The sequence below is a fragment of the Sorghum bicolor genome, chromosome 3 (genome assembly GCF_000003195.3).
Source record: "Sorghum bicolor cultivar BTx623 chromosome 3, Sorghum_bicolor_NCBIv3, whole genome shotgun sequence".
In the NCBI taxonomy this organism is placed as follows: Eukaryota; Viridiplantae; Streptophyta; class Magnoliopsida; order Poales; family Poaceae; genus Sorghum; species Sorghum bicolor.
The window spans coordinates 3,115,440-3,235,192 of NC_012872.2; the positions used below are offsets into that span (position 1 = coordinate 3,115,440).

General features: G+C 43.8%; 9 protein-coding genes, 1 long non-coding RNA gene and 1 pseudogene across 15 annotated transcripts in view; 8 read left to right on the forward strand and 3 right to left on the reverse strand.

Moving 5' to 3' along the window:
• The window catches only part of LOC8066608 (eukaryotic translation initiation factor 5B), a 4,804-nt gene extending 2,197 nt beyond the window's left edge, over positions 1–2,607 (reverse strand). The window contains exons 1-4 of the mRNA XM_002457152.2: positions 2,144–2,607; positions 1,909–2,011; positions 792–865; positions 40–696 (exon numbers count right to left, since the gene is read on the reverse strand). Coding sequence (XP_002457197.1) covers positions 40–696; positions 792–865; positions 1,909–2,011; positions 2,144–2,398 — 1,089 coding nt within the window. The 5' untranslated portion in view covers positions 2,399–2,607. The remainder of the gene's footprint in view (positions 1–39; positions 697–791; positions 866–1,908; positions 2,012–2,143) is intronic.
• Positions 15,338–17,301, forward strand: LOC8084355 (transcription factor MYBS3). The gene is made up of 3 exons (XM_002454976.2): positions 15,338–15,972; positions 16,253–16,449; positions 16,537–17,301. The coding sequence occupies exons 1-3, from the start codon at positions 15,591–15,593 to the stop codon at positions 16,984–16,986; spliced, it is 1,029 nt and encodes a 342-aa protein (XP_002455021.1). The 5' UTR covers positions 15,338–15,590; the 3' UTR covers positions 16,987–17,301.
• Positions 34,830–36,852, forward strand: LOC8066609 (zinc finger CCCH domain-containing protein 2). The gene has a single exon (XM_002454977.2). The coding sequence runs from the start codon at positions 34,969–34,971 to the stop codon at positions 36,106–36,108; it is 1,140 nt and encodes a 379-aa protein (XP_002455022.2). The 5' UTR covers positions 34,830–34,968; the 3' UTR covers positions 36,109–36,852.
• LOC8066610 (transcription factor RAX2) lies at positions 47,173–48,621 on the forward strand. Its single transcript, XM_002454978.2, has 3 exons — positions 47,173–47,470; positions 47,611–47,740; positions 47,830–48,621. Exons 1-3 carry the CDS (start codon positions 47,335–47,337, stop codon positions 48,299–48,301), a joined length of 738 nt encoding a protein of 245 aa, XP_002455023.1. The 5' UTR covers positions 47,173–47,334; the 3' UTR covers positions 48,302–48,621.
• On the forward strand, positions 56,185–60,419 carry LOC8078731 (serine/threonine-protein kinase Aurora-2). Its single transcript, XM_002454979.2, has 9 exons — positions 56,185–56,379; positions 57,288–57,398; positions 58,269–58,415; positions 58,508–58,603; positions 58,694–58,789; positions 58,878–58,974; positions 59,102–59,219; positions 59,836–59,908; positions 60,007–60,419. The coding sequence occupies exons 1-9, from the start codon at positions 56,356–56,358 to the stop codon at positions 60,106–60,108; spliced, it is 864 nt and encodes a 287-aa protein (XP_002455024.1). The 5' UTR covers positions 56,185–56,355; the 3' UTR covers positions 60,109–60,419.
• On the reverse strand, positions 60,618–64,301 carry LOC8078732 (ATP-dependent 6-phosphofructokinase 6). Of its 2 annotated transcripts, none has more exons than XM_002457153.2 (11): positions 63,878–64,301; positions 63,456–63,502; positions 63,301–63,340; positions 63,011–63,211; positions 62,477–62,689; positions 62,316–62,384; positions 62,093–62,222; positions 61,931–61,971; positions 61,607–61,831; positions 61,126–61,329; positions 60,618–61,032 (listed from the first exon to the last, which is right to left on the reverse strand). In XM_002457153.2, exons 1-11 carry the CDS (start codon positions 64,088–64,090, stop codon positions 60,823–60,825), a joined length of 1,593 nt encoding a protein of 530 aa, XP_002457198.1. In that variant the 5' UTR covers positions 64,091–64,301; the 3' UTR covers positions 60,618–60,822. The 2 variants fall into 2 exon arrangements, with proteins under 2 accessions (XP_002457198.1, XP_021312573.1); XM_021456898.1 differs by lacking the exon at positions 63,878–64,301 and adding an exon at positions 63,816–63,850.
• Positions 77,391–78,029, forward strand: LOC8084356 (transcription factor SRM1). Its single transcript, XM_021455246.1, has one exon. The coding sequence runs from the start codon at positions 77,391–77,393 to the stop codon at positions 78,027–78,029; it is 639 nt and encodes a 212-aa protein (XP_021310921.1).
• LOC8078733 (mitochondrial-processing peptidase subunit alpha) lies at positions 80,293–85,231 on the reverse strand. Its single transcript, XM_002457154.2, has 13 exons — positions 85,053–85,231; positions 83,790–84,035; positions 83,401–83,697; positions 83,141–83,308; positions 82,884–83,051; positions 82,705–82,785; positions 82,514–82,580; positions 81,885–81,979; positions 81,503–81,575; positions 81,348–81,418; positions 81,198–81,247; positions 80,811–80,923; positions 80,293–80,698 (listed from the first exon to the last, which is right to left on the reverse strand). Exons 1-13 carry the CDS (start codon positions 85,086–85,088, stop codon positions 80,646–80,648), a joined length of 1,518 nt encoding a protein of 505 aa, XP_002457199.1. The 5' UTR covers positions 85,089–85,231; the 3' UTR covers positions 80,293–80,645.
• LOC110433356 lies at positions 85,391–88,252 on the forward strand. Its single transcript, XR_002450758.1, has 5 exons — positions 85,391–85,624; positions 87,167–87,319; positions 87,431–87,526; positions 87,611–87,773; positions 87,916–88,252. It is a non-coding gene; the product is annotated as an uncharacterized LOC110433356 (long non-coding RNA).
• On the forward strand, positions 90,778–97,491 carry LOC8084357 (protein ATAF2). Of its 5 annotated transcripts, none has more exons than XM_021455276.1 (7): positions 90,778–90,800; positions 92,015–92,219; positions 92,379–92,559; positions 93,047–93,627; positions 94,231–94,488; positions 95,501–95,602; positions 96,923–97,491. In XM_021455276.1, exons 1-7 carry the CDS (start codon positions 90,793–90,795, stop codon positions 97,001–97,003), a joined length of 1,416 nt encoding a protein of 471 aa, XP_021310951.1. In that variant the 5' UTR covers positions 90,778–90,792; the 3' UTR covers positions 97,004–97,491. The 5 variants fall into 5 exon arrangements, with proteins under 5 accessions (XP_021310951.1, XP_021310954.1, XP_021310950.1 ...); XM_021455279.1 differs by lacking the exon at positions 90,778–90,800 and adding an exon at positions 91,746–91,903 and having other exon boundaries at positions 92,303–92,559; XM_021455275.1 differs by lacking the exon at positions 90,778–90,800 and adding an exon at positions 91,746–91,903.
• LOC110433527 lies at positions 106,965–110,506 on the forward strand (annotated as a pseudogene).

The following is a 119,753-nucleotide window of genomic DNA, read 5'->3' on the forward strand; positions in this document are numbered from 1 at the left end:
AATATGAGCCTGCTATATACCAGTAAACAGAATACTTACACATGACAGGGAGGACTTGAAGGAGCTACGCTTGCGCTTCTGATTAGTCTCAGACACATGCATTCTTGTAGTAGTCTTCACTTCTCGCCTATCAGGTGTGACCTGGGAAGTTCTTGATATATCAGGTGTGACCTGAGAAGTTCTTGTAGACTTAGATTTTCTGTTTGCCTTATTAGTATCCTTCTTCGACATCCTACTAGTCTCTGGTTGACCATCTTCATCTTTGTCAGTTTCAAGATCCTTGCCCTTGACCAAGGAGCGCAATTTTTGCAGCTCATCCTCAAGAATTGACATCCTCTCTTTGGCATTTGTCACCTCTTCTTCTAGTCTAACGATTTCATCATCCTTCTTTTGGGCTGCCACTTGCAACTCATTTACATTCTGCAGAAGCTTTTGCGCTGCTTCCGTAGCTTGCTTTACCTCTATGTTCTTGCTCTTGATGGTCCTGCTGTATTCTCCTTCCATTGTCTTAAGCTGGTTCCACACAAACTTATTTTCCGCTTGTAATTCTTTAGTTTCCTTGTCCTTCTCTGATTTCAGGATCTTGTAAGCTTTCTTTAGTTTCCTTATCTCTTCCCTAATATCTTTCCCATTTTTCTGGTGATCTGAATTGTCGGTACCAATCTCCACCAGACTTTCAAACTTCATCAGTTTTTCCTGGCATTATGAGAGAAGGTAAAAAAAATCAGTGAGACGGACAATATGAAATCTGCAATTGTCTAGGAAAACTAAACTCATGTATTTGTAATTACCTTTAGCTCCGTATTTTCAGCAGCCAAATTCGAAATACAGCTTTTGAAGTCCTCCAAATCATCCTCAGCAAGCTCTGGTTTGAGCACACAAGGGAATGTTTGACTTTAACTTCCAAAATAATAAGTTGGAATCTCAAAATGCAACATGGACATGCAGTGAACAACTGAACATACAAGGTGCCAAACATATGCATTGTCTTTTCAACAGAAACTGTAAACCATATGCAAAATGCTGCACAAATCCAACTGGACCGACACAACTGTAAAGCCCAATTAGATGAGAAAAATAACCGACATTCAAATTCTTGACAAATAAACTATTTTGTTGTACAAGTTAAGGCTGCTGTAAGATCCAAAAGTAAATAAAATAATGCACATGGCATAGTCAACAACAGTTGGAATCTCAAACTGCAACATGGAGATGTAGTTAACATACAAGGTGTCAACTTCTAGTGTGGTGACTGTTTTATACTAATGTTTTCCACAATGGCCATAGCCGAATTTCATTGCGGGTGTAACGATATTACAAGGTTCCACAGTTTTAACAAGAACGAAATGCCACTAGCTGAACATCAATGTGACCATGGAATTGATCACCCAGGGATCCAACCCATGATCAACCACTACTACTAAACCAAAAATGTTAAGACTAAGTCTGCCAAAAAAAAAACCCTGCAGACACATCAAGCGCTCATTACAGGGCACCTGCCCAGAACAGCGCGCAGGCAGCACGACTACAACGTCCTCACACTTAGCTTTGTTTAGTTTTTCAGATTCTCCGTCACATCAAATCTTTAGACGCATACATGGAGTATTAAATATAGACAAAAATAAAAACTAATTGCACAGTTTGGTCGAAATTGACGAGACGAATCTTTTGAGCCTAGTTATTTCATGATTGGACAATATTTGTCAAATACAAACGAAAGTGCTACTACTCCTATTTTGCAAAATTTTTTGGAACTAAGCAAGGCCTTAACAAACAGTTTTATACCAATGTAATCTTAAGACAAAACTCCAAGCTAAGCTACACAATGCACAGCAGAAACAAATAAAGATGAAGATTGGCACTATATGCAATACGCCAATACCTAACTTGGTTCCTCTCCTTCCTTACCTGCAAGCTTCTGGTAGCGATGAATCTGAAGATCCTTGCCACCAAGACTCACCACCGTCTCAGCCTCATCGACTCTCTTGCGGAGCTTCTCGTGCTTACGCATCTGGAAATAGAGATGGCAGAAAGGGGGGAAAGAAAAAACCTAGCGCGCGTCAGCGGCGGCGGAGAGCTGGCCTTCGCCGAATCCAGTCGCAAAGAGGAATAACCCACAGACGGGGACCCGAATCGTTCCTACCTTCTGGATGCGGGCCTGAAAGTTCTCCTCGCGCTCGCGGCGCCGGCTCTCCAGGAACTGGATCTCGGTGATGAGGTGCTCGCGCTCGACGCACAGCTCCTCGGCCTGCGCGTACGCCTGGCGCAGCATCTTCACGAGGCGGTCGTACGCGCGGCGCCACTCCGGCAGGTAGACCTGGCCCGGAGCGGGAGCGGGAGCGGGAGCGGGCGCCGGCGCCGGCGCGGGAACCAGAGCGCCGCCGTCGTCTCTGGCCATGGAATCCGCTCGAATCGGAGAGCAGAGGGAGGTGGAGCCGCGGAAGGGACGGCCGCCGCTTGGGGTTTCCCGTGGAGGCGCGGTTTGCGCCGCGAGGAGGGGAGCGGTGGCGGCGGTGGGAGCGGAGAGTCGGGAGATGACCGTTGGATGCGGGGGCCGGGCGGCGGGCTACGAGGAGCCGACAGCCGAGGATGAGTCCAGATCAGGTCGCTCCTTTGGTGGGCCCGCTTGACAATCACGGAAATTCGAACAAGAATGTACCACAACGGATTGCGTGAAGTTGACTGCCAACTACCAGTAATTTTGTGTGCTTATATACTCGCAACGTGATTAAGGCCTTGTTTAGATTCAAAATCTTTTTGATTTTAACACTGTTGTATTTTTGTTTGTATTTAGTAATTATTATTCAACCATGAATTAACTAGACTCAAAATATTTGACTTGCAAATTACACATAAACTGTGTGATTAGTTATTTTTATCTATATTTTAATGCTCTATGCATGTGCCACGGAGACTCTTGAAATCTTTTTTGGATTTTGAGGTGATCTAAACGAGGCCTAAAATGTGGCAATATATCTCTGTTCACTTGAGCTTATCAGCTGAATCTGTCAGCCATTTAACAGTGTTTTTCTCTCCACAATAAATCAGCTAACAATACTTTCTACCATGGTTTATCAGCCGCTGCCACAACGGATTTTGTCAGTTCTTAAAACATTCTCTTGCTAATATAATTCTCTATGAAACTCAAACTCCTATAGGAAGCCATGTATTGGAAGGTCAGTCTATATGAGAATTTATTGTTCTTAGAAACTGCATGTAGAAACTATATATTAGGATTGACCTAATTGACGTTTTCATTTAGCCAGACTCCAACAGTGCGAGGTGCGCTCGTAACTATAACATGAAGACCAGGCAACCAATATAATCTCGTGGACCAATATAAGCAAAGACACAAACTAAACAAACTCATTCAACATGCGCTCAGCCTAACCATACAGGGCATGTCTCATAGCTACGAGCCAGGCTTGGTCCCAGTGACGGAGCCAGGATTTTACGGCTGGGTATTCCGAGCATATAAAATTTTTTGATGTAAATGTGCAATAGTAACAAGGCTTTGTTAATTTAGTTCCACCCAAAAACTAAAAACATTTTTAACATTTTTATCACATTGAATTTTGCAGCACATGTATGAAGTATTAAATATAGATAAAAAATAACTAATTATATAATTTATCTATAATTTATGAGATAATAAATCTTTTAAGTCTAGTTAGTCTATGGTTAGACAATAATTATCAAATACAAACGAAAACATCGCCAAAACAAAATTCGTGTAGAGAACTAAACAAGGCTTAAGCAACGTACAAGATCTGAACATAGTGTCATAGTGCCATTTTCTCTAATAATTTCGATGCAAATGTGCTAGTGTATGTGCTCACCTTGCCTCAAGCAGCAAGCCGGAGGGCGGAACCGAAACCGTGGACATCGCTGGCTGCCGGAGCGCCGGGCTCGCCAGTCGTCACTGCCCACCGGTCGCCGAAGCTAGGACGCTAGGGTCGGGAGTTGGTGCGATGCGGAGCGGTGCGATGCGATGTGAGTTGGGAGACTAGGGGGTTGTTTGGTTGATAGCTACAATTTGCCACACTTTACCTTAGGCAAGTTTGACCAAATTGGCAAGTGTTTGGTTGACAACTAAGCTTAGGCATGATTCTTTTGGACTCCACATGTCATAGAGTTTAAAAGTGTGGCAAGATTTCTTTAGGCATGACAAAGTGTGGCAACCAATTTGTTAGTCACACTTTTTATAGCTTGCCACACTTACCTAAAGTTAGTTGTGGTAGACTATGGCTTGCAACCAAACATCCCCTAAAAGCGACAGCCAGGAAACGTTGCCATCTTTTTTTTCTTTACTTTGTTGATTGAGCTGAAAATCACTGCTTTCTGTTGGGCTTTGGGCCAGATTTACACCATGTAGCAACTATATACGTTATACTTATACGTATACATATATGCATTTGTGTTTATTTCCAAAATCTTGGGTATTCCATGGCATACAGGGGAATACCCCTGGCGCCGCCCATGCTTGGTCCACACACGAGAACCAATCACTTCTTTTATAATTCTTCTGTCACCACATCCATCATCCGTGTCAAGTAAAAAAAAAAGGCCCCACATTCATTAGGGACGGATCTAAAGGGGGCTCCAGCCCTCCTACACCTGGTGCATCAATGAAAATATAGGAGGATGAGGGAGAAGAAGAGGTGGACAAAAGAAGAAAAATGAAGAGAAATAGAGGAAGAAGAAGAAGAGATCCCCCTTCGATCCTTTCTACATCCGCCACTGCATTCATCAATCGGTGGGTAACAGATGCTCATCAAGTAACCTGCACTTGTTTCAACTTAGTAATAAATTTATTTCAAGATATAAATGTTAATACTATTTATTATAAATTTGGTTAAAGTTGTGCTAGTTTGACTGACATGTTTTCCTCAATTTTATACTTTTGTGGATGGAGGTAGTGCTTTTATATTTTGAACCCATCCTTCATCTGCTAACGAGTTCTTTGTTGGGTAGCTGGTATGGGGTAGAGAAGAATGTGCTTGTACCAACTCTACCTGATTAGGGAAGAAATTCCCCCATAAGCAATACCAATGGAGGACAAAGGGCGCCAAACCCGTACTCATATCCTAGAGTTTTTCCCCCTTCCCCTTCGGGAGGTACCCATAGCCATATTTGTATGGGCCTTTTTTTAGGAAGGACCATGGCTCTTTTATTTTTTTTTGGAGGCCGGCTAGGTTGGATTTGCTCACTTGGTGGGCTTTGTTCAAAATATATTTTATTAGCATTACAACATATAAATAAATATACCTAATATGACGTCGAGAAAACAAGTCCAATATTAAGCGCCTTGGCTGTCAATGTAGTAAGGGTTAATTCACTATTATATGTTATATCTTCTACGTGTATATATCGAAATTCAAAGTAGCCTCCCACATTTCAACCTCACATTGGCCAAGTATCACATAAGCATTGTAGTTATAAAATCATTTTTTAAAATCATAATTTTTTGCCCATAAACACCAGGAGTGAAAAAAAAATCATAAGACTATCTCCAACAATGAGGACGCAAATTCAACACCTTTGGGTCCGGCACAGTGAAACCATCCTTACCCAAAATTTCTCCATCTCCAACAGTGAAGGAAAAGGAGAACGCAAATCCCCTCCACAAGCTGCAGCTGGAGGCGGCCATGGCAGCGCGCGAGCGGTGGCGGGAGCAGGCCCAGCTCAAGGTGGCTTCAGCGACGACGGGAAAGATATGGCGGCGCCGCCCACCTCCCTCCCTGGCTTGCCGTTGTCGGGCTTGCCTGGCCGCGCCGACCGCGCCTCGTCGGTGCCGCCTGCTACCTCGGAGGAGGGGAGGAGTGGAGGAACTGCGACCGCCGGCAGTGGAGGAGTTGCACTCACCGAAACTACGAGTCCGCAACTGGAGGAGTGACGCCGCGACCGAGTGGGGACTAGGGAGGCATGAACTGCAGAGGTGTCATCCACGAGCGAGCTGCTCCTCGCCGCGGCCGCTCCTCGCGCACGGGCCCACCACTACGGGGTAGAGATTTGCATCACCCCGCCTCGACGACGCATATCTGCGTCTCAAGTCTCAACTCGTCTGCTAGGCAAAATAGGTGTCGTATCCGAGTCTCTTGTTGGAGAGGAGTTTTAATACGCAAAAGCAAGGACTACAGGCTACCTATTTTGCATTTTTGCGTTCTCTTGTTGGAGTCCGTCTAAATTCCAAGGCTATTTTGGCCGCAGGGAATGGGCCACTGAAGTCACAGGTGCAACGCGAGGGGGAAGCGTAGGAGATGGTCATTTGTTGATCACAATGAATCCTTCCATGCTAATATATTTGGGGTTCAAAGGCTCCGAGGTGTACAAAGTCAAACCATCCTAAATTTAACTAAATTTATTTATGTAGAAATAATACTTATGACATCACCAAAGTTCCATTAGATAAATTACAAATATATTTTCGTAGTTTTATCTCTTTTTTGTGGTAGATGCTAATAATCCTATTTACAAACTACAAATCATTCAAATAATCATATGTTTTAAGATAAGTGCAAAAGCCTTATATTTCACGACAGAGATAGTATATTGAGTACACATGTATATCTCAAAATCGGGAAAATCTTCTTTGCAAACCATTTTCTCCTTAGTTTTAACTTCCGAACAACATGGGTTGAATGCACATTTATTATTTTTTTCTAGTCCGTCACTCCGTTTGCTTTTGTCAATTTCAGTATGCATCTGCTCCTGGCATCAACTGTAGGTTTCCACGTGCAGGGGTGGCAGGTGGGCATCTGTGAATCAAAGAAAACACGTCTTGGAGGTGCTCATATATGTCTTGAGGTGTTCATATATCTGTCACAACGTGTTGCTTCAATGAGTGCTTTTGCACAAAGTTAGCCAATACACAAATACCACTGTCATCTATAGACAACAATGACAACTAACTGATAACCTGCAAGGTTATTATTATAATGGGGTTTTTCCTCAAAACTAGCAACTAACCTCTTGCGTTGGGGTGGTGAGAAAATACCTTGAGTTGAGGTCTGAGTATAACAGGTCCGAGTACCGAGCGCCCATTGCTTCTCCACAAGGCTCATACTAGGCGCTACGGCGTTGGGTGGTCAACCTGCCATGTGGTATTATAGAGAGTTGTTATGCACTACTTTTTTTTTAGGAAAAGAAGGGTTTTATTTATCTAGGCCGAGAACTACAATTAGCGCTCAAGAGATCAATGACGCATGTAGGCGCTTCCCTCAACCATGTCGCAGTATGAATGTTACGCCTAGCTAAATGAAAGTTCATAGACAACTTTGTTAGGGGCTGTTTGGAACGTAGTTTTTTCATAGGAAAAGTGAAGGAAACGAAAACGGAGGAAAGGAAAATAAGGAGACCGTTTGGAACGAAGGAAACGAATGAAACCTTTCCTTCGGAAGAGTGTAGCAACAATACGATTTCACAAGGAAAGAAAGCATCCGCTCTCACCTCTTGTTTTGCTTTCCTTTGCGCTTGCCCGAGGAAAATCAAACGAGAAGAGAAAGATGAACAACTAATCACTACAAGAACTGGATGCTCCGTCGCCAAATCCGGCCACCACGCCACTGCTACGCTCTAGGCCGGGGCCCGCTGCCTGCACCCAGCACTGCGCTGTTGCTCCGCCCCAAGCGCGCGGCAGGCTGCTGCTAGTCGCTGCTCCGCTCTGCGTCACGCTGCCGAGTCCGTCGGCGTCATGCAACTAACACAATATATATGATCATTTTATTAAGCACTAACAATGACTCTTTATCATTCACAGACTCATGATTCCAGTGTTATGAATTCATGTGTTCCAAACACCCCTTTCAAGTTATTTCCTGTGTTTTTTCTTTCCTCTATTTTACTATTACATACTACATCCTATTCCTTTGTTTTTTCCCGTTCCTTCGTTTTCTATTCCTACGTCCCAAACAGGCCCTTACACTCCTGATCTTCCAATCAAGTAAGATATTCCTTGGCTTGTAGAATTGTTAGCGTAGCAAGGAATAACCATAATTGTTTTCCACCAATCCAGTTGCGGAATCCGTTTCCAAGATCGTCGATTGTATAGAGGTGTAGATTATATAGTCATCAGTGTATGCACTCATATTACTACCATACATAATCCATGTGGATTGAGTGTCTTTGAATTCATCATCTGTAATCTAATTAGACTGTCTTTGAATTCATTACCTGTAAGACTATACTAAACCTAGCAGGATGTAAAACACAGCGCACGTCTCGTAGACTCACAGCCTTCGTCGAACAACGGATTGATGAAGTGAAGCTCCAGACGTCTTCCACTGACAAGAATGTCGGAGTTGAACAACCGTGTATTCGAATTGTAACGTCATTCCTAGCAGCAAGCTGCCTGGGCAAGTTAACTCGATACATTCTAAGTTAACTCGATTCATTCTGAACAACCGTGCATTCCAATTACAACGGCATTCCCAGCACCGTGCAGCCTGGGCAGGTTAACTCAATTCATTCATTCTTAGTTAACTAGACTTGGGATTTCATTCTAACCTTCAATATATAGAAGACGTATTGGATCATCGTTTCAGACGCTATTCAGTTTTTTTATCGTCTGCAGTAAGTGTGGTTCAGACAAATACGGTGTTCAAAAAAAAAAGAAACAAGATTTGTTTGTACAACTGTAAATATTCAATATATTGAAAAACAATGCTTAATGAGCAGGACAGATAACAGAAGCAGCAGTGCTTGTGTGGTGAGTTACTAATGAAGCACCTCCACGAGGAAGAAGGCGCTATCAGCGAAACTCCCAGGGAACATCGATCTCGGCCTCCCATGAATCGGAAGAACAGCTAAGCGAGTCAATCCGGGATTATGAAGGCCATGGATGCAAATCAGCAGCAAACTTAAAAATCAGCACGCAATGAGACCACACAATAACAAATATGCGGATAGCCGCACAGCTCCAACTCAAAGCCGATCCAAGAGAGGCGGCGGATCGACGGGCGGCTCCAAAAAAAAACCTCTAGGCCTCGCGTGTATCAGACGAGCACGGATCACTCGCTCGCCTGGGATTGTCGATGGCCACGCCCAATCTCATCTCGGGAAAGAAACGAAAAGTGCGGCCCCGCTCAGTGCTCAATCGAAAGAGACGAATCTGAATCTGAACGAAAAGGATTTGTTCATGAACCCATCTGCCATCTCGCAACGGGATATGATGCGAAGGATGGGACGAAGCAGACGGAGATCCAGAACCGGTATCGGTTTTCTCTACGCCCGCAACGGAACCGGGATGGCACGAGCAAGATGCAGCCATCCGGTTCTCTCAAAGGCGACAGCTTCCTCAGCCTTATTTTCGAAATCATAGGCACACATATTCAAACGAAAAAGAAAAAGGCAATGAGCTACGGCAAGAAAAGCAGAAGAATCGGGAAAAAAAAACGAAGCGTGGAAATCTGGGCGATGGCGGCGGCGACGGCGCCATGGCCAGAGAGGGCCGGAACGGGTCGAGCTAGCTAGGGTTGAAGTGGCGGCGGCGACGGCGAGGGCAATGGCCGATGTGTGTGCCCTCATATAGACGGCGGAGCGGAATGATGGGCTGTGGGCTGTGGGCTCTTGCCTCTTGAGGGCCGTGGAGCAGGCAGGAGTGTAGAGAAGAGAACCTGAGGTGTTCGTGGGCCTGTCGCAAAAAAAAAGAGGTGTTCGTGGGCCGGTAGAAAAAGCCATAATCTTGTTTCATAATGGGCCTCATCTTTCGAGGTTGGATCAGTTTCGGGCTGCTTGTTTTCCGCAGTGGATGAGCCGCCAGCCCACCAAACCAGAAAAACTCGTCGTGGGCCTTTTAGGTACAAGGAGTACCGTCTTGTTGGACGCCGGCCAGGCAGGGTTACGACGACGACCCATGGTCTGGTCGATGCTCCGGGTCCGGCAGTCCGGCCACCGGCCGTCCAGGCGTCAGCACGCTGCGTCACCAGCCTGCGTGCTGCTGACCACATTTCCGGGATGCCGTCCGCCGTGGCCTGTAGCCGCAACACCAACACGGCAACAGGCAACCGATCACGAGGACGACACCATAGCTTTCCATATGTTACACGCGGTTCGTCCCTCCTTCCATCGGTTCCAATCTCGTTTCGTTTCAAACTTGCGCTTCCCACATACGGCCACTGGTCCCGGAGCGCGACAGCACGCGTTCCTTGTGCCGCCTCCGTGCCAGTCGCCGGCGGCCACGAGCTGAGATGTGAGCAGCTGGTGGTACCACCACGCTAGCTCCGGGCCACCACGCCCTACCAGCGCAGCGCAGCCAACACGGTGAGACATGATGCACACCGGGTCGTCGGCGTCGGTCACCGGCGGCACCTTATCAGCAGCAGCCAGCGGAGCGGCGGCCACTGGACTTGCATGCATGCTTTGCTCGGTGTTCACCTCAGCTGGACGACGAGGCTTCCCTCCTTTCATCGGTCGCCCGTGTTCAGACTTGCCGCTTTCAGACCATTTGCCTTCAGTTTCCGATCTCCCAGCTGATGAGACAGACAGGGGCCAAGCTATAGAATGTTAGGTCAGTCAGTCCGTCATGGCCGGCAGCCGGCAGTTCCGACCTGTTTTCTTCTTCTTCTTCTTTTTTCTCCGAATTTGAAAGAGAAGGTTCTCCCATCAGGGAGCAGAACACAAAACCAAATCTTGTCTTGGATTCAGTCTGACTGTCTGACTGCCATTCCAATCCAAGCCGCAGGATTCTCCAAGGATAAGCAGCTCCGACTCCGACGTCTTGGTCTCTCTTGTCCACTGTGCATTGGTCTCACATGCCGCGGGTGCATGCGGGTGGGTTCGGTGGCTGTAGACTTCACGGCCGGTCGCCACTCCATCGCATGCCATACATGTGTGCGTACGTGCATGCTGCCGCGCGCCCGCCCCTGTCGCGCTCTCTGGAGCCTGCTGGTGGCAGTCGTCCGGATTGAATTCATCTGTTGCCCAATAACAGCGAAACTCGGCCAGAGCTCCGGTGATATTTTGAGCCTCTCGGGGTGTTCGAGACGTTAAAGTTTAACCAGTATTGTAACTCTTTCGTCTTATTTGATAATTACTGTCTAATCATAAATTAATTAAACTTAAAAGATTTCGTCTCGCAAATTCATCTTTAATTGTGTTTTAAATTTCGTAAATAGTCTATATTTAGTACTTCATGTATGTGTTTAAACTTTGAATATGACGAGAGTTAAACTTTAACAATAAAAACCCTTATTATGTCCGTACCGTATCGTTTTCGTTTCACTTGAGCACATGGTGTACTGTGCCTGTGCCTGTGCCTGCCGCCTCATCTCGGCCAAACTGGCCGGCCGGCCCCACCTCACCTCACCTCATCTCGTTTTCTGCGTGCCGCCCCCACCACACGCCGGCCAGCCAGCAGCACGACAGTGTTTCCACGGTCCGCCGCCACAGAAAAAACGATGCCCAGCCCGGCCGGCATGCAGAAGGCCGGAATTCGTGGCAACAACTGCGACGGGCGACGGCGCAGGCAGAGGCAGCGGCCACACGGTTTGCTTTGCTCGCCGTCGGTCAGAGCTCGGACAGGCTGGGCATGCATTATCTATCCAATGTGCAGCGCGAAGCCATGGGATTTGGATCGGAAGGCATACAGTGCCTGCCTGCCGGTTTATGTCACGCCGGACGGGATGGATGACGAGACGGCGTGATGCAATCAAAACGCGAGACTTTGAGCACCGGGCGGATGCAGAATTTTCTTCGTCAGGGAAGGCGACATGCATTGCATCATTGCATGCTCCCTTGCTTGGACCTTGAGACTGAATGAACCGCATATTTCCAAGCATGCATGGCAATGGCAACAAGGACGAGCCAACGGACGAACAGTTTGTGTTTGGATTGGATGGCGGGAAATGCATGCGTATGAGGTGACGACGACGACTTCGAGCTGCTCGGAAGCGGTCGCTCAAACATCGCATTCCGACCTAAACAGAGGATTGCTCAGAATATACAGATCCTAAGGATCATTGGTGACACAACATTAATCCGGATGACGCCACCGGATCAAGTGATCGATCCTCTCTTCGTTTCGTTTCAGTGCTTCTGAATTCCCGGATTGAGACGCAGAAATTTTAGATTTCACATGACACTCAGGAACAGGAACGTGAAGAAAAAAATTCCTGCATTCGGAACAGGAATGACCTGAAGGAGAAATGGGGATAGGAACAACGGAAAGGAGAGCAAAAGGGGGGGCAGTAGAAGGGGATGTGTCACGTGCAGACGTGCTTGCTGCTATCCAGACTGCGATGATGTTCATCCTCTGCTCAAAGTGCAGTGGATATGATTCTTCTCTCTCTCTTTAGTCTTTACACATAAAGAATGGATAGGATAGGAGGGAGCAAGAGATTCTTCAGAACTGCGAGAACCACAACGCTTGCATGCTCAAGCTTCAGGATAAACCACAAAAGACGATGATGCAGCCTGCAGTATTCTGTTGCTGGATATCTATCTGAACTGTACTGGTTTGGTTCCTTTGCGATCAATCCACCAAGAATAACATCTCCGGCTTCATTTCCCCATCCGATTTGGATCTCGATGCCCCTCCTACTACCTTGTCTTGGCTTTCCTTTTTTTCATGTGTGGTCTGGTCACTCATTCGCAGGTTGCAAGGGCGGACAGAATCACCACCAGGAGGAAGCATGCATTGTTGATCGAGGCCAACCTTTGGAACAGACAACGTTGGTGGCGAAGCGATATTCCTTGATGGACGTTGCATCAAATCAAATCATTATATGATGTGTTCTTTCCCTTCAGGCAATAAATCTGTCTAAATAAGTTTTCCACAACCGCGTTATTCAGATTTATCTTTAGTGTGTGTTTGGTAGGGTTCCAAATTCTTATATAAACGTTGTTTCTTTTTTGCTAATACAAAAATGGGATTCACTTCGAACCGTTTCGCCTTGAGAATCTGAAACGTATAATACTATTTTTTTTCTAGAACTACGTATAATACTATTTGGCAGCCAAAAAACCTTCATCGACAGACAGTATCATGTATGTTACTGGTGCACCAATGGAATCCACAAGGCATCTCAGCTAATGTGAATAGATAAGGATGTTTTTTTATGAAAGATAAGGATGTTTCATACAAAGTGTTTCTTTCTAGTACAGTTGATTGTCAAACACCTAACGTGCCAAAGTTATTCGAGTAGTACCCGCTTGTGCCACTACAAATCATTGGAAGGGTTTCACTTTCACAAGGGTACTATAGCATTATGCATGATGCTTGAGAAGCTGAAAGATGAATAAAGAGGAACAAGTGGCGACATTTTTCCATTCTGAGTAAACCAAAAGCCTCCAATCCTGCAAGGCTGCAACTGTGGTTAGTAAAGCACAATGCTGTGTAAACAAAAGAAGGGATTTGGTTCATATGTATCTACTCTGAACTTTCATATCTTTTATATAATATGCAACTGCAAGTATGTTAATCTGGATGAGAGTATGAGACGCACCTTCTTTTATTTGGAGCCTTCTTTACTTTACTTTGGTAGTGCGAGTTAAAACAGCCAAACGTCATTGTTCTCCATCCACTTGTGGCAGCAGTCATCTAAACAGTAAAGAGAGACCTGCTATTTGGGTCTACTAATGAATGATAAGGAGAAGAAACATGAAGTCCATAAAAAACACAGGATAATGCCACTACCAAAAGTTGGAATTTACAGTACAGAAGTGCCTAGTAGACCGATAGAGTAATACTCTATCCAGTTCATATTATAAGTCATCCGAAAACGAAATACAAGGAGATGGGGTAGAGAAGAACCCCCTTAAAAAAATACTAGTCTGAGAGACTCTGACCTTTTCCTTCACTGAATCAATCCATAAACAAATGAACAATGTTAGTGGGTAACAGATATAGTAAAAAAGAAAACCGGTATGATTTTTCTACAAGCTATGTATGACAAGTCTACTAGAAGGTACAGAGTACTAGATATCTCCCTGTTGTGGTTGTTATGGTGATGACCTTTTTGTCGATTGTGTACCTTGGCACCTAACCTTGATAACAATGCTTGCTTGCATAGTAAGGGCTCCTTTACTTCTCTATTCCTTTGGCCACTTATTTGGCCAATGCTGGTAATCTTTGGTACAACAGAAGCCAGAGGACTATATATATCGACACATGATATCTTCAGTCACCGAACACCAACAACTTTATATTGTCGTTTTGTTTATCACATCCTATCACACTACATTTCTTATCGTTGTGTTCATCCAATTTCTTATCGTTGAACTATAATATTCAAGTCCAAACTCTGCACACACTTGCAGTATCTAGCTTGTTTAACATAGGTTTCAAATGAATCTCGTTTTACTATTCTTTTTTTCGGAGTTGTTGGGTTAGTTGAGATGTACTGGTTAGTGAACTAGTGTCTAGTGAGTCACTGATTCAAAAACTTGACGTCATAATAAATTCTGTTTTAACTACTAATTTTCCACTCGATTTCAAATGGAGCTTGAACATTCTGTTAAATATTAATTTACATGGGAATTCAAAAATATACTTGATTATTATCCTGCTTAGTATCTACCATATATTTATTATATTTTCATTCGTCTGGAACCACTTTAAGGGCAGTTTGCTATTGCTGATGGCTCTGTTGTCCCTGCTGATACAGTTTCATCTCCTGCCTGTCTGAAAAAAGAAGGAACCATGGAATGAATTTACCCCTTTTTTGTAGCAAGACTAGATGATGCATCAGCAACAGCCCAAAACACTGTAATAGTCCTTCAAGTACAACAGCTACATCATCCTAAAACGGGACTCAATCAAGTACAACAGGAGGAAAATTAACCCTCAGATAATGACACTTATTCACCGTATCCGGACCAACAACTGGTCCGTTCCACCTTGTGTGGTGTACACGTTTTACCTTGCTGTTTGCACATCATGATATACTTAATATATATAGTAGATAGACAGATAGAGAATATATCTTGTCCAGTTCTGTCTATCTTATCTATTTCCTTTTTTTATATATATGCCACAATAATGGGTAAACAGGAAAACATGCGCACACAGCCTTTTCCCATTCAGTTGACCCTGTCGGAATAAAAATCAGCGGCAACTATGCCCGCAAGATTGCAACGAGATTCCTGATATGAGCCACACAATAAACATATGTACAGACTGACAGCGACTGCAACATTATTGGAGCAGCACGCAGCAGCAGCACACCCCAGGTTGGGTTTGCAGATTCCTGTGGATTCTAAGCGCAGTTTAACTAGGCCAGCATCTGGGAGGGATTGAATTGTCAATACCATAACCGGGGGCATGATCATGATGCCATGCCAATGCGTCGCCGTCATGGGGTGTCCAGGTGTGCGCTCCCCAGCGATTCGCTAGTCCCAGCCAAAGGCCACATCTTTCTCCCTCCCCCATTCCCATTTTAAGCAGAGCCGAGGCCCAGATGCAGTGCAAACATCCATCCATCTTCTTCTTCCCCCCTCACAAACATCTTATCCCTCCATCCAGGTCGGGACCGATCGAGGCCATAGAATTCCAGTCCGTTCCTCGTCCGTTTCCTCCTCCGGGGCCAGGCTTCACCGCACCTAGCTAGCTTTCTTTCTTGTCGTTCGCCGCCGTGTGCCGTGCCGTGCCGTCCATGGCTAGGAAGTGCTCTAGCTGTGGGAACAATGGCCACAACTCGAGGACCTGCAGCGGGCACGGCAGGACGACGGTCTTCGTAGGCCACGGCGGCATCGGCGGCGGCGGCGTGAGGCTGTTCGGGGTGCAGCTGCACGTGGCCGGGTCCTCGCCCATGGCCATGAAGAAGTGCTTCAGCATGGAGTGCCTGTCGTCGTCGACGTTGTCGTCCGCCGTGACGCCGACGTACTACGCTGCCGCTCTCGCCGCCACCACCAACAGCAACTCGCCGTCGGCGTCGTCCTCGTCGTCGCTCGTGTCGGTGGAGGAGGCTCCTGAGAAGATGACCAACGGGTACCTCTCCGACGGGCTCATGGGCAGGGCGCAGGAGCGGAAGAAGGGTGAGTTCCACGGCCCCGAATTTCATTCATCTAGTTGTTTCAGAATTTTGCAACCTGCTACTGTACTATAGCTGTCTCACTCGTTTACTCCGTACTTGTAATTCATCATCAGAGGATTAATGAGACTTCGCAGCATATTATATACGTACTGTATATGTCATAGATAGATTATGATAGAATAATACTCCTATTTCGGCAGCTTGTTTGAGTTGAGCTAAGTAAGTCTGAAAAAACTCTGTTTGATCTTCTTCTTGTCTGGGTTCCAACCAACCATCACCAGGCGTTCCATGGACGGAGGACGAGCACCGGCGATTCCTGGCGGGCCTGGAGAAGCTCGGGAAGGGCGACTGGCGAGGCATCTCCCGTCACTTCGTGACGACGCGGACACCGACGCAGGTGGCCAGCCACGCCCAGAAGTACTTCCTCCGGCAGAGCAGCCTGACGCACAAGAAGCGCAGGTCCAGCCTCTTCGACGTGGTACGGTCCCGTCCATCGCCATGCTTCCATCTATATATGTACCAGCACTGCTGGCGTGTCTGAATCGCAACAAGTGTTCCGTTTCAGGTGGAGAACGCTGACAGGGCGGCGACGAGCTCCATTAAGGACAGGGAGCAGGAGCAGCGCCTGAGGCTCAAGGATGCTGCGATCGCGACGACCGCCTCTGCAGCAGCACCCGGAACGACGACGCCGACAGAGCTCCCGGCGCTGTCGCTCGGCATCATCAGCCGGCCAGCAAGGAGGCCTGAGCACGTCGTCCTGCCTCCGACCAGCCTGTCGCTGCAGCTGCCGCGGTGCTCGGCGGCAATGGGCAGCCTGGCCCTGGCCGCGCCGAAACACACACACCCTTCGTCGACCCTGACGCCGGCGGCAACGGCTAGTAGTAGCCAGGCGCTGCCGGACCTGGAGCTGAAGATCTCGATCGCCCGGCCGCAGAGCGACGTCCACCAGGTCCAGACTGGGTCGTCGCCGCCGCCGCCGAGGACGCCCTTTCTGGGCACCATCAGGGTCACATAACCGAAAAGACGTCGCCGACGACGACGCGGGAATATCCTGCTGGTAGATGAAGAGCAGCTTTTGCTCATCTGAAGAAGGGTTGGTTCAACGACGGGACGAGGTTTGGGAAAACTGAAAAGGAGGAGCTTTTGGCAGTGGTGTATGAGCGTGTGTGTTGGTGGCAGCCGTGACGACGACGACGATGGCGTCGTTTATCATGTGGGTGTAGTGTAATATCATCATCAGAAAGATGGAAACTTTACTGGCCTAATTTAGTCTATGTTGATTTGTTTGTTTTTCTTGCAAATAAAGAACGGCTGCCATTGCCATGCACTACTCTACTCTCTCTCCCGTCTCGCTCGATACCTTTATGTTGACACAAAGGTAGGTCGATGGTGAGAGATGAGCTCACCATATTCAGCTCAGTTTTTTGAAAGAATATATTCAGCTCAGTTGCTTGCCTCTATTAATATCAATCAGTACTATGATAGTACGTAGTATAAAAGTTTAGTTTGCAGGTGGAGGGTTAGAAGGATACGCAACCATGGCTGTGCCAAAGTGCCAAGAGCTCCTGTTCCTTTGTTCCTACACGATGCAATTATGCGAAGGCGAAATATCCTTTTGTCGTTCGTTGAGCTGGAATCTTGTTAGGCAGGAGTTGGGTTTTCAGTGACGAGGATCTCTACGGTCCGAAGCAAAGCCACGTCGAACAGGATCTTATGCTGCTGTTAATGCTGTTACCGGTGTAGTAGGAGAGCAGTAACAGTTGGATGGATGTCGTCAGTGGTGGGCAAAAATTAGCATATGCTGCCCAACAACTAAGCGCGACCAAATTAACCTTGGACCACATCTCACGATCATTTTAATTTGACCGTACTGTATATGTAGTACTCCACGGTGCAGTCGTGTCGAACTTGTCAATGCTACATGCCTCCGTAGGTCCACGTGGCCATGTAAAACACGGCGTCACGTCCAACCCGTAGCTGATACGTTGTCACCCGTATGAGGACATGGAAATTACTACTACTACTACTAGTGGTTAGGAGTAGCAGTCAGACCCGTGTATCTGACGCAATTAAGAAGCACCAAGATTGTAATTATAGTACCCAGGATCGGATTAGTATCGTCCAGAGCCACAGGATCGGATTTGACGTCGATCCGTCGACGGAACAAAATATCTTGTGTGATGATATGTGCGTGTCCAATGTTGTCGCAAACCGAACGCCCCGCCGCCGGAGCTTGGACAGGTGGCCGCCGCGTGTTGGCGCCTGGTGGCGCGGCGACGCACGGCAGCAGCAGGACACGCGGGGACGCGAGCCGAGCTGGGCGTCTGGGCTGGCAAAGGCCGAGCGGTGGTTGCATGCAGCACCATGCATGATGCGTAGGCGTCGCTTTCTTCGTCGTCGTCCTCCGGGAGCCAAGAACAAATCAATCAGATTCAGATGGTTAGATGGGCTCTCCATCCTGCAGAGATTTTATTTTTTTTTTTCACGCGACTCGTACCTAACAGAGCACCGAGCACGTACGTCTCTGGTTTGCCGATTCGAGCATGAAGAACGAGCTCCACGGATCTGCCTGCCATTACATTATTATTATTATTATTATTATTATTATTATTATTATTATTATTATTATTATTATTATTATTATTATTATTATTATTATTATTATTATTATTATTATTATTATTATTATTATTATTATTATTATTATTATCTACAAGTGTATCATCTTATTAATTATTGCGGGTGGATTAGCTAGGACATGTCGTGCAGATTATTTATGTTGCTAATAATGTAGTATAGTCTAATTGAGTGGAGGAGGAGGCCACGGCTCGCTGGGGTGCGGATCTCTATTCTCGCAGCAGCACGTAGCGCCGCCATATGCATGGTGAAAAAGCCGTGTGGGTGTCGCTGCCGTTGATCGGGTTAATAACGTGAGAAACGGGGTTTTGGAACTTGGAAGGAAAACAGCTAAAGAGAGAAGGGCATGCGATGGGACAAGGAAGAAAGAATAATCAAACGGACAAAGCGGGCGCGCAATCTTATCTTTGATCATTCCATTCGCTGATCGGTCCGGAGGATATGGTAGGATAAAGCAAACTTCCGATAATAAAGCTGTTCCTTCCTTTCGCTTGTCGATCGCTGGTCTTTTTCTGACCGACCCAGTTCATATTTTCTTTATTTTATCTCAAAAAAAAAAGACAATCCCAACACGGGGAATTGTTAGGTACGTAGTACTAGGTGCACCGTGAGAGTACTTTTCCAGAACCCCCAAAAGAAACCTGTTCTAGGATTATCCTGGGGCACGTGAAAGGTTTGGTTGGATTGGATAAACGAAGTCCCGCGGATCTTTCTTATCCGAATTTTCCATCCAATGATCTTTTCGAAATTCCCTTTTTCGTTTCAGAAAAAGAAGAAAGTCTGTCTCTGGCTCCAGCAGCTCCTGTGGTGGTGAGCAGAGCAGTGGCCACGCGCCCACGCCCACGCAGGTGTCCAGGTCCAGCAAAAGGCGCCGGCGGTTGGGACGTCGACCCGTGCGCCGCGCCCCGCCCCGCCCAACCACGTCGCCGAGGCCGATCGAGCGCGGCGTCAAATCACGACGGCTCCCAATAATGGAGATGGAGGTCAAGCAGCTTGCATAATTGCATCGCACCACATCTGGCCATCTGGGCATCTCTTGTTCATCTTGTCCGTCCCTGGCAGATGTTACAAGCTCCGCTCACGGCTCACCGACCGAAGCTGAATGGAATGGATGGATGGATGGATGGATGGCAAGGGCGGGAGAGGGATGCTGCCAATCAGTATTTTTGTTAGCTTGTTGGATCAACCAAATCTATCATGTATTTAGCAGTATTTTTTCTCATAACAAATCAGTCAACAGTATTTTAAGCTAGGACTTACTAAACGAATAGCTTAGCAATATTAGATGCGACCTCTGAAAAACATCGTCCGGAGACGTGAATTTTCGGCGAAGCAGGGTACAGTACGACCTTATAACGCTAAGCTAGAGCGAGTGTCACGCTTGCGCTCACGGCGACGACTTACGACCATTCTCCTTGTGTCTGACTCCATCCCCTCTGCATACGTACTCACAGTACGATGATTGCTTGGCCAATCGGACGGCCTCTTCTTTCGATTTCCTGGGAGGAACATGCGCGAGTTGATTGCATGACGGAAGAGGAGCATGGAAGAATTCCAGAACAATTAACAGTGTTGTGTAGTGGTGATTGTAATAAGAACGAGACTGACTGACTGCAACGATCGAGTAGGTAAGCGCGGTGCGCGGCGATGATTCTTGGTTCTTGCAGCCTTGCAGAGACGATGGAAAAGGCTGAGGGCGACGCTAGGGGAAATGCATGTAAAACGATGGACCAGCTTCCAGTCTCTACTGCCTTCGGATCTTTCAACATTCTCCTGCGTACTGTACTATATATCCTAGAATAGAAGAACAAGTCTCACTTTGCATACCACGTACGCATTGCCGTAACCATTCTCCTGAGTAAGTTTGATTTGCTTTAGCGACCTGCCGGGAAAGTCAGCACTATACTAGTATTCCAACTTGCAGAGAGGGGTTAGGCGAAGTTAAGTCCAGAAATCGACTGCCACCACCGTAGCGAATGGGGAAGGGTCGTCGGACTAAAACTTAGCGGCGGATTGGTGGATTCATCTAGGAGTTTGCACGGAGCAAACGGACGAAACACATCGACTTTTCAGCGATCCGGACGTCTCAACTTTCTATTGATGATGTCAGAGCGGGTACGTTGTTGCTGGAGGGAACAGAAGACGATCATGGCATGTTGGTGAGCAGATTTTTGCACAAGGGTTGCGCATGGCATGATTGGTTGCACGACAGGGTCAAAATATGCGACAGTAAATAGATATGACCCAATCACTAAGCACCGCATCAAGGTCAATTACAGCAGCCGCACACAGTAGTATAGTACATGCACGCTCCCAGCCGATGATGCCCCATTAGGACAAGTCACAGCGTTGCTTCACATGCATGAGCAGGTTAGTCCGTTTGTAGCACCCCATTTACATTTCTTTGTCTCAAATGGATGGGTATGTTAATTTTTGGATAGTTGTTTTAATGTCAAAACTCTAGAGTCTACAATATGCTTTTGTGTTGTGATAAATATAGACTGATGTCTCTTCATTGAAGATCGCTGAAGCAAGAACCTTCGTTCAGTTATTATTTAGGACAAAAAAAAATTCCCACCGAGGAGAAATTGGCCTTGTCCCTAGGCTCTAAGACTGTTTCAGAGAGTGCGCCAAATAAGCAAGTAAGCAAGAGAGTATATATTTGACTGATGAACGAAATACCACTCTCAATGTACTATATCTTAATTCATTACGATTTATTAATAAATATATATACATGCTATGGACAATTTATTTTTGAAACAGGGTGCACACAGCTTCATCTCTGAATGAAATCCCTGCAACACTTCATTGATTCCTTGCTACAGCCAAAAGAAAACGACAGGGCGGAAGTAACTTTCGTTGAGACTGACCGGGGAGAGAGCCCATTGCCGCATCGAACATCTGGGGCCCATTGCCAACCCAATACTTCCTGGGACGCCTCCATGAACAACTATCGAGGCCTATCCACTCCGAACAGAACAAGATTACAAGGGCCGCACGTTTTGCCTGGGCCGGATCCTTTGCTCATGGAATACCCCGCGCCAGCCCAAACGAACCAAAAAAAAAACACACACACAAGTGTTCCTTATTTTCTTCCTATATAAAAAAAACAAGGTCTCACCCAGCATCTCCAAAAGTTTCCTAAATTTTCTTCCTCAAAACACAATGTTTTCCATTTCCTAAAAGGATATTAAGAGAGAAAAAGCGTCCTTTGTCTATCTCCACGACGTGAACTTGCGACGGAGGAGCATGCGAAAGGAGCGACTAGCGTCAAAAGTAGGCGCGCCAAGATGACGCCGCCGCTGAAAATTGTTTCTGCGCGACTCAAATTACGCGCGATGTGTCATGTGTGTAGATTTCCCAAGTGCCTAAATATTAGGAGAACAAATTAGAAATTGGTGGAGAATGATTTTTTTCTTATGTTCCAAAAACCTAGGGTTATGAATGTCAACCGGGAACTCTGCTCTGTTTGCCTCCACCGACACGACGCGGTGAAGAGCTCCCGTCGATTTCCAAGAGAAGAACCACTGTGTCGTGCCACGACCGGAGCCGTAAATAAGGAGATGGACACCACGTGCCCGCCGTGTTGGCAGCCATGATTGGAATCCCCCACGGCGTGGCACACGATCGGGGAGCAGCACCCGGTGCCTAGCACAGTAAAAGCAGCAGGCCCACGGCTCGTCGTCGTTACTACTCCACGCCGGCCGGGCGTCCGGTCTCCATGTCGCCAGCCGGGGAGCAGGCCGCCGCCCCCTACGGCCGCCTTCGCCCCCACCCCACCGGGGGGGGGGGGGGGGTCTCCGGCCGAGCACTTCCTGCCACGCTACGGCCTACGGCTGCGCGGGCGGCCACCCAACTGTGCGGCGCGGCGGCTTCAAGGCGCTGCTGCTATCCAATTGTTGATTCTTCCCGCACGGCCCGCGACCGCGAATCGAGAGATCGACTTTTCCTCCTCGCCGCGACGTGTCCGGCCGCTTCACGTGCCACCACCACCACCGCTTCGCGTCCGTTTCCTCGCCCTCCGGCCGCGCAGGGCGAGTGGTGCCCATGCCCGCGTTGCGTTGCCTGGTGCCCTGCCCCGCCGCGACCCGCGCACACCACGTCGCCGCTCGGCTCGGGACACGCAGGCACGCCCGGCGTCCAGAACCCCGCGTGGGCGCGGTGCGACGTGGTCGGCCTGCCGCAGCCTCGCACATGAGCGCGCATGTGGTCGCTGCCTCGCTGCCCCCCCGCACCACGTACGGCCGGCCCGGGCTCGTCGTCGCTTTTAGCCTACTACCCGCCCACGCGGCGGAGCACGATGGAGCTGCTATCCAACGGCCACCCGCCTCAACTCGAATCTTGGACCAGCTACAGTGGTCGTGGGTCAGATCAAAACCGTCGTGATCCAATCCACATCTTTGCTTTGTTTATTACGCTTCCTGCTACACTGTGGGTGCATGCCTACGTGGTTGGATCAGGACTGATTAACCGCGTGCTACATTATTGTTAGTACTATAGTCTCATCGTGGCGTCGTCATAAAGCAGCTGAAGATCGAGAGGCTGAAAAAAGGTTTAAACATTCCACCAGTGTAGCTAGCTACCAACAGCCATGAGCTTGCGCGTGTAGCATGCATGACCGCAAAGTACAGGCGGGTAAAGATAAGTTTTTCATGTTAGTTGCCTGTGGTGCAATAGTCGAAACAGTAACTGATGCTTCAATAAACATTAGGGCACGTACAACGCCAGGGCTCCTATAGGACCACATAAAGGAAAAAACGAAACCACTTAATCTACAATGCAAAAGTCATGCTGCAGGCGCTTAGCGTATCAAAATAAACTGACCTCTTGTTTAGTTCGCAAAATTTTTCAAGATTCTCCGTCACATCGAATCTTTGGTCGCATGCATTGAGCATTAAATATAGACGAAAATAAAAACTAACTGCACAGTTTACCTGTAATTTATGAGATGAATCTTTTGAGCCTAGTTACTCCGTGATTGGACAACATTTGTCAAATAAAAACGAAATGCTACAGTACCTAAAAACAAAAAAATTTTCCAAAATAAACTAGCTCTCAAGGAATTACGCAAGGAGCAGTCGAAGCGCCGCTGCTTCGCAAAGCGGCGATGCCATCCACAAGCGCCCCAAGTTGTCCAGGCTGTGCTCCACGGTGGTAGGAAAACAGAATAACGGCCAATAAGCGTCGAGCGTTGTACAGGCCCTTAGACGACACTGCTTGTCCATTCTGAAAATCTGAATAAACAAGTCACCACATTCTAAGGCCTTGTTTAGTTCACCCTGAAAACCAAAAAGTTTTCAAGATTCTCCGTCACATCAAATCTTGTGGCACATGCATGAAACATTAAATATAAACGAAAACAAAAACTAATTACACAGTTTAGCTGTAAATCACGAGACGAATCTTTTAATCCTAATTAGTCCATAATTAGATAATATTTGTCACAAACAAACGAAAGTGCTACAGTACCGAAAACTTTTCACTTTTCGGAACTAAACAAGGCCTAAGTTCCAAAAAGAAAAGTCATCACATTGTAACTTTGTTGTCTTAAGTGTGCATCTTTAACTTTGTTACTTTAACTAAGTTGCAGATTAATACAGTTATAATATTCATAGAATTAGGTCCACTAGGTAGTCAGTTCTATGTATTTTTGGCGTACGTACGTGACCAAGCAGCAGTGCTATGCCATTCCAACGGTTTAGATCTTATCCGTCCGAGACATGTAACCTGTTCATCAGAGGTCTCCGTCGTCTCTGCTTTACTATAGTCAGCCGGACGATGATTTGCGCGCTAACCCTAACAGCCTAACTGACCTTTTCCTTTGCGTGGGTTACAATCCATAACGACGCTTTGTCCCTGCATTAGCATTAGCGTTACCTGTTGGGCTCTGTGGTTCTTATCATCTCTGTGTTACACAAATAAACTGTACATGCTTGCCATGACACGTCAGCCTGCATGCTCACAATGGCAATGGTGCGGTGTGTAGGTGGAGCTGGGCTTGTCAGACGCGGACGGATTGACCATGAGAATCCGACAGAAAAAGATCTTTCAGGATAAGGGGCGCCGCTGACGAGGCTTGACGAAGCCCTGGGCACATTTCCTTTTGACACTTGACAGTATCACAGTATTTCTGGACCATAAACTGTCACCGGCTTGCTAGTTTGGTACTGTATATATGAGCATCGCCATCGCTGGGTCTGTCACGTGGTGGTGAGAGTGGGACTCGGCGAGATGGTACGTCAAAAGACCTTCATCCAGCAATCGACCAAATTCCCGATCCACTGCAACCTCGATGGATGGAAATGCTTCAACGAACCATGAAAATCCTTTACCAATTACCACCATCATCCTCCATTCATCCACCCATGTTATGGATCAGAATGGGTGGTTTGAGCCTATCCATGCACGATTCTTAGTTTGCATCGCCGTGTCATCATATTGGCGTTCAGATATGTGCTGCAACTGCAAAGGGCACGCTGGGCTCTCCGGACTGCAGATTATCGCTTCACTGCTACTCCTCCAGGGCCGTGTTTCTTTCTGATGAGATTGGTTCTGATTCAAAGCAACGCTATGAGACCAATTATTGTGCCCAAATTGACCGACACTGCTGTCCTGTCTACAGTACGCGCTAGTAGTCCGACGTGTCTTGCACACGACAAGGATCGAGTAGGCTAGGCAGAGCTACATGGTATTAGGCCTTGTTTACTTCCCAAAAAATTTTGCAAAATTTTTTAGATTCACTGTCACATCAAATCTTTAGACGCATGCATGAAGTGTTAAATATAGACGAAAATAAAAACTAATTGCACAGTTTGGCCGAAATTGACGAGACGAATCTTTTGAGTCTAGTTAGTACATGTTTGGATAATATTTGTCAAATACAAACGAAAATGACACTATTCCTATTTTACAAATTACAAAAAAGAAAATTGGAACTAAACAAGACCTTTGACGTTCTGCCTGTCTGCTTCGTACTACACACAGGAACCAGCCGTAGTAGACGCCTAGCCATGTCTCCATCGACCAACCGCTAGTGTGAACATCGCTAATCGCGTGTCGCTGTTACTTGCTCCATAATTTGCTTTCAGTTACTCCACTTGATGACCCCTTCCACGATCGAGTCACGACCTGACCTTCGCCGTGTCCGTGGTGAAAGCTGGAAGGCAGACAGAGAGAGAGAGCCACAGCCCACAGGCGGCCTCGCATTCGCAGCAGCTAGTAGACGAGTCCTACTCCAAGAGCTAGCCTAGAGGCAAATTACTGTAAAACCGGGACAGCTCCGATATCCTCCATGCTCCATATAATTGCGGCCACAAACTGAAGCGACCATTGGCCGAAATCCAGGAGCTTGGACTCTTCTTTGCGTGCCTCGAGTTTGACGGCGCTAAACTGGTTAACTATGCGAAACCTTTGACCCATTATGCTGGGGCTTGGATTCGGACAGATATGTTGACATCTCCATCTGTGTTGTGCGTTCTTCCTCCCATTCTGAAAACAAGTTGCAGCTGCGACCGACTGTTCAGAGCGCATAGCCAGTTGGCCGTTGTTGAGAGTGAATCTGAAGCCTGCTTTATTTCTTTTTAACAGAGCAATGATGCCGGCTTTAGTTTGTTGTGGAGCTAGATATATAAAGATAACAACAACGGGCCGGGTTGGCTTTCCATTAAGCTACCGTATCATCCAATCCAATGCAACCCAAAGTGTATACTTAAATCAGGATCCCAACAATATCTTATCTTAATGACAGGGAGCTTTTTCCATTTGCATGCATGGGCGGGCCATGAGATTATGAGAAGAAGATAGCAGGATAAGGAAGAATCTGCTGGCTGCTAGCTTGCACGGTCACCTGGAGGCAGTAACCTAAATGCTAAACCTCCCACTTGGCGGGTGCACACGTGCACGCATGCTCCATCAGAATCTCAAAGCGGGGGAGCAATTAAGCAAAAGGCCACTGGCTGCGCTTTTGCGACATGGGATGGACGACCTGCATGCAAACTGCTCTGGTTAGCACCAGCGGCCGCCGCGGAGCATTACTAAACAAGGCATATAGCGTTGCTTTATTTTGTTGTGAGCGACTAGTGGTGTCTGCTATCGTATCCATGTAGCCTGTATAAACTAAGCTGCACAGGGTACATGGCCATGTGATGGGGGGAAACTGTGGGAACAGGACAAACCTAGCCACGCAGCTGCAAAGGACGACGATGGAGAGGATAGAGATAGAGCTGCCGAGCTGGTCTTGGTGGGTGTTTTGTGCTGGTCAAACCTTGGGCTCTAAGCACCTCGCCAAGTCTTGTAATTGAATCCTCCGCCGTGTGTTTCCTTTACCTTTTGCATTCTAAAATATGGCCTTGTTCTCATGCAAAAAGTTTTTGGATTTTGACACTGTAGTATTTTCGTTTTTATTTGACAAACATTGTCTAATTGTGGAGTAACTAGGCTTAAAAAATTCGTCTCGTGATTTACAGGTAAACTGTATAATTAGTTATTATTTTTATCTATATTTAATACTTCATGTATGTGCCGCAAGATTCGATGTGACGAGGAATCTTGTAAAGTTTTGGGTTTTTAGGTGTATCTAAACAAGGCCTATAGCACTCCGTTTCGTTATCAGGGCCTACCCTGGGGCTTAGGGAAGGAGACAGGCAGAGAAACATTATTGCAGGCGCTAACATTATGTTATGTTCCGTTTGTCTAAAAAATCATGATTGAAATTAAAAACTAATGACTCATAGAAAAAACGTGGTTTATAAGGGCACTCATAATGTAGACTCTATCGTAGAGTCTAAAGTTATTTATTACCTCGAACAATGTGGACTTAGAGTCTAAATAAGACTTGCAGTCTTATTTTTTCTACCTCTTTCTTCAATAAATATGCTGCCACATCAGCAAAATACCATAAATAGTATGTAATTAATTGTCTTGGCCTCTGTGATAAAGTCTTGCATTGTGAGTGCCCTAAAATAAGCGAATGCAGCCATGTCCACAGTGGTCCTAAACTGTGAAAGGAAAAAAACCACTCAATTAGAGAGTACTCCGTAGTACCAAGTTAGGAGTACGTATTGGTGGAGTACGTACGTACGTGCACTGTACGACATTCATCGACCGATGCAGCCGTCCGTGTGCTCCAGCCTCCAGCCCCAGGTCGACCTATGTGCAGGCTTGGCGCCTCCTGACCTCCGCGGGCAGGCATGGCGCAGTGCCGCCGGCGACCGCTTTGATGATGATGGAACAAAGCGGCACCAGTTTCATTGCAGGGACACTGCACCGGACTCGATTCGGATCCATCGGCCACATCCTCCGCACCGCAACCGTGAGCTTGTTTAGTTCCGAAAAGTGAAAAGATTTCGGTACTGTACTATTTTCGTTTGTTTGTGATAAATATTATCAAATCATGAACTAACTAGGATCAAAAGATTTTGTCTTATGATTTACAGCTAAACTGTATAATTAGTTTTTATTTTCGTCTATATTTAATGTTTCATATATGTGTCACAAGATTCGATGTGATGGGGAATCTTGAAAACTTTTTGGCTTTCAGGTAAACAAGGCCCGTATCCGCTGCATTGCATTGCTCCCGGAGTTGCAGGCAGGCGCTTATCCTATCCAGTTATCCACAGTCCACCATGCACGGGACGACTCGTGGATCTGCTGCGCCGGGGCGGGTGCGCGGTGGGTATGGGGGACCCGGTCCGTACGTACCGTGCCAGATGCCCCGGCCGCGGTGCATGCACTGCACCGCGCGTCCGTGCGCCGTGTGTGGCCGGCGATGGGATCGACCGGCCCTGCCAACCCAACTTGGCGGCCGGTGCCGGCGCGTCCGAAAGCAGAAAGGGAACTTTGGGACCGGGGGTGGGGTGGGAGCGAACAGCGAAGCCGGAACTTTCCTCAAACGCCCGGCACCGGCAGCGAACGTTCGCGAAACTACGGTCCGGAGTGCGCACCAAGGAAAGAGACGGAGTCCGCCGCGGGCGGGCGCTGCAGTGCATACAGTGTGCCTCTACCACGATGTTTGGTGCGGCGCATCGCATCACGAGTCTTGGCTCTCACTCAAGCGGCTGCCAGAATGGCGCGTGCCGCGGGCCGGCGAAAGGACTACCGGAGGTGTAGCACTGGGGATAAGGCCGGAATTGATGCAAAGCTGCGGGAGCTCAGGCGGGCAGGTTGGAATGATGGGCTCTACTCCTCCGGCTTTGTTTAGTTCATTCTGAAAACTAAAAAGTTTTCAAGATTCCTCGTCACATCGAATCTTATAGCACATGTATAAAACATTAAATATAGATAAAAACAAAAACTAATTACACAGTTTAGCTGTAAATCACAAAACGAATCTTTTAATTCTAATTAGTCCATGATTGGATAATATTTGTTACAAACAAACGAAAGTGCTACGGTACCGAAAACTTTTCACAACTAAACAAGGCGTACGTCAGGCACAGCGGGTAGGGAATGAGGGAACAAGAACCTAGCCAGGGGAGCAGAGCAAGCAAAGGCGCTCCGCAAAGCAAAGGGCCTCGACCGTGACACGGCTCATCCATCAGTCGTCTGCAGATGAGCTCGAGTCGGCCAAAAGCTAGCAGCATGGTAGCACTAGTGCCGGTAGCAAAGCCAGCCCGGCACGCCGGCCGCGCATGGCGAGGGCATTCTGGACACCTCATCCTCAGCTCGCACATGTACTACCAGCCACTCCCTAGATTAGTACCCACTGCATATGTTGTTCTGTTTGTTGATCCCGATCTTACTATCATGGTTTCTACTGCTACACCAGGTAATAATAACGAAGAAGCGGCATGCTTCTGCCGTTCCGTTTGCTATGAAACCGGCAATGTCGATGTACAGTACGTCAGTACTCTAGATGTGTGCACCAAGACCTTATGGCGTTACATCATATAGACGGTCTCCACAGTCCAACAATTGGACTATCTGTGGCGCACAACAGCGATCCTGATTGCGATGATCGAATCTACGTATATGGCTTACAGTACAGTAGATTGCTGGCTAGTAGCCGGTCAACTTTGCCTAATCCACGAACAAAACTGTCCCAGAGAGCGTGGAGCAGTCGGTCGTCAGTCATGGCGGCTCAGGGTTCACGTGACACGCGGTGCGCTCCCGCGAGTTCAATGGACGGACGGCATGCAGACGGCACACCAAACTGGACAAGGGCGTCAAGCGTCGTGCAACAAGTAGCATGGGCCTGCAACGTACTACTACTGCCCTGCTCCCTCGGCGTTGATCCGCATTTATCTCCAACGACGGTCCGGTGCATCGTATCGTATGACAGCACGCACGGTGCGCCCTTTCAAAGCACCGATGGAAACGGCGCCACGAGAGATTCAACGATCCCCACAGTGGCACTGCAAAGTACTGTGCCGTGCTACTACGGAGCACCCCTATTAAAGAGCAGCGGCCACATCGGTGTCTCGTGCACTCACATTCGTTTGTGTTTTTGCTAAAAATCCTGCCTGCCACGATAGCTTCATGGAACCCTGATGATCAAGTTATTATTGTCGTGAGCGCGACCGTTCACACAGAACAGACGTCTGTTTTTTAGAAGAAAAAAAAGGTGCGAAATTATTAGCAAATCTAACCAAGCTTCCAAAATAAACGCCGAGAGAGATGGCAGTAGGATTTCCACTGCATTCACCACTCGGGATCACACGTCATCCGTGCACGCGGACGTCTAGACTCGCACAGCAGCGGCAGCGCTCGGTGCGGTCTCCGCGTCTGCAGCGGCGCCGGGACCGGGCGCGACGAGGCCGGAGCCGGGACCGTGTGTCGGTGTTGGGTTTCCGGGGGAGGGCTGTGCTGTCCAAAGGGGCAAGGGCGGGCGCGGGAGCCCAGCCGAGCGGCCGTCCCGTCCCGCGCGCCACGCCGCCGCACCTCGTGATTGCCCTCCTGGCCGCGTGGAGCGCCGTCGTACGCCGGCCCGGCCTCTGGTCATCCCCCCGCGGCGTCCGTTGCCATTTTCTGTTTCGCTTTCGTCGGCTCTCTCCGATCCGCTTTTGTCGTTCCGTCGCCGCCATCGATCGTAACCGACGCCGCGAGTGACGACAAAGTAGCCGCAAGCGTAGCGTCGAGCCGCTGTCCTACAGGAGCACACTACTAGGCCGGAGCGTGTCGGTCGCGTAGGAGTGGTGTTTACCGGGCAGCGGATTGACGATGATTAAACCGGCCCACCTCATCGAAACTTCTCGTTTGAGCTTATCTATTAATTATCTGCTAGATTTAATTATTTAGTAATATTTTTTATAACAAATCAGTGAATATTAATTTAAGTTATACTTTTAAAAAAAAAGCGAACAGGATCATCGCTGCAACCGGCAACCAAGTTTGACTGTTTTATTATAGGAGAAAAATATTACTTATTGTTTGACAGATTGAACACATAAGCTCAGGTCTCGTTTAGTTTCAATTTTTTTTTGAGAAAAAACGCCACGGTAGCTCTTTCGTTTTTATTTAAAAACATTATCCAATCATAAAATAACTAGAGTTAAAAGATTCGTCTGGCGATTTACAAACAAACTGTGTAATTAATTTTATTTTCATCTATATTTAATGCTCTATAAATGTGCTATAAAATTTGATGTGACGAGAATTTTAACAAGTTCTCAGCGAAAAGCTACATGTCGCCAGTAGTGCCCGACCGCCTGATTGATTGTATGGACATACACCCGGTCTACTGCTTACCTACGCACAAAAACAACCCGTCAGCCGTTAAAATTCTCCCACTTGCGCTTCTACTGGTACTAAAAAAAAATATCACGAGTCCAACCAAAATTAGGTGAGATTGGCTTTGTTTTGCTGGGCGAGACTGTAACCATGGACGGGCCTCACTTGACAGTTCCCACGGGATGCCATTGCCACCGCGGCACCACCAGAGTCGCCCCCTGGTCTTATCCCCAAAACGCCAAAGCTTTCCCAACAAGAAGAGGTTGCCCCTGGACACATTTCACGAGCAGGTTGTGGTTGCAGTTGCAGGTGGTCCGGCCGGGCCCCTCCCCCGCGCGCCGCGCCGCGCCCCGCCCACGTCCACGTACCAACTGGTGTGGCGGGGTCACGCGCGGGGGCGTGGGTTCCGGTACGGCCGACGCGCCGACGTGGCACGTGGCCTTCGCCGCTAGGACAGGACCAGGACCAGTGTCGGATGGTGCCACGGAGGGCAATGTCTTCTCTTTGGCTGCTGGATTGCGCCATTCCATTTGCTGCTTTCCAACAGCTCCATTAACAAGCTTGGTATTATTCCAGAAGTTTCCAGAGCTAACAAGGCCGTTCTGCATCTAAACTAGGCGGCTCATTTTGTTAGGCCTTGTTTAGTTCCGAAAAGTGAAAACTTTTCGGAACTGTAGCACTTTCGTTTGTTTGTGACAAATATTATCCAATCATATACTAACTAGGATCAAAAGATTTGTCTCGTGATTTCCAGCTAAACTGTGTAATTAGTTTTTGTTTTCGTCTATATTTAATATTTCATGCATGTGTCACAAGATTCGATGTGACGGGGAATCTTGAAAACTTTTTAGTTTTCAGAGTGAACTAAACAAGGCCTTAGTACGTATTAACAAACCAAACGATACAAGGGGGAAAAAACTAGGCCAGCTCATCACTTGTACATACTGTGTACGTACTTTTGGAATCATATCACTGTTTTCACATATGGATCTTACTATTTTCAGTATTGAAAGATCATTTCCAACTCCGAGACTCGTGCTAGAAAAGATTCCCTAGCAACCCCACAAAATGTACCATGCATACGGCTATTAGTTTGTTATAAGATTTTCGTCACAACCTAAACTTGCATATAATAATTTATTTTTTTTCATTTCTCGTTATGGAAAATAACCCAAAGTTGGCTATATCTGCCATTATTTTATATAAAGTAGATCAACCCCTGAATATGCATAAATACACACGTCTATCGTTATGAATGGCTGAATGCGATCGCAGAGGCCGGTTTTTTTCGTTTTCTAAAAAAACGCTGTGAATACATACACCTCAAGTACTTAAGTACCACGCATATTATTTCTAGATAGTCTTCCATGAGCAAATATGAAAAAAAGAGCATACTGACTAATACACATACTAGTATAGTACACATACAATGCATGCCACTGTATTGGATATTTTTTTTTTACATAATTTACTAGCCATGAAAACTACCTCAATTAGTGTAGCGTGAAAATAATGATTCATTTTAAATTAGTTAACACTATATTAGAAAGAATTCTGAAAGTTACAATGTTATAAAGATTTTGTTATGTTAAGAATAAAATTTCTAAAATTACTCTTTTAAAGCATATATATGAAAATCACTTGCTCGAAATGTAAATCGTGACATACCGCTTATTACATGTAGTTAGGAATTGAATCGAGCATGGACATACATTGGTTTACAACATGCTAAATTAAGAATGGGTACAACCTAATCTTGTGATGTACTCCTTGAGTTCTAAATTGTAAGGCGCTCTATTTTCTAATACATAATTTTAGCAATATTTGTATATTTGCATAACAAAAACATATATACGTGTGTATATAAAAAATTATAATAACTTACAATTTAGAATGAAGGAAATAACTCAAATCAACAAATATGTGACGAGAAGTTGTATAAATAATTGATAACTAAAACATCTATCATAATAGCATAAAAGTTCACGTGGTACTTATATTGGTCTACTAGGTTATTAGATATCCGCAAATAAAAGAGGGTAACAAAAAACAAAGGAAAATAAGTGCACTCGAATTCAGTGACAAAGCCCTATGTTTTAAGGTACTCATGTTTCCTCAAAACGTTTTCATCTAACTACTGCTTGCTTTTGATGTTCCTTCTTAAAAATTTAAGGAAACCATTGCGTACATAGCTCTTGTTGTTCCTTCTTAAAAATTTAAGGAAACCATTGCGTACATAGCTCTTGTTGTTCCTTCTAAAAATTTTAAGGCAACCCGTGCATATATTTAAGAACAATGGGTCCAAAGTTTGTACAAAAATTTGTCTTCGATATGGAGGTTAAAATCCATTTCGACTGAAACATGTGATTTCTTCCCTGCTTGCTTGACTTATGCTTGTCAGTAGAAAATTATTAGAAGAACAGACTTATAGCAACAGCTGTACAGTACCAGTAGACAGAAAATACACCCGCTGCTGCTGCAAGCAAACTACCTGGTTTGTACTGATGTATAAAAATTGCAGTGCTACAAGTCTGGTATGGCGCACGAACCAGTTCTTGTTTTCTCCATTTGTATTTACCTCTCTCCACATATACTATAGAAAATTAAGATATTTTAATTTTTATCACAATCCATCGGTACATATGAATTAAAGTAATACGAGTGTAGCTAAATAGAATTGTCTCAAATTTGAAGAACTAAAATTGATTTAATTCAGAGACGCAGCGAGTACTTCGTTGCTGATTTTGGGCCACAAATTATTCCGTCGCCTCAAATTTGAAAAAAAAAATTATCGACGAGGAAACTGCACTGACGTTAATTAATTAAATAATAATCAGTTAATTACTTACTCGTATATATAAGAAAAAGAAAGCGGTGGATATACGAGAATTACCCACCATCCGTACCGTATCCAAAAGGAGTATACCGCCAAAGAAAAGCAGCCTGCCTAGATTTGGGGAGGCCACCACCCGCCACCGAACCCAACTCACAGTTCCATTCCACGAACCCAACAGCGCCGTGGTGGCCTCCCTCCCTCCCTGGCCCCCGGGCCCCAGCCCCTGCCATCTGCATGTCTCCAAAACAGAGGCGCCAGCCCGCAGCGGCCAGCTTCCACCCCAGGTTTCCAGAATCTACAGGAATACTCCTGATACTCCAACCCAATCCAACCACGACGGACCGAACCCGACCCGACCCAACCCAATCCGGCACCGAAGGGTCAGCGTCTTGCCGGGGAGTATCGTAGGGCAGTCCCCCCACAGCTCCCGACGTGTCCCGAAGCGGGCGCCCCCGTCCTCCACCTCGCTCTCCGCATGCCTGACACCTTCCCTCCACGTCCACCACGCGTCCGCCCATCACGCGATCCTTCTCCCTTTCCCCGACCCCACCCGGCAAGAGCCAACCCTCACTGACCGTGGGCCACCCCAAAATCGTGGGCCGCGGGAACTCCGCCTTCTGCCTTAACCCCGGTAACCTAACCGCGGTCGACTCGTGGCCCGAGGTCCCGACCGTGGTTAACCGGCTGCTTTATATGCGCGCAGCCCTTCGGTCTCGTCTCCCTCGTCCCCAACCCGCGCACTGCCCCCGCTCTCTCTACACACCCAAAAGATAAGCCGAGTCCACGAGATCTCCCGTAGACCAAAGACGACGAGTTAGAGGGGAAGGAAGGAGACACAGCCACCCGATCCTAGCCATGATGATGATGGGCGAGGGAGTGAGCGTGCCGCCGTGGACCCACCACGTCCCCGTGAGCGGCGTCGACGTCGGCGGCGGCGACGAGATGACGCCGTACCTGCTCGCGGCGCTGCGCCAGTACCTGCCGTGCAACGACGCCGCCGCTGGCGCCGAGGCGGACGACGAGGACGCGGCCGCCATGGCCGCGGGCGTCGACGGCTACGGCTGCGACGAGTTCCGCATGTACGAGTTCAAGGTCCGCCGTTGCGCCCGCGCGCGCAGCCACGACTGGACCGAGTGCCCCTTCGCGCACCCGGGGGAGAAGGCCCGCCGCCGCGACCCGCGCAAGTACCACTACTCCGGCACCGCCTGCCCGGACTTCCGCAAGGGCGGGTGCAAGCGCGGCGACAACTGCGACTTCGCGCACGGCGTCTTCGAGTGCTGGCTCCACCCGGCGCGCTACCGCACCCAGCCCTGCAAGGACGGCACCGCCTGCCGCCGCCGGGTCTGCTTCTTCGCCCACACCCCGGACCAGCTGCGGGTGCTGCCCACCACGCAGCATCAGCAGTCCAGCCCCCGCGGCGCCGCGGCGTGCTCCCCGCTCGCCGACTCCTACGACGGCTCCCCGCTGCGGCGCCAGGCGGTCGAGAGCTTCCGCACCAAGAGCATCATGTCCTCGTCGCCGACCAGCACCCTCATGTCGCCGCCCAAGTCGCCGCCGTCGGAGTCCCCGCCATTGTCGCCGGACGGGGCCGCCGCGTTCCGCCGCGGGTCCTGGCCGGGCGTGGGGTCCCCCGTCAACGACGTGCTCGCCACACTCCGCCAGCTCCGCCTCAGCAAGGCGAACTCGTCCCCGTCGGGCGGGTGGGGCGGCTACCCGGCATCCGCGGTCGGCTACGCATCGCCCACGGCGGGTGGGTTCTACAGCCTGCCAACCACGCCGACAACCCTGGCCACCGCCTCCGGCTACATGGCCAACATGGAGCCGCTTGACGTCAGCTTCTGCGGCGACGAGGAGCCTGTGGAGAGGGTGGAGTCCGGGCGGGCCCTCCGCACCAAGGTGTTCGAGCGGCTCAGCAGGGATGGCGCTGTTTCCGGCGACGCCACCGCCGGAATCAGTGGCCCTGACGTCGGGTGGGTCTCCGACCTCATCAACTGAGGCGGCTGCCGGTCGTTCTTGCTTCAATGGCAATGTCATTGGGGGCATGGAGGTGAAAGGCGGTGGTAAGCCGTAACAGAGAAGGATGGCATCAAGAAAAAAAATGGTTCCCTGTTTAGCTTTTGTTGCTTCCAGTTAATTCCGCTAATCCCCTGTACATATCTATCGCGCTGTGAATTTTCTCCGGTTGGTTGGTAGACGGAGGATGCTAGGTGGTGGTGGTGGAAGGTGGGGTGGATCCGTTTTGGGGTTCTTGAGGTAGCGGAAAATATCCGTTCAAGAAAATAGAAAAAAAAAATGTAGATGTAGTAGCCGGCGGAGGTGGTGGTTTGTGTCCTCTTCTGGGCATAGGGTGTTGGAGGAAGGCGAAGCATGGCGGTGGCTGGTGGTGACGACGAAGAAGACTGCCGGATTTGCCGCGCGCACGGCGGCCGCTGCTTGGTGATTTCTGTGATTACGGAGCGTGCATGCTAGTTTGATGTTGTGTCAAGTTGATCGTTTGTGCATTAGTAGGCATCGGCTAGATGGCGATTGCAACCTGCTTGTGGATTACTACCCCCATTTTGTTAATGTAATCTGTTTTATCAAGACCCAGCAAGCATTCCCTACAGCATATTTTGTACTTAATATTGTAGTAGTAGTAGGTGCTGAAATCTCATTCACCCGCTATTGGAGGTGAATTTCCCATGTAATCTTTTGCTCAAGTAAATGGTTTAATGAAATCTATGTCTATTATTAATATCGCCCTAATTATCAATGTGTTTTGTCGTCTTCTGTGGAGCATTTGTTCTTGTTCTGTGTGGCTGGGTCTGGGTGGTGTGACTTGGGGCGAGAGTGAGACCGCGAGTGTGAATCTTCACACTCGCGAACTGCCAGAATGACGCAGTGCAAGTGCTGATGGTTGGAACAGTGTCGGCGATGTGCCCGTCGAAACTTTGGCGAGCGCGACTGGTGTCCGGCGAGTGCCGCGGCACGGAAGTCGCCGTGCGGTCGTTTTCCGCCTGCGGCGGAGGAAGAAAGGAAGAGAGGCGTCGCACGGCCGCGGGTCTCCGTCGCTGTCGGGTCGCCGCTGCACATGCGCCGCGCTACGCAGCTGATTGCTGGTCCTTGGGCGCACAGACAGATGGTCTCTCCCCACCTCGGGCCCTCTGAGAGAGCTCCGATCACCACAGAAACGAGTGGTTCGTCGCTAGCAGAGGCATCGTACACGTACACGCGTCGTTCAAATCTCGGAAGTGTCCACTCGTACATTGCGATCCTGTAGTAGAGCAGCAGTGCGTGTACAGGAGTACGGCGATGGCGCGGCGCAGAGTTGTCGCCGTCGTCGGAGCCGGGGAATCGGTGGACCCGAACGGCGATGGGGACGAACCCGGCCGGGGGTGATGGACCCAGATGGCCAGATCTAGCAATGGGCAAGGGCGAGGGGAGCAATGATAGCCAACACTCCCGGTCCGGACGGCCCGGCCTCCTGCTCGGCTGCTCCCTTGGACGGGACGTCTGGATCGCGGGGACTTTTCTCCCGTTCTCCGGCACGCACGCCGGCCACACAGCGCGTCCACTGTTCTCTTTGCTGGCGTGGGCCGCGTGGCCATCTCCCCCATCTGTAGCCATATAGACGGACAGGCGGTGCACTGCGTACGACGGACGGAGGCCCTATAATGGGGTTGGATGGAGCAGGGCAATATTGCATTGCTTGCAACCTGCTGTTTGGTTCGCTGCACTGCGTCATGCATCTGCGGATTCGATCTGCGTTGCGTGGCTGGAGGGTGTGTGTGGGGCTGGGGCTCGCGATCTGCGCAGCGGTGGTGGTGTGTCATGTGTGGAGCAGCCTGTCTGGTTCCGTGAGACAGGACGGCCTTGTTTGTTTTATCCTTTTCTAGCTTTACCTTCTCCCAAGTTTTCTGTCTTTTTTATATAATTCCTTTCGAAAAATACTCGTAGTGCTTTCTCAATTCTCGCTTTCCAATGAGCCAAAAAAAATCTCTAAATCACAAGTATAATTAGATTAATCATAAATCACAAGTATTTTATGATTAGAACCTATTTACAGATACTTTATAATTGTTGATACTAATTTGCATAAGCTTCGTTAATTAAACTTTAAAAACATGTACGGAAGTGTTTGTAGTGTTCTGCTGAAGCCTCGGCGTTCACTTTCGTCTTTCTGAAACGTGCCTTCAGCAAACTGTACAGTTCACTTTCGTCTTCAAGGCCCCTGTCACAACTTCTTTTTATCTTATAGGCCTGGTTTAGGCCTTGTTTAGTTCATTCTGAGAACCAAAAAGTTTTCAAGATTCTCCGACACATTGAATCTTATGACACATGCATGAAACATTAAATATAGACGAAAATAAAAACTAATTATACAGTTTAGCTATAAATCACGAGACGAGTCTTTTGATCCTAGTTAGTCCATGATTGAATAATATTTGTCACAAACAAACGAAAATGCTACACTACTGAAAACTTTTCACTTTTCGGAACTAAACAAGGCGAGACAACTCAAAAAAAAATTAAAATTACTTGTTCTATAAAATTTTTGGACTCATGCATAGAGTATTAGACTCTGTTCGGTTACGGGCGGTAAAGTTTATCGTTCGTCACATCAAATATTTAGACACATATATAAAGTATTAAATGTAGATTATTTTTAAAACTAAAAACATGGTTAGAGAGTAATTTGCGAGACAAATTTGTGGAGTCTAATTTGTCCATGATTGGACACTAATTGTCAAATAAAACGAAAAAGTTTCAATACTTGTTAAACTTTAACAACCACAACCAAACACCCCCTTAAATATAAACAAAAATAAATCTATGCACAATTTGTCTATAATTTGTGACACGAATCTTGTGATCCTAATTAATCCACGGACAAAAAGTTTTAAATACAAATGAAAGTGCTACAATAGCTAAAGTCTGAATTTGTCTATAATTTGTGACACGAATCTTCTGATCCTTATTAATCCACGATTGGACAAAAAATTTTAAATATAAATGAAAGTGCTACAATAGCTAAAGTCTGAAAAAATCGTGAACTAAACAAGGGCCTTGTTTAGTTTCCACCGAAATCAAAAAAAAATTCAAGATTTCCCATTATATCGAATCTTGTGGCATATCCATGAAGCACTAAATATAGACGAAAACAAAAACTAATTACACAGTTTACCTGTAAATCGTGAGACGAAACTTTTGATCAAAGTTAGTCTACAAACAAACGAAAGTACTACCGTGCCGAAATCCAAAAAGATTTCGAATCTAAACAAGGCCAAGGCCTTAGGCCTTGTTTAGTTAGCAAAATTTTTTGATTTGGATACTGTAGCACTTTCGTTTTTATTTAACAAATATTATCAAATTATGGAGTAACTAGACTCAAAAGATTCATCTCGTGGTTTACAGGCAAACTGTGTAATTAGTTTTTATTTTCATCTATATTTAACGCTTATTGCATGTACCGCAAAATTCGATGTGACGGAGAATTTTGAAAAATTTTAGGGTTTTGGGTGAACTGAACAAGGCCTTACACTCTCTTTTTTTTTCCGCAGCCTGTTGTCTCTATTTTCTGATGAATTTAGCAGTCATTATTGTCTCTCATCTCTGACGAGGCCGCCCGGTGTGATGAATGGAGTTAAGAGCGCCGGTGTGATGAAGGGATCGGAGTAAAGAGCACTGGCGTGATGTAGTACAATGCATGAACCATGAGATCTAGCGGCAGTGCTATCTTTTGCTGCATGCCTGCACTGCATCCACGGTCCTCCGATTTCGTGACCAGATGCAGACGCTTCAGGCGCAGAGCGGCAGAGGATATCATCGATACAAGCAGCAGAGGCCCTACCCCCCCACCCCACCTCCACACTTGTCAAGACGTTAATCACCTGTACAGGAGAAAATCGCAGCGAAAGGATGAGAAAGCGAGCGACGGAGAGGGCTGCCCGCGTACTCTACTACGCAGTTCGCATGCCATGGGTGTTTGGATCCATCGCTCAGGAACGTGCTTACCTCAGGTAAGGTGGCTGCACGGACGAGCAAAATCTCACGTCTCTAGAGCCAGTAGCAACCTTGAGACCTTGTTTGGATGTAGTATATTGAGGTGGATTTGAATGAAATTTGAACTAAATTCTACCTCAATCCACACCAACCCACATGGATTGAAGTGAATCCGACAACATCCAAACAAACAAGGCTTAGTTTTTTTCCCCCGACTAGTAGCAACGTAGAGAACCTTGAGGCCGTGAACTGAACCGGCTCGTTGACTCCTAGATATCCGACAAGCTAGACCTGCACGTCCGGGGTCGCGATGGGCACTGCAGTCTCCAGAGCAGGGCGATGGCTCTCCCGTCAGGACCGGGTCTAGCGAGGCGATGCGTGCACCGGCCTGAGTCACGGTGGTTATCCAGTTCCAGTATCCACCCTCCCACATGCATGAGCATCCGCTGGTCCGCGCACGGCACGGGTACCGTATGGCACGTCGCGGTCACCCGAGGAAATGAAAAAATCTTTCTACCTTCTCATGGCTACACGACAGCCGCGCTTTCCGGGCCGCCACGCCGTGCAGGGCCGGGACAAAAAATCGCAAGAGCCACCGCTCGCTCGCTCCGAGTAGTAAAACTTCAGTCATGCTCAGTTCATTTCCTTGCAACAGGCAGTTGGTAGGGTAGGTATGGTAACCACGGTAAAGAAGAAGCCGACCCGTGCGTGGAAGACGGATAGCCCTCTCCAGCTGGCTCGCAGGAGGTCGACGACGGCGACACAGGGCCATGGATCGACATCGACATCGACCGCGGCCGACGCAGGGACAGATTCAATGGATGGCGCCGCGGGTGGTGGGCATTGGCGTTGGCGTAGCGAGCGAAAAAAAAAAAAGAAGAACGGGGCGGGACCGCCGGCGAGCGAGAGCGACGGCACCGATGGAAAGTGCTGGTACCTTCTTAAACGGAGACGAACGGACGCGCAAATATCTGCCCGCCCGGCGACGGAATCACCGAACGGGTTAGGCCGCCACGTTGGTGGTGGCGCGCGCAAATATCTGCCCGCCCGGCGCCCGGCAGGAGGTACAGTACTTCCCAAGCGCTGGTGGGGCCGCTCCGCAGTGGGGCAGAGGACGGCCCCTGTACGGAGCACAGCACGAGAGGTGCGTGCATGGCCCATGGTCGACGTCGTCCATCGAGGACAAAACACAAAAGGGAAAAAATCTCTCTGTGGAGAGTGGGGTCACAAGTGTAGTAGGAGCGGATAAGGTTGTGCCGTTGTGGCGGGCGGGCGAGCGAGCGCTGGTGCATCTCCTGCTGCGCCGCACCGGGTCACGTGGCCGTGGCCGCGTACGGCGTCCGTAACGGACGGATGGTACCACAACAGGTACGGCCCGGAGCGGCTCGGTGCATGCATGGTGTGGTGCGAGCGCACTTGCTGCGTGTGTGGCAGCTGGCAGCGATTCATCGAAAATAAGGCCTTGCAAATTTTTTTACAAAATGTAAACAGTAACAGTTTCTTTTGTATTTTTTAAATATTGTCTAATTGTAGGCTAACTAGGCTTAAAAGATTCGTCTCGCAAATTACATACAAAACTGTGTAATTAGTTACCTTTTTTATCAATATTTAATGCTTTATACATGTGCCGCAAGATTCGATGTGACAGAGAATCTGAAGTAAAGTTCCAAATTTTTTTTGAAAAATAGACATTGTAGCATTTTCGTTTGTATTTGGGCCTTGTTTAGTTCTAAAAATTTTTGCAAAATATAAATAGTAACATTTTTGTTTGTATTTGACAAATATTGTCCAATTATAGACCAACTAGGCTCAAAAGATTCGTCTCGTCAATTTCGACCAAACTGTGCAATTAGTTTTTACTTTCATCTATATTTAATACTTCATGCATATGTCTAAAGATTTGATGTGACGGGTAATCTGAAAAATTTTGTAAAATTTTTGAGAAACTAAACAAGGCCCAATATTATCTAATCATAAACTAACTAGGACTAAAAGCTTCGTCTCGTCAATTCCGATCAAACTGTGCAACTTCATACATGCGTCTAAAGAATATAAAAAAAATTTAGAACAAACAAGGCCAAGGACTCGTACTGCACAAGTCTTTGCTATTCTGATCACTCGACATGTATCAGTACACTACAGTACCTCATTGCCCCGTTGCCCTGTTGCCACGCCCGGTGATCCAATCCATTCACAGTGGGACAACCACTCCGGTCAGGCGGCGTCAGTCGATTGTGTTGCTCTGTGTTGTGCAGTCGCCTTCTATCAAATCCAAGATCTGTGGTCCGTCCCTTTCTCGGAACTGCACCCGCAACCAAAAACAGGTCGTCGAGCTAGCGTCGCGTCGGATTGGTAATACATCTGCGGAAGCTGTCTACTACTTCCCCTTGCTCCGCGGTACAGCAACGAGCACTACTCCTACTCGAGTTCTTGTTTTAGTTCCACCGAAAAAACAAAAACTTTTTAATATTTTTTATCACAATAAATTTTGTGGTATAATATATAGATAAACATAATAACTAATTATATAAGACATAGAAAAATATTATCTATAATTTATAAAATAAATTTTTAAACCTAGCTAGTCTATAATTTGACAATAATTAACAAATACAAATAAATATGCTACGGTATCTAAAATTATACGTTACCCACTTACACCACCGTGTCTTCTATAGGAGACCCATTTGAAAACCTAATTCTAAAATAGATCTTCAATCCAATACCTATAGCCTCCGACAGAGTACCTATACAGAAAACCTATTTTAGTTATCAGGAGAGTCATAACCCAAATTTGGGTATTCTCTCTCCTCAAGACCCATATGCATAGAGTGTTTTCTTTTAGGTCTCGTTGCTGGAGAAGACTAAAAATAGGTATGGAACCTTTTACCTATAGCGCTACTCAAAGGATAAATGGGTCTTGTATTTTAGGTGATGATTATTGGAGATAAGATACAATATAACCATTTGCCTTAGGCCTTGTTTAGTTTCTCCCCAAAATCCAATTTTTTCAAGATTTTTGTCACATCGAATCTTTGGACATATGTATAGAGCACTAAATATAGACGAAAACAAAAACTAATTACACAGTTTGTCTGTGATTTGTAAGATGGATCTTTTAAACCTAGTTAGTCTATAATTGGACAATATTTGTTACATACAAACGAAAATACTACGGTGTCCATTTTCCCAAATTTTTTTGGAACTAGTTTAGTTTCCAAAAAATGTTGCCAAATTTTTTAGATTTCTCGTCACATCGAATCTTACGACATATGCATAAAACATTAAATATAGATATAACAATAATAATTAATTACACAATTTGCGTGTAATTTACGAGACAAATCTTTTAAACGTAGTTAATTCATAATTGGACAATATTTATCAAATATAAATGAAAAATATTACGATGCTCATTTTATCAAAAAAAAATAGAACTAAATAAGGCCTTACACACGATTCAGTCGAGCCATGTTTCGGTGCGTCTCTTGTGTGGCACCACAAAGCATCAATCTCATGCCGCTGCACCTCTTGTGCAGGTACTGGTCTTTTTAACGCAAACTCAAATAGGCGACCAGTGTGGTCGCCTAAATTCCCCAAGCCCAAACACCAACCAGGCCTAAGGCCTTGTTTAGTTCGTAAAATTTTTCAAGATTCTCCGTCACATCGAATCTTGCGGCACATGCATGGAGCATTAAATATACATGAAAACAAAAACTATTTGCACAGTTCATCTGTAAACCACGAGATGAATCTTTTGAGCCTACTTACTCTATAATTAGACAATATTTGTCAAATAAAAACGAAAGTGCTACAGTGCCGTTTTTCACCCGTTTTTGCGAACTGAACAAGGCCTAAAGTGCTGCGGCGTGCAGTTCACGGCCTAATGTTCAGGACCCTTGCCATTAGGCTGGCCCACATATACACGAGGACACCATGTCCAGGGCCTAAACATCGAAAGAGGAGGACATCTCGCTCTCCTCCTCACCCGATCTAGTGTGTAGTTGGGCCTCAGGATCCTAAAAGGGGTTCCAATGTTCGGGCCTATGTTAAATTCCACCTAATCCTATTCAATATTTTTCATGGGCCAAAGTTGATCATTTCTATCTTTTATCCATTTGACGAGATGAGATGAGACATAGATAGAGAACCGCAATGATGGTCGGTTCCATACCCAATTTCATCTCTAATAAATCAACTTGTAAAATTATCTTAAGTTTTTTTTGAAGTTTAATGTAATTTATCGAAATAGAATGCCAACTTAAAATCTTTAGATCAGATATACTATTAAGTATATTTTCATTATATGCGCGTTTAGGGTGAATAATATTAGTGCCTACAAATTCAGTTAAACAAAAAAAGGATTTATGATAACTCTTGAAAATTAATCTACTTTGGAGATGGAGGAAGAAGGAAGTAATTCAGAGTAGTACTCCCTTTCATTCTAACACTCAAAATTTATTCCTCAAATATAATGCATTCTACAGGACAAAACTTAATTTTACATTAAATACTTTCTATTTATCAGCAATCACCATTAATCAAGTTGATTATAAGGTCTGATTAGAAAAATAAAGCGAGAATACATGCGTCTTTTATGTTCTCTTTGAATTTGTCTTAAGATGTCTAGAATGCACTTTATTACATGTCAGAGGAAGTAAATTATTAAATCACACGGCTTGGTGCCTGAAATGACTAGTAGGCTGTAGTCATTTGGAAATTATCTTTCAGATCGCTGTAATCATTCCAAATACTAAAAGAATCCCATACTTTGTTCGTTCGAAAGGAATCACATACTACTTCGATTAGCTGATGAAACACTCTCGATCGTACCTGGTTAGTCAGTTTGGTGCTAAAAGTCGTTTGCTTCATTGTTTGTGTCTGGTTGTCTGCACTTGGGGCCTTGCTAGTGTGTCGTTGCAAAACCGTGCGATGAAGGTCTTGTCTGTTCACTCAAAAAACAAAAACTTTTCAAAATTTTTCGTCATATCGAATTTTACGATATATGCATTGAATATTAAATATAATCGAAAACAAAAATAAATTACATAATTTACCTGTTAATTGCGAGATAAATATTTTGAGTTTGAGGCTACTCAGTTTATAATTAGACAATAAATGTCAAACAAAAACGAAAGTGTTATCGTACCAAAAATTTAAAAAATTATCAAAGCTAAACAAGGCCGAAAACGTGTTTAGAGCCTTCATCAATTTTTTCCTATTTTTTTCTCACAAGTTTTCGTTCTTTAGTCTCACACGTCAATTAAGGCCTTATTTAGTTCTCAAAAAAAATTGCAATTTTTTTTTTCAAATTCTTCATTACATCAAATTATGTATGGAGCATTAAATATAAATAAAATAAATAATTAATTAGACAATTTATCTGTAATTTATGAGATGAATCTTTTAAATTTAGTTAGTCTATGGATAGACAATATTTATCAAATACAAACGAATATGTTATAATATTTATTTTGCAATAAAATTTAGAATTTAACAAGGCCTAAACTTGTGGTTAGGAACGATGCAGGACTACTGCTCGTACGGAGCAGCAGATCTGGTACCTAGGTGCTCGTTATTTTTGGGGAAAAATTAAATTATAAATGTATAAATATTTGTAGGACAGAGGGAGTAAATCTGCTAGGTATTTTAGCAGTTTTTTTTATAATAAATCAGTAAACACTATTTTCTGTTATGGACTATACAAACAAACAAGGAGGACACTGGACAGTGGACACGGAGCATCGAACGGTCAGAGTTCAGACCATGACGACAGTATCGGGTACTACTCTGGACTCGCAGCAGTGCCTGCCGGCCGGTTGAGGCGCAGGAAGTGAGCAGCCTGCAGGCACTTGGGCCGTGCCACGGTCCCCAAACATGCATGCGCCAAATATCATACCGTGCCAAGTTATTTATTTATTTAAGTTTTATTAAATTTATAAAATATATTAATAATATCTATGATACGAAACAATGAGCATCATTAGAAACTTGGATTAAATATAGAGTTAGAATTGCATCTTTTTTGTAGAACTGGTGTATACGTACTAGTACCCCTCAAGTACCAACCTTTCAATTTGACTGCTCGTATTTTGCACAAATGTTTACGTAGTCAGCCGGAAATGCATAGCATGCCGGTGTGCTTTTGATTAAAAAAAAAGAATCTGCTGATATTTTGTCGCTTTATTTAACCAAACAAACACGGTTTGTCAAGGCTCGCAGAAAGTAAAACCCAAGTTGTCAATTACTCTGGAATAAAGGCTAGTACTCTATTTGATTCCGTACACTAAAACCATCCCGCCCTTGGATTACTAGCATCGTCCAGACGTGCAGTGACAACACATTTTCTATTGCAATAAGGTTCACAGTCACTGCCATCTTTTCCTACAACAAAACAAAAAGGAATGTTACAAATTTACAAAGGCTTGAACACTTTTTTTTTAAAAAAAAAAAATTAAAACTTGCCTAAACACTTTTCCCCTTGAGACAACACTTTGTGTTCTTGTAACAAAAAGGAATGTCAGTTTGATTAAACAGACTAAATGGGCTTTAGCCAAAGTCACCAAATTAAATGAGCCTAAATCTCACATTTTAGTTAATTTGGAACCAAACACCATGTCTCTTTTAGTCTCTTTTCGCCACCAAAAACACTAAACAAGTTCGTAACGTTGCAGCTCTTTGCCTTTAGGTGTTTTGTGGAGTCCAGTCCCGTCCCGTCCCGTCCCGTGCGTGACACTGTACGTACATACTCCTGGTGGGTGAATCCTGAAACCCTGATCGCCCTGCACGGCTGCACCTGCAAGAGCCGTTTGTGAAACTGAAACCGGCAGAAAACAGGCCCGGCAAGCAGACAGAGACAGGGGAAGGCGAATCCATTTCGAAACGGGAAACAACGCTGCGAGATCGGCCAGTCCACACGTCTTTTTTCCCCGACACGCCCTCCCCGGCCCAGACTCGCTCTGCACGTACGACTGCATCTTTTGATCTTAGTTAGTCCATAATTGAATAATATTTGTCACAAACAAATTTTTCAGTTTTCGGAACTAAACAAGGCCCTAGTAGAGAAAACAGGGGCTGGGACCGACGGATGGATGCTCCAACGAACGCAGGACAGGTACAAGTACAGGCTGCACCACAACTGCCAGTCGCGCGCAGGCCTCCTCTAGTCTTCTTGCCGGCCGGCTGCTTGTGCTAGCAGTAGCAGATAGGAGGAGTGGCCGGGGTGCCCGGGTGTCGCCCATGGGACGGACGCCGTGCTGCGACAGGGCGGCCGTGAAGCGGGGCCCGTGGTCGCCGGAGGAGGACGAGGCGCTGCGGAGCTACGTCCAGCGCCACGGCAGCGGCGGCAACTGGATCGCCATGCCCAAGAAAGCCGGTGAGTGATCGATCGAGCCAGCGACTTCACCCCCTCCTCCTCCTTCCTCCTCTCTCAACTGCTGGTACCTGCGTGCCATAGTACTAGTAGCATGCACTGACGACGGGTTGCTGCGTTGCCGGCCGGCGCGTCGCATGCAGGGCTCAAGAGGTGCGGCAAGAGCTGCAGGCTGCGCTGGCTCAACTACCTCCGCCCCGACATCCGCCACGGCGGCTTCACCGCCGAGGAGGACGCCGTCATCTTGTCCCTCTACACCCAGCTCGGGAGCAAGTGAGTAGACGAACTCCTCCTCTTCCATCTTTCTTCAATTTCTTGATGCCATGCCGTGCCCAAGCATCTCTTTGACTGCTCCACGCCAGGTGGTCGCTGATAGCCTCGCAGATGGAGGGGAGGACGGACAACGACGTCAAGAACCACTGGAACACCAAGCTCAAGAAGCGCCTCCTCGCCGCCGCGGCCACCTCCTCGCCGCCACCCCACGCCCGGCTGCCGGCACCCGCGCCTGCTTCCCGTACCGCACACGTTTCCGCGTCGTCACTGTTCCCATCGCTCGCCATACCGACCGTGAAGACCGAGGCGTACACCTACGACGACTTCCTGGCGCCGGCGCTCGGTGACCCGTTCGCCGCCGCCGACGGCTCCACCTCGGCCGCCTCCGCGGCGTCGTCGGCCTCCAACTGGTCCACGGCGGACAACGGCGCCAGCGAAGTGTCCCTCTTCCTGCTGGACTTCTGCGCGGGCCCCGACCTCGGCGCCGTCGCCGCCGCCGACCAGCTCAAGCTACCCGGCGGCTACTACTACCCTCTCGACTCGAGCTTGTCGCCGGTATAGCTAGCTTCTTCATGCGTACGTCGTCGTCGTCGATCGTTCCAACGACAGAGTAGCGGTAGATTGGTAGTACCATGTTGCATGTTCTCGGGAGTCGGGGTCGTCGCTTCGTGATCAGACGCTGCATGAAAACCCGCGTTTTGTCTTCACGGAAAATTTCTGCCGAAATTAACATTTCCATCGGTGATCGGTGAAAGAAAAAAACTACTATCTGTGATTGAAAATGTGCTACTCGTAGTTGCTTAATTCTGTTCTCACATACATGCGATGCAGTGCTCTAGTCTTCTTGATGAAAAAAAAAGCATGATGTTCTTGCGTGCCTATATATATATATTAACTCGTTTGGTTTGAAAATATTTCAGTGCTACTCCATAAATGGGGGAAAATTTTCAAATTTCTGTAAGATTATTGGTTCTTTAGTCCAGGATCGCTAAGGCCAGTCTCAATGGGGTTTCATTAGAGTTTCATGCATATTAAATATGCTGATGTGACGCTATATTAATGAAGAGCGAGATGATAAGAGTTTCATGAGAGTAGAGAGAATTTCATCTGCGTGAAACTTCTATGTACTGTTTCCAAAATATTGATGTGTTGGAAACTGTGTCATGAAACTCTCATTGAGGATGGCCTAACTTCCTGTCCGTTCCCGTCTGAAAATGGTGACTGCTTCTGGTTTGCCAGTCGATCGGAGGGATAGGATAGCCCGGGAGCAAGCAAGCTTCAGTTTCCGGGCACCATGGACGGACGACGCTCAAATTCACCTCGTTGAGTCGTTCTTCTTCCCGGCCAGCGTGTAGCTGTCCAGTTAATTTACCCAAGCACTTGCACACTGTCAGTTACGTTCTTTCTAGTGCTGTGTGATGCCTGGCATACTGGCGTGAACGAATCAGATATTCAGATCAGTAGCTAGATCAGTGATGAATGGCGGTGTCAATTTCTTATTAGCACGAATTCGCATGTTGGATGGTGCAGTGACCTGCTCAATACTACTCCCTGTCTCTGGGCTGGTGGTGAAAAAGGATCAGGGTCCATAATGGGTACGGAGATTCGCTTTCCTGCGTGATGATAAAGAGATCACAAGGCGTCCTCCGTCTCTGTCCTCATAGGGCCTGAAAAATCAGGAAGGGGCCACCGGAGGGAGAACAAGAACAGATTGAAACTGGATGCACGGGGGTGGGGCCCGTGCAACTGCAAAAGGACAGATGAAACTTATCAAAAAAAAAAAGAAGAGAGAGAGAGAGAGAGAGAGAGGGACAGATGAAGCGCATGTGGCTGATGAAACAATGCAACAGCGAGATGATTAGGGCTACTGTATATCCTAATGACCTGCATTATTTTTTTTGCGAGGATAATGACCTACATTTGGCATGACCCGTCAAGGAATTATATGGTCGCATCAGCTGACATGAGCAGGCAAGAAAGAGAGCATCGCATTCGCATGTACCGAAGGACTTTGAATAAGCACACGGTCATTTGCTTACTCCTAAGTTTGAAATTTTCTGTATGCTCAAAAACAAAAAAAGTTTGAATTTTTCTACTCCCTCCCTGGTCAATGCATCCACTAGTCTTGATCTCTTGGATAAACATCAGAAGCCAACTTGAGATAAACCAGAAACATCAGTAGGCACTAGGCAAGCCATACAGTACATGAGAGGATTGGTGGCTTCTTGGTGCATTGGATACATAAAAAAAGAGACGACGATGATGAGATGCCTCTGCTGCAGTCTGTTGCTACTGCTGGTACTACTGTTTACTCTCTGCATTCAGAATGCTTTTGTGGCCGGCCGGCCGTTGCGCGCGACCGTGGCGGTCTGGCAGTCCGGCAGAGAATCGGTTGCGCCGGCCGCTGCTCTGCCCCTCCGTGCACTCCTGCCGGCTGCCTGCCCGTGGCGGCCAGTCCAGTCCTCGCCGGAGCCAAAGAAAAGCCAATTGAAGCTGCTGTTGCTTTTTCTTTTGTTGCTGCGAGGATCGGTGTGCGAGTATCCCAACGAATACTATCACCGTCTGCATACTCCTCTGCGCTTTGCAGAACACGGTCATTGCAAATAAAAAAGCACGTTCCTTTGGCCTTGTGTAGATGAAAAAACATTTTAAAGTTTGACACTGTACTATTTTCGTTTTTATTTGACAAACATTGTTTAACTATGGACTAACTAGGTTTAAAAAATTTGTTTGTGATTTACAAATAAACTGTGTAATTAGTGTATTTTTTTATTTTTATTTAATGCTTCATGCATGTGTAAGAATCGATGTGATGAGGAATCTTGTAAACTTTTAAAATTTTAGGTGCATCTAAACAAGGCCTTTGTCGAGAACAAAGCACCCCAGCTTCATCTTCTGAGAACTGAGACTTGAAAGTTCACCCAAAGCTACTCCGTACTCTAGTAATCATATCCACTAAGGCTTTTGAGCCGGCAAAGTTTAACTCCCGTCACATTAAATGTTTAGATACATGCACGAAGTAATAAATGTAGAATATTTACGAAACTAAAAACACAGCTAAATAGTAATTTGTGAGGCGAATCTTTTAAGCCTAATTAATCTATAACTGGACACTAATTATCAAATAAGACAAAAATATTATAGTATCTGTTAAACTTTAACACCCCAAACCAAACATTCCTCAGACACCAAACCCTTGTTAAGCTAGACAGGTCATGTCAATCAATGGAGCAGGGAAGCCAATAAAAGACTCTCTTTTGGATTTACCCTAATAATGTTTTATATTATAACAACATATTCTCCTATGTCTAAACTAAGCAAGACTGCAAAGGGACTGGACTTGCGGTGGTCGACAGCGAGGTTCCACCGCCCGGGCTCTTGTCATGACGCCCGCCTCTCTCAATATTCCGGCACGAGAAAGCGACCTGCCATGCTTTTCTTTTTTGCCCCCATCGTAGCCAGTGGCGGATCCAGAAATGGACCAAGAGGAGAGCTAAATAATACATGTTAAAATTTTTTTTGCTCACTCAATCCAGTACACTAAGGTCTTGTTTAGTTCCAAATTTTTTTGCAAAATACGAATAGTAGCATTTTCGTTTGTATTTGACAAATATTGTCCGATCATGGACTAACTAGGCTTAAAAGATTCGTCTCGCAAATTACAGGTAGACTGTGTAATTAGTTTATCTATATTTAGTGCTTCATATATGTGCCGCAAGATTAGATGTGATGAAAAATCTGAAAAATTTTATAAAATATTTTGAGAACTAAACAAGACCTAATAGATATAGCTAAGATTGATAATTCAATATTGATTCAAAGTGTTCAAAGACAAAGATTCATAAAATAAACATAGAAAATTACCAAATATATGAAGTCTTTTGCTAAAAAAAGAAAATATGTTAAAAAAAATTTGAGCCCAAGAGGGGGGCTGCAGCCACCCCACCCCCCCTCGTGCATCCGCCAATGATCGTAGCAACTTGCATCGCCGAGTAGAAGACTACAATGCATCGACAATTCGACAGTCGATGCAGCTTTCGTTGAGACACTGAATCGCCGTACCGATCGCGCGCGGACCTTGTTTTGCAGCGGCTTGCCACTGGTGTGTCCTACTCCTACCAAAACGACCGAGGCTTTCCCCGTGTTCCAATTCCAAACCGTCACCACTCACAAGTGAACCAGTCCAGAAAACAAACAAATCTGATCAAGTTCATTCCGGCCAGAGAAAACAAAACTGAACGAAATTAAGCGTTCAGTGTCTCTGCATAAGACTTAAGAGACTGAGACGTTAATCAACAAGTCAATCACTGACAGAAATAATGTTCCACAACTTGAAGGGCGAATGAAACTCGATCGGTTCGGCCGTTAGTCGCCATCAGGAATAGATTTAGTATAAGTGTCGATCAGCCGGAACCTGGCTAGCTGTCTGACTTGGCCTCCTGCTCTTCTTCCCCTCCAAAATGACAAAGACGCAAGCGATTTCTTAAGCCTTAATCCATTTTAGAATGTCATTATGCGCGGGAATACTGGTGGATCAGTAGCGTCCTTTGGCGTGTTGTAACGTACGTACTGCTACTACTATATTTGCGTATAAATTCTAGGCCTGCATAGCCGAGTATACAAAATACGTACGATGCAAACGCATGTAGAGGCACACGGGCTGCACTTGTTAATGTCTGTGCATACTTGTTTTTCGGGTGGTGCCGGCGACATTCAGTGTAGCTGAGGATATGTGTTCCTCCCCATCCACATGTTTATCTTGACTGGTATATAGTTTTCTTAAGGATGACATGAGCTACGTGTTAATGATTGGCTGATTTTTTTAGCCAAAAATCCAAAAGTATTAGGAATAGTATGTCCAAAACTAATCTTCCAGAAAAATAGTTCTCTTGTTGTCGATCGTGTCGAACAATTCCATACGGCGTGAGTTAAATTGACGCGCTGGCATTTTGTGGAGCTCGGTAACACGTGGCGATGGCGTGACCGGACCAATCACGCCATGGGCAATGGCATACCATAGTCCAGGCCTTGTTTATTTTCCAAAATATTTTGCAAAATTTTTCACATTCTCAATCACATTGAATCTTATAGCACATGCATGAGCACTAAATTACACAGTTTATCTGTAATTTGCGAGACGAATCTTTTGAGTGTAATTAGTCTATGATTGGACAATATTTGTCAAATACAAACGAAAGCGCTACTATTTTTATTTTGCAAAAAAAATTGAAGTAAACAAGGCCTGAGTGGTGTGATTTTGCCATGCCAATCTCCCTGTACAACCCACCACAGTCCTTCTTCCCCTGCTTTCCCTCTTCTCCATCTCAAACTTGAGCTCAAAGACAACAATGTCAACCCCCTTCGCACCCTTCTAAATAAGGTGATTTTGCTAGCAAATACATGAGATGTTGAGTAGAAATTGCACGTACATGGTATGGCATCCATTCCCCTAAATTGTTTCTCTTGATTTTCTTTGTTTCATAATGTATTGTTGTACTTAGGATTTGTAGTTTTGGACCTACAATATAATGCTAAAATGGCGGATATAATTACACTAGAGGATGTAGATTGGCTCAGGTTATGTTATGTCCTCATTATCTACATGTGTAAATTTCTTATGTGTCTATTTTTTCATTTACCGTTGCAAAGATGTTGTATTTATAAAAGGCTAGCATGGACAATGATTGATTGTAATAATTTGTTGTTCATGTTAGTAGGTTTGATGTTGGAGTGGCAACAAATTAACTACCCTTACTATGGCTAATGGCATGGTTAATGGAGCTATGTGACCGTTTCTAGCCCTTGCTCCCATAACAAGATATGACTACCAAGATCTCGCATAAGTCAAACAATCAAGGGATCCCGAATCAGTCGCGGGGTCTTTCTACATGTGCCAAGTGAAGCCGATGCTACATGAACTAAACCCACAAATCAAACGAGCCATTAGTATACATCCACATGCATGATGATGGGTGTAGCCTTCATTGAGCCAAGCGATCCCCATACTATTCACTGACCTTGTTTTTTTGTAGCTTGGTGTTGCAGACTTGTCCTCGGTAGGGGTGAATATAGCTCTGCTACCAATGGAAGGTTGGAAGGAGAGATTATAGATGGAGCATACTAAAAAACCTCGTAACTTGTTTTTCTTGATCTGCCCCTTGTGCTCGTACCAACTGTAACTAGCGAACCTCTGCCGAGTATGCATTGCCTTACTATTGGAGTATTAGACATGACAGAGGAGCCTGTTAGGGCACAAATCAAAAGCAAATATATTAGTCTCTGCATATATAAGACAGATCATTGAGGATGGACACATTAACCAAGTCAATGATTGATTGATCTAGAATGTTCCAAAACTTGAAGATGCACTATTCTCCGTTGCCATTAGGGTTCTGAAGAATGTATTTAAGTTAGCGAAAACCTATCTGTTTGACACGTCGTCCCCACCAAAACGACAATCAAGATGCTAGCATTTCTTAATCAAATTGTAGTCCATTTTGCTATATGTTCGATGTTTGGCACGGCTCCGGCTTTGGCTAGTAGCAATTTCTGCGGAGGAGCATACCAAACACTTTAGAAGGGGAGCCATTTCATGGTGAATAGTAGATGAGCTCGAGCAATTTTTTAGTCTGGAGGAGTTGCAGTTTTGTGACTCCTCCTCAAATGCTCTTAACCTCTCTTGCGTATAATTTGTATTCCATTTGTTCTAAATTATAAGCTCCAACTTTTTTATATTATTTTCTATACACATAGATATAGGCTATGTTAGATACATAATAAAATGTATCTGAAAAAACTAAAATAACTTACTCTCTCTTTGTTAAATTATATGTCGTTTTGACCTTTTGGGTACACCGATTTTCTATGTATTTAAATACATAGCATTAAAACGATTTATAATTTGGAACAAAGAAAGTATGATTTAGAATGAAGGGACCTGTCCTCCTAGTCCTAGGTCTGCACGCATAATTGAGTCTACAAACGCAGAGGCAGAGGCTGCACTTCGTTAATGTGTCTGCACATATTAGTTTCTGGGTCGTGCCGGATGAATCCAGTGTACCTAGTTTATACTCCGATGACATGTTCTTGTCCGCCCACTTGTTTTTATCTTGTGTATTATGACCTTGTTTAGTTGCGATTTTTCTTTTGCGAAATAGCTATTGTAACACTTTTGTTTGTATTTGATAATTATTATCTAATCATTGATTAACTAGACTTAAAAGATTCATTGCGTAAATTACAGTCAAACGTGCAATTAATTATTTTTTACATATATTTAGTACTTCATGTATATGCCGCAAGATTCAATACGATGAAAATTTTTGATCATTTTACAAAATACTTCGGGAACTAAACAAGGCATATACTTCTTGCCAAGGATGACTTGAGGTACTCAGGTACTAATGATTGAGCTGTGTTCCAAACAAGTCTAGTAACGGTGAGAGGTCAAAAGGGAAATACTTCACCGTGCAAGTGAGCGAATACCGGTGGTTTGAGCCATCGGCCTTGTTTACTTCCAAATTTTTTTGCAAAATAGGAGTAGCACTTTCGTTTGTATTTGACAAATATTATTCAATTATGGACTAATTAGGCTCAAAAGATTTGTCTCGCCAATTCCGACCAAACTGTGCAATTAGTTTTTATTTTTATCTATATTTAATACTCCATGCATATGTCTAAAGATTCGATGTGACGGGGAATCTGAAAAATTTTGCAAAATTTTTGGGGAACTAAACAATATAGCAGAAATGGTCAACTGGAGAGGTAAATACAAACGGAATGCTCATTAAATTTCAGAGTAAACTAGTTTCAGTTCATTTTGGTAGTCCAAAACGTATCTACTCTTCGCTGATTTATTTATGAGAAAAAAATATTGCTGGCTAACCGAAAAAGTATGGCTTATAAGACAAGCGAACGGACTCGAGTCCCCTCCCTTCGAGGTCAGAAATGTGCACCAATAAGTACTCGATTTGCTCTAAGTCAAACTTATGTTAAGTTTAGCTGAATTTGTCAGAAAAAAATAAAGATATCTAGGGCACCAAATCAACATCATTAGATCAATGAAATAAAATTCACACTGTACTTATTTGGTATTATAGATACTATCACAGTTACAACAATTTGACTTGTGACCTGGAATATTATTAGCTATATTAAGAGAAAGAGTAAGAGTTCCCTTTTTCAGACAATGACACAATTTAAGGAGAGGTGTTAGCCCAGCAGTGTTATTTTAAGGAAACGGCCCACCAAGCACCACTGCCCCCAATTCTTCAGTCGCAGCAGCAGCCCATCATCCAATTCGGCGTGATACTATCTAACAACCTCAGCCCCAACCCGATCCAACGCCGGCGCGGCCGCTGACTCCAAACGTCTCGCGGCCCTGCACGTGAGCGGCACGGGCATCCAGTACAGCAATCCAGCGGGGCGACGACTGGGCGCGGCGAGCCAGGCAGGCAGGATTCGACCGTTGCGTTCTCCGCCCAAATCTTAAGCCCCCACCCACTCCAGATCGCCCCCCAATTCCAATTCCAATTCCAAGCCTCTCCTCGCCTCGCCTCGCCGCTCCCCGCCCCCTCGCTTCCTCCCCCTCCGCGCCGCTCCTCCAGGCTCCAGCCATGGCGATCGCCAGCGAGGACAGGGTATACTACTGCTCCCTCTCCCCTCTCCCCTCTCACTGGTCGGATCCGCCCGCGGATGATTTTGGGTGGCATCCGTGCGTAGCGGTGGATTCGTGGGGTTCGGCGAGCGATTGGCTTGCCGGTAGCCTTGGCATGCTTGATTATAGTCGTGTGCGTCGTCAAATTGTTGCGGGTTTACTCCCCCTTCTGTCGAATTTGGGGGATTTTCCTCCGTCTCTTTTGCCCCCTTTTTGTGCGGACGCGACAGGGTCAAACAGACGTTTCTTATTTTTCGTGCGTGTGACATTAATAATATATCGTTGCTTGATTAGCTGTGCGCAGTCTGTTTTCTCAATATCCTTTGCTTGCTTGGTTACACGTTGCGACAGTGAAGTGTAGTATGGGGTTTACGAGATCCTTTGCTTAGGATTTTAACTCTCCATTTGTTCCTGGTCTGGTTATTCCTGAACTTCGCTCCATTTGAGTGTTTTTTCCTGCGTTTAGAGGCTTAGTAAACGAGGGTTCATGGCTGATTAAGCTTCTAATGATGATTTGTGGCTTCAGGGTACTGTGTGGCAGTGCTTGCGAGTTTGGTACGTTGGCTGCAGTCCATTTTCTCTATATCCTTTTGCGGAGTGTTGACTAGGGTTTGACCTCTATGTCTGGTTACACATTATGCCCGTGTACCTTGCCCCATGAACTCGTATTGGGTTTACGAGATCATTCCCTTGGGATTTTAACTCAGCATTCTGTTCCTGGTCTGAACTTTGCTTCATTTGATTGTTCTTCCTTGGTTTAGAGGGTTAGTAAACGAGGATTCATGGCTGATTAGTTTGTGGCTTCAGGGTACTGTGGTAGTGTTTGCGAGCTTCGTAGCTTGGCTGCAGTGTGATAGAAACATAACAATGCATTTTGTTTTCACTTTGCAGGCTTCAGCACATGCGAATGAGGAGAAGCGGTGGGTACTGTCTGATTTTGAGATTGGGAAGCCTCTTGGGAGGGGCAAGTTTGGGCATGTTTATCTTGCCAGAGAAAGGAGGGTAAATAACATGTTCAAGCTTACTATTAAGTGAACTTTTTATATTATGACTCAGCAAATATACTACTGTTACTAATGTTAATTATCAGGAAATATTGCACTGATTATTTTTAGTCTCTAGCTTAGCTGAGTGGTTACTGTACCGAGATTGCTGGGATTTGACTATTCAGTATTTGCACCCTGTTTCGTATCTACTAACTGAACCTTTTTATATTATTGTACCATCAGCAACTATACTACTATAACGAACAGTAAACATGTTGAATGAGAACGCTGGAAACGTCTTATAGTGTTTTTCCATCTATGCTTTAGTTAACCATCCTAGTGAGCAGTGCAAGTTTGGCGTTGTTTATCTGGCCAGAGAAAAGAGGGTAAATAACATGTTTAAGCTTTCTTTTGGTTAGTTGAACTGCTTATTTTTAGTCTACATCTTCACTGAATGATTTACTGTACTGTGATTGCTGGGAATACTGGAATATGACTACTTCAGTGAACTTTTTATATTATGGTATACTCAGAAAATATACTACTGTAACAAGTGTTATTTGTTAGGAAATATTGCACTGATTATTTTTAGTCTCTAGCTTAGCTGAATGGTTACTGCACCGAGATTGCTGATATTTGACTAATTCAGTTTTGTTCCCTGTTTCGTATCTACTAACTGAACTTTTTTCATATTATTGTATGGTCAGCAACTATACTAATGTATCCAATGCTATATAGCCAGCAAATATACCACTGCAACTAACAATAAACATGTTGAATAACAACAATGCTGGAAACGTCTTATAGAGTGTTTTTTCCATTTATGCTTTAGTTAATCATCCTAGTGAGCAGCTAGGGCTTACAGTACTTATTTTTGTGGAAACAGAGTAGTCAGATTGTGGCTTTGAAAGTTCTTTTCAAGAGCCAGCTCAAGCAATCACAGGTCGAGCATCAGCTGCGACGCGAAGTGGAGATTCAAAGTCACCTTCGACACCCTAATATTCTTCGCCTGTATGGGTACTTCTATGATCAGGTAAAAGACTATCCACATTTCTAGTGTAGAATTACCATTGCTTCGTTTATATGCCAAGAGTGGTCATCGTTTCTGTCATGTGAAATTCTCAGACCCGGGTATACCTAATCCTGGAATATGCTGCCAAGGGTGAACTGTACAAGGAACTGACTAGGTGCAAACATTTTTCAGAGCGGCGTTCAGCGACCGTAAGTTGATGCTCTATACATGTACTTGGTGAATTTGTCTGCAGCTCATTTTTCAACAAAGTAGTTATGGAGATTTCCTTTTATTTTTAGTATATCGCATCACTGGCTAGAGCTTTGATCTACCTTCATGGCAAGCATGTTATCCACCGGGACATTAAACCAGAGAATCTTTTGATTGGAGCCCAGGTACTTGAATTGTGTTTTTTTAGTATCCCTGATCTGGAAGACTGGAACTCTATGTTTACTTTCATTGTTGTATGTTTCCTTGGAACAGGGTGAGATCAAAATTGCTGACTTCGGCTGGTCCGTGCATACCTTCAACAGAAGACGGACTATGTGCGGAACTCTGGATTACCTGCCACCTGAAATGGGTACTTTGCTAACCATTTACCTCCAGTTATCAACTAGTTCAATGATTTTTAAAGTTCCCACAGCTGTTCCAGTTCTCTATTGGCCTAGCTGCTTTCCTTGGCTCTAATCCTGTTGTGATTTGTCCAGTGGAGAAGACAGAACATGATTACAATGTCGACATATGGAGCCTGGGTATTCTATGCTATGAGTTCCTTTACGGGGTCCCACCTTTTGAAGCTAAGGAGCACTCAGAGACATACAGAAGGTAACTCCACAACTCTGGGATCTTAGTATGCGGCAATTTTGTCCCTAATCTGCCCATATGAGTTCTAGATTATTTCTTGTGACTTTTGAGCTATGCTCTGATAATTGTGAGGAGACTATTGAAGTTGCATATAGTGCTAGTGGAGCAAAGAGAATGCACTATATTGATCACCACAGCTCCACATGTTTTTAGATCCATGATTTTTTCTAACTATAATTAGTATATACGTAATAGCATACTGAATATCTATCCTTGTGGTTGTGAAACTTGAGCCTTTGACTTGCTTGTTTTGTGGCTTTGGAAATAACTGCTGTTTCTGAAAGCAACTATATGGGATCTTAGTATTTAGCGATTTTGTCCCTAACTTGCTCATATGAGTTCTAGATTATTTCTTGCAATTTGAGCTATGTCTGATAATTGGTGAGGAAACTTTTGAAGTTGCATATAGTGCTAGTGTAGCAAAGAGGAAGCACACCACACAGCTTCACATGTTATAGATCCATGAATTCTTTCTATCATTAGTATATATGTATAGCATAGTGAATATCTATCCTCGTGGTTGTGAAACTCGAGAGCAACTGCTGTTTCTGAATCTGTTGTTTTTACTTGGATACAGGATAGTGAAAGTTGACTTGAAGTTCCCACTGAAACCATTCGTTTCACCCGCTGCGAAGGATTTGATTTCTCAAGTAAGAAGTCTTCATTTTTTTCCCCTTGTCTTGTAAAGAAAATGGTTGTTCAGATTCAGATAGTCATATCCCTGAACCTCATCAATTGTTGTACACAGATGCTGGTCAAGAACTCGGCGCACCGGCTTCCACTCCACAAGGTTCTTGAGCACCCGTGGATCGTCCAGAACGCCGACCCTTCCGGCGTGTACAGAGGGTAGAACAACCACTAGCTGAAGGCTGCCTCCTCTGAGTACTCTCCTCCACTCTCCCCAATTCGAGGGGAGTGCGATTCTTTCGACTGTTGTTTATTATGGCTCTTGCCCTACCAACTAAGCTTCTATCCCCCGAACTGTATCTTGTAGCACCGTCTCTACGGGGATAACAAGCAATGTGGATTAGCGTCTGTGCGATGGGGCCGTGACCTTGTATACGGCCAATTGCCCTGTATTAATGTAGCATTCATGTTGAACAACCTTCTTACGCGTCTATATGAATATATATCTGTTCTAAGCCTTTCTGAATCTTGATATTTAATTTGTCAGCCCATATGAGCCTTGAAGAATCACGCCCGTCCAGTGGCTGTGGTTTGTTGAGGGAAGAAGGATTTGTTCAAGTCTGTGATGTGTGGGAAAATGCGGAAGATCTCGTTCGTAACCAGCATAACATGTAGTGAGCTCAATTTTGCCCTCACCTGACGAAATTTAATACACGTAGCAGCGCTATTAGCTCATTCACAACCAAAACTGAGCTTACTTCAGCGAAGCATATATTATTACCAAATGCTCACATTATCCAAGCCTATCTATAGTAGTGGTCGCTACTCTCTACAACGCCAGCACCCAAAAAGCAAAATAAAAAGAAAAAGACAAAAACCCCATCTATAGTTACATGCTTATAATACTAATATATATCCTTGCGTATTCTTGTGCCCTTCACACTGTCCCATTGCATTTGGACGCGTCCTTCACCGGCGAGCTCTCGCCTTCCAGGAGCTGCGTGTTGTGCAGGTGGTGCTCGTCGTCGTCGTGCTTCATGTTCTCCACGTCCTCGTGGCTCAGGAAGCAGGGCTGGTTCGTCGAGCACAGCACCCTCGCCCACATCCGGTCCGTGATCACCACCTTGTTCTGCTTCTCGGTGATCCTCTGCAAGAACAGATCGTCCAGGTTTCAGACCATCAGAACAACCAGTGTTCAGGAAGCCGAGCTCAGTTGCACAACATAAAGCCCTAGACTTACATAGAACGGGATGTAAGCGTGTCTGCCATTGACTGGAGCGACGGTGAAGCCGGTGTACCCCGCCATGGCACCATGGAGGGCGCTGTGGGCTAGCAGGGTGCAGTAGACATTGTCAGAAGCATTTGACCTGACGGCACGGATCATGTAGGTCGGGTCGATGTACTTGAGAGTTATTGGGAAGCTGGGCTTCTTCTTGAAATGATCCTGCATTACAAGAAATGCGACAAATTCAGTATTGGAATGAGGCACCATTGTTCCAGCTAATGATAAGGACAGGAAGAAGAGAAGACATTCTATATAGGATGGCTTGATTTCACATTAAGTTCTGCTAATGGCGAAGTATCCATTTACGATGATAGAGCTAACTGAGCTAACTGAATCGTAAATGGGGCAGATAATGTTCTCTGTCCACACATTGACAAGGAAACGAAAATTTGGACCACATTGACAAGGAAACGAAAATTTGGACCACAAGTCTGACCTTTATCTTCTGGGATAACCAAAGGCCAACATCCAGAAGCAGCTTATTTCCTGAAGCATCTTGAGTGTCCACGAAATTCATACTTTTCGCGATGAGATCCTGTCCAGCACCCTCAGCCACCACAATGACCATATGACCATTGTCCTTGAGCCGTTTCTCAATGAACTCAAGGAGTCCTCCCTTCCCTTCAAGGTAGAAGGGTGACTCTGGGATTAAACAGCAATCCTGAGGTAGCAAGTAGAATGAAGTGGTCAGTCATTTGACTCAATATTTTTTTTTCTCGTGTTGAACATGAAATGAATTAGCAGAGTGTTTAGAGCATACCACATCACGGCTAGCTAGAGTAGCATACATTGCAATAAAACCTGCATCAGATCAGAAGAATCAAAAGCTTATTAGTTACTTATATAATCATCACAGTGCTGCAAAATATGCAGGAATTGACACCAGAGGTTGCAGCAAGTTTGAATAGGGAGATAAACATACCACTGTTGCGACCCATTAGCTTCACAACACCAATGCCATTCTCTGCACTCTCAGCCTCGACATGAGCAGCATTGATCGCCCTCTGGGCCTCCTCCACAGCAGTGTCAAATCCAAACGACTTGTCAATCACCTGCATAAGCAGTTCAAGATGAAGCTATAATCAGGAATTCACAATATTTTGCTACTTTTCAAAGACACAGGAGCAGCAGAAAGCACAAAGTACCGCAATGTCATTATCAATGGTCTTTGGGATACCAACAACAGAACATTTGAGGCCCCGTCTACGGACTTCCTGAAATCATGTTTTAAAAATTCTGAGTCTCACATCGTATTTGCATCTAACAACAATTTCTAGAAATAGAATCATCTGGATGCATGTATTACCTCATAAATTACAGAAGCACCTTTCTGAGTACCATCACCTCCAATAATATAAACCTGATTAATACCACGGTCCTGAAGACAATCAACAATTTTGGCGGTGTCATGTCCTCCTCTTGAAGTTCCAAGGACAGTCCCACCTCTCTTATGGATGTCGTTCACCGACTTTGGAGTCAGCGGAACAGTATTTTTAGAATAGAAACCCTTGTATCCACCCTACACATTACACACATAATTAGTCCAGAAATGAAACAAGGTGGCTCACAATGTTCTATAAGTATTATCCTCATGCTATTAGACAACATCATGTGGCTATGTGGCAACAGGAAAAGTTTATCATTGTTTTGCTATCAATAATTTGTAATCTTAACTAATCCAATTAAATAAACAGTTGAGAAACGGTTCAACTGTGATCTTAAACTGTTCAAATTAACTAGTAAACATTGTTAGCATCGTCATGAGCATTGTAACCTACACATGCAGAAGAATAAAAAACTTTTTCACAAGACGAACACTGTGAAACTCCTCAGTCCTCACCTCTATGCCAACAACGCTGGTGACGCCATACATATCATACAATCCGCAAACAAGCTCGCGGATGACCGTGTTCAACCCGGGGCAGAGACCTCCGCAGGTGACAATGGCGGCGTTCACCTCATCAGACTGGAAATACACCCGCTGCCGTGGCCCGGCACGCCGGAAGTGGGTGCCCCTGGCACTGGTCTTATGAACAACAATCTGCAGCCAGTCATGTCACAGGATTAGCACCAAGCAAGACCACTACCAAGTCTCCAATTCATTGTTTGCCGCAGGAAAGAAAGCCTCACCTTTTGCGTGACGGTGTCGTCCGGGTTGACGAAATACTGCCTGAGAGAAACACGTGGTGGGAAGAAAGGTCAGCTTTGGAACATCCGTGTCTGGATGGATAAGAATCAAGTGAAATAGTGAAATGGAAATACGAAATGAGGAGAGGAATTCATACTTGACGACTGAATACGCCGGATTGTCTTGGAGAGGATTTGGGTATGTCTGCAGATCGACAAGATCAATAAAATCAGCAATCAGTGAAAGTAACAAAAAAATAATTAAAGTTCATATCATATTTTGCTGTTGTCTTTCAGATGCTGATTCCCCCTCTGCCACAAACTCTATCGGAGGAACCAGACACTTTTTACTGTGAGATCAATATGTGAAAACTCAAATCCAAACAGAATCCGCATGCTCTCAACCTAAGATAGACCAAAAGGGGGAAAAAAGCGGCAGAAACCAAAATCGCATAGAACAAAAAAAAATAAAGAAAAAAAAAGAACCAAGAACTTTCCAGTCCACGCCGGGAACTAACCGTCAGGAAACCGGCTGTCCCCAACGTGAGACACCAAGAAGATGGGGGACTCTCGCACGCACCGGGAGGTGGGGCATGTAATCCGTGAGGTGCGGCACGTCCTCGAGCACGTAGCCGGCATCGCCGCCCACCAACTTCTTCTTCATCGCCCACTTCCCCGCCGGGGACGCCTTGGCGCTGCCGTTGGCGGCGGCGGGGAAGGGATCCTTCAGGTCAAGCAGCTTCTTCTTCTCCGGCGCCGCCACGGGCGCAGGAGCGACGCCGACGGCTTCCATCGCAGGGGGCCCGTGCCGCCGGTGAACACAAAGCAAGCTTTCTTGTCCGCTCGCCCTGTGTGCGCTCGCGATCAAGAGCCTCAGTTCGACCCCGCGGCCAGCTAAATCTTTGTGCGAGTAATCTGAGGCTGTTCTTGGCGTCTGCGGAAGGCGCGGGCCGTTATATATCGGGTTTTGGGCGGGATTAGCGCGCTGCGCCGCCGTTAAACGTCGCGTTTGACGACGGCGACGGAGGAGGACCGAAGGGGGCAGGGGGCGAAGAGAAGGTTCGCCCTTTGGAACAAGGTCTGGAGTTTCCGTTTATTTACGGGTTCTGCCATTCAGTGCGTGCCGTACGGTTTGGAGAGGAAGAAATGCCGCTCCGGCGTGTATAGAAAGTGGAATATTCCCCGAGACATTGGCGTGCAATATTTTTATTTTTTATTTTTATCCTTCCTTGTTTGAATTGGGGTCACCGGTCACGACAGGGTGACTGGGTGAGTAGAGTTTGACAGCGTGCAAAATGACATCATATACTATCTTTGTTATAGAATAATTAACACTTTAACTAGATTCATAACCAAATATTTATTTTTTGAACGAAGAGAGTACATTAGATCATTTTTACATATGGGGCCAGTTATGTTTTGTTGAGAGCTTGCTTGGCTGCATTTCAATCCATACATAGAGGTGTAAAAATAGTTATTTTTTCACCCGATCCACTCTAATACATATGGATCAGGGTGATTAAAGTACAGGCAAACAAGTCCTGAATGTGACTAGCGGTGGAAAACGGGAATGTAGCTAAATATGATGATCGAATAGGGTATAAAGTAAAGTGGATAGTCTATATTATATGTAAAATGTACTTACACAGTAACATGTTGGTTATATATGAGAAAATTTAGTGAAAACTTAAGTATAAACATCAAGAACTCTTAAATTGTTTAGTTGGAAAGTTGAGTTGTCAAACCATATTCAAAATAATTGAAAAATCCTACAGATCATTGGAAGGTATTTAAGAATATATTTGTGAATAAATAAGTGGTTGAATATATACATTAAAGATTGTAGAGAGTTAACTATGATAAATATCCGTTACCAAATAGAGATATTGGATATTGCAATTTGTTATTGTGTGTGGTATACAAATAATATGAAACTCATTTTCCACCCCTTAGCTTAGACAAGCGTTTATGGTTAGGTAAATGAGCTAGAATGAGCATAGTTGGTCCAATTGTAATTTTTGTTCGTTTTATACATGTGGGACATGTGTTTTGTGGAATACCGACTCAACAAAATCTCGTCAATTTCACAGATAAAAAGTGTTATCATGTTCAAGTAAGCCAAGCCTAACCCGAAACACCCTTATTAGGTCTTGCACAAAATGGTACGGTGAAGGGACACTCTCATACATATGTTTGATCCTACTTTATCGTTATACCAATATTTGGGTTCTGTCTAGGAAAAAGGGTTAAGTTTAGGCTTGTTTCAATTAATGGGTAGGTAAATTTCTTTTCTCAAGAACTTTACTAATTGTCAGCTGGTTTTGTAGGCAATACTGGCCAACATGGGCTAATAAACCAGATAGGCAACATAGATAAGAGAAAAAAAGGGCACTTTTCCATGTCCAGCAATTTTATGCAACTAGAGCCTATTGGTTCTTGACATGAAGAAAATGTCTAATAGACCGGATAGCATCATTTTGGACATTTGAAGGTAAGGATTGTCTACTCGGTTAGGCAGTGCTTCCCAAGGCATATAGCCCAAATACGTCATCCTCTACTACCCGAGATGCAAACACCATTTAGGGTTTTTTTTTGCTAGAGCTAAAGATTATTAATTAGCCATTGTGGACCTTACTTCACCAATGTAGCAACAAGCCCAGCTCTTTGCTACCACACCATCTACATCTACATATAAACCAATATGTAAGGCCTTGTTTAGTTCCATAAATTTTTAGGAAATCGACACTGTAGCACTTTCGTTTGTATTTGACAAATATTATCCAATCATAAACTAACTAGACTTAAAAGATTCGTCTCGTCAATTTCGATCAAACTGTGCAATTAGTTTTTATTTTCGTCTATATTTAATACTCCATGCATGCGTCTAAAGATTTGATGTGACGAAAAATCTGAAAAACTTTGCAAAATTTTTTGGAACTAAACAAGGCCTTGGCGGGCACCCATCTTTTTCCAAGGCCCTATTTAATTCTCTACCCAAAAACTTTTCACCCATATCCTATCGAATCTTTGGACTCATGTATGGGGCATTAAACGTAGACGAAAAAACTAATTGCACAATTCAGTTGTAAATTACAAGATAAATCTTTTAAACCTAATTAGTTCATAATTAGCTATAATTGCTACAATAACTCACATAGTCTAATAACAAATTAATTAGATTTAATAAATTCGTCTCACAGTTTCTAAACAAGTAATATAACTTGTTCTTTTTCTGAAAACTCGGCCTCTTCCAATATCCTTCTAACATATCTAATGTAACATCTAAAAGTTTTCTTTTCGCGAACTAAACAATGCTTAATCCTTTGGTTCCATTTCTATGCACGGATTTGAGGGCGGTGGCTGTGTGTCGTAATTCGTAAACCAGGGGCACAAACGGGAAGGCTGCTAACACCTCTCGCTATGGATCAGTGGCGGTCCCTTCTTTTGTTTCTAGATAGACTAGAACTAGCTAGGGCGGCGGGAGCCGCTGGCCCGCTGCTAAATTGACTCGCATGCCCCTCGTGCAGCTTGGGGCCCACGAACCGCACCCACCAAGTCGAAAAGAGAGAAGGGCAAGACGGTCAGTACGGAACTGTTAGCGTCGTCGTCAGAGGCGTCAAACGGAGCCGAGGAGCTTGTAATAATAATTTCGTACCACAGGTTGGTCCAGCCGTCCAGGTGCAGTTGCAAAGCCACGAGCCATGAACATGACCGTGACGTGTCACCTACAACAACTAGCTAGAAGCATCGTTTATGTAGGCCTTGTTTAGTTCCATTTTTTTTACAAAATAAACACTATAACATTTTTATTTGTATTTAATAAATATTGTCTAATCATGGACTAACTAGACTCAAAAGATTCTTCTCGTGAATTACATGTAAATTATACAATTAATTATTTCTTTTATCTATATTTAGTGTTTCATGCATATGCCGTAAGATTTGATGTGACAAAGAAATCTAAAAAACTTTGTAAAATTTTTTAGTAACTATTCACTGGTCTGAAAAGACATGGCTAATACTGTCCACTAATTTATCGTGAGAGAAAACACTATTGTCTAGGAGAAAATATACACACGGCCGTATTATCATCAGCACGGGATTCATCATCCCCATCGCAAAGGCTTAACGATCGACCACGGACCAGAAGCAATGCTCCTTTTTTTTTACATACAATAGTCTTTATTTTCTCAAAAAGATACCATTATAAAACTACTAATGCGGCACTGTTTAGCGGCTTACGCTGTGGGTATAAAAAAAAATCGAACCCTAATTTGTGCTGGAAATTTAATTCTTCAAAATAAAATTAGTGTCCCAGAACATGCTGATTACTGCTGCTACCAGAATTATTCTAGAACTGCACTAGTAGGGGCAAACAGTGATGACACCGATGAATAACAATAAGACCAACATCATCATCATTATTGTATTTTGACATCGTTCATAGAGGTTAGAGACGCAACGCCGACCATCACTTTTCGCCGTCTCCTCTTGCATTGTCTTTTCTCTCTTTCTTCCCTTGCTAGCTGCGCATCTTGCTGTCCACCGCCCATTTTCCGCACCTCGATTTGGACATCTTCTGGATCGGCCACTTTAGGTCTGTTTTACTTTCAAATTTTGTCATGCCAAAAGTTTAGCAAACCAAAAATTAAACAAAAAGGTTACCATAGATTTTGTAAGTCAAATGTGAAAATTTGATAAGTTTTATTAACAAACCAAATACTAGCTAAAATTATGACTTGCCAAATCGTTAGTATAAAAAATTTTGTAAGTACACCAAGCAGACTCTTCATCTGCAGCAATGAGCATCATGCATGGACTTTTTGCAATGCTACCAGGAGGTGTAATTGGGTGAGCCGTGAGCATATAAAATAAATAAATAAATAAATAAATAAACAAACCTCGGCTCTCCACATGGGGACAATGACGCGTGTCTGTTTGTAGTTGGCCTTTGAGCATGCAGTGCCGCGTGCCCATGGACGGATGGACCTCACGGGGGCGTGCTTTGCTTGCCTTGCCTAGTTGTCCGGCTTCATGATATATAATATAATATATATCACGATAATTACAATCACACTCCAAGAAGATGTGACATCTTATTGAGAACTAGTATAATGCACGTACTAACGCCACGATTTTATCTCAAGGAAGTATATAAAAACAACCAACGATTTTGTTTCATAGTTTTAACTTTTACACAATTATATTCGGGCATGTATACAGAAACACTTTTGCATAAGAATGCAAATTAAAGTAAAGTTATTTCTCGTATTAACCATCTAAGTTACATTTTGTCTAAGTCTTTAATCATAACTTGAAGATTTTCAGAGAAGCTGTCAAAACATTCATTTGAACTCTCTTCAAAATGTATGTCAAGAATTTTATCCTCAGTGTAGTTGATAGTTATGCATGGCAGATAGTAAGCTAAGTTATTAATTTCCTATGTATTGTACGGACTATAATTAAAGAATACTCCCTGCATCCCAAATTGTAAGTCATTTCAAGAATCTTGGAAAGTTAGAGCATCTCAAGTTTGACCAAAATTATAGAAAAAATTATAAAGTTTTGTGGCATCAAATAGAGGGAGTATATACTTACAGTGTTGATCGGTGGCAATCTTACACCATCTTATGACTTCATGAAATTGTATACAAGGAAGCCTCCCAATCTCCTTGAGAAGAGCATTTGTTTATTTATTGTATATAAATCAAATGACTATTTTATGATAAGAAAGATGAAACATATTCGAAGTGATTACCTGTCTTTATTTGTTCAAACTTTTATAGCACATGTAGGGAATCTTCGCTTCCAGTCATAAATATTATGGTTCCACTTACAATTTATCAGTTTCATGGCGAGATGAAACCTTTTAGCAATAGTGTGAAATATAGATATATATGACATGCTCTCATCATAACCCTTGAAACATACTTCATTTAGAAGTGGATGCATAATGTGCAGAGTTTTGTTTTGCATGTTCATCTCTCACAACTCAAAAGACTAAAGAGGGGACACTTTTTCGTGCGACATTCAACATCGTCTCGTTTCAGCCAAAGTAGCAAAAGTGCTACTATTTTGGGTTGCGGCCTTCTTCCGCTGTCGGTATTTACGTTGTTTCCCACTAATCTCTTCCCTTTGTTCGATGGACATATGACGTTTCCTTTGCTACATGTTCCTTTCATCCCTCTTTCGCGAGGCCTCATCTAAAATGGTCGTTTGGACGACACCTTTAGTCCATTAGTATGGCATTGCGTAAAGAGGAGCATACAAAAATACTGTAAGCACATTTGTGGCGTTGGTGATATTTGCTTAGCGCTCTGCGTGTATCTCTCGGTGTAGACATTTCCCTCTGTGCTCCATGTATATCTCTCGGCGTAGACATATTACTTTGTGCTTGACGTGGATCTCTCGCGCATAGATATATCAGCTCAGTTGGACACGGAGTTTTCCATCCAAATAATTTGGGTATAGAAAGCAATCAAAAATCATATAATCATATCCAAATAAATGCACCTGGTCAAATTCCTTTTTGACGGCAAGTCTACTAAGAATATCCAGCTACTCATTAATCTCTAACAAAGAACGTGTAGAAAATTATTTAGCTTTGAAACAAATGGAGCATCTCGTTGAAGATATTTCTAAGTAAATACTTTGATAGCATATCTGATAGTATATATCTGATAGCATATCCTTCAGGATATTTCTAACTGAATATACTCTTCATATATAATTTTAGCATTACGGTAACCAAGAGATTGTTCTATTTATTTACTCACGCACATCATACCGATCAACTCAAAGCCGTTCAGTTCAGCTGCAAGCCTACGATACGTACGAGTACCAGCGAGCCGGCGGCCGTCGAGGCAGTGTGCGTGCCGTGATCGTGGGCAGTGGCGCACCCAGAAACAAACGAAGAGGGAGAGCTAAATAATATAGCTAAAAAAATTTTTTCTCGCTCGATCCAGTACACTAATAAATATAGCTAAAATTGATAATACAATATTGATTCAAAGTGCTCAAAAACAAAAAATAAAATAAACATAGAAAAATACCAAATACATAGAGGTTTTTGATAAAAAAAAAATCTGTTAAAAAAATTTGAGCCCAAGAAGGGAGCTGCAGCCACCCCAGCCCCCGCCGTGAGTCCGCCAATGATCGTGGGCATCCCACGCCGACTTGTTCTCTCTGTTGAGGTCCTCCTCGCTGGCATCCCCGGCGTACCACCGCGCTCCGATGATCTTCCGATCTTCCGGTTGCAGTTGGTCGCGTTGAACGCCTGGCCAGTCTGGCACATGCCTTTTGACCGATTCGGCCTGAGGCCCTAGCCGGTGTCATCGAAGTTCCGTGATTCTGGCCAGCGTGCAGTTGGCTTCGAAGGCGACTGGCCGGCGGGCTTCGACGGCGAGCGAGCGTCCGCAGATTGTCAGATCCCGAGATGGGGACCGCGTCTTGGTCCTGATCGCTGCCTCGACCCTGATCACTGCTGGACGCCCTCCTCGTTGTTCCCTCTCGGTTCTCCTGTTCTGGCAGGAGACGCGGCAGCGGCAAAGTCGGACCCTCGTAGAGCTCGGAGCCTCGGACGATGGCGGTTTTTTCTTTCCTTATTTTTTCCGGTGTTTTTTTTCCTATTGATTGATCGTAGGTGAAGGCACTTTGCTCGGGTGGAGGCATGTTGAAGCCTGGAGTTGAAGTCTGCTATCGATCTTAGCCGCACGTTTGGGTTGAAGCCTAGGAGAGATGTTTCGTAGCCCTTGATTTTAATGAAGACGACTTCCTGTGTATATTTTTCTAGGTGTACAGAGGTTAGAAACTCTCAGCGGGGAGGTTTTACTGGGTGGACCTAGTATAATTTGAAGTGTTCTATTATAGTAGGGATAATCATGATGATCATATATATATATACACGATCGCAAATGTCCTGAAAGACTATAAAAATTTGTTTAATCACTTTTCTGGTGTATATAGTCTTTCCATTTTTAACCAATGTCCTGGTATATTTAATAAAAGGCAAGAAAAAGTGATTTAACAAATAATATATAGTCTTTTTCTTGTTTAATCACGACTATATATACACAATCGCAAATTGCCTTTTCCATTTATGACATGATTATATAAATATATCATAAAATATGTTTAATCACGATTATATAAATATATCATAAAATATGTTTTATAATTTATTTATTGGTGTTATTTTCTTATAAAATTGGTTAAACTTAAGGTAGTTTGACTTAGAGTGATTCAAGGAGTTAATCGTTTTTTTATAAACACAAAACACGATGTTATATAACACATATACGTTCACCCTAGTATGATGCACCTACACACTCTATCTTTAGAGTTTGTACTTTCAGTCATGATTTTTTAGATCAATGATGCTGGAGGAGGAGGAGCTAGCTAGGTACAGTACTTCCCAGGACGCTGGAAGAGCTAGCTGGAGTAGTTCAATTCCTCGATCTCTAGTAAATGGAAAAAGATAAGGTCACTTCAGATTTAAGACTCTGGTACCGAAACAAATCGCCGTCAAAACTGCGCACGGCAACAGGACATTGTTTTGGACGCGTGCATATATTTTTCTTGATCGTAATTTGGGGTGACTGTTTATTAATTAGGTTTCGCACCCGTCCTCGCCGTTCGCTGCCCCTTCCCCAATCCACGCTATAGGATACGTTGTGCATGTTTTTTTTTGGGTGGGGCATAATAAATTAATTTCAAGTTAGAAATAAATATTATTTATTAGAAATTTGGTCAAACGTAAACCATTTTTCTTAGCACGCCACCCATGTTGTATTCTATTTAGGACGAAGGTAGTATAAAATAGAAAAAAGTCTACATAATCCCCAAAATATCTAGAGTAAAATACTTTATCTCCAAACTATAAAACCGGATATTCTACCCTCCTAAACTTTTAAAACCGGTCGAATAACCCGCTCAATTGGTTTTAAATGGTGGTTTTGTCTTTTTCTTTTTTATTTATTTTTGCCAAAACTTTGAAAAATCATAATAAATCACAAAAAATCATAAAATGGTAAAAATCAATTTTGTTTGACTCTTAATGAGTAGATCTACATAGTGAATATATAATATGATATACTTTAGTACAAAGTTTTTTCTATAGCTTTAAATCTATGTTTTTCTATAATTAATTCGAATAATTCATATATATAGTTCCTATGGTCCAATTGTGGTAAATTTTTATAGTGGGTTTGTTACTGTATGCTTGAACTATGATAAAAATTTCATACTCATTGGATCACGTATAACTTAGTTATAGATAAATCATAGATTTAATAATAACTAAGTTATACATGATCCAATGGGTACAAAACTTTTACCATAGTTCAAACATATAATAATGAGCCCACCATAAAAATTTTACCACAATTGAACCATAGGAACTACATACATGAATTATTCTTATTAATTATAGAAAAACATAGATTTAAAGCTACAACAAAAATTTTGTACTAAAGTACACTATATTATATATTTATTGTGTAGATCTACTCATCAGGAGTCCAATAAAATTGAACTTTATATTTTATGATTTTTTATGATTTATTATAATTTTTCAAAGTTTTAAAGGAAATAAATAAAAAAGAAAATAACAAAACCACCCTCTAAAACCACTCTAGGGAGTTATTTGACCGGTTTTGAAAGTTTAGAGGGTAGAATATCTGATTTTATAGTTTGGGGATGAAGTATTCTACCCTAGATAGTTTAGAGGTTATGTAGACTTTTTACGTATACAATACAAACAGTAGTAATTTAACTTCACCCGTAGCACACACTTCAATTCATCAATCATATATGCACAACACATGAGCATCCCTTTACAAAAAAATATATATGCACAACACATGAGCGTCCCTCTCAAAGAAAAAAACATATATACACAACACATGAGCATCCGTTTACAAAAAAAAACATACATGCACAACACATGAGCATCCCTATTCAAAAGAAAAAAAAATATACACAACGCATGAGCATCCCTTTATGTGAGATCTAGCAAAGGGAATACGCCATCTGTGTATATGGCGAACCATGAATCCATATATTGCGTAGAAAGAAATATATGGCGAATGATGATAGCGATGACGAATGAGTGGCTAGCAATGGCCAATGGCTAACAATGGAGTGGATAGGACAACGATGACAGGGATGGCGTAAGGTTCTCCTATTGGTGGAGGTAAAAATACGATCTTCAATTTTTTTTAAGGGAAGCAATATTAATTTCTTTGAAGTTTAATCAAGTTTTTTTTAAAAAAAATAACAGAAATTGTGGGGACTTAAGGGATGGTCGTGGCCCTGTCACCCTCTATCTCCGCCACCGGATTCTCCAAAGAGGTCCTACCCTATAGCACTTTTGGAGAGTTGGGAGAGAGAGGATTGAGCAGTGCCGTTTGGAGACCTCGGGACATTTCAAGACAAGAGAGAAGAAAACTAAGGCCTTGTTTAGATTTTTTCTTTTGAATTTGAACACTATAGCACTTTCGTTTGTATTTAATAACTATTATCTAACTATAGATTAACTAGGTTCAAAAAATTCGTCTCGCAAATTACAGATAAATTATGTAATTAATTATTTTTTATTTATATTTAATGCTTTATGCATGTGCCGGCCGTAAGAATCAATGTGATAGAAAATCTTAAAAAGTTTTTTAGATTTTAGGTGGAACTAAATAAGGCCTAAGTGGTGTTGTTTCTATTTGTTTTTCTCACATCAGGTAAATTCGTAGGATTACTTTCTTATATTTTCTGCTAGGTGTCAATTCATTCAGAAAAAGTGGTACAAACCACTTAGATGAGAATACATAGGTCGATCATACGCCCAAATTAAATGCCGATCTGTACGTATCTCCGGCTGCTAAATGCCGATCAAATCGCAAGTACGAGAGGAGACCTGGGCTGCACACATGCGTACTGCGTACTATGCCTACATCACGGCACACGAGACGGAGAACGCCACAGGCCACGGCCAACCATATGCATGTTCTTTGGTCGCCCTGGCCTCCATGTGAAGTTGACGGCCCCTGGATGCAGGCCCTTTGACAAGAACAAGACGACGAGCACCGCACCGGGACCATTCTTCTATCATATCAAGGCCATGTTTAGTGCACCTGAAATCCAAAAAGTTTTCAAGATTCTCTGTCACATCGAATCTTGCGGCACATGCATGAAGCATTAAATATAGACGAAAACAAAAACTAATCATACAGTTTGACTGTAAATCACGAGACGAATCTTTTGACTCTAGTTAGTCTATGATTGGACAATATTTACCACAAACAAACGAAAGTGCTACAGTTGCGAAAACTTTTCAGTTTTCGGAACTAAACAAGGCCCAAGAAACTGCGTGCGAACTGCGATCCGTCTTGGCTTCCTCAACGACCCACCCAGCGGCATAGGAGTACTATCAAAATAAAAGTTATTATCGTTTCTCAAGAAATTAGTTTTTTTTTAAAAAAAATTTAATTAATTATAAATAAATATTAATATTTATAATATATTATTAATATTATTAGATAAATCGTTGAATATGCTATCGTAATAAATTTTTATTTTAATATATAAATGTTACACGTATTTTTTACAAATATAGTTAAAGTTAAGAAAGTTTGATCAACATGTATCTCATAACATCATCTATTCTAGAACGGAATGAGTATGTATAACTTAATATGCGCGACAACTTTCTTTCTTTCTTTCATTCTTTGCTTCTTCCAAAGAATAAAAGATGGACTTAGCTTTATTTATTCTCAGCAAACAACATATAATGAGATTAAGTAGCAAGAAACTTGAAGCTAACAGCAACTCATGATATAATTAGCATCAGAACATTATTAAAAGGTGACAGCGTAGTACATTATATATGCTGATGATCTGTGGTCACAATGAAACCAGCGGCTTTGATAAGCTCTCATAGGTTCCTGATAAGCTTATTGCTTGAAAAGGTGATACGCTGCCTGCCCCAGCTGGTTTTTCAGCAGGAGCATATTCCGTGGAAGATGCTTTGCTTGCTTGTAAGTTGCACCTGATTCCAATTGGAATAATATAATTGGATGGACGGTTTTCATCAGTATTCTTCTTTGTTTGTTTTTTTGTCACAAATCCAAAGCCATCATCATCTTACAAGCAACTACTACCACATGTGAATATATAATAGAACTAACTATAAGTTTATGAAACCTTCACTTGATTGAGATAATATATATGACCACACACTTCTGGGATTGGAAGCTAGCTTGCCAGTTGCCAATGCTCAAAAGAAGTTTTTCCTCTTGGATTCACTCGAGAAAGTGACACACGGCCTTGTACAAAGAAGTAAAATAAGAATCGTATCCCTCCAACAGAAAAGGGGAGAAAAACAAGCATGAAGAGGAATAGAGGATGCTACAAAGCAGCTTACCTGGCTAGGTAGCCAAATAATGAGGGTACTTAACTAGAGGCAAAGTCAAGTTTGCCAATACTCTGGCAGCTTACCTCATTCCAACTGGAGCAAATGAACAAGGATGCAACAAACACATACAAATTAATTAAGAACCTGCAGGTGCTAGGAATCAAAGAAAATTAGTCGACCTGGTGCTTACACGATGGATTTTGAGTTCAGTTTTCATGTTTTGTTTAATAATTCACATGGATTGGGAGGTATTGGAGTGGATAATTAGTCAATTTTTCGCTCTAATACCTCAATCCACATGGATTGAAGTGGATTGGTGTGTAGCCAAATAACCTCATGGGTGGGAAGAGATCAAAGAACTCAATCGTAGCCAAACGGAAGGAGCAGAAGGCCAACTTGAAAAGGTATGTGCTTTGTTTAATTTATTCTTACTCTGATGATGTTTGCTTTAGGTTTCATACTTTTAGTTAATAGCTAGGTACTATCACTCAAGCAGGCATGCATGTGCATGTCACTTGATGGCCACCCCCATGTCTGTCTCATTTGATCTCTACATGTTCATTGGTGATATCTCTAAAGGTTTGATCTATATGTGTATAAACTACACGACGATGTTCCAATCAGTGACGAAGTACATGAAAATTACATCCACTACAAGTACCACATACATAAGCCGGTTTAAAAATATTTAGGTTCATCAAATAGGATTTGTGCAACATAGAAAAACCATCCAGTTGGCACTTTATTTTAGCATGTTTAGTTTCCTTTCTTCAAGTTGCCTGCAAGGGTCTATTTGGTTGAGAGATACTAACTTTCAACAAAATTTAGTGCGGTCTTGTGAAATCTCACTTCGGGTAGTAACTCCAACGTATTGTACTGCACTACAGTGTTCTCTTAGTAGGATGTGAACTTTGTGACGTTGGCTCAAATTTGAGTTACTAATTACATGCTGACCTGCATATAGAGAGAGAACCAACAGATCGTCAAGTACATCTTTAGGGAGCCTCAACAAGTGGTTGATAAAATACATGATGATGCTAGGATGTGGTGCTTGACAAGGAGGGAGCACTTGGGGTCCTTGTTGGCGTCCCCTTCTGCCCTTCATAGTGATTTCTCTGTCATTGCCCTGCTAGACCATTTGCCTCTACGTGGCTTATGCGCATCTTTGCACTCGTAAAAACTTTTTTACTAATATATATCACTATAAAAAAAAGTTTAGTTAGAACTCTCCATTTCCTATATATAAACATTATAAGAAGCTCTCTTTGTTCAGCAATGTTTATATGGATAATAAAGAACACTAAGGTTCGAGTGCTTATAAAAAGAAAGCATCGTAAGGGCAGTCCAATGGAAATTTCTAGTTGTAGATTCCAAGAGAGAAAAAGAGCAACTAATGTCTTATAGAAACTACTTCTCCCAACCCATGGTTTCTATAAGATATTTAATACAAAAGATAAATTAAATACAACACAAAAGATGATTAGATTAGCTGTGGCAATCAGCCATGTAGTCATCAACGGCTTCATCACATGATAGGAAACAAGACAATATTTGAATAACATAATTTAGAAAGACGACAATAAACAATGACTTGCAGTCCAGCATAAACATGCATCCCCTGGACGGAGGAGGAGCACAAGTAAGCAGCCGCCCTGACCCCAATTGATCCTCTCACTCTCTCGCACAACAAATGGAACTTGCGCGCTTGATTGCTGAAAATTCCATGGCTAATCTGCAATCTTTCTCTGGTTGCCTACCGTACCGCAGGCTGTTCTTGATGGGTCTGAAGAAGTACGGGCGCGGGGACTGGCGGAACATCTCGCGCAACTTCGTGACGAGCTGGACGCCGACGCAGGTGGCCAGCCATGCGCAGAAGTACTTCATCCGCCTCAACTCCAGCGGCAAGGACAAGCGCCGCTCCAGCATCCATGACATCACCACCGTCAACCTCCCAGACGACGACACCGCAGGCGGCGGCGGCAACCCCTCGGCCTCGCCGCCCTCTGTGTCTGTGCTCACCTCCACCTCCACCACACCCTCGTCCACCACCACCGGCTGCGGTCCGGTCATCTCCGAGCAGTTTGGCGTCCTCGTCGACAGCAAGCCCCCGCCGCCGCACCACCACCACCACTTCTTGCCACACTCCTCCTACGGCAACGTGAAGCTCGAGCCCGTCGTCAATTCCCATTACGGCGCGGGAGAGGGAGGGAAGCGAAGCCGGGCGGGATCGAGCGAGCGAGCGCAAAGCAGGCAGCGCGGCGGCGGCGGCGGCGTACGGGATCCCTCGACACCGGTGGTTTCTTCCCAACGGAGAATGGGTCGTGTCTAACCGCCTCGTTGCGAGGGTAGAGCTGGTTTCGTGGAGTAGAAACGATTTCTTCGTTTTACTGTCTCTTTCCTCATTAACTCTTGTGCCACATCATCAAAATGCTGAGTTGTCAACATAATTAATAGAGATAGAAACTACATTTAATTTCCCCATTGGGACTGCCCTAAATGGGACGTTTAGAAGGAGTGATAGGCCGGAAAGCATTAATTAGCATGCTACTCATTGCTCAGGTACAGAGTACGAGAATAGTGATAAGCTTCAGCAGTTATCAGCTGCCTCGCGATCTCCTGACCCTTGGCGTCGACCTGAGCCCTGAGGTGAAACCATGGGGCTCTTGGCGCCGCGGAAAAACGCCGGCGCCTCCCGTTCTCCGGCAGGCAGTCAGGGGCGTCGGCAGGCACCAACCGACCAAGCACCGCCCACAATTCCGAGGCCAGCAGAGCAGGAGCCAACAAAGAGCTGCCTCGTTGCTTCCTTCGCATGCGTAGCCAGCGTCCATTGGTCAAAAACGGCGATTCGGGGAAAAAAAAAACAAGAGGCACGCCAATGGTGTCACCATCTCGAGGCTCCAATTCCACGGGCCACCCGTTGATGACCGCAGCGTGGCTCCCTCGAGTCAAGAAAGGGTGCAGCGCATGAGCCGTCGTCCCTTGGAAAACTTTTTTACCGTCTCGTCAGACTTCAGCAGCAGGCTAGCACTGTGTTGCCTCCTCTGCCGAGAAATTCACTCTTTCCATGAATCCTCATGCGCTTAGTTTCTGCTGGATCGATTAAGGCCCTGTATAGATCCTTTGGCTAAAGATTAGCAATTGAAATGAAGGGGCTAAAGTTTAGCCTCTTGGCCTGTTTGGATACATGCCTAAAAGGTGACTAAAAGGTGAAAGAGAGATGAGAAAGAAAGAGAGTAAAGTTACCTATTAGCGCTTTTATTATCCCCCTCTAGCCTACCTTGCAAGGGCTAATGGGCTAATAGAGGGCTAAAGATTAGCCCCTTCTTTTAATCCTCCTGTTTGGATCTCCAAGGGCTAAAGGATGGTTAAAAGAGGAGGGGTAATCTTCAAAATACGATCAATTAGGTCCTAACACACGGAAAACGAGCTTTCTTCAAAAGACAGCCAATTCTAAGACAATTCATGTCATTGTTCCAAGCTCAACACTTTTGCATTAGCAAACCTGAGAAAAGTTATTGCTGTTAGAGCATCTCCAAAAGTATTCTATTTTTTTTCTTCCTGAAAACAGTGTTTTTCAACCCGAAAAAAGTTATTGAGAGAAAAAAAATCTACCTCACAAGAATTTCTAATAAATCACTTTCAATAAATCAAAATATTGGCACCACAAGGGCTTTTTTCCCACACGACATCGCAGGGTCAGCGCCAAACCTTCGGTGCTGTTCAGCAAACTGTTTTTTTAGTTTATGCTGATGCTAATTTATTATAAGAGAAAATATTATTTTATTACTAACTGATTTGGCTGTTAAGCTCAAACAAATGGGACGCCGCCTCTCTGCTGGTCACTGCTACCTGCCAGCCGGCCGCGCCCTCCTCCCAGAGTAATTAGCCGTAAATCTTTTACGGATTCTGAAGTTTCCCAGCTAGAGATTAGCAGAGCGACATGAGTAACTCAATCACAGGCGTTGCAGTTTCCGTCATCGAAATGAAAAGGATACTTATCCATCCCTTGCGCCTGCAGCAAGCTGCAAAGAGAGCGCTAGCTTAGCTTGTTGGTCAATGACATCGAGTCCAGGCAGCAGCAGGCTCGAGCATGAGACGGAGAAACGCCCATGGCTGCTGGATGGCCTTGTAAGGCCTGACGTGGTACTATACTAATATAAAGAGAGGGATAATAAAAGTTTTATGTGAACCTCTATGGCACCTTGCCTTCCAGGCACTCCTGACAGAGGTGTTTCTGTTCTACAATCGGATTCGTCACCACCGCCTTCGTCAGGCACCTCGGAGAGGTGGAGCTTGCGGCTGTCAGCGTTGTCGAGAACATCTTGGATTCCTCTGCTTATGGAGTCCTGGTGCGTTCAATCTTCCGATAGCTAGCAGCAAGCGATGCAATGGTTTGCTTGTGATTGATTTCCTGATCTTGCTCATGTTGAGCCATACATACATAGGGATGCAAGTTCCAGGAGAAATACCATGTAATTAATTTAGAGGAGAAATAAACCAAGCTAACTTCCTCGAAAAGCGCCAATGGTAGGTTACCCACTTAACCGACCTTGTGACACACCATAACCATTTGTTGCCTCGAACACGAACCATGCAAACTTCAGTTCTGTAGAATCATTATTCATGTGCTTCAACATTTCTGTCAAAGGTTTTACGAAAATTTTGTACACTCTTTTGGGGCCTTGTCATCGAAAGAGGGGGCCAGGGTTCAGTTAAATTTACAAGCTCGTTACTGGTCTATCACCAGCATTAACATCATGAATGCTCCGCAAAAGAAAGGGAAAAAGGAGTAATTGTGAAATGATCACAGATTTAACGAACAAAACTGTATGAGGTTCCTTATTTCTTCTGAAACTGACCAAGAATCATGGCCTAGGCGTGAATGACAATGGACTGCTAAACTTGTCCAGCAAACAAGGTGATAAAATGAAGGGTCATGTACTCCTCATTTTGAGCGGAACTTGCCACTGACCGACTCATAAGTTGGCATGTTCAGAACTGCAGAATGCAGGCGATAGGTCAGAAACATTCTAGTTGAATTCTAGTTGATATCGCACAATGTAAAGTTAGTTGATGTCGCACAATGTAAAAGTGACTAGCTGTCACTTACCGTTTCCATGAGATGCCATTGTCAATGGTGATGAAATGATCTTTTCAGCAACAGATGTTACATCTTTCAGAGTAACACCGTCAATAGCCTTGAGAAGGTGCTCAGCAGGTTTCCTGCAGGGTTTTATGAAGCATGATTAGGTGGACCAGTGAGCATGATACAGAGATAACAAAATAGAAAAGCATCAGAAGTTGAATATATCTTTCATTGACATAAACATAATAATAACATCCATGAACATAATATCTACAATAGCAGCAGGAAACATTTGAAATATAATCTCTCTGAAGCAATATCATGACAGCATCCTGTTGTGACCTCTAAGGGAATAGAATCACAGCTAAAAGGTGAAATTATCACAGCACTACAGCATTCAAAACACATTACCTTTCACCAAATGCCAAAACTTGGCGCCCCATGTCTTCTGTTAGTGATGCCTATGAGTTTCAATTATTCGAGTGAACCATCAGCAGTCACAGAAATGTATAACATTTCGTTTTAGCAAAAGAGAAAAATATTTGAAACATTCCTATATACCTGCGATTCCAGGTTCGCCAGTATCGCTGATTTAGCTGAGGCTTTAGCACGGTCTAGTTGGCTTTGGTCAACTGTAATGAGAATAAATGAAGTTCCAGGCAGGCAAGTAATCTAACTAACAGGAGCCAACAGCCAAGATAGGATAGTTGGGATACCTTGTCCTGGAGTTGCAAGGGAAGTGAGCTCTCTGGCTGCTAGGTCAATAGCTTTAGGAACAAATGATGCATCCTGATTATGAGATAACACTTTGTTATGATTTGTATTTGAAATATAAACTATGAACACTATGTTTATTTCTGTAACGATTGTTTTAACTCCTCCAATGAGTTTGCTATGTTTATTTCTGTAACGATTGTTTTAACTCCTCCAATGAGTTTGCTATGTGATGCTGTAAGCATGGTTTGAGTTTTCACACAGAAAAGGATAACATATGTACTGTAACAAGTTAAGTGACCATTTCCTCCCAAAAGGTACATATGATGACATGAAAATGACTACATTATGCATTACTAGCAAGCTTGTGAATTTAATACTTACAGTAGATGTATGGATTCCAAAGATGCCAGTATTACTGTGAACGTCCTTGAAAGCAGAGATTGACTTGATCTGATCAAATTCATTTACTAGATGGTCTGCACAAGCCACAAAGCACACCTCAAATTCAGGGATTGGTATGATCCCACTAATTATATATAAAGACAAGCAACATAAATACATCCTGACTGCTTCGACTTGTTAGAATATTTTTTGTATTCATAGTGCTTCACATTATGGTAAAGATCTACACTAGATGAAATGAACATAAAAGAACAGTTATGGTGCAATCAGAACTAGAACAACTAAACCTTTAGTGCACTTGTAGATGACACTACTAGATGAATAATACTTCTCCAACAGTGTGAAAGTTGAACAATATATTTTACAGTTTGTGTTGCTTTGTCCTATAAGATCTTGATAAAGAATAACCAATTCAGGGTGAGCGGTATCAATATAGTACAAACTGGGAGCAAATCCTATTTGAATTATTAATAGGTCAGATTGTTGAACAACTTCATAATACTGATATCATCATCTATCCAAGTCTCCTAATGCACCAACAGTTTCTCAAAAGAATAAATAGTGTCTGGCATGCTAAAGCGTAAAATATAAACATCTGTTCTACTTACTTAGACGCGAATGCAACCCCTTTCCTTGCCTTCCCCAAGAAAATTTGCCACCGCCACCCAGAAGTGTCTATAAAAGATGTAGAGCCCTTAGTTAATAAAACATTCAATTTGCATGCCTTGTTTAGTAAAATAGTGAATCTCTCAACAAACTGCCTAATGAACCTGAAGAACTGATACGGTCGCAAAATCACCTGAAGAACTGATGCGGTCACAAAATCTTTTTCTTTGAGCCAACCACTTGGGACCTCGAATGCCAATGCAACATCTGTGTTCTATTTTGCAAGACAAAGGCGAAAGTAAGGATAGAAATCTAGGTGACGAAAGTGGTTAGATAAGTGACCTGATGAATGGACTGAATCCTAATGCCTACCGATGAATCTGCACTTTTTTTGTATTCGCCACCTATGTAAGTAGATTTTGGCCTTGTTGTTCCAGATACACTGGGAATGTCAGACAGAAGGGGCCCAGCAATAGATACCAATTCTTCATGGTCAACACCTGATGCAGCTAGAACAATGCGGGGAGCAGTGTAGTTCTCCTGATAGCCATGCAACAAAGGTACAAATAACATGTCAAAAAGGATACCAGGACATAAAGTACTAAAAAAATTCTGAAGATGAGTCTCACAATTATAAATTGCTCCAGGACATCTGAATTCAATCTGCTAATTGCATATTCTGATGCAATTAGTGGGTTTGCTAAAGCACCAGAATAGCCAGTAGAATGAAGAGCCTCCAAAAGGAATTTTTCAGGATTACTTGATGATTTCACAAGCTCTGCCTTTAGCCTCAAAATCTGAAAAGGAAACATGTCACTATGTCAGCAAAGAACATGATACATTTATCTAAAACAGACATGTGGAAGGGGATGACACCAAGATGAAATACCTGTTCCTTGACCTCCCAATCAAGAAAAGCAGGGTTGCGTACACAATCAATAAGCACCTCAACCATTTCAGGCATGTAAGTCTTCAGGGCCCTGTAAGTGTAGCTCATCATCTCACGGCTAGCAGATGCTTTGGCAGTGCCACCTATTGCGTCAATTTCACGCACAACCCGCAATTCGCTCCTGTTGGCAGTGGTTGCGAAGGCCATTGTCTTCACCAGTTGACTGGCGCCTGTTGTTTCAGGTGCTTCATATACAGAACCACAATCAACATAAACTCCAACAGAACAAGATGATCCCTGAATAGGAAATAGAGAACACCCTATTATCATCAGCTGCTGGTGAGGGCATGGATGGAACGAGTAACCATATAAAAACAGAGAAGACATACTGCAGATGTCTCAGAGGCTATTTTAACACCATTGGGAAGTGTTGTGACTATTGTCTTGCCAGCCTCCACATGATCAGGTAGCGGAGGAGGAATAGTCACTCCCGGAAGTGCAAAATCTGGAGGAGGTATTTCATTTGAGCGTGCACCAGTCAACCAGGTCCAGAAGCCACCAGATGACCCTTGTGCAACACTTGTGCTGGCACACCTGATTGCAACATTCATCATTTGAGCATCTGCCCCATGCCTCTGAAATAAAAGGAAAGAACCTTTATTACAGTTCAGTGGTCAAAGCCGTAAAGCTTCATACGAACACCCCGAGAAAATCGTGCTAACTCTTTGTTTATTATTACAGTAAAGGTATGCTTGCAGAGCAATATTCTTGTGTAAGGAATCAGAATGACGGAGTTTAATACATCCTCACATAAAAAAAAGGTTGTCTACATAAAAAATCGTGGCTCTATCTTCTGTCTATAAACAGACATGAAAACTAGTATCATAAGTGGCAATGAATGATCGAATGAAATGAAACATTCTTCAACATCGCACTGCTTGTTAACTAAAACAGCATAAGCATGTGATCATGAGAAGTAAACACTGGTGGTTTAAGGAGATCAAGCGCATTTTCAGTCAAGACTTGTGAGAAGTAACTAGGTTTTTCGAAACCATATATTTCAGTTGATCCATCCATCATAACCAAATGATAAAGGGTCAGTGTCGGACAGAAACCAAGTATTAAAATGGAACCCAATTCTAGCATGGATTAAAAGTGTATTATGTTTAATAGACTGACAGGATGGTTCAGGGATCAAGCAACTAACACGACCCCTTGAGAACAAATGATCAGCGCGGACTTAGCAGACCTCACCCTACGCCAGTTTTCATGCCTTCACAAACATCCGCAGAAGCACAGATTCCACTTGCTCCCCACAGCCCACATTCACATAGCAATTCTACAAACAAGCTAGAGGCCACTCAACATCGCATCTCAAACAACCATGTTCCCAATTCAACAGACGACAGGACATGACAAACATTCAAACAACGATCGGCACTTGCAACGCCAGAAATGCCCCCTCAGCTCCGAGTCTCACGCATCAAGCCCGCGCGCGAACAAGTCCCCGACAAGGACTGAAGGATCCACAGCCTCGCGACGCGACCACAAGCGACGCCGCTGCGGATCGGCGAATCGCGCCCAGATCTACCGGAAATGGAAGGAGCCAAGGAGGTCAAGGCAAGGTAGGGTTCCAGGCGTGGGCGGCTCACCTTGAGGGCGCCGAGGCCGGAGGCGACTCGGTACATGGTCGCCGGTTCCTGTGGCCGAGTGGCTCTATGGAGTCGTCGCCGGCGGCGCCGAGGAGGCAGGGATGGAGCAACCAGGAAGGAGATGGCGACAGGCCGTGACGTGAGACAAGTGGACGGCAACGAATCGAACTCACTCTCGAGACTCGAGACTCGAGAGGGTTCCTTGTGCATATCGAGCGAGACTGCGAGAGAGGCCGTGCATGTGCGGCCGGCCCACTCACTTTGGGCCTAACAACGTGGCCCATATAGGCCCAAATCTGTTAGTTTCTGATGGGCCTGCCGGCCATCACATTACACCACATCACGCGTGAACCGCCGCGCCGTGCACGCCGAGATGGGGCGAGGCCATCACCGCCGCCGCTTGCTGGCTCCACCGTCTTCGGTGCCGGTGGCGACGCGAGGGCTGGGCCACAGCATGCGGGAGGACGGTCGCGGTTCGCCTGGCGCAGCGACTGATGCCGATCGCTGCCGGGTGTACAGTGAGACGCGCAATCGCCCCGCAGCGGCGCAGCATCCGGGATGGCGCCGAGCAGGTGAGTTGTTTGCTATAGATTGCCGATTAGGGATTTCGTAGCCTGCTTTGTGCATCCGCTCTCAGCATATCAACTTTCTGGCAGAAAGCTTCAGCAACTTGTAAAGTAGTATCTCGTTAATTTCGTTGCATTTGCCTATGTGTTTGGCGCGGGTGTTCTATCATCGGAGTAGATTGCTCTCAATTCCATCCATGACAGAAAAGTGGAGAAATTACTTCCACGGGTTCGCATTCAGTGAGTGCCAAACTGCCAATAGGTGAAGGTGAAAATACGCTAGGCATGCGCATAGCTTCGATCACCTGCTCGATGAAATGCCGGTGTCAGTTCATAAATAGCAGTTGCAGCGTTGCAGCTGGCTTGCATTTTTTTCCCCGGGCCCTCTGAAGATTTGCTCGTACAAGGCTGTCAGATGGTCCATTGTGCTTTTGTTGGGCTGTTTGTGTATGCGTTGGACATAAGCATGATGATATGGGCCAAGTGCCCAAGTTGCCATGGGCAAATCGAGATTTTGGCAAAGAGTTTGGTGCATGAATAGGGTTGGTATATGCAGGTGATTGGTCGTTGTGAGCGTAGGTACAGGGTCGTTGGTTGTTTGAATCGTACTTTGTGAGCAGTTAGTGCTGTTGATCGGATCACGATATCGTATCCGGTAGACGGCACAGATCAGGCATGCAAACTGTGCCAGGTCTAATGCGTTGTAGTCCTCTGTAGCTGAAGGCGGTATGGTTTTTACTGAAACTAAAATTCAGTGTTTGTCGACTTGTCGTTGCATAAGCGGTAGCTGGTAGCGAAAGGTTGCTAGTTAGCTAGTCTATTGATGTTAGTTTCATAGAGTCGATGTAAATCACCTTTGCCAATGGTCAATTGGTTACTCCAAAGTCCAAACACACCTCTCATCACTTCCTACGTCGTAAGTCTGACAAAATGGCACCCAATTCTGCCATTTGCTGATGATGCGCATGTGGAGCAAAACAGATAGTGCAGCTGTTCGTTTCACTATGAGCTTTCATGAATTCCTTACTCTTTTGCTAACCATATTGGGATCCAAGGACTAGTGATCTTCATTTAGCTGTTATGTTAATTAGCTCCTTCAACAAACCTTTTCTACACCCCTGCTTTGTCTGGACCTTAACATATACTGTACCTTGAAGAAACCCAGCTGATCACACCCAGTTGTAGGGAAAAAAAGCAGCTGATGACACATCCAATGGCTTGATCACACCTTCTATGTTCCCCAATTTTAGAACTCAGATTCACAACATTCTGAAGTAGCTGATGCATACACCTGGAAAACAGTGCAGCCAGTGACATGTAATCGTTTATGACAGGCAAAAATGGGCGGCATCAGTATTGATGTAATCGCTTATGACAGGCAAAAAACAGCCAGTGACACCTTCTATCTCTGTTTTTTAAATCGCTTACACATCTCACTGCATTTCCTCATTCATGTATTGATGTATGTAATGTCGCTTCTTCCCATAAAGCCGCAGCTGTTTCAGTTTGATCATCTAATGATTGTTGCTTCCCCTTTTTGTCCAGTAGGTATACAAATACACTTAAAATAACCATCAAGGGGAAGAAAGAAGCATGTGCCTGTTGAAGCTCGTGCCTGATGATGTTGGAAAGTCCTCATGGCGCATGGGAGGGGGACCTGTGCTGTCTGCCTGCCCCAAGTGCCGAGCACGACCAGAGCAGGTGCAGTGCGAACAGCAGCACGCATGGTACTTATCATATACGACCTCGGCGTCCCGTGCCGCCTGCCTCTAATCTATACTCTATCCGCTGTCGTCTTCGCGTGGCATGCAGGCTAGCCGGTGATCAACTGTAAAAACCGCGACGCGCCAACACTCTGTTCCTGGAGCTGATGGCTGTTCCCATCTTCCTATCGCCCTGGTTTAGTAGGTAGGTGCATATCTGATGTCACGGAATGTGTAAAGAGGTCGATAACCCGACCTGTTTGACTGATATTGCTCTATGTGTGCACAGGTTGCGCCACGCAGAGAAAGCTGCCTGTGACCGTTGAACAACGCGTCTGCTCTGCTACATCTATTATATTGATTCAGGTGAACGGTCGGGCTTCAGAGAGATGGCAGCTGCTGCATCCATCGATCCAAGATGAATGAAGAATGACAATCCACAGCTTCACCAGGTACCTCTCTACTTCACTCACGCTAAGAGCCTAAGCTACAGATCAGTCAAATGCATGACAGCATGAGTACATACATTCTGCTAACTAGTAACTATTACTCCTGCATTACTATTTATTAGCCTTTCTGGGGTGTTGCTTTCAGCAAAGCCAGGAAAAAGAACATATTACACACACTGCGGTTTACAGTGCACTCATGGCATCAGGATACGTATTTGCTGCGACTTGAGCATCAGCGTTTGCGCGCCCACCAAGCAAATTGGATGGCAATTATTGCGTGGGTGGCGACGGATCCGTCGGTTGGCCAGAACCGCGACTCCAAGTGTATGTACGCACAGTCGTACACCGGTACGCAGACCTCTCCTCTCCCTTCCGAAACAACTCTCGACCGACCTGCTGGCGTGCTTAGTCAAACGTGATTAGCCCTTGTTGCTGATTAATCAGTCTGAACATTTATGAGCCCGGGGCCGGACGAGGTGTCACTGCTGCATATCACTGTGTGTGTCTTGACAGACGACAATGAGCAGGGGGCCGAGGGACATTAAGTTAACACGAGCGAGACGACGACGACGACGCACGGAACGATCGCCGCCGGCCGCATGCGCGCGCGGCTGCTCCGTCCGATCGGCCGCGCGCGCGTCGTCCCGCGAGACGTCGTGTCGGCGTTGGGAGGGGTTGTCAGGTCATAATGGCCTGATTTGTTTGCCCATGAGAGGCACAATGCAACACACGGGGAGGTGGACTGGTCGACGAGATCGCTTGGATTGCCCTACCTACCTTGGCTTTCTACTCTTGTTTTTTCATCATATATATATATAAGAAGAAGAAGAAGAAAAATCCGGTTCTCGCTCTTTTCATGGGATTGGATGGAGTGAGGCGGAAGGGAAGAGAAGGGGCAGCACGTAGCAGACCAGGGCCGGGACCTGCTGCTGGTGTCCGTCCAGGTGTTGTTGTTGAACAACCCAAGCAGCTGGCCCTTTCTCGCCTTCGGATGCCGACGACGTTGTGGCGCCGTCGCGGTCGCGCTCTCAGTCCCACGTGGGGACAAGCCAAGCCTACTCAGGACTTGTTTACTTTCCAAAAATTACCTAAAAAATTTTAAGATTTTCAGTCACATTGAATCTTAAAACACATCCATAGAGCATTAAATATAGATGAAAAAAACTAATTACACAGTTTGTCTGTAATTTGCGAGACGAATCCTTTAAATCTGGTTAGTTCATGATTAAACTTATTTTAAATAAAAATAAAATGCTACCGTACCTGAAACTAAATTTTTTTGTCAACCGAACAAGTCTTTAACCTAGACCTTAGGCATATGATACCTGTCCGTCCGAGCAGGGTGGCCCACCCTATGGCCCTCTGCGAGTGGGGACACCACCAGCCCTGCCGCTGGTCTGGTCAGGTTCATGCTCTGTTCTGCCGTCTGGGGTCTCCGTCCATACATGACAGCAATGGGAGGGGAGCCACAGGGATAGCTGAACGGTGTGGTGCCGGACCGGGCAAGTGGCGCCTGGGCCCCAGTTGTTCGGACTTCGGACAACCAGTCGATTGTGATCTTTGCCTTGTGCATTCAAGTTACAGGTACCATTGAAGCCCACGCACGCAGATAACGCGGGCCTGCAGTGTTCCTTCCCGTATTTCCTTGTGCTAATTCTGAACATCAGCCCTGTTAGAAGTGCAATCTTGTCCGTACGGTGGGATCACATTCCATCGCCAATAGTTATCATTGGATCCACTCAGTTTTCTAAAAAATTATCCACTTACAAATACATAAATTAGCCACTTCAGTTCCCATCTTAAACACATAAAGGAGCCCCCTAAATTGCACCACCTATCATTATGAAAAATAATTTAAAATAGCCGTATAAATTTACATGTAAGTTACGCGCATATCTACCATTAGAAAGGCAATACAAAGTAACCCCTAAATTTGTTTTTTAGTTACCCGCATCTAAAAAATAATATAAAGTAGTCCCTTTAATTTGTAACTACATTGCCCACTTCTGTAGTTATACAAAATAAATTGAAATATCTTTCGAATCTATTTCTAGATATCCATATAATCTAAAATATTTTAATAGTATATGTTCCCAATCTCACACTTTTAATTTGCCACCGTTAAAAAATGAAAGTGAGATAAATGTTATATGATAGATATGTTGTGGACCAAGTAAACATGTTGTGGATTGTGATCCGTCGATCGAGTTATTAGTATTAAAGCAAACTTCTCTTTTTTCCGTGTGCAGTATTTCTCCCACATTTTCTTGTGTGCTACTTTTGAACATCAGAATCAGCACACAAGTGCACTCTTGTCCGGGATCTAATTGATCACATTCATGAAAACTCCTCTTGATTATCAATGAAGTTCCTTATCCAGAGAATTAAAAAAGCATGCCAGATTTTTTTTTATTACCACCAAAAATCCACATGTCACGGGGACAACCGGACAAGGAGATGTGGCAAGATTCTCTTTGGCAGACTTGCTTGCCCGTAGCTTCTATCGTCTGCTGCTGTGCCACAACTTTTGGTAAGATACGCAAAAATGCTTAGGTTCTAACCGATGGAAGCATTCTCCATTGCCTGAAAAACTATATAGGCCATGCGTATTCTGGATGCATAGAAAATAATTAGATGAATGTATTTGTCTCTTTTATCCTCGGCTAGTGGTTTAATTTGAGTTAATTTCTAGCTCATTACAATGCATTTTAGTGTTTAATAAAAAGCTTACATATCTATAAAAGTTCATGAATTTTGGATGTTTGTAGGAGAAGCTAAGGTTGCTCCTTTTGTCCAGGCATGCGATGCAGCAGGCGCGCATATTTTTTATGTGCTCTACCCTCTATACCCAGTTTGTAGTACTACTATTATTCGAGGTGTTGGGGTCCATCAAGTGTTGTACTGCTCCATTTGCCTTGGGTAGGAAGCAAGCTCTGGGATTCACCTCTCTCTCTGTCCAGCTCCAGCATCACGCACTCTCATGGCAAAAAGGATCATCATTTGAGCACAAGGCCTCCTCCATATGCCCATGTGAGACCTCTTATCTCTGTTATATCTTGCTCCTGCAATTTGCAAACTTCATTATTGTGCAGTGGAAAGAAATTTCCCCTTTCCATCATCCCATGCATGCAATGCAAGCTAGAGAAAAAAAAATAACAAAAATGACAAAAAATATTTCCCTTGACCAATGCTCACATGTTTACTTTATGTGAACCGTGATTATTAGTCCCTTTTCTTACATTGTGCACTGGATAACCTAAGGCCTTGTTTACTTCCAAAAAATTTTACAAAATAGGAATAGTAACAATTTCGTTTGTATTTGACAAATATTGTCTAATTATGGACTAACTAGGCTCAAAAGATTCGTCTCGTCAATTCCAATCAAACTGTGCAATTAGTTTTTATTTTCATCTATATTTAATACTCCATGCATACGTATAAAGATTCGATGTGACGGGAAATCTAAAAAATTTTGCAAAATTTTTAGGTAACTAAACAAGGCCTAAGTGGTTTACTCGTTGCTGATGTCAGATACCCAGATTTGCGTGTTAGCATGCATGCTAACCTTGAGCCTACTGGCTAGATAGTAGTAGATACACAATCTCTCTCTCTCTCTCCGCGTGGGAGTGAGTGCAGTGCAGGGTGTGGAATCTGCAGTAACAGCTGTGGTGTGGTGTGGTGAGGCAGCAGTTCTTCATGTCTTTTGCTTTTGCTTGTCCTAGCTTGCCAGCCAGACAGTCCCTGAACTTTGAAAGTCTGAAAGCCCAATAAAAAAACACTTGCATCAACAGTAAACGTCTAAGGCAAAGGTGCATGCCGCGGCACCATCTTACGGGCAGTTTAATTATAATTAATCAAGCATAGATGAAAGGTGTCCATGTCTTGTGTCGTGCTTAAGCGAGAGAGAGAGAGAGAGAGATAGAGAGAGCTTGGGAGGAGAGGGGCCCTTTAACTTTTCCTCAAGGGCTAGGGGGTGGGCTTCAGTTAAAGTAGGCAGGAATTCTGCTCTCATGTATTAAACCGGTGAAAGCAGCTGCCTGCCTGCCTCGATTTTTTTATATGTACCCCTCTCCCTCACTGCTCGCTCTCTCCTTTGCACCCCTAGTACTACTGCTCCTCCGACTTGCTCTTCGGTTTGCTTCTCTTACCTTCGTTCCCTTGCTTGTTTCGATCCGATCCATCTCGCGTTCTTGCTGAATTTTGCTTGATGACCATATATATGTTTGTTTGATTTTACTTTGCAGCGCAGCAAGACGGAGAAACAAGAATCATCCCTCGCCTATTACTACTACTCATGCATGCGCACTGCCTCCTGGTGCCGCGTATGAACCAGACATGAATAGGGGGCACAGCAGCAGCTCCAAGCTCATCAACGAGAAGCTCGAGGAACACCGGATCTCCACCGCGAAGCACTGCCCCCACTGCGGCGAGAAAATCGACAGCAAACCGGTGTGTAGCATGTGTCAACTACTGTCAAGTTGACAATTTCGTTTTGCCTTCATATCTATCTATCTATCTATGAGTGCGCACAGTTGCACCTCCTCAGCTAGCATCAGTACCATGAGACTTGGTGGTGCAACTTGTTTTGATGGAATTAATTGCTGCAAGAAGGATTGGGTGGGGCTGCCGGCAGGCGTCAAGTTCGATCCAACTGACCAGGAGCTGATCGAGCACCTCGAGGCGAAAGTGAAGGATGAAGGCTCGAGATCTCACCCTCTCATCGATGAGTTCATACCCACGATAGATGGGGAGGACGGCATATGTTACACCCACCCCGAGAAACTTCCAGGTGAGCGAGGGAGCTCTCTAATAAGCTAGGCATGAGCAGAAATATTTCTGAACCATATACTTATACAGACATATTCCTGGCTTTTGGAGCTTTGCTTTTCATGGGGTGATATATTGTATGTTGGGATTGTTTCGCCATGAATTATGTGCCATGGTTTGGATTTGGGATATGGCATATATTCCCTTGTTCTCGATGTGCTCTACTCTCTATTCTTAGTGTTCTCTACATGTGCTCTTGGGTAGGAGTATATGCAAAGAGAATTATTGTTTATGGAAAGTTGTGCCTACCCTGATCTACCTCTCTCTTCTCTGTCATGATGGTAAGATGCTTCTGAAGTTTCCAAATAGGTTTCTTTCCTTTCTTTCTCTTATCTTTTCCAGAGGTTTGTTGCATCTTTCAAGAAACACTGGCCACCCACCCAGCTCTCAGTTTCTAACACAGTTCTTGCATCTATATATGCCTTGCATGTGCTGATGATCATCATCAGGTGTGACGAGGGATGGCCTAAGCAAGCACTTCTTCCACCGGCCGTCCAAGGCCTACACGACGGGCACGAGGAAGAGGAGGAAGATACAGACGGAGTGTGATGTCCACAAGGGCGAGACGAGGTGGCACAAGACTGGAAAGACGCGGCCCGTGATGGTGAACGGCCGGCAGAAGGGGTGCAAGAAGATATTGGTACTGTACACTAACTTTGGCAAGCACCGCAAGCCGGAGAAGACGAACTGGGTCATGCACCAGTACCACCTCGGCGACCTAGAAGAGGAGAAGGAGGGGGAGCTGGTGGTGTGCAAGATCTTCTACCAGACACAACCCAGGCAGTGCAGCTGGTCCTCTGATCGGGGCACCGCCGCCACTGCTGCCATGGCAGCAACGACGATGGCGGCGCAGGAGCAGCATAGGAGGGATAGTGGCAGTGGCAGCTGCTCGTCTAGGGACCACGAAGTGTCAGCGACATCGTTCCCGGCCGGATACACAGTCACCACGGCCGTCGAGATGCAGCAGCATATGAAGCAGCCTGCGGACCATTTCAGCTTCGCGCCTTTCAGGAAAACCTTCGATCAGGAGGTAACAACATAACTACCATTCTTCTTCATTAGCTCTGTATAAGTACATATACGACTGGTTGTTTGTTCTTTGAGAGGACTGGGCCGGGATAGAGTCAAAGTGTGTATGTGAAACTGTTGCTGGTTAGGTTGGGGAGAACATCATGCAGATCAGCATCGATCCATTCCCATGCACCCATGCATGCTTCTGCTTTATTTTCCTGTATTTTTCTTTTGGTATATGGATATATCTACTTTCTGTTTGATTAGATGAGCTTCCTAGCTTGTTGCATATATATGCATGGGTGTCTTGGTAGCTGACCAAATGTAGGACGTGCCAATCTAAAGCAAAAGATGAGCTACACATCAGAGTATGGACCCTTTTAAGTAGTTCGAGTCTCACATCATTTTACTCATATTGCAAGCAACCCCATGAACCATCCAGGCATCCACCCACCGTGAAAGCAAAAACTACCAATAAATTTCCTTTGAATAATTGGTGCGTCTTATTCTCTTATTCGCGAAAAAAGATAGAGCGTAGTTAATTATGTAAATAGAAAGTAACTGTACATGTGTGTATATTCTGACCGCTAATAAGATCAATACGCGTGTTTGTACGGAGCAGGTTGGTATAGGTGGTGATCAGGTGCCATCTAATCAGCTTGGACGATCAGAGCCGCATCATGCCGGCCAGGGGCAGCAGCCACACGGTCCAGTGCTCTCGACGACGACGGCCGTGCCTGCTACAGCTTTCCTGATCAGTAGGCCATCGAACCCCGTCTCGACTATAGTGCCACCTGAAATGCAGCACGCATCGGTTGTTCTCGATCATGATCAGTTCCATGTGCCAGCAATCCTTCTCCATCACCATGACAAATTTCAGGTGATTAATTCATATTGGCTTATTTTATTTCTTTCATGCATCTGCGAGAGAAAAAAGTAATTAAGGTGGCCTTGCATATTGGGCTTGTAGTTGGATTCTGCACTCAAACTAATTTGGAATGGCCAAATTGCATGCATGCGTGTCTTCTTAATTAACATGTCTCAGTTAGTTGTTGTTTTCCATCCCATTTTCAAATTAGTAAAAACCATGTGGCACCTTTTTCCTCCTTTAATTGAATGCTGGCGTGTATTGCTCATTCTTCTTTTCTTTCCTTTTTTAGAAAAGTATGTTTTGTTACCAAAATGGAAATGTTAAGAGCCTTGGAGTGGCTGTCTTTGCTTTCTTGTCTACACAATCCTAGCTAGCACAATATATTTTTCTGATAGAAAAACTAGTAGTATATTGTTTTATAAAAAAAATTCTAGATAATTTTGGTACACAACCATCAAGGTTTTCTTACAGCACATCGTGTATAAAGTCACAAAAATCTTTTCGGTTCTAATATTTGCACTATTTTACATATACATGTGCAATAAATCACAAAAACATACTTACTGTTTTTGTATGTGTATTTAATATTTCACTCGTACTCTTTAGTACTGAAATCACCTCTGTGCATCATGCCTGGAAAATGTATACCTGAATGGCACATTAAACTAGATCTATACATATAAAGAATGTTCAAATTTCTATGTTTCACTCCCACATACACTTGTAATTCAGCCCCATGATGTTTTTTGTTTGAAGATATTGATGCAGCACCAACCATTTTAGTATCATATCCTTGGAGATTTCATTTGATTTAAGTCCAATATGGACGTACATATTGGCCTAAGCTTGTAATGAATGAACTGTTGTTCCATAGCCATATAATCTTTCCAATAGTTCCTTTAGCTTTTAGCTAGCTTGGTTCTTTACTGAAACACTGCTTTAATTATTTTGTTTACAAGAACACTGCTTTAGCTATTGTTCCATTTTAAACATTATTATAACAAAGAACATGCAACAACAGCCTCAGCACCAACAGCATCAGCCACAACAAAAGCTTGACCGCAGGTCTGCCGGCTTGGAAGAACTGATAATGGGATGCACGTCGTCCACAAGCACGAAAGGGGTAAGCTAACTTCTTTCAGTTCTTTTTAAACCGTGTGCAAACGTGTGAAGTAGTAGAATCAACATCACAACGATACATGATTAGCGTTAGGCTCTTATATGTCTGAATAATCATGCATACGAACATTATCTTTCACGTATATTGTGCTTATTATTATGTTACTTTTAAATTTTCTCCCTAATAAGATACTCCATCCAATTTTGATCTTTGTATAACCTGTGGGCAGCGAGACCAAATAGTGTGCATTCATGTTATATTGATTATTTTGTATGTATAGGCAGCAAAGCTGCATGCATGTTCTCATGCATGCGAGGTGAGGGATAGGCGGATAGCCTACGAGAAGAAAAGACTGTACCAGGGGGGTCCTGAGGAAACTTCACTGTGGGGTCCCGTAGTCTCTTTGTCGTTCTAGCATTCTGAAACTAGCCCTCACCATGACAGCTTTTTTCTCCCATTTGGTTCCCTATTTATATTGGTTATTTATTTAAGGTGCTTTTACAGCATGCATACGAGAGAGAGAGAGAGAGATCTGTAGACTGTAGTGTGTGTGTGTGAGAGAGAGAGAGATCTGTAGACTGTAGTGTGTGTGTGTGTGTGTGTGTGTGTGTGTGAGAGAGAGAGAGAGAGAGAGAGAGAGAGAGAGAGAGAGACTGTATAGTCACAGTGAGTAGAAGAAACATCATGAATATCTGCAAACAAGGACCACCCTTTGCTTTGCTTTTCGGTGCCAAAGGAGAGACCAAAGACCAGAGTAAAAACAAGTCCATACTTTCCTTGCTTTCATGACCATATACGTGAAAACGAGGGCTTTTTCTCCGTGTCGGTAGCCTCCTCTCTTTTCAGACTATAAGAGTTTTTTACTGTTATCTCTTCAGAAAAGTGCCAAGGAAAAGGGGGCAATATCATTTGTGTCTTCTCTTGCACTGTTTTTTTATGAGTGGGTTCACACGAAAACCATGCATGCACATGCTCTCTGTTACAGTCTTCCGGGATATGATAGTCTTGTCAAGATATCAGTTTAGCTGTATACTATAGAACACCCTGATGATTAGAAGCGAAGCTATATTGCATGGTCTAACAGTTATGTCATGTTGAACGTACGTAAATAAGGAACTAGACAGTTAGAAAATATACTACTGCTTATGTCGATCTTGATCATTCATACATGTACATATATGTTGCATTATATTATTCACCGCTAGCATATGCTCTCTCGCTCTTTCAAGCGAGATTACCTTTTGCACTTGTTCAAGTACTGTTGCACTCCACTGAAATATTAGAAGTTTCTTTTTGACCCTCTTTTTTCCTATTCTATTGTAGGAAACTTCAATTGCTCACCCCCAAGAGACAGAATGGCCTTACCCGTACTGGCCACCTGACAACCAAGATCATCATGGATAGTAGCAAGGACTGGTAAAATAGTGGCGACTGGCGATGAATGCTAAAAGGAACACTAACCACAACCACTTTCACTGGAATGGTTTTTGTCTGCTTGAACATGCAGCGATGCTTTTCTTGGAGAATGTACACCTACTATAGTGGGGGGAAGAACAGAGAAAAATTGATCTCTGTAGATCTCCCTCAATAAAAAAAAGGAACTATGTGAGCTCTCCAAGACAGAAAAGACAAAATGGCCAACGAAAAGAGAAGATGAAAGATCGATGGGAGGAAAGGTATTGTTTGTGCTGACACTGAAGGGATCATGTGTGGGCCGCTAGATGTATTAGAGACCACTTAATCAAGTACAACTATAATCAGTTCACCGTTTATCATAGTTTTTTTATTCGTACTACCTATTTTCTAATTGTAAAGAGTAGTGGTATTGTTTGCGTGTACATTAACCCTTTTAATTTCTTTTGCTTTCCAAATTGATGCTGATTTTAATTTCCCTTGGTTAATTTGTGCTATTATGCATGCATCATGGAGAAATAAACTTAGTAAGAAGCTCATAATTATTCCTTCCTTTCTAGAGCACAAACATTGTTTATTTATTTTTATCGTTAGTGTAGTTTTTTGCAGGTAGAATTCAAACTACATTGTTTAAAGGAATAAGTTGATTGATATGATTATTGTGAATCATATAGAGATATTTAAACAAATATTATCATAGCACAAGTGTATTAAAACATATTTGCATGCTAGCTACTCTATGGAGTTAACTACTCTTTGTGTATATTAGTTTAAGTTCTCTCCATATAAATTGTGTAATAAAACATTATATATTTTAATTGATTTGTAATTTATATCATTTATCATCATTTGATTCATGTATTGTGCTTACATGCACAATAAATGGGACCGTAGCTATGATGGACTATAGCGGGGAAAAAATAAACTAGAGGGGCTAAATTTAAAACTGAATTTTCCTTTATGTAAAAGAAGTGTTTGTCAAAATCTTGTCTTCTACTAAAGAGCATATGACATGGAAAAGGACATGTCTCTTTTTTTAAGGTTCTCGCTATGTAAGGCCTATCATCTATACTTGATATATAGTATGTTGGTGCAAATATTCAACATGTTTGTGCATTCTTGTCTTAGTCTATGTGAATGCAAACATTTTCCAAATGTTGTACATTTGCCTCAAAGTCGTTATTCTAAATTATTGTATATAGAAATGTATGCCTTATGACGACCAACATTCATGGATTGTTCAAAAGAGAAACTTTTTGCAACAATGAGTAAGTTTTTAATATGTTACTAAATATGGTAGTGTGGTGAAGCTTCAAGTATATAATGAAATATTCAAATTAAAATCAAGTTGGTAGTAGAGAAGTGATGGGCACAAATAATTTCCAATGATGAGACACATGGCACATAGTAGGAGCAACAAGCAACTCCTATTAATTGAAGCCATATTGTAGCACACACTTGGGTGATCGACCTAATTAATCTCTTTTAGTGTTTCAAACCACGAGATATATCATTTAGCAGAGAGCTCTTCTCAACCACTATCTGCCACTATAGCCCGCTATTTAAAACACTAATGAACCCTTTTGTAAAAAAAATATGACGCTATCGAATTTTTAATCTTAATTTGAAGAGTGGCTTGATCACAATCTTTTTTTTATCAAGATAGTTATAATTCCTAATAGATGTATATTACTATGAAAGTATTATTAAACACAAATCTACTACTCATATCATTTCTACATCTCCAAACTATATATTTTGAGAGCTATCAATGGTCATACTTTCAAAAGTTATTGGGTTTTAGTCAAAGTACTATCGTGACTAGAGTAATAGATTTTCTATGCCAATGACAAGGGCATTGCCTTATAGTGAAGTAAGTTTTATCAAGTGATTATGGATAATTTCTCAACAAAAAGTGTGTAATAGTGTATGAATTAATGACACATGTAAACCTATAATATTTATGTATGGACATACCGGTAAATCTCTAAAGATTAGTTCGATATAGTCAAAATTTCCTTTAGAACACAAGAATAACCCTTGGGACTCCAAAATATATATGGTTGGCAAGAACAATTAACCCTTGGGGAGTACAAGAATCAATTATATAATGAGATTGAGAAGCTAGCTAGTTTCCGATGGAGTGAGATAATGAGAGAAAGACAAAAGGACTTTGCAAGAGTCCACATGATGCATATGCTTTCTTTTCATATGTAGGTAGATCTATCCATGTGTATACACGCTAAGATTTCAAACGAGATCAAACTTAGGAGTACTCTCAGTTTTAAATTTATAGGTGGCACATAATATATGTATATTTTTTATTAGTTTGTCCTTTAAATTCTCTCCGATCCAAAAAATAAGTTATTTTGATTTATTTAGATAAATAGTTTTTAAAATATATATCCATACTCAGTGTATCTAGTCACATAACAAAAGCTATATTGAAAAGACAAAACGATTTAATTTGGGATGTAGAGGAATATTTATTATTATATTAGAAAAATGGAGCTGAGATCCAACCGTAAGATTCATTTGTGTGTTATTCCGATCCGTAGGTAAGAACATACGGACAGGCAGCATTATCATCATATATACATATTCTTCATTCCCATGCCAGCTATATCTATCTATCTATCATTACTTCATTAGACAATGGAGATTCTTTGCTTTCATCAGATTATATCGATCATACCGTGGTGGTATGGGGGTCGATCCTAGGAGGATAGCTAGGACCTAATAACTATCAGCTATAGGTGCCAGGGATGTGTATGCTTGGAATAAATATAATATCTTTCTATGATGCAATGCAAAAAGAAAAAAAAACTTTGTGTACCATCATCAGCATATATTGCATCGTGGAATTTGATTTGGCAGAGATGCTTATTCTGCACTTTGTCTGATCATATATGTCTACACGAGCCAATGTATACATTGCTACTTTTATAGTTGCTGCTGAGAATCCTTGTACTAATAAGAGGACATATGCGTTACCTTTCTTCATAAAACTCTCTTGATCGATCACCACTGAGTACTAGTTAGGTAAAGCGAAGGTTCTCCACGGAGCTATATATACCTATTTTTATTTGTATACTCCAACCATTCTATTAGATTAATTTTTAGTTATCGACTTATCATAAGTCAAACTCTTTTAAATTTAATCGAATTTATAAAATAGAACACCAACATTAATGAGACAAAATTAGTATAATCAGATACACCATAAAATATATTTTATATAATACACTCATTTGATGTTTCTAATTATTTACGTGCTTTTCTATAGATTCAATAAGCATATAAAAAACATTGACTTAAGATAATTCTATAAATTAATTTTATTTATTCAGGGACAGGGAGTATATGCTGCATTGCTATATATCCGGCAGGTTCGTTCGTTCATCGACCTATACTAGCTGATAGAAACACTCCAAACAGATTCCATATATTCAAGTCCTTTTTAATTAGGCCTAGCTACTTAGCATGCATATATTGATTTCATATTACATTAAGTTGTACTTCCTCAATCCCAAAATAAATGTTGTTTGCGCTTTCTGATAAATAACTTAAACTAAATATATAGTTAAAAATATTAATATTTATAATACATAATTAGTACCATTGGAAAGATCTTTAAGTCTAGTTTTTTTAAAAATTTATTTAGAGATATAAATATTACACGTATTTTCTACAAATCGAGTTAAACTTATGACACGAAAACCTAAAATGACACTCTTTTTTTGGACGAGGAGTAAACAGCATGCGCGCCCTATACATACTGCTAGCTTTAGCTTACAGGTTGCATGCAATTGCTCAACAAGTTGATCATTGTACATACAACATGTTTGTCGTATCTGTAGATACATAGGTTCTAGTCAGGTTTACATATAGATGATATGACTAAGCAACAGCCTATAAATATTACCAGATACGTACGGGTTCAGGAAGATGCAGAGTACGTACTAGCTAGGATCGTTCGTAGTGCAAGTGCATGGCGCATATAATAATTCAATTCCTTCTCTCTTTGTTGTCTGCCTCTGCCTGTCCCTTTCCACAGGAGATAGAAAGCAGAAAAGAAAGACACATCAAGGGGAAGAAGGGAATGCCGTGTCTTTCTCCCTTCCTCACTCCTCTGTCTAGCTGTCCAAAGAGTTGTCTGTGTAGTACCAACACACAGGAGGAGAAACTACTGTCCAAGAGTTATATGCCAAAGCACCTAAAACAAACTACTTTTTTTTTATAGCCATCTATTTTTATGTGCTCATATTTTGCTCTCACTCCAACAATACTACCTAAAACAAGCTATCTTAGAGCATCTCCAAGAGACTAGGTAAAATTATATTCTAAACTACAAGATTTAGTCATTGTGTAAAAAAAAACTCACTCAAAGCCTAGAGTTCCACAACAGTATTTGTATAGGATAGCTAGTGAAGACGATATGCTATATATAACAAGCGAAAGTTTAAGAATAGCAAACTTGCTATTTTAGCAAACGAGATAGCACACCTATTGGACTTTAATTTTTATTTTAAAATGTAAAAATAGCCTAAATAACATGGATAACATATCTGTTGGAGTTGCTCTAAACTCATCCTAACAGAGTATGTCCCACATGTCATCCTCTTATGTTCATCCAACCATAGATAATCAAAATCAGACATCTTAAATTGTTGTCTGAACTGAATAACTTTTCTCTAGTGTCAACCAAACATGCCCCATATATATCTCTCGTCTCTTTATTAATTTGGTCATGTGCATTCTAGAAATTTTAAGATAAACTAAAAGAGAACGTAAAGACACAGATACTCTCATTTTAATTCCTAATCAGACACTTTCATCAACGTAATTAATGGTGATTGGTTGATAAATGTAAATTATGTAATGCAAAACTGATTTTTATCCTCTGGAATGTATTATATTTGAGGACATAATTTTTGAATGTTAGAATGTACTATATTACAAGATGGAGGGACTAGATCTCCCATCCCATGCATGTGTGCTCGATTCCATCCCAAAAGGAAGTTGCAAGGAGAATTTGTGTTAGTGGATTGAGCATAACCGAACATGGCCATCTTTAGTCCTTTTTGGATTCTCTCGCGATAGCACGTTGATGAGCTTGCTGCTTTAGTTTAGCCTGATATTTCTTTTCCCCTTTAAGCGATTGTTCTCTAATCATCTTGAGCTAGCTAGCTCAAAGGAGCTAATATATACAGTATGTGCATGAATGAAATATATGTAAATAATATATATCAGCTCCGATGCGATTCTGCTCAAGTGCTCATCAAAGTTTTACATAACTAATTTAGTGTCGGGGACTCAGGATGCAGTTAGGTAAGTGAAAACTATTATTAGAAATGGGACGCGATCGAACAACCCATCAAAGTTTTATGTACGGGAACAATAAATAAATTACTTAATTTGCTCGGCACTTGGCATATGCGGATGCATGAGGGTATAGGTACTATCTTTGATTCGATATGTACTTCTTCCGTTTCAAAATATAGCGTATTTTTTATAGACTAGAGGGGTTTACCCTACGGGGAATTTATTTGGAGCAAAAGAGGATTACAAAACAGATCAGAGTTTAGGAAATTAAAAAAGAGACTAAAAGAAATGAACGATAAAATATGAATTACAACATGTTTTAGATCCGTCAGCAAGTTAATTTCTTTTAGCAAAGTTTCCTTGGCTGCATCTGCATTGACTGTCGCAACTCGCAAGCCGATTGTTGAAGATGAGATCATTTCTAGTTGTTCAATTTGCCCAGCACATCAAAGGCTGCCACCAGCATTAAAAAAAACATGGGTGCAATTGGGCTCTGATTTGTAGTAAGGCTTCCCGAAAGGCCGAGTCCAGGAAGAAATCAATATTTAACAATCGCTAACGTTCTTTGGCGAAGGAATAGGCAAGGAGAGGCCCACTTCTCTTGATCGATGGTTTGTCTCTCTCCCACGAAGAACAGATGACCCTCTTTCTTTAAAAAAAATACACAGTACAACATGCGCATATTCACTCTTATGAATACACTACATAAAAGCTATCTTTATAAGCACCTTCGAAAGACTGAGCCGGCAAATCACGAGATCCATGAAGTCACCACAGGCGTCTCGCTGTCAACGGAGATGTCAGCTACCACTGAAAGCATAGCGCAGATAAATCCTAAAATAAATTTAGAAAAATACAAACACCTATACCAAGTCGAGCACTTTTACCCGAATGAATAGGTTCTGCTATAAAAAAAAAATCTAATCAACTCAGTTCGCGAATAGGTAACGCCTTTGTTTTGCGTCTCCATGCCTCTCTCTAGTGTTGATATCGACGAGAAGAGCGACAAGAACGTTGAAATTCTTTCCATTTTCCTCTTCTTGCACTCAGCGGAGGGAGAGATAATGTGTAAAGAGTACAATTGTAGAGAGACAATTGGACTCAATGGAATGAGAAACCACTAACGAACGATGGTTATCAACTTGATCACCAAGTTCTATTCTCAACAAAAATTTACTAGAATCAAAAGTAATCACACAATGAACAAAGTTATATAAAACACTTAGCCGTGCAAAATGTGCGCTAGTTTCACATATTGGAATGCAAACATGCTTGTATCTAATTACTCACAATTTTGAGACGTCAATGTCCAGCATTGCCATTCGCTGGCAAACTTCCTGTGCCTCAGCACGGGCGCCTTTCTTTTTTGGTACCCACTCTTTTACCAATGACACGAATAGTTCAGTTCAAATAAAAACGACATGAATTGATCAAAACAGAAAAGGAAATATATAAGATCATGCATCTGTCAAACATACACAAAGTTCTAGATTTATTTGGTGCTACTGACTAATATGGCATCCCTTCACTTATTCTGTAGTCATCTAGCGCTGCCACTACTACAACACCACCTCCATCATGTCTCAATTCGTGGTACCAAGTATCAACAAATCGGGTACCACTCGATGTTCACCTCAACTTGATCACCATCGACTTCTCTCTCTTGACTCATAATTTCACGGGTGAATTCTAGACTAAATTTTAAATCCTTGTCCTGCTCTTCTTGACTATCACTTGTTGTGATTACTATCAAGTACACTTCTATTCGGAGTTCGAGCTGCCAACGACATGGCATGACAACCATAGATGGACTCAACGGAAGAATGGATGTGGAGCCAAAGGGAAAGGGCAAGCTCGTCCCTCGTTCACAACTGAAGAGGTGGACACTTATATTCAGTGACGCTTGCCTTGATCTTACCATAAACAGAACGGCTTTTAGAACCGAGGTCTTTCAACTTTAAGTTGACCTTAACATTGGCCTCAATGGCGCTGGGAATCACCACAGAGAGTTTGTGTGTATTCCTTAATTTCATCATCGATTGTAACATCCCACTCCTCTGCCATGATGGGAGGACAAGACTTGTCACCATAAACTCATAAGCAGAAGTAACCATAAGCCATGAGAATTTCACGGGGTCCAATGGGCACCAAATTGACCATTTCTTCCTGCAGCTGCAAGCATGACTGTGAAGGGTTTTAATTTATTATAGTATGTATATCAGTCTTAATGTTTAAAAATTATTGGCTATTGCAAATAGCAGCATTTTTTCAGGAGGCTATAAAACTATAGCGCCGCTATAGCGGAGCTACGATAGATAGTGTTTTTAAAAAAAAACATAAAAACCAAGTAATGATTCATAAAAACAGAAGAATCATGAAATTTAGTGAACACAAATATGTTTTCAAGGCTTTAGGAGTCTAGGGAATATTATATTATTTAATATGACATTATAGCATGATTTGTGAAACTCAATTGTTTAGTTTTTTCAGAAGACCAACTTAACATCAAAAGAAAAGTATACAATAACTAAATTGTTACTCTAAATTTTAAAGCTACAGCTAAGTAATTTAGCGACGCTAAAGCATAATATAGCGTTATAGAATGAAATAGTGGAAAAAATAGAAATAGCTTAGCATCGGCTCTCTAGAGGTTATAGCGGCGCTATAGCTTGCTATTTAAATCTATGACCAGTATGTACAAGACATAAAGCATGTAGTAGATATAATATAAGGTAGCTAGTATATATCTCTTGTATTTTTCCCTCGCACTGCACATAGATACATCGACCTTGGTGCCAGTCGAAGCCGTTGATTTCGTAAACAGGGAAGTTTGCACAGATGTCCAATAATTGCACCGCACGTTGGCTAAGTGGTTCACGTTGGCGTGATTCATCATTGTTATCCTTTGAAGCCATTCTACAAAGCGCGATCACTGAAATCGGATTTAAAACAAACCAAGTATGATGAAAACATAAAGTGGTTGGCAGAACCATAAATAACGCGAACTGTTGAGGAATTAAATAAATAAAAATGAATTTTAAATCTGGTCAGGGACAACGGGCGGAAATAGCAGATAACTGAGGGTCTCTTTAGCAAAAAGAGCATCGAATGGGGTATTGAGCGACCTGGGAAGTTGATCAAGTGCTGGATGGTTTAGATTAGAAGGAGGAGGGAGAGAGAGATGCCAGCCGACCGAAATAGAACCGGGCGCGGCGGCTGCCATCGCCGGTGGTGAGCTTCTCGCCAGCGAGCATGGGAAAGAGGTCTATGAGTCACAACGGAGGGAACCGAGGGAATGGGGAGGTATCTCCTTCAACGTCGAGCTCACCTAGGAGTTTATCGCGGACGAGGAGGGCTTGGGGACGACGGGGAGCTCGGGAATTCAGCAAGATCTACTGCGGCGACGGCGCGGCTAGGCGGTTGCGCTAGGGTTCGGGTAGGGCATCGCGGCTCCCAGGGTTCCCTTTTATAGGGCGGAGGCATGGGGTGCACGGCCACATCACGGAATCGGGCGCACCGGGCCGAGTCGGAGTAGAGTCCTGCTCGAAGAAGGGGATGATAGAGCGGGCCCCGCTCGTCAGTGAGAGAAGGGAGTGGGTCCCCGTGGCAGAGAGAGAGCAGAAGAGGGAGAAGGGACGCGCGTGGGCTATCCGCCTGGGCCGGACCGCGCTGCTGGGTTTCGTCCCCAACTGACTGGCTAGTGGAGTGAGCCGGCCGGTTGGAATAGAGAGGCAGCGGGTTGGGCTGCAGAGTGGAGAGCAGGGCGAAACTGGGAGGAAGGAAAGGAGAGGAAAAAGATATCTTTTTCTTTTTATATTTTCTGCAACCAGTTTTCAAATCCATTTAAAAAAATAAAATCATTTTGAGTTCTAGGTCAAATCCACTCATTACAGTAAACCATGTGCACCAGCATGAATGGACAACCATGTTGGTACACCCTATGACTATGATTAATTTTAATTTATAGAAAATATTATTTTCCTATATTTTCGTGAGCACAAAAATTATAAAATTGAATCATTTTAGCTCTATTTCAAAAGATGAAAATTTCTGGGTGTTACAATTATGTGCTGAGCAATGCAGCAACTGCTCGAATATACAGAATTGCATACAATAGTTAATACAAGAGGCAGTTGAAACTTCAAAATATTAATTTGTTTTTGTTGGTGCATTCTGTCTCGTCCCCTTGGGCCAAAAACATTTCTTGATCATATTGGCAACAACACAAGAGTGCATGGATCCCATATGGAGCGACCGAGCAACTTAAACAACCAAACAAGCAGGGTGCATCTGAACAAGATACAATTCCAATTGGAAAAGTTACAGTTTCAAATCTGCACTTCTCTCTAGTACTAATACTAAAGAATAAACAAAGGATAGAATGTCCTCTCTAATACTAGTACATGCTGATAATTACTATTTTGTCCTCTTAGACCAACAAGAGAAAGAGCTGCAATGATTCTAGAATTTTGTTAAGGTCTCACTGTAAATACTGGTGATTATATGCCAAATGAAGTTGACAAGTCATATATAGTGAAGCTGATGTTACCTTTCATCAGGAACCATCTATTACCATTGCAAGTTTCAGGAGAACAATCCCAAAATATAATATAGGACAAACAAAAGAACTTCCATTCTATTATATTACTAATCAGGTATTACAGTGTCACCACATTTCAGGTTTTGCCAATAGTTTAGGGGTTCGTCGACCTTAGTCTGGTAGCCTCTCGCCGCCTACTTTGGGTTCTTGTATCTTATTTCTTCACCTCTTAATGAAATACAGGTTCAACCCACTCGCGAAAAAAAAAACAGTGGTAAGCAAGGAGGATCGCCACGCAGCATCTGCAATTACTATCAGAACATAAATAGATTTAGCCACCCTGACCATAACTGAAGTTGTCACGCATCAAAAAGTCCTGGCTAAAAATGCAAAAGGAAGCAAATCTATTTACACGTCGATATGAAATTCAGAGGATGATCAGTTGATCAATTCCGCTTTCAGCAAGAACTCAATTCGCTGCGATGGAGAAGCCCAAAAAGAAAACAGATCGAATCTTGGGAAACAGAACAGTGACCTCATCCTGGAGTGGAGTCTGTGGGTGTCTCACTCCGACTCCGACAGTCCGACTCTGACTCCTGTTCGTAGCTTCGCGTAGGTGACGACGGACGCTAGATCAGATATGGCCGTTCCAGGGAGCACCGAATCGTGGAAACGCAATTCACGGAGCAGATCCGGGGGACGTCAATCGATAGAAGCACCTGTTTTTTCACACAACCATGCGTCAGGGAACACGAGAGGCGCGCACATGTGGAAATGGAACGGAATCCATCGGCCCTCTCGTCGTCACCGCATAACGGCATAAGTAGAAAGCACAGAGGAAGGAGAGCAGCCGGCAGCGGCGAGTCGGCGACTGCGAGTCCACGAGCCAGAGACCAGGTCCGGCAAGAAAATCGCAGGGGCCGAGGCGCCATGTCGTGGCAGGCCTACGTGGACGAGCACCTGCTGTGCGACATCGACGGCCAGACCAGCGCCTCACCGCCGCGGCGCCGCCGTCATCCTCGGCCACGACGGCGCTGTCTGGGCGCAGCCCGATGCCTCCCCACAGGTCCTCCATCTCATTCTTTTCCATTTGATGTTTTTTTTTTTGGCGCGTAGTTCCCGGCCATTTGTTGTTGTCGATCAATTGTCACGCTAGGGTAAGAAAGCGAATTATTCCTCAGATTGGCGTGGACGACACGCGCTAGTTTGTGCTGCCTTGACTTCGATCTGCCATGTCTTGGGTGTCACAGTGTGTCATTGTGTCAAGGCCTCGAGTTCTCTGACGAAAATTAAAGAGTCGTGCACTGAACAAACTGGTGGCCACACTGTTTCTTCAGTTCAGTCCACTTGCGGTTCTCCAATTACGGCAGAAAACTTGCAGTCTTTTTTCTCGAACGCGCAGGAGAAGAGAGCTTCAGGTCTTGACATAGTGGCAAAGTGAAGGTCCATCATTCCACCACTACCACTGCAACTCATAAATCTCTATAGTTTCTATGCTGGTCTGACCCTGAGTACTACAAGTATAGAATTTCCTTTTTCTTGTTCACGCACTTGATACCAATTAACCTTATATACCAAAAAATATTATGATTTTTTCGTGCCACTGATGTTTCTCCCTTTCTCTGACAAAGACACAAATGTTTCCTTTCTATAGATAATAAAGTTAAATCATTAACTTTCAGTTAGTAACTGGCTATATACTCTATACTTTATTATGTAGCTCAACACCTCAAGATATCTTATAGTCATTAGTACGTCAACATTCACTGAACTTGCGGCTTTATAGAATTTGTTATTTCAATAGGTCAAGCAGGTTAAGGGACAGGTATTTTTCATTGTGATACTGATCGTCCCATGGCTTAATAGGCTTTCTATATACTGATGATCATTTCATATTTGGCGTCAACTCATCATACGTCTAATTTCTAGAAACATGACTGTGAACGCTTTCGATGTATTAACTTCTATAAGATGCTTCATGCTCATAGCAATTTCAGTTCATACATCAGAAGTCTGTTCAGAAGTTTGATCTGTACTTTCGATGTATCAGCAGGTTGTGTCCATTCTGATTCCCCAATTCATACACAATTTTCAGAAGTTTGATCTATTTTTGTTGCAACGTCGTACGAATATTTTAGATCTACATTTGCAGGTCAAACCCGAAGAAATCACTTCCGACCTGTCGTAATGAATGATTTCAATGAACCAGGCTCTCTGGCGCCCACTGGTTTATACCTTGGGGGTAGCAAATACATGGCTATCCAAGGTAAACCTAGAGTTTTCATTCGAGAGAAGAAGGTTAGGAGTTTGGATTCCATTTCTTATTGCATTGCCATATTCTGTTAAGATGCACTATTCAATTAATATTCATGACATCCTTTAAACAAGCAAATGATCCACCACTAGATTCCATTAAAGAAACTACTTTATTGCAAGTTAAGTTTCCATTGACATAACAAATTCCCTATTGGTTTGCAATGCAAATAAGTTCATAAAGAAACAGCAAAGGAGAATGGAGCTTAAACCATATTCATTGTATACATATGGATTGGGGAATTAGAATGGTATCCTCTTGTTTCCCAGCAGTTGTTTTCCTGGGCCCTTATTTTTGACCTATCCTTCGTGTCTTGGGCCTTCTTCTGTCCGATGATATATTAGTTGAGCTTGTTGGTCATAATAACTTCTAAGGTAGCAATGAACAGTATCACCATAAGCCAAATTTCAGCGAAATGAACAGGGCAAAATTTTTGAGCGAAACAAACAGGACAGTAAAATTTTGAGCGAAACAAACAGGGCATTAAAAATTTGAGCAAAACGAACAGTATCATCATAAACCAAATTTCAGCGAAACGAACAGGTTTCAGCAACCCATCAGAGATGTGTAAATCAAAGTAAAAATTTGATCTATTTTGAGTAAAGAATTAACTGCAGCCAGAATTTATCCACGTGGGAACTGGAAGAACATTTGATTGATGCAGTTGTTTGCCTTTCAGGACTCAGAACTTTGTCAAGTGGAGAGCTGTTGTCATTGACCTGTTTCATATGCCAAATGATGCGATCACCTTGTGGCTTACAAGTTACAACCATTGGTTTCAGTTTCAGTTAGCTGTAATTATATAATTTTTACATAGCAGCTGCGCAAACCAGTATACCAGATGTGGTGAATGGCTTGTACTGCTACACCAAACAGTCACAGTGTCACACTCCAGACCAAAAAACTTACATTTACCAAGTGCAGGAAGAGCAACAACCTTTATATTTTGGCGTGAGATGAAAAATATGACCCCCTTTAATTTCTCCCTGGAACTAGAGTGTTTACACTTTATTTCAAAACGTAGTAGTAGGTGTTTCCTGTGCAGCAGTAATTTAGGGGCACTCACTGTCTCGTGTTTTCGATTGTTTGCAGGGACCAGGTGGGGTTACAATCAAAAAGACCAGTCTGGCCATCATAACTGGGATTTACGAGGAGCCAATGGCACGGCGCCTGGCCAGTGCAAACGTGGTTGTGGAGAGGCTTGGTGACTGACTACCTTGTTGATCAGGGCTTCTGAACCCAAAATTTGTGCGTGTTTCATGAAATCTGCCACCTATCCCTTGAAATTTGAATAAAGAGTGTATATTTGGATGAAGATGTACTGAGACTGAGCACAAGGGTGGTTCCTCGTTGTATGTCAATGGCATCCTACATTTTCATGGGGATTAGATTATATGTAACTTTTCAGCACAGTGGTTAAGTGAAATGCTGAGCACTGAGCAGTCTGTTCATCTAGGAGACCTGGACCCTGCAATTGCTATTCTGACGTGACGTCAGCTTGAAAGCAGTTCATCTCTGTACTTAATAAGCATGCCATGTCATCTTGGTCATCCATCCATATCAGACCAGATAAGAATCACTCATCTGTAGTACTCATTAACTGCGTATTTCAGTTGCTTTGCATCCTTTCTGGGAGTGGGAGGAGTCACATGAATCGCGTCACTCTCTGGGGCTCTGAATTCTGAATCCTGTTCGCTGGGCTGGGCATTCCTTTATGTGTATAATTACGTCCCCTGAGAGAGCCTGAACCTCGTGCTTTGGAGTAAATTCCTTTGGGTGGGAAAGACACAGTCTGACACTCCCAGAGCCAATTGCCTTGTGACGTCGTGCTCATTCAGAAACAGCGAACGGATTACATACATACAGTGCCCCTTCCCTTCTCTCTCTTCATTGCTTCTTTCAGTTCAACGCTACTGTATTATTATTTTTTGGGGCACTTGTCTTTCGAAAATTTCACAGATCAAATGGAGAAGCAGAGCAGCGCATTTCGTCTGAATCCTGACATGTGAGAACCAGCTGTGAGAAGAGCTGCATGTTGAGACACAGCAGCAGCAGGCACATGTTGTTCTAGATAGAAATCAAAGGCTCTCCTTTGGGATTGGGAATGCGAGTGAGGACCATGTCCAAGGAAATTTCCATATGCCTTGTTTAATTCGCAAAAAGAAAAAAGGTTTCAGGTACTGTGGCACATTTGTAGCTATAGCAATGTGTCCAATTATAGACTAATTAGGCTTAAAAAATTGTCTCACAAAATAGTATATACAAACTGTATAATTAATTATTTTTTAATTTATATTTAATGCTTATGTCCAAACACTCGTTATGGTAGGGCGAAAAGTTTTTGGTTGGAAACTAAATAAGGCCTTGGTTGCTCTTATACTTTTAGCAAAAGGCTGTTCCAGTTCCAACCGTGTATCGTTCCTACTCCATCCTTGAAGATTTCAATTTGATCAGCCGCTACCTACTCCCTGTATGAGTCTCTGACGGTGTGTCCATGTCCACAGTCCACTGCAAGAATGAATGTACTGCTGCTCCTATCCAATCAGGGACGGTTAGGAGAATCTCTCGATCCTTTCTCTCTGAATGAAACGCCTGCACCTTTTGTCCGCGGGCAGCAACCAGCGAGACCTGAATCCTCACTGCGTGCCTTTGGTCCAGGCTGCAGCGTACTAGTAGTAGTACGTGGAATTCCTCGAGCTCGGAATCCCAAAACCACAGCAGTGATTCAAAACGCTCTCGCTGCGTGAGCCGGGCCGGAGCAGCCGTTTTGAAACACTCCCGCGAAAAATGTCCAGCGCTGCCTGCCGCAAGCTCTTCTTGCTCTGCGCGGGATGGTCCATCGTCCATGTCCATCAGAGCTCGGAGCAAATGAGCCCCCGGGTACTGCTGGGGCGCGGCGCGGCAGGTCTCCCCCAGATTTTAATTGCGGATCAATGAGGTGGCTAGAGCAATGATGGATGATCACCGGCGCAGACTGCCACTGCCACTGCCGGCCTGAAGTGTCTGGGCCGCCACTGCCACTGCCACTGCCGGCCTCCGAGTAACGTAGAGCCCGATGATGCTCTCGATCGGAATCCCACAGGTTTTCAGACGATTTCGCAAGCCGTGGATTCCTTCCGACAGAGGCTCAGAGCGCTGCTGATGCCGGTACGTACGCGCGGCGCGGCATGGTCCAGTGGTCTGATCGTCGCCGTCGGCTTCAGGCCCCGCCGCGCGTTCTTGCCGTGCTCTGCGCCGCCCACGATGCGCGCGGATGGATCATGGATGCGAGGGTGGCTCAGCTGCAGGGATTCCCTGTCGTCGGCAGCAGATTGCCAAGGCGACAAGGCATACTACGTATGTTCGCTGCATCCACGCCTTTCACATGTTCCCTACTGTCCAGCCAGTGGTGGAGAAGGAGAACGGTTAAAAGGTTAAGTAGGATGAAAATGAAATCGATAACGAAGTATGATTTGGAATTAAAAATAGTTTATACACATAAGATGCAGTGATCTTCAGCAACAAAATATAGAATTCCAAACATTTAGAATAAATAGATAGATGCAAGTGAAGTTAAAAGATAGAGCGAGCGGAAGTTTCAGTCGCGTCCAGGTAAACTAGACAATTGCACTTGCCTGTCTTCCTTTTTTTTGGAAATGATTTCTTAACCTTCTCAGGATCAATTCCTTTGGATATTTCTCGCTCAATTTAAGACTATTTCTAACAAATGACTCATATGGAACCCAAACCCAAAATGGGTAGCCATATAGACCGACAATTGCACTTGCCTATCTTCCTTTTTTTTAAAATGATTTCTTAACCTTCTCAGGATCAATTTCTTTGGATATCTCTCGCTCAATTTAAGACTATCTCCAACAAATGACCCATATGGAAACCATACCTAAAATGGGTAGCCATAGACCAAATATCAGCCTCTAACAGACTAACTATACAAAAGAACCATTTTGGGTTGTTTGAGAGGTACAACTCAAATATGAGTATTCTCTCTTATAGAAAACTTATTTGCAGAAATGATTCTCTCTTGGGTCATATTGTTGGAGAAGATGCCAAATAGATATTCACATCAATATCTGAAGACATGGCCTGAAAAACATTTTTTATCCTTCATTTGCACCAACTTGTGATGTGTAATATCGTCTGCAATATCATCTTCATTATGAATACAAAGCTAAAGGACTCCATGATTTCTACTAAACCTCATGCAATGTATGGATTATGCACCTTTTGATGCAAAAAATGTAGAACTTCAATCACTTCATACCACATAGATTCAATAAGAAGTAATGTCTTGTAAATGAGAACCTCATCTTGTATCTCTAGGTCTGCTAAGGATTTTCCCTCTCCCTGAAGAAATCTCTCCACTGCTCAACTTACCCAAAAGAATTATTCATTGCTTATATAGTAATAAATCATTCCTCTACTCCAGAAACACTCAAATGTCTGGTGGAATGGGGTTTATATATCATCTCCATCATAAATAGCCGTTCAATTGGTTGCACGGTCCTACGCTCATGGAAAATTCTTTCTTTAGACTATCAAGTCCTTTGTGGTGGTTGAACTAGCTATGGTGGCCTTGCTAACGATAATTGTTTGATGTTCTATTCTTCTATTTCATCCTATAGGCCTTGTTTAGTTCACTCCAAAACCAAAAAGCTTTCAAGATTCCCTGTCATATCGGATCTTTCGGCACATGCATGAAACATTAAATATAGACGAAAATAAAAACTAATTGCATCGCAAGACGAATCTTTTGATCCTAGTTAGTCCATGGTTGGACAATATTTGTCACAAACAAACGAAAGTGCTACAGTAGCGAAATCCAAAATCTTTTCGCATCTAAACAAGGCGTCACTACAGGAAACTCAGGCTTCGCCAAGTGCTCCAGACTTCGCCGAGTGCCAAAAATCGGGCACTTGGCAAAGAAGGCTTCGCCAAGTGCCTGGCACTTGGCGAAGCCAGCACTCGGCGAAGAAAGGCACTTGGCGAAATGGACTCTTCGCCAAGTGCCCGGCACTCGGCGAAGAACGGCACTCGGCGAGGCCTGACGGCATCCATCCCCATCCCTTGCCGTCGGCTTCGCCAAGTGCCTCCGTCTGGCACTGGGCGAAGAGGAGGCTTCGCCGAGTGCCAGACACGTGGCACTTGGCGAAGAGAGGACCCTGGGAAATTGCCTGGAAGCCCTCTTCGCCAAGTGCCAATCCTTGCACTTGGCGAAGTCAAAATTTTTTTTTGAGTTTTGCTCCTAAATTTTTTGTGGAGCTTTAGTACCCTATCTTTAGTAACTTGCCAAGGTTTGGTGCACTTTGAAATTTTTTTCTATATTTTTTCATTTAATTGCGGTGCATGGAATAATAGTGTCCTATGGTTACAACATTGCTATTCTTGCTTGTGTGGATGCAATTAGGTCAAATTCATGTCCTGGCACCAAATCTCGATGAGCGTGCTCGCGGGGCAACGCTTCCAACTTGCGTGCGCGGGGTTTTTTAATTATAAAAAAAATCAAATGAACTCGAAAAACCACGAAACTTGTCCACCGTCCTTGATATGGTATGGGAAGGCTATGATAAAAATTTGAAAAAGTTTAGAGCAAGTTTGCACGTCGGATGTTCAGAAACCCAACATCTTGTGATCATATGGAGATGTTGGGTTTGTGAATGCAAACTTACTCCAAATTTTTTCAAATTTTTACCATAGCCTTCCCATACCATATCAAGGCAGGTGGAGAAGTTTCGTGGATTTTCGAGGTCATTTGAGTTTTTTATAATTAAAAAACCGCGCGCAGGCAAGTTGGAAGCGTTGCCCTGCGAGCACGCTCATCGAGATTTGGCGCCAGGACATGGATTTGACCTAATTCCACGCACACAAGCAAGAATAGCAGTTTTGTAACCATAGGACACTATTATTCCATGCACCTGCGGTTCAAATCAAATTCGTCGGAAAAAATGCAACGAGTCGCAATTAAATGAAGAAATATAGAAAAAAACTTCAAAATGCACCAAACCTTGACAACTTACTAAAGATAGGGTACTAAACCTCCACAAAAAATTTGGGAGCAAAACTCAAAAAAAAATGACTTCGCCAAGTGTTAGGGTTGGCACTTGGCGAAGAGGCCTTCGCCGAGTGCCGGCCTGGTGGCACTCGGCGAAGAGGTGTGCCATGCAAAAGGCCGCAGCCGGCCCACGCTCCCTCTCCCTCTTCGCCGAGTGGCACGTGGCCGCCACTTGGCGAAGACCCCTTCGCCAAGTGCCTGCCACGTGGCACTTGGCGAAGTGTATACGTACGTTTGAACATGTAAGCGGACCCATGCACCCTCTTCGCCGAGTGCCGCCGATCTGGCACTCGGCGAAGCCGTCCCCACCCCCTCTTCGCCAAGTGCCGCCGATCTGGCACTCGGCGAAGTGCGTGTTTCAGTTAAAAAAAGGAAACGCTCAGCCGCTCCCCACCCCACGCACTCAGCCGGCCGCGCACGCACGCACGCACCCACACCACGCACGCACGCACGCGCCGCGCCGCCCGCCGCCGCCGCGCGCCTGCCCGCCCGCCGCCGCGCGCGCCCCCTGGCCGCGCGCACACCCGCCCGCCGCCGGAAAAATTTCCCCTGCTCGTTTTATTTCTGGCGGCAGCGCTCTTGCTCCCGGCGGCTGGAGGTGCGGCGCTCCTGCTCTTGGCGGTGCGGTGCTCCTACTGGCTGGCACTGGCAGGTCTCGGCCTCGGGCTTGCGTTTCACGGGACATGGCTTTGCGCGCGCAACCGCGACGAGCAGAGGGCGGCCGCGGCAAGCCACGGGATGACGAACGTCCGCAGCGAGTCGGCCAGCTACCGGCGGCGTGACGCTCCTGCTCCCAGCAAGCTCCACGTCCGCAGCGGGCGTGGATCCGGCGGGCACGGATCCGGCGTGCGGCAGGCGTGCAGCGGGCGTCCGTGAGCGCGGATCCAGGTCCCAAGTGTTCAGCACTTCCGGCTTCCCTCCGTCCTGCTGTTCTTCAAGGCCAAACATGGCGGCAGGTGAGCAGCACTAAGGCATCTCTGAACTCTGATTAGTACCATTTAGTATTTGAAAGGGTGTCAGTGGCTAGGCAGGCCATGCTTCGCTGTTGCAGTAGTTCTAGTGTTGCTCCGATTCGCAAGTTGTGCCTGGGTGGCTGGGTGGGGAAAAAATGCTAGCTTCTGTAGGACTAGAGGAAGCATGTTGGCATATGTTGTCTGTTCCATACGAGTCATATCCTGAAGAATGCTAATGATGACTAGGACTCACAATATGCTCATTTTGACTATGCTCTAGTCTGTACATGTACAAACCATTGCAGTTCTTTTGCTTTCAGTCTAGAATTTCAGTTTCATGCTATGGTGCATCCTATATTGCATATATGTGTTGTACAACAGCCTTATTGCATACTGGATAGGTGATTACTTGTCTCCATTTGGTTTTGATGAGTTATCGTTGTAGTAGTTTTGCTAATTGCCACATGATGTGTCCTTTTCGTTGTCATGAACTGATTCTAGTAATGCAGAGGATTTTTCAGGTTTATTTCTCCTACATTTTCTTTTGTTTTTTCTTTCTATGTCGCACTGTAGGACAGCAGCTATGTTCTTGTACAATTGTCAATGTTCAGACTAACATGGGAGAAGTAGGCTAGAATGCTTGACTGCTTGAGCCTTTAAGTACTATACTAATAGTAGTAATTTCTCAAATTTACAGATTGTTGTGCTTGAGAGGATATAATGCATTGTGAAATTGGACCTGCTTGTTGAAGAATACACAAGGTCTTATATGATGGTCATATTTTTTGATCAATGTTGGATCAATTTTGGATGACTTAGCTAGATTTTATTTTCAGCTGCTATATGCATGCTTGTATGTTGGCTTGATGGCAAGCATCTTAAGCTAGTGACATGACTATATATGTACACATTTGATATGGATGAATGAGAATATTATTGATGTGCCAATTTGTGTATTGGTTCTGAATGTGGTCTAGTTTTAAATATATGTGATGAGTACATGTCGATGGATACGCTGTCCTAATAGCGGACTGCGCGGAAATAGCCCGGACATTTTAAAAAAAATAAAATTTCCCAGCTTCGCCAAGTGCGGCACTTGGCGAAGAGGCCTTCGCCAAGTGCTGCACTTGGCGAAGGTGGGAAAGCCAAGTGTAAAAGCCACGGGCTGAGGGACTTCGTCAAGTGCCACGTGGCTGGCACTTGGCGAAGGCAGGGGCTTCGCCAAGTGGCAGCCACGTGGCACTTGGCGAAGAATTTTTAAAAAAAAATTAAAATATTTCTTCGCCAAGTGCCACGTGGCCGGCACTTGGCGAAGCCTTCGCCAAGTGTAAAGTGGCCTTCGCCAAGTGCCCCAGGCACTTGGCGAAGTCCTGTTTCCTGTAGTGCGTATGTATTTATACAGTGACATGGCACTAGTGCCGGTCGGTAGACGTTGTAGATTGTATGGCACTCTTATTTTCTTCTTGCTTGGACCGTCCAACCTATTTAACACTATGATGGCCACCAAATTTTCTTACTCGATCTCTATGGATTTTTCTTGATTGGTCTGACGCACGTCTTCTTCACCACCAGACCGTCATCCTGTTCAACTGAATAGTGGCCTCAACATATCAGATGGACGAATACCATGGACAATTGTCTAGCTTGTTCTAAGTCAAACTTCTCGATATTTGGCAAAGTTTATCGAGAAATGCATAAATATCCCCGGAACCAAACTAGTTACGCTAAATACAACATGGAATATGTCTTGACAGTGCATTAATTTGAACCTATAAATGATAATATAGTTTTGAAAAGATACTTAAATAAAAATTGAGATGTTTGACATAGCACGAAGCAAAAGATATGTTATTTATTAGAAGAGACGAAATATGCATGTTGCATCGCAAGGACACCGTACCTGCTGGTAATAAACACTCAAAAGGTTTTGGTTTAGTGCGCCAACTACCATATATGAAAGAAAGCGCACTGCATCTGGATCGAGCCCCTGCCGGTTGCAACAAATGCAAACTCCAAGCTTTCGAATTCTCTCACTCAAAGTCAACAAGCAGCCTGAGCTGAGAGAGCACCGGCAGCCGATCGAATCATCCCAAGTTCCCAACGGTATGACGGCTACTGCCCAAGTGCCCATTACTAGACTTCCTAATGATTGGCCTTGGCGTGGAGATCGAATCCCGACCCGGTACAAGTGGGCATTTGTAAACTAGCAACAACAATTCCCCACTAACCAATGCAATTCAAGCAGAGATTAAATAGTAAACTATAGTACAAATAATGCCAGTCGCACACTACTTCTGTTAGTAGTACTAGTACTATATTCCGTTGAGATTAGAGTATATAGGGGTATCATCAACCGAGAGGATCGCGGCTGCTAGCTCCGATCCGATCCAAAAACAATTCAACTGATGGATGACAGGCTAATAAGAGGCCAGACAGACGCGCTTGGGCCCTGCAGAAAAGGGAATGCATTCAAACTGTTTGAAAAGAAATGCTTGTTTAACTAGCGCAGCGGTTGAGATTAGGGCACAGATAAGACGAGTGATTAATGCCAAACGGCTACAAGAAACTCATGTCAAGACGTACGCCCTCGTTTCTCGTGCTGATTAAATGGGATATCGTACCTACGTAGTACGTCGGGGCGGAGTACTGTATTTGTGACTGCATGCACAGCACATGCATAGGAGTTTCAAATATCAAGTGTGTATGAATTCAAGGCATCTAGTACATTCGATCCAGTTCAATTTACCTCTGCCACATTTTTATTTAAACAAATAAAATTGAAGAGTTTTGCTATATTTTGTTTAATTCGCAAATAGCACGAAAGAATACACCATCATTGAAAAAATTTAGAAAAATACAAGCATGTCAAATTTACGGGAACTTAAACTAACATGCCGGACAGTTTCCACCACAAGCAAGAACCTAATCAGCTGAGTTCGTGAGATTTGCCACATCTTCGAAATGAGAATACGGTGAGAAAAACAAGAGCAAGAGCGAAAAAGAAAATGCATGCTACTATACAAAGTGTGTGAGTACTGAGTATATTGCTAGTAGAACTGAAGCTATAACTTTTAACCTCAGGATTAATTTTTCAATCGAATGCGACGAAATGGTTGCACTGCGCCGACACAGGAAACTAAACTGGCGTGCCTGCATTGCTGGGCTCGATGCAGTATAGGCTCACAGACATCGCGCTGAGAACATTTGTCGTCCTGGGTTTTGAAAACAAATGTATGCAAACGTTGATTGAATTCTACTCAATCTCTCAGACATCAGCCGTCAGGTGAGCAAAAAACATTGTTTATTTGCCCCCTGAGCAATCACAGAAAGATCATGTCATGTAGTACATACATATAGTACAGGACACGAAAAGCAAGGGCCAATACGACGAAATGAAGCAACAAAAGGACACGGCCGAATTCAGTCTGATCAATCGTCGATTTTTTTAACTCCTGAAACAATAAGTGTCCTTCCAAAAAAAACTATTTTTTAACCATAAAAATACTAATGTTTAACAGATGCAGCTACTTGATTTGGACCTAATCAGCCGTGTTCACTAC

Coding starts and splice junctions, on each gene's coding strand:
- LOC8084355 (XM_002454976.2), top strand. CDS start 15,591: ATGGCTAGGAAGTGCTCTAGCTGTGGGAACAATGGCCACAACTCGAGG. Junction 15,973..16,252: donor GGCGCAGGAGCGGAAGAAGG/GTGAGTTCCACG, acceptor AACCATCACCAG/GCGTTCCATGGACGGAGGAC. Junction 16,450..16,536: donor GGTCCAGCCTCTTCGACGTG/GTACGGTCCCGT, acceptor GTTCCGTTTCAG/GTGGAGAACGCTGACAGGGC.
- LOC8066609 (XM_002454977.2), top strand. CDS start 34,969: ATGATGATGATGGGCGAGGGAGTGAGCGTGCCGCCGTGGACCCACCAC.
- LOC8066610 (XM_002454978.2), top strand. CDS start 47,335: ATGGGACGGACGCCGTGCTGCGACAGGGCGGCCGTGAAGCGGGGCCCG. Junction 47,471..47,610: donor CGCCATGCCCAAGAAAGCCG/GTGAGTGATCGA, acceptor CGTCGCATGCAG/GGCTCAAGAGGTGCGGCAAG. Junction 47,741..47,829: donor TACACCCAGCTCGGGAGCAA/GTGAGTAGACGA, acceptor GCTCCACGCCAG/GTGGTCGCTGATAGCCTCGC.
- LOC8078731 (XM_002454979.2), top strand. CDS start 56,356: ATGGCGATCGCCAGCGAGGACAGG. Junction 58,416..58,507: donor ATGGGTACTTCTATGATCAG/GTAAAAGACTAT, acceptor TGAAATTCTCAG/ACCCGGGTATACCTAATCCT. Junction 58,604..58,693: donor CAGAGCGGCGTTCAGCGACC/GTAAGTTGATGC, acceptor TTTTATTTTTAG/TATATCGCATCACTGGCTAG.
- LOC8078732 (XM_002457153.2), bottom strand. CDS start 64,090: ATGGAAGCCGTCGGCGTCGCTCCTGCGCCCGTGGCGGCGCCGGAGAAG. Junction 63,212..63,300: donor ACGACACCGTCACGCAAAAG/GTGAGGCTTTCT, acceptor GACTGGCTGCAG/ATTGTTGTTCATAAGACCAG. Junction 62,690..63,010: donor CCAGCGTTGTTGGCATAGAG/GTGAGGACTGAG, acceptor TGTAATGTGTAG/GGTGGATACAAGGGTTTCTA.
- LOC8084356 (XM_021455246.1), top strand. CDS start 77,391: ATGGAACTTGCGCGCTTGATTGCTGAAAATTCCATGGCTAATCTGCAA.
- LOC8078733 (XM_002457154.2), bottom strand. CDS start 85,088: ATGTACCGAGTCGCCTCCGGCCTCGGCGCCCTCAAG. Junction 83,698..83,789: donor TAGCCTCTGAGACATCTGCA/GTATGTCTTCTC, acceptor TTTCCTATTCAG/GGATCATCTTGTTCTGTTGG. Junction 81,248..81,347: donor TGGCGAACCTGGAATCGCAG/GTATATAGGAAT, acceptor TGAAACTCATAG/GCATCACTAACAGAAGACAT.
- LOC8084357 (XM_021455275.1), top strand. CDS start 91,830: ATGTACCCCTCTCCCTCACTGCTCGCTCTCTCCTTTGCACCCCTAGTA. Junction 93,628..94,230: donor GGAAAACCTTCGATCAGGAG/GTAACAACATAA, acceptor TGTACGGAGCAG/GTTGGTATAGGTGGTGATCA. Junction 94,489..95,500: donor ATCACCATGACAAATTTCAG/GTGATTAATTCA, acceptor ATGCAACAACAG/CCTCAGCACCAACAGCATCA.